The sequence below is a fragment of the Strix uralensis genome, chromosome 7, assembly GCF_047716275.1.
Source record: "Strix uralensis isolate ZFMK-TIS-50842 chromosome 7, bStrUra1, whole genome shotgun sequence".
NCBI lineage: Eukaryota > Metazoa > Chordata > Aves > Strigiformes > Strigidae > Strix > Strix uralensis.
In genome coordinates this window covers 21,774,440-21,917,753 of record NC_133978.1, presented here as the reverse complement: position 1 = coordinate 21,917,753, position 143,314 = coordinate 21,774,440, and the positions used below count along the sequence as shown (strand labels likewise).

The window sequence follows — 143,314 nt, the reverse complement described above, 5'->3', positions numbered from 1 at the left end:
ATCTCATTAGGAAATTGCTAAATCTGAACACTCTCCAGATGCCTTACTCATGTATTTAATACTGACCTGCATCGCCCACAGCTTCACTACCTGCACTTGAAACTTGGTCAGAAGATGGTATTTTTTTGGGGGGGGGGGTTTAATGCTGGGTAGCTATGCTCTTATTTTACCCTCAACATACCTCTCGAGTCATTTAAAAGCAAGTTACTTGGACAGTCAGAAGCACTGTAACCACGTGTTTTAATTTCCTATTGCAGATGTTGTTTCTTTAGCTTCACCAGAAGAAAATCCATTTCAGAAACACATCTTGCTCTTCAACATCTCTATTCCACGATATGAGGAAATCACCAGAGCTGAACTGAGAATTTATATCTCCTGTCACAGGGAAGTTGGGTCTCTCTCTACGCTGGAAGGCAACATGGTCATTTATGATGTTCTAGATGGTGACCACTGGGAAAACCCAGAAAGTACCAAATCTTTCCTTGTCTCCCACAATATCCAGGAGTGTGGTTGGGAGATGTTTGAAGTGTCCAGCGCTGTGAAAAGATGGGTCAGGGCAGACAAACTGAAGGCTAAAAACAAGCTAGAAGTTGTTATAGAGAGTAAGGCTCTGGGTGGTTTCACTTGTGGGAAGCTGGATATCAGTGTTACCCCTGACACTAAAAATCTGCCCCTGTTAATAGTGTTCTCCAATGACCGCAGCAATGGGACAAAAGAGACCAAAGTGGAGCTCCGGGAGATGATTGTTCATGAACAAGAAAGTGTGTTAAAGAAATTAGGAAAGAACAACACTTCATCTGAAGAGGAAGAACAGGGAGAGGAAAAGGCCATCGCTGGGCCCCACCAACATTCCTCCAGGAGCAAGAGAAGCATCGGAGCCAACCACTGCCGGAGAACTTCCCTCCATGTGAACTTTGAAGAGATTGGCTGGGATTCCTGGATCATTGCACCAAAAGATTATGAGGCTTTTGAGTGTAAAGGAGGTTGCTTCTTCCCTCTGACAGATAACGTTACCCCAACAAAACATGCTATTGTCCAAACTCTGGTGCATCTCCAAAACCCAAAGAAAGCTTCCAAGGCCTGTTGTGTTCCAACCAAACTGGATTCAATTTCAATTCTTTATAAGGATGATGCTGGTGTGCCCACTTTGATATATAACTACGAAGGGATGAAAGTGGCAGAATGTGGTTGCAGGTAGTACACAAAGCAGAATCTCTAATAATAAGAATACCCCTTTTTTCTGCTCTTTGTAAATCTGTACATTAGTGATGCAAATGAAAATCCTTGCAAATAAGGTTTGGAGCAGGGTATGGGGCTGGTTGTTGTTGTTGCTGCTTGTTTTAAAGGAAAACTGGCATTTAAAGAATGGCATTCATTGTAAATAGCCTGCATTATGTATCATGGCAAAGTGAATCCTGGATTAAAATATTATGAGATTGAATGAACTATGCATTATTTGGCAACAGTGATAGAATTTGAATACCTTATTTCAACTTTTCTGTTTAGGTCACAAACTAAAGGATTTTCAATGGGGATTTAGGATGCCCTGTAAATGTTTAATAGATGTTGAAATCTAATTCTCTCAGCCAACTGTGACATTTTCAACTTCTGTAAAACTCAGTAAATGGAATTTAGTCTGCATGGTAAAGTCAGGAGTCTAAATCCTGCAAGCCTTTTCTCATATCAGTAATCTCAGAGGCTTTTACAGGCAAATTATTTACTCCTGTAAGTGAAGATTTGCAGTATTCAAAACAGAAGAGACTCTCAGTCTTATTCTATTCCCAAGTTTCCTTCTGTGGGTAGCAGGTGCCTTGGTTTCAACTTTCTTATCCTGAACGTCCCTATTTTTACCCCTTTATGGCACATACTTGAATGATAAGAAGTGCAGCCTTCCGCTTCTAAGACACTGTTTCCTAGGAGGAACAGCAGGCCTTATCTCCACACAAAGATAAGGAGCCACTTTGACCTACTGCGTATTCTTAGTATTTCTTTGCAAGAACATGCAGTCAAACGACGTTCAGCCTTAGAAGCTGTATCCTAAGAGCAGTGGGGGTTGGCAGAGCTCAGCACTTGTGAAAAGCCCAGGCTACGTATTTAGAAGCCTAAACATGTTCTTTGGAGTCTGACATTAGGCTCCAATTTTTTAAAAATTTATTCTTAGGAGAAACTCTATTTTACACACAAAACTCTTTCACCCCTTGGAAGTCAGGGAGAAACTGAAAACTTCTATCTGTGTTCTATAAGACTTACACTGCTGTATGGGAAATATACTATCATACAATAGTTCTCCTGACTTCAGTTGTATTTTCATTAAACAAGTACCCCATCTTTCTTGCAATTAAAGTAAATCTCCTTTGATTCTAATGAAAGTTTTGCCTGTACAACAGCAAGGTGTCTTCTGTTGGTTTCAGGTGATAGGTGTAAGTGCTGTACGATGCCACCACAGTCCACCTCACTTTTACTCCTCCACCACCTTACACACACACACAAAAAAAAAAAAAAAAAAAAAAATCTGTCGGAGAACACTTTTGATCCAAACCCACAGCAAACTACACATCTGTTCAAAATGGTGAAGAATATTGATGAGGCAAAAATCTAAACAGTAGCTTAATGTATGGAAGCAACAGGATTTAAAACGATACATATGTTCATATGTTTTAAATTAGGGCAGCCTGTGGGCAAGACGAATTCATTTGCCACGAACAGGTCAGCTTGAAATCTAATACACAGTTTATTTACTATTATTAACTTAATACAGAGCAAATAGCAGGTGAGTGTGAGCAGGGCGGTTGTAATTCCATCAAGAACTTCTGGTTACATCACAAACCATAAGTACAAAGCATGATTCACCAGAATATTTGGACTGATATATAGGCTTTTCCTTTAGAACTGGGCTGCAATTGGATCAGATCCGAGATCTGGGTCCATGAAAACTCCATCCATCCATAGCTGCATGTCATTAACCTCTTAAGCTTCCCGCAGCAGTCCTCTCATTTTACACACCCCACTGGCTTCTGTCATGTTACAGTCATCATTATGTCTTCCTCCTTTCAGAACCCCATGTATTGTCTACCTGTTTTGTTCATTTCTCCTGAGCTCATGACATTTTGTACAACTCTTAATCAAGTAAAAGAAACCACTAAACAAGCACTTGGTGTGATCACATTAGAAAAGTTATTCACCCATGTGTCAAGGTAATTGTAGCTGTGTGCCCTCAAGTCATCCAAACACAAGGTCCTACTTCTATTCTGACTTCACAGAATATAGGACTTTGTCCAAAATTAAATAAAAAAGTGGAGAAGGGGAAAGACCAGTTCCCACATGCACACAGAGATAAATTCTCAAGAATCAATTTTTTTTCTTTTTCACATTCTGAAGTCAAACATTGATCTTTGTTTCCAAAGCTTACTTGGACGAAAAAAAAAAAAAAAAGTCCCAAAGCCATTTTTGGCTCAGAAACTCAGATCCCATCTCAAAACTGGACTACAAGTCACTTTTGTATTTCGACCAAAAAAAAATCAGCTACTCTTCCAGCCAGATTTAATGGTCACGTTCCCACAGTCTTAACATTTTGGTTGGTACGGTAGTAAAACAAAGCATGAATCTCTCCATAGGGTGATGATCAGGGTCAAGAAGAAATGAGAACCCAGTAGTGACTACAGATGCTACCTACAGTGTCAAATTAATGTTTGGTTTTACACTGTAAATTTAGCAGCTTGATTTATGTAGTTCTGAACATTGGATTTTAAACAATTGCTCAAGTTCCCTTGTGTTTCAACTGCTTTGGGATGCAATGAATCAGCCAGGTGGCCAAGATGTGCTAGAGAGTATACAAGTTGCAAAGAGCAGGCAAAGCACTTTGCCCCCTGATTCAAGTTGGGCCCCAACGGACACTGAGAAAACCCCCTCTCATCACTGGATTCTGAAAGTCAACCAAGCAGCTTGCTGCTACTGGGGAGCAAGCTGTGTTTGTGCACTGTCCAGCAGATGCACAGTTAAAATTAAAACTTAATTTAACACAAACAAGAAGCTAGAGCATGCCCTCCTTCTCAGGCCCATTAACTATCTGTGTAACATCAGAATCACCAGCTGACTCCACAGTCAATTTTAAGGCTACCCTTTAGCACTTCAGTCTTAATAAATAAACACGGTAAGCTGGTGGAAGTTGGTCAGGAGATACATAGTTTCCCACCTTGTCTGTGTACACAGCAGACTCAATGTCCTCTGATCTCATCCACTCCTCTGTGACATGTCCCAACACAAAAGAACAGCTGATGCAATTTAACACTTAACAAGGCAGCACCAGCAATCACTAAAAGTCAAAAAGATTTCAATTTTCACTCTTTTCCACAGGTGAAGAGGCAATGGCCTCATGGGAATCTGGAGGTGTTTGGCTAGTATCTGCTCAGGCACCTTTATACTGGAAAGATCCTGACAATACAGAAATGTTAAGCTAGAATTGCCAGTTCCTGATATTCAGAATAATATGTTTTGGACTGCCTCTCAAGGAGGCTTATCATTTCAGACACAATTGTGCTCTAACACAATTAGCATTGCTCCCAGACCACAGCTGATTCTTCTCTCCAGCCTCCTCAGAGCCTGGCCATTACCTCACAGGTAATGCACATGGCCATGCACCATGTAGGTCCACATACACTGTGAGCTCCAGGAGGTATCAGTACCTTGCCATAGCTCCTCATAGGCAGCACTGAATGGAAGTTTGTTACTGCAAAGAAGAGCTGAAGGGTATAGATGGGAACACAGAACAAGCTGACAAAGCCAACAAGTAGTAAATGAACAATGAACAAGTGAAGGCAAGACCGTATCCTCAAACAGCATAACAACAGCTCCACATCCACTCAGGCCGCTCTGAACAGCCAAAAGGACATTGCATCTGACTAGTAACCACTGACTCCCTTCTCCCCGTGTTAACTCCCCAACGTACCATTTGTCGTGTGTTTAGCACAAACAGCAGGGCGGGACCCTCCCTCCCCAGTCTCCACAGAGCGAGGGGCTCCAAGAGCTCTGCCCGTCCATCTGCAAGACTGGAGGATCTAACCGCAGGTGCCTGAGGTGCAGACGTCCTCCATGCGATCCCGGATCTGACTGAGGCCTACAAACCGCCTCAGAGCAATCTTTGGCTTCTCTTCAGCCTTCAGTGCTTTCTCTAAGCCCTGCCTCCATGCTCCCTCAGTACCATCTCAGGGCTGTGAGGGACCTCCGTGCTGCCTCGGCGCCATCTTCAGGCTGCATGGTGCTTCTGCGCCAGCTCTGTTCGTTACGCCCCCGCTGTCTTCACATATTTTCTTACTCTCCCTCACATGACACCTTAAAATCTCTCAGTTCAAAGGTGCCTCCTGCCGTCTTCCTCTGGGCTGCCCACAACATTTTTTGCACTCTCCGAGCTGCCCCACTGCCACGTCTGCACTGGCTGCTGCATCCAGGTTCCCGCAGGAACATGTCATCCCTCCTAACTGCTGCAGAGCTGTTCCTGTTTCCTTTTTTCTCCTTTCCCTTAGAGCTTCTGCTGGACTGTCAGTCATAATTCAGCTGAATGTGTCACAGGAGAATGGCTTCACTGTAGCCCTGGAAAGTGGGACACCCAGAGTCTGTCCTCTCACCGAGGCAGATAGTTTAGCTGGACCCCAGCAGACCCGCCATTAGCCCTCACAGAAGCCTTCACGCTGGCCCAGCACACCAGAAGAGCTGAGCGAGCAATGTCCTGACAGCCTGGACCTTGGTACTGGGCCAGCAACCAAAACTTCTGATCCAGAAACAGGGGAGAAACCTAGTTCTTTACAACAAACTAGATAGCTTAAGATGCCAACAGCTGGTCTGCCAGGATATGCTGGGCACTTCTATCCTATGTCATCATGGCAGACAACAGCACCAGGATGTGTTTGACCAGTCAACAGAGGTGTCAGGCCCTCTGCAGCACAGTTCGTAGGAATCAGATGGGTTTGGTGGCAGCTGTTCACAGTGCATGGCCACTAAACAAAGGCTACCGTAGCTGACTAGAGTTCTCACTGTTTCAAATAATAACCTTAGGTTAGGAGGGCTCTTGATGCAGTATTTAATATTCACTATTTATTATCAGCTAGCTCTGTTTGGTGCACCATGCTGAACAAACATGTAAATCTATCAGAAATGTAGGATGTAGAGGATACAGACAATATAATGCAAACCGTAGTATACCAATTCTCCAAGGAATGCACATTAATTTCCCCTTTTTGTTGAAAAATTACTTGCCAAAATTCAAAACTATGTTCCTGAATTAGTTCAGGTTAGATAGCTGCAATGCATTTTCCTGGGGCCCTCCTGAATCTTCTGCTTACCTAGACTATGGCGGAAGGGAAGGGAAGGGAAGGGAAGGGAAGGGAAGGGAAGGGAAGGGAAGGGAAGGGAAGGGAAGGGAAGGGAAGGGGAGGGGAGGGGAGGGGAGGGGAGGGGAGGGGAGGGGAGGGGAGGGGAGGGGAGGGGAGGGGAGGGGAGGGGAGTATTAACAGAAGTAAATAAAAATCCAACACATTCTGGATTTAAGTTTTTCTTGTTACAAATGAAATCATTAAAGAACTCACTTGAAATGCTATTTCCATTCTCATAAAATGGAAAGCTTTAAATACTAAAAAAAATGTGAAAGAGAACTTCCAACAGCTTTAATTTTAATCAATACAGGTTTGTACAACATAAGAACTGAAAAACTTAGGGACAGAAACCTAACATTACTTCTTTTGGCATGGGAATTATAAAGGAATCTAAGGGTGATAGTATTCATTATTTGTATTACTAAGGGGCCTAGGAAGCTTACTCGGGAACAAGGTTTCCTTTGTACCAAACAGTACAAGAACAGAACAGAAAAGACAGTCTTAGACCATACCTATGCAATCCAGTCATGCCCGTTGCAGACAGCCATGAAGTAGCACTGACCCAGACTTGTACATCTATAAAAGGCAGTGAAGGTTTGTCTAGAAATACTTACCAAAGTCCTGGAAACATTAAATATTTCATTAGCATAGTCCTGTGCTTGAGCTAATAAACCCTACCTCTTGGTATTTAGAAGCCCAATATCACCTTTACATTACTTCTAATTCATGCATATAATTTAAAATATGGCTATATTAGAAGGCTCTACTAAAACCAAAAGTAGCTTATTTCCAATTTCACCTTTATCCTGTTGGCATTTCTGCCAGTGAAAAAACTGCCCTTGCTGCCACCTTCAGATGAGCCTCCTGCTACTGCAGTTTATTAGTGACCAAATGGTCTGTATGGGCCTGATGAGGGAATGGTGAGATCAACTGCAGATGAGAAACAGGGAATATTGGAGCAAAATATATAAAGCGAAATATATATAGCAAAACATTTAATCTCGCTCTTGTGGAAGATTTTTAGCATGTGATCTGAGTGATGCAGACTGTGCATGCAGACTAGTCTGGGACAGATAAAAGAAAATACCTCTTCTCAGAGTATGTGGGAAGTTCATACACACAGGAAGTCAGAAAATTAAATACTTGTGGACAGATTTTAAAGGATCATAAAGTTTTATGAGTTATAAAAGCTAAAGCTAGGCCTGAGCTATAGAGTTCAGCTCAAACCTAAATCAAAGTAGGAAATTTGGCTTGGCTTATATGAGAAATTAGAATTGATGGTACAGTTAGAATTTGGATCTAGATACTCAGAGTTCAGTGAACAGACTTGCATTAAACAACATGTTTGATAAAAATTTAAGCTATATGTATCAAGAAATGAGTCAGTAAATAGTCATTCTTCAAAGCTTGAAGAATCCACACCACACAAAGGAAGAATTCTTACCTTCTAACACCATCAATAAAGAATTACCAAGGTATCAGTGAGTGATACATGTCATATTGAATCCAGGGCAAGAGAAATAGATCACTGAGCAGATACAGTGTGGAAAAATACTTTTTTCCACTGTCCTAGCTTTTTAAGTTGTGCATGTGGAGAAAAGCAATTATTTGATGTTTACATTGTGGAGCTAGTTTTATTTCTGTGTGTTAGTGATAAAGTGCATGAGGAAGAATATGTGTCTGAACTTGAGGAATAAATTGAGCTGTGGAGTGTTGCCATATCTTGACCTCTACTGGGTAAAACTAATCACAATCCTGTATATGTTTCTCAAAACCCTAACGTCATAAAAACCTCAGCTACAGTTTCCGGCCCTTCTGATACGAAAATCTTTAGAACATGATATAATGCACAATAAATGTTAGAAAAACAGAGAAAATGTCTTCTTCTAATCTTATGATTTTACAACAATCACAGGCAGGAAAGGACCATTTCATGATTTTTAACCTCTAGATAAGCCCTCACTGGGGAAGAATATCATGAATCTGTGGAAATACATCCTTAAATGCTAGGAAAAAAAAAAATCATATCATAAGTTTAGCAGTGGATATGTAGAATTCATTTAGATATGGAAGGTAATTATCTGGCTCATACCCTGATTAAAAATGTTCCGTTACTGTCTGTTACTGTCTCCTTTCTGAGTATGATCTTCATGGCAATTCATCTATGTCTGTTACATTCAGAGTAAGATGAGGTGACTGTTAACACCTCGTATATAATATTTGTAACACCCTATAACACCCTTTGCATAACAAGTTGAAACTGAGGTAATTTGAGTAATGCTTTGTCATTTCAAGTTATATTAATTTCTATTCTAAAAGCAGAAAGTGCCAGAGAAGAATACACTGAAAAGAAGGCCCTTCTAAAAAAATAATTTTTTTTAAGATTTGCTGTGAAATTGAATTTTGAATTTCAAGAAATCCAGAAAATATTAATTTCTCTAATGCATATGGTAAATAATTTAACCCTATTTCCACAATTATGCCATACTTAGTAAATAGTTTAATATAAATATGTGTCCATTATATACTATGTACTGGATTAAACCAGAAAGTACTATGTATACTCCATAAACATGCAATGTCATTCTTTTTTCTGGGATAGAAAGCTGCATGCTTAAAGCTACTGTACAGACAGACAGAAATAAAGATGCATCTTGACATATTCTTAGGGACATGGATTATTGTACTTTTTTTCCCAATTCCTGTCACAATGGATCCATTTTGTAACCCTGCTCACTGGCTCCTGGGCATGCCCTCCTTCAGCACCCAGCATGAGTAAAAGAAAGAAAGAAATAAGAAACAAATAAAGGGACCCATCGAACAACCCAACCCCCTAGCCCAGCAGGCGAATTATCTAACATTTTTACTTCATTGTTTTAGATCATACATATGTTTTCTTTATTGCTATGCTTTGTTTTCAACATAACAAAATCAATTAGTCTATATCTTCCCTTTCAAGTTATTTGAAAGTTGTTGGAAGACACAGAAATTGCAAGCAGCGTTAAAATGTTAAGCACTCCAAAGTGGGAAATGTCAGAATTAAGATTATCTATGCATCATCCCCCTCTTGGTCATATGCATTAATTACACAATCACAGCTCATAATGTTTTTATTTCAGACATCCCCTGCCTGAGTCAGTGCACAGAGCACATGGTGTTTAAGAATTAAGTTGGGGATTTAGGAAGTACTATTTCTCGACTATTGAATTGATTGTCTTAATGTACAGTACAGTGTGTGTAATTATTCCTCTGGTAACAGCATTTAGAGACACTATCAGAGGTTGGAAGCAAAGGTAGGGTATGTGGTAGACATTAATGTAGCAAAAGAGATCCTTTGACCCCAAAACTTTCCAAGCTAGACAGACAGAAAAACCATGGTTTAGAAAAGCCATAGAGATCTATTTGCCCAGGGTCCTGTCCCCTGTATTGGCCACATAAGTAATTAATGCAGCTCTGACAATAAACCCCGTATCTCAAAAGTCTGTTTCTGGACAAAGTGTGGTTATGCTGGAGAGTTTTTTCCAGCTACATTTGCCCTAAAGTGCTGGATTATTCTTTGGAGGAAGAAAGCAAGAAGAGCAATTCAAACTGGTGATAATGCCCTGGAGTTAGGTCTGTGATAGATGCCACACATTGTCACAATATAGAACCGCCCCCCAAAATTAAAAAGATACAACAGATCTGAATCTCACTGCTTCTCTACCAGTGAGGCACACAGAGTGATGCTGTTACACACTTGGAGCATAATTACTTATTCATACATTATCAGTAACAGTTTCAACTATATTCTAGGCCTCTCCTTTGACAAGGCAAGTGGCAATGTTTTTTAAACTAGGTTTTTTTACAGATGATAGCACAGCCTGGTTGCCAAAGACACCTGTCATTATAACATCAAGTTTTACAGCTTTTGCCGTAGAGCAGTCCTTTCCTGAGTGGGCTCTTAGAACAATTTAATTGTTCCCTCTGATGGATTTACATTTTGACATTTACATACACATGCAAATCGACGATGGGGTGAAATAGTACCTGCATATATAGAGGAGGCTGTTCCTATACGGACATGTTAAAGGAAGGAACTTCACAAAACTCCTTCAACTGAATGAGCCAGAAAGAGGACTGCACTAAACTTTGCTCATGTGAGTGGCAGGCTTCACTCATGGCACCCACACATGACACCAACAGAGTGCACCCAGACTACCCAGGGTAGACCATCTTTAGACTCTTCCCTACACACGTATTCATACATAGCAACAAGTGATGTTTTGAAAGCAATACAAAAACATGCTCTTCCCAGAGTCCCTAGTCTATTCTTGCAGCTAACTCCAGCAAGCAGAATGGCTGGGGTAACAACTCGTTTCAGACTTAAAGCCAAGAATCTGTTCTTGCATGTCTTTGGCATTTCATACTGGAGCTCTGAATGTTGACAACTCACATGGGTACAGCCTGCAGCTGCATCCCACATATTCTGATCCTCTTTCAAACTCTTAATACAATAGGGTCTCGAATACATTGTGAGCAGAAGAAAACAACCCCCCAAGTTCTATTTTGGTATGGTGAGCCTAAAGTCTATTGGCTGGGAGCTGTCATCAGACATGACCATATGTTACTCAATGGTATTACAAGTAAATCCTAATTGAGTGCAAATTATGAAGATTAAAGTCACCTCAGATTTAGCTGTATTATGTTGAGGCAAATGTATTTCAAAGTCCTGTTTAAAATGCTGGCAATTCTCAGTGCAGAAATTAACAGGCTGTCATTACCTTGGATTTTATGAGCTGTTCTAAATGTCTGGAGTTCCTTGTTTGGAGCCCTTAGTCATAGAATGTAAGAACAGTCCTTTGCAGCTCAGACTGAAAAACACCAAAGACAATGTATTGTCAACAACTTGTGAAAAAATATTAAATGTTGATACAACTAAGTCACTGAAGAATCTTCGGGTATAAGCTTTTCATAAATAATGGTGAAAGACTGGATTACTGCTGTTGCAATGGTGGTTAAAATCAAAGTTTTGCATGTAAGCAATCCACTGTCAGGATAAGCCAGGACCAGTTTATAACAGGCAATGCATTACCTTTTGGAAACAACTGCCAGAAAGATCTTCCTTGGTGATTGAAGTTTATTACTGTTTCATAAGAGGTCTGTGAAAAAGTAAGGAGCTGAATTTCATCTATTGGTGCACTTCGGATGATGCACTCCATTTTAATGAGATTAAAGGTTTAATGCAGATAAAATATTTTTATCTGTTCAGTGCACCTGGATTCAACACAGGGATTTCAGTGTGATTCACAGAGAGTCATTGGAGAGCTACGTTCATCTTGATCGATAAGAGCTTCTGACTTCTTTCCTTCTTTTCTATTCCATACAAATTAAAAATGATCAGGACACATTTCTTCCTGTTTTCAGCACTGATCATGTGCAGCATACCTGCTGAGGAAATCTTTCAGCCAACCCTAGTGCTGGACATGGCTAAAGTCCTTCTGGATAACTACTGCTATCCTGAAAACCTAGTGGGAATGCAAGAAGCCATTGAACAAGCAATCAAGAGCGGGGAGATCCTGGACATCTCTGATCCAAAAATGCTGGCCAGTGTTTTGACAGCTGGAGTGCAGGGTGCTCTGAATGACCCAAGACTGGTGATTTCCTATGAACCATCACTGCATGCAGCTCCCAAACAAGAAGCTGAGCCTTCCCCCACTCATGAACAACTTCTGAGTCTTATTGAGCATGTGGTCACATATGACAAGCTGGAGGGCAATGTTGGCTACCTGAGGATTGATTATATCATAGGACAGGAATTTGTGCAGAAAGTTGGAGCTTTTCTGGTGGACAAGGTGTGGAAGACGCTAATAGAGACATCTGCCCTGGTGATAGATCTTCGTCACAGCACTGGGGGACAGATTTCTGGCCTCCCCTTCATCATCTCATACTTGCATGAAGATGACAAGATGCTGCACGTTGAGACTGTATACAATCGGTCGTCCAACACCACCACAGAGATATGGACACTGCCAAAGGTGCTGGGAGAAAGGTACAGCAAAGACAAGGATGTAATTGTTTTGATCAGCCGCCACACCACAGGAGTGGCTGAAGATGTGGCTTACATCCTCAAGCACATGAACAGGGCTATCACTGTTGGGGAGAAGACAGCTGGGGGCTCACTGGACATCCAGAAGCTGCGTATTGGCCCCTCCAATTTCTATATGACGGTTCCCGTGTCACGATCTGTCAGCCCCTTGAGTGGAGGTGGACAGAGCTGGGAGGTGAGTGGGGTGATGCCATGTGTGGCTACTGAGGCAGAGCAAGCCTTGCAGAAATCCTTGGACATCTTGGCAGTGCGCAGAGCAGTGCCTGGCACCCTAAGCCAACTCGCAAACATATTAAAGGACTATTACAGCTTAGTGGAGAGGGTGCCAGCACTGCTGCGGCACCTCGTCACCTCTGACTTCTCTTCTGTGCAGTCAGCAGAGGACCTGGCCACTAAGCTCAACACTGAGATGCAGACCTTATCTGAAGACCCCCGCCTGTTGGTCCGAGTCATGATGCCAGATGAAGCTGCTGCCCCCTCTGCTGAGAAGCCAATTGCTGTGGCAGCTGACTTACCTGACAATGAGCAACTGCTGCACGCCTTGGTGGATACTGTCTTCAAGGTGTCAGTGTTGCCAGGCAATGTTGGCTACATACGCTTTGATGAGTTTGCAGATGCCTCTGTGCTTGCTAAGCTGGGACCTTACATTGTCCACAAAGTGTGGGAGCCCCTCCAAAATACAGAGAACTTGATCATGGACCTACGTTACAACCCTGGGGGCCCTTCCTCCTCTGCTGTGCCTGTACTACTCTCCTATTTCCAAGATCCTGCTGCTGGTCCTGTCCATCTCTTCACAACTTATGACAGACGCACCAACCACACACAGGAGCACAACAGCCAGGCAGAACTGCTGGGCCAGCCGTATGGGGCTCAGCGTGGAATCTACCTGCTCACTAGCCACCACACTGCTACAGCTGCTGAGGAGTTTGCTTACCTCATGCAGTCCCTGGGCCGTGCCACACTGATTGGTGAGATCACAGCAGGAAGCCTCTCACACACCCGTACATTCCCTCTGCTGCAGCCTGAGCAGGGAATAACCTGTGGCCTAACTGTCACAGTTCCTGTTATCACCTTCATTGACAACCATGGGGAAAGCTGGATGGGTGGAGGAGTTGTGCCTGATGCCATAGTGTTGGCTGAGGATGCACTGGAGAAGGCTGAAGAGGTGCTAGCTTTCCACAAGAACATGGGAGTACTTTTGGAGGGTACTGGGCAACTCCTAGAGGCTCACTATGCCATCCCAGAAGTGGCTGGTAAGGCCAATGCTATGCTCAGCACCAAACGGGCCCAAGGAGGTTACCGATCAGCTGTAGACTTTGAGACATTGGCTTCCCAGCTTACCAGTGACTTGCAGGAGGCCTCAGGGGACCATCGGCTTCATGTCTTCCACAGCCATGTGGAACCAACACCAGAAGAACAGCTTCCAAACATGATTCCCAGCCCTGAGGAGCTGAGCTACATCATTGAGGCACTCTTCAAAACTGAGGTATTGCCAGGCAACCTGGGCTACCTTCGCTTTGATATGATGGCTGAGGCAGAAACAGTGAAGGCCATTGGGCCCCAGCTGGTGCAGATGGTATGGAACAAGTTGGTGGACACAGATGCCATGATTATTGACATGAGGTACAACACAGGTGGCTACTCCACTGCCATCCCAATACTTTGTTCCTACTTCTTTGAGCCTGAGCCTCGTCAACACCTCTATACTGTCTTCGATCGTAGTACCTCCCGCAGCACAGAGGTGTGGACTTTCCCCCAAGTCACCGGCAAGAGATATGGCTCCCTCAAGGACATCTACATCCTAACAAGCCATATGAGTGGCTCAGCAGCTGAAGCTTTCACTCGCTCTATGAAGGATCTACACCGGGCCACAGTTATTGGTGAGCCCACCGTCGGTGGTTCCCTCTCAGTGGGCATTTATCGTGTTGGTAACAGTTCCCTATATGCCTCCATCCCCAGCCAAGTGGTGCTCAGCCCAGTCACTGGCAAAGTATGGAGTGTGTCTGGGGTGGAGCCACACATCACCATCCAGGCCAGTGAAGCCATGGCTGTAGCTCAGCACATTGCCAACCTGCGTGCCCAGGTGCCACAGACACTGCAAACTGTAGGCAAGCTTGTGGCAGATAATTATGCCTTTGTGGACATTGGGGCTGTTATAACATCCAACCTCACCAAGAACATCAACAAAGACAGTTATAAAAGGATTAATACAGAAGAGGAGCTGGCCAGGAAGGTGACTGCTGACTTGAAAGCTCTTTCTGATGATGAGCACCTGAAATTACTCTACATTCCTGAACATGCCAAGGACAGCATTCCAGGGATCATGCCAAAACAGGTACTGCTCTCTTGTACCCAGCTATACTGATGCCAGCTAGAATGGAAGCACTAGTCAGATATCTTACCTTGTTTCTATCCCATATCATAAGACCACCAGGATTTTCCTGTACCCAGAGGAGAAGCCAGTGCCTGAGTGGGGTTTTGGAGGCTGAGCTCTCTCTGACACTAAGGCAAGTCAGGGTAGTAACTTGTGGTAGTAGATGGTAGTTCTGGATGCATGCGTTTTGGCAACAACCTTCAGGCTGTGAATCTGTGCCGGTTGCCATCTGCCTCAAGCAAATATGCAGGGCTTCATGGTTAGAAGGAAGATATCTCATTGTCTCTGTGATCCCCTTTCTTTCAGTGCTATGGCTTTTCAAGGTGTAATAAATTAATGCAGAAACCCACTGGTTACAAAATGAGTTTGTAATTTAAGAAAAATTTTGTTGGACCAGAGTAAATGCATATACCCACAAAACATGCAGTCACATACCCTTTAATGGATTTTTCTATATAAAATTGCTGTACCTGACTTCTATTACACCAGAATAACAAGTAACTCTTTTGGTAGTGACAGCAGAAAGTTGTTCTGATTGTATCTCATGCTCAGCATCAAACAGTTTCCCAGTGACCTAGAAATACGTTGCAAGAAGTATCTGGGTGGAAGTTAGGTGACCCCAGGGAGAAATTGATTTTTAATAATCTACTTTTGCCCTTGCTGTGTGGTTTGCATAACAGTCTATGCTTTGTTCAGAGCCTGGGTATTTATACACTGGTCTGCTTTGGCAATCTTTCTTGTTCATTGTTGTGCTGGAGGGAGCTCCCAGGAGCACTTGTTAAAATTCCATCTTCAAATTAAAGGAAGGGTTAGGATAACCTGATCCCTTTCTTGGATGGAGTTAGCTCCTTTCTGGCTACTGCTCTAGCATGGCTATCAGAGACGTCTTTTCTCCAGGGACTCATGAAATTACTTTTTGAAGAGAATGCATTTGCCTTTGCAATGAGCCAGAGTATACCAAGTGTCAGATAACTATTAAATGTTTCCTGGGGGAGGAAATCTATGGGCTTCCACCCTCTGAAGTTTTTGGCATGCATGATTTAAAGTGAGCATGACCTTTGTGGTATTATCTCCAACACTAAGGTCAAGGACAGAGTCTAAGCATTGCCAGAGGAGTGCATTTTTATCAAGTTTGTTAACCAAGAGATTCTGGCCCCATTCTTGCCTATAAGCTTAAATGGAAATAATTAATTAAAGGATTTTTCTATTCCATCACTTTCTTTCCCTCCTACATTTGTTGGGTGTGGAAAACTTCACTCTAAAGATGTTTTTGACAGAGCTCCCTGCTATGTTATTAGCAACTTACCAGTAGTGATACATCAAAATTTCTTCCCATTCTGTAAAGCGGACGCATCTTGCAAATTAATCACTGTTCTCACTGAAGGCTGTTAATAGATATTGTTGGCTATTTTTACTTGTTCAAACCTTACTTTATTCAGACCTTGAATGTTGAGAACAGGATGTAAAGGACAAATATCTTATTTGTCTCATGACATGAAATCCTGATCCTGATAGAGCTAGTGAGGAAATGCCATTATAGTAATTAATGCTTCTGTTTATCTCAGTTCTTTGTCAAGCAAAGTGATGGGAAGAGGTCAGACATACATACATAGGAATGAAATTACATCAGTGTGGATGAAAATCAGGACAGTGTGGATGAAAATGTGAGATTTCTTCAAGGGGAAATAATGTATAAATAACAGTGGAGAAGCATAGGTTTCTTATGAAGCTAAAATAGTTTCCAAAGGTGTATGCATTCCCTCATAGTACTTAAGGAAATTGGGAGGCAGAGAGACAAGAGAGCAGTCGTAAGACGTTTTAAGGTGAAAGAGGATGAGTGAACGAAGACACTGAAGTCATTGAAGTAAAGGCTTTTCCTTGTGATAGAGGTAAAAGAAAATTCACCTATTCCACAGAGCACTGGGCAGAGGAGTACCTTCATTCCTGCCTTGCTTTTGCAGGGCCAAGAGGGTTGCTTTCGGTAGAACATTTCAGGAATACCCCATACCAACGCCCCAGAGAGCAAATGCCTTAAGATCACAGTGAAGCTTACATGATGGCACTAATTGCATTTATAAATTATTAATTTTTTTGGACAGTCCTATACATGGAAATAGTGGCTCTTTTAATCTGTATCGCATTTATTCCTCAAAAACCTAGAAGTTATTTTTTTCTGTCATGCTACCTACCTTCCAAGCCACCCTTTCCCTTGACAGTGGGATTTTCTTGATAATGACCTTGACAGTGAAGCAGATCCAACACAATTAAATGAAAGTGATGATGAATAACTGCAGGAAGGATGGGATGGGACATAGGAGACAGACAAGTGAAATGCGTGTAGACCTTTGCATCTGCTACACTAGAATAGCTGCTGAAGCATAATACAGGGTAGTGAATATGCCTCCTCTATGACAGCAGCAAGGTCAATGCTAGCTGGAGTTGTCAGCTGCATAAATGCCACTTTCCAAAGTCAGACTTCCCAGTGGCAAATGTTGTATATATTGTTTGAGATTCAGAAAACAGCATTTTGCTTATAAGGCAGAGCTCTGTAAACTTGCTGATGTGCAGTTCAATAATCCCTACTTCTTATTCTTCTGTTTGCCTCTCTCCCTGCAGTCATACCTTCCGTTCACACTGAAACATTTGTGTTCATGAATATCTGAGTATTGTAGACTACCTATGGAAGAACTACTGCCTGATTTTGGCAAATGTGTTATGTCAATCTTAAGTGACAAGAGTCTCCCTGAGTGACTCTTTTGGCCCCTTGATAATGCCCAAATACTTTTAATGCAGTCTTCATGCCTAAGAGAATTTTTGTATTAATGTCTTAGATAAGCAGCTGAAAATGATGATCAAAGACAAAAAGGAATCCTTTATAAACAGAAATTATTTCTGCATTTAAAGTCCTCCTTTTCCCAGATAAATAATATGTATCCATAGCAGAGTATTATACTTGCTGAAGGAGGCAATAGTTACAGATGTTTCACCAGAAAGGAGTACAGTTTGCTTATGTCCCTTCATTAATGAGTGAAATTAAAATGTTCAGCCTCAAAGTGTCAAGATAGATAATCAAATTCCTACATCTATTCCTAGCAGGTGGAAAAAAATTGTTCTGGGCCCATACAATGCTGATTTATATCAACATAATCACAGTAAACTCAGTGGAACTATACAAGATCATGTAAACCAAAAAAATGTCTCGTGTTTAACTCTCATTGACTCATCACCTTTTGCAATTCATGCTTGCTTCTTGTATTTGGTGCAGAAAAGAATATGACACTTTATTAATCATTTCGGTTCTGTTTCTAATACCTTTCATCTTCTGATCCTGATACTCAAGCTCAACGCAGTTATATTTGCAATTACAATCCCACCAAAGAGATCCATTTGTGCTAATTTTTTTCCATTGATATTAATGTTACAGTAGATTTGGCCATTAGTTTTAAGGACTTTAAATGGGTTTTGGATGAAAATCAAAACTTAGCCATGAATCGTGTTTTCAGATTTTGCTTTCAAATGTAATCTTCCAGGGCATTGACTAGAAAATAACTGCTCACTGGCTTGCAATGAGTATTACAAGCTGTGTATTGTCAGAGCAGGCTTACACACCACTGTGCAGTGTTGTCCTTTGCGGGGTGAAAGTACAGCTTCTCACTCTGCCCTGCACTCCCTCAATGGGGACTGAGAGCCTTAAATAACCTCTTTTAATCCTTTCCAGAGCACTGTCCCAGAGGGTTTCAGCTTTTGCTTGTGGTAAACCCCCCATCCTGGCTATCTTGGTGCAATGGAGGGCAGGATTAGAATTCAAAGCTACAGTTCTGGAAAAACTGGAGAAATGATCTGTGAAAAGCAGGATGAGGTTAAATGAGAACACATGCAGGGTTCTTACACAGTTTCTAGGGTGATAGTAATTGACTGCACAACTCTGGGAGGAAAACAGCTTGTTTAGGGGGAGCACTGTAAAAAATTATGTGGGTTTTTCAGAGTTCATAATCTGAACACAAGTCAGTGGAGTCAAGTTGTTGCAGTAAATAATAATAATGATCAAACTGGAATGGATAATGAGGAATATAATCAGTAAGACATGTGAACTCTTCTGCCACATTCAGCTCTAAAGAAAATTCAGCTAGTGTATACTATGTGCAGTATTGGGCAATGCTTTTCTGGAAAGATGTGGCTCAAATGGGGAGACAGCAGAAAAGAGGAACAGTAGTAAAGAGTAGACTGAATAAGAGTCATCTCTAAAAAGTTTAAAAGATTCGAGTTGTTTATTCCAGAGAGAAGAAAACTGAGAGGAGACATGAAAACAGTCTTCAGATACATAAGAGGCTGTTTCAAATATGAAGAGAATAATCTGTTCCCTTGTCCATGGTAAATAGGCCAAGAAGTAATGCACTTAAACTGTAGAAAGTAGTGAACTTAGACTGTTTACACTAGATGTTAAAAACATCTTTGTAATAGTAAGGCTAGTGACGTACTAGACTGGATTGCCTGGAAATCACCCAGTGATATGGGTATTTTTAAGTGCAAGTGAGAATCAGCTGTCAGGGATATAGCTGATCCTGCTCAGTCCTTGAGCTGGGGGACCTACTAGGATGAATGGTTCCATTCCAGTCTGTGAGGGTACACAAGGAACCCAAATGTTATTCTAAGAAAGAAAGGTGCAACACCCCCACCCAGCACTCAAAATCTCACAGTTCTTAAACCAATCTCAAGATTTGCAATGGCACAGGGGTGTTGGCTGGTAGTATTTTAACAGCTGGCAGTTGACAGCACAAGCAACCTTAATGGAAATCAGAGTCACATTGCAATGGTCAGCACAGTACTAGCTATGAAAATATAGTTTCCATCTAAATAGACAAAGCAACTTAGGGGAGAGCTGAAAAAGAAGAGAAGAGGGAAGAGCGACACAGTAGAAAAAGTAGTTTGCCCATGGTTGAGGTATGTGTCAGTAGCAGAATTAGGGATGAAGCTCCATGCCTGAGTTGCAGGGCAGCATTCTAGGTCCTATTTTGTGTCACATCACTTGTTCCAGTTAGGCTACTCGCAGAAGGAGACTGCAGAATAGGGCTGGAGACCCTATATAGTTAACAAAAAACAATTCTTCCTTGGCCTAAGTGGTGTTAGCTTAGAGGTCCATTAGTTGAGCCACATTGCTTATAGTGTTCTTACTAAGGCACCTGAGGGTTTATATTTAACATCAAGTCATTTGTATGTAAACATTGCCTGACTGAGCAGCAGGATCTTACTTAAAGCTGCATCCTGTTCCCAGCTTGTCCTTGGCCTGCAAACAGAGCCCTGCCTTCCAAAGGAAAGTGCGCTGTTGCTCTCTGAAGGTACCAGCTGGTACCCCCTTAGGTACCAGCAACACATGGCCCAAGTGCCAGTGTCATGAACCTGTAGTTTTTACTCTCTACTGTCAGTCTCAGCCTCCTCCCCTCTTGCTTAAAAATTAGGAGGCTTTCCCCAGCACAGCAAAATTACATTCTGAGTGCTTTTCATTTGACTTCTGGTATTAGAGCCTTTAGAATAGATATATTTTCATACCTTTTCCTGCAGCCATGAAGATGAAGAAGAGTTTCTTTGAGATCCTTGAATATTCATTTTATCCTATGAGACCTAAGGCTTTAAAAGAAATCTGCTCACCTTGAAATCCAAGAGTCAGCAACACTGCTAGCAAGTACTGAAGTCCTCAGTGCACAAAGACGTGATGCAGCACAGTAAAAGAACAAGTAGAAAAAAAATATTTACCAGACATAGACAGAGGGGTTGTTCTTAATCAACATGCTTATGGGTATGCATCTAGCAATTATTGTTGGAGACAAAGCTAAGAAATCTGTGCGTTCAGTTAAAATATCATTAGCAAGTGGCTGAGAGTAGCACATTAATTTTATTTGGAGATGTTACCAATAAGTGATGACTTTTTTTTTCCTAGGGGGACCAGTACCTCTGAACTATATAAGCTCTGTCAGAACAATGAAATGCATGCTGGATATATTCTTCAAAACTGTGATTTGTTAATCAAAGTACAGTGGGCAGATCAAGTAGCATTGCTGTCACTGGGAAGTGGATTGGAAGTGACAAACTCAGTAGTGCTGGACTGATATGCATACAGTCCAGATACAATGGTTATTTTCACAAGGTACAATGAGAAAGAAAGTACAGAAAAGGACTCAGTAGAGTTTGCTCTTACCATCAGATCAACAACTACTGGCCAGCTGGGCTTTTAAGTTAACGTTTGAAATTTTTGCCTTTTTGGCATACAGAAGGCACTGAATGATGAAGAAGCCCAGGGCAGCCAGAAGTGTGATATGGTGGGTAATTTTCCCCCAGGTAAAGGCAAAGTGCTTGAGCTGTGTCAAATACAGCTGCATTTACGCACCTTGGAAAACCTCTTTCTGCTGTGACAGACCTGCTTTTGGCAGGAGTGCAACCCCAGGCCAGAGCGCTACCTGTAGGGCAGGAGATTGCCTGACTCCTCTACAGTTGCAGAAAGCCCAAATGCATTCCAGATTCTGCAGTATATTGCAGGTTGGGAGAGCACCTTTTAGCACATGGCTTACTACTGACTCCTCTTTTGGGTGTAAATTATGGATTGTCTGGGGCTGAACTATGACAGAGGGCAACTGATTAAAAAGCAAGTATAAAATCATTTTCACAGCAACCCTGAGGAGAAAAGGCCAGATTGTTGAAGGTCACATAAGTCATATATATCCCAAAGCCTTATGTTCTTAAAGTGAAGGCAAGTCTTTCATTTTCAGACACATGTATGCAAAACAGAAGTTTGGCAATAGGAGCAGGCTATGTCTCAATGCATGTAGGGGTTGCTAGGATAACTTTATTAGATGCCTACACATTGCTATTAAAAAAAAGTCTGCTGTTTAATAACATAAGCTAAACAAAATGAAATTAATCACAGCCTAACACGTGAGACTGCAGGCACACGGCCACCGTATAAGAGATTTAACATGTCTACCTCATGAGTATCCTAGCACATGCCCAACACATCAGATTCCTCACTGTCACAGGGACTGGCTCATTAAGAGGGGCTGGGGCCAACCCCACCTGTAGCTAGCAGCTGTTTGTCAGCTGAGGCCAATCAAGAGATTGTAAAAGTCTCAAGTGCCTTCTTTAGAAAGAACTGCAAAAGGAAACAAGTGGGTTTGGGTGGTAGGCCTGAGATAGTGGCCTGTGCTGCAGGCTGGGGGATGGTTCTTGTAGCCTTTGCAGACACTTTGGTCCAAGGAAATTCCTTTTTTTTTTGAAAAATAAACGGAGCCCTGACAAATAGGTGCCTGATCCAGATTCTGGGCACCCTATACTGGGAAAACAGTGCAGCAGCCAATGCTAACCTGTGTTTAATATGCAAAAATCTTAATATCATTCATTATGTTCTTCAAACTTGGTCACATTCCTCATATATGTCCCACCTGGACTAAACTTGATCCACATAATTCTTTTTAAATCTTGTGCCAAGCTATCAGTGCCAGCAAATGATATGTTTTGTTTTTCCAAACTCTTTCAGATCCCTTCCCCAGAAGTATTTGAAGATCTGATTAAATTTTCATTCCACACAAATGTATTTGAAAACAACGTCGGCTATCTGAGATTCGATATGTTTGGAGACTCTGAACTTCTAACCCAGGTGTCCGACCTACTGGTAGAGCATGTTTGGAGGAAAATTGCTCACACAGATGCATTAATCATAGACATGAGGTAAACCTTTGAATGGCAAATAACCAAAGCTCTTTCAAAACAGCATTTTATTTCTAACAGTGAATTAGCTTTACATGGCTTACTGTCCTGTTTACAGGCTAACATTGCTGGAATTAAATGAGAAAAGGAAAACAGCCAAGGAAAACAATAACAGTCTGGGAGTATATCTCAAGATAAATTGTACCATCACTTGAGATGTTTACAACTAAATAGGCATATTTAGGGAATATATTGCAGAATGCAATCCTGGATGTCACATCTGTTTTCTCTGATTTCTTTCTAATCTAACTCTGTATGTGCCTTGTATTCATGATATATATATGTATACATGGCTTAATTAAATCTTTTGCTGCAGGCAGTGGTCAAGTGATTGAACAGTCAAAAAAACAGACCATGCATAAGGCTGTATTACCACATCTGGTTTGCCATATCTGCAGTGTTAAATTATCCTGTACAGAATGAGCCTTAAGCACAAAGGTGGCTTAAAGGTACTGTAGTACTCCTAGACGCTGCTGCAGCAAGCTACAGCATCATATGCCTGCTCTCAACTTAGAATTGTGTTGGACACTCCAGTGTGTCAGCAATGCTCCAAATCTTATGAGCCAGAAGATGGCATCCTTTTGTTGCCAGCTATCAAAGCAGATGAATATCAGAAATATGCAGTTCCATACAATATTTAGGTAAGTCCTTCCCTTAGTTTGGTCCAGAGCTAATGTTTGTGAGACCAAAGCATTACAAATATCAACTAAAGAAAAGAAGGCTTTTGTAAGAACTCATTTTTTATGCTAGAACCACTTATGTCCACTGCCATCATGGGGCTCTCAGTATTTGGTAATCTTCTTAACATTCTTCTGGAATTTGCAGCATGTGCAGGAAAAGATGAGCACGGCATTGAGAGCAGAGAGAGAGATCTCACTGTGTGAGCACAGAGGAGGCAGGACAGCAACTAGCAAAATACACCCATGACTGAATTAAAATTCAGCAAAGGCACCACCATCTTCCAATAGACTTGAGATGGGACTGGGACTTTCCTCTTTCTTGCCCCGGTTTTCTCTCAAGCTAAAACTTATATCAGGGCTGGGGGCAATAAAACAGCAAAGGTGAAATCACGTCTCAGGTACCAAATGGTCTCATTATAGTTCTTTTCTTGGGTTGCTTTGATTTTTTATATTTAATGTATTTCCAGCCCTTTGAGTGCACACAAAAGACCCAGTGTCTGAAGCCATATAAAAGCAAACCCCAAACATTTTACCTTTTGAAATTCTCCCTAAACCAATCTTATGATTTTAAGGCAAGACTGATAATTTCAATTTTGCTTGTGATTAACCATAATGAATAATGTTTCTCACCTTACAAGTTTCCCTCCCTGGAACTGCTGGGCTATTCATGAACTTCGTATTTTGATAATTTCAGTTTTGTATGGGATTAACCATAATGCATAATGTCTCTCACCTTAATAGTTTCCCTTCATGGAACAGCTGTGCCACTCATGAACTTCATGTTTTTAACCTTCACAGCATTGAGAAGAGATAAACAGCTTCCCTAATGTCACACAAGAAGTCTGTAATGAAGTACTTGCCTCCAAAAGTTAACCTAAAACTCTAGCAACTGCTCAGTCATTATTACTGACTAAAGTTGCTGCAGTTTCACTGCCTGCAAGAGTCCCAGGAAGAGCTCTCCAGCACTGCTCTAGTTGCCTGCTTACCACACACTTCATCCATGATGGCAGCTGTGGGAAACTGGGCTCTACTGGATCTAGCTGCCTCCTGGGCTGTGCAGCAGCAACAGGACCTCCTGGCAGCACAGCACTACCCAAGACACAATTGAAAAGGCTTATTTCAGTTCTAGCCAGTCACAGTGTGAATCCAGCATACAGCTCCCAAATGCTGCAGTATAAAGAGGTAGCTTCAGTCTTTGGAACAGAGGCCTCCTGGATTGTCTAATCCTTTTCTGGAGGTGAAAAAAACTTAGTTATGGACTGCACTGAACAAAACTCATTTTCTAGCAGGTTTTTGCTAGAATGTCTGTGCCAGGCACTCCTAGTATCACCTACAGGAAAGCATTGTATCTGTCTACTACTAGTGAGGAAAGTATGAACATTTCCAATGCTGTACATGCTCTAATATTAGTGAAAAGTGAGAGACAAAAAATAATTTGGTATTCCATTGTGTGTATTCATAGCAGGGGTTTTCTGATGATACTTAGGTGCTTCAGTGAATTTAATCTTCAGAGAATGGTATGAAATTAAACTACAACCCAAGTTTTCAAACATGACTGTCCTAAATGAAGCAGCTAATGCAATCTTTAGGCACAAAAAGAAATGTCCTGATCTTATAAGGTGCCAAACTCCAAGTGTTCTCATTGTGTGCAGCAGGAAATAAGAACATGACAGTCCTACAAACATATGTTGCTTAAATTGGGATCTACATTTATATATTAGGGTTTAGATATTTACTCATGCTGCCTATGTCAGTAATAGCATGGGTTATTCAGAATAGAAGAATGACAAGAATCTGATGTTTCTCTGCATTTTAAGAGTCTTTGCTTACTTTCTGAATTTTTTCCAGGTTGAATCAAGAAAAGTGTAGACCATTCAGTTTTATGTTTGCTTTTGAAGTCATTTGTGGGCAATAACAGTCCAAGACACTTACACGGGATTTTGTTTCTCTGATAAATATGTAAATGCTGATAGGGAAGAATTAATGTAAATTATCAAAATGTAGCCATAAGCCCTTTCAGTACTGATGTTAAGGAACAATACTTGGAAGGGAGATTTACTATCTGCCACAAATTTTCAATCGTTTCCTTAATATTTTTAATTTTTGAAAAGGTACAATATTGGAGGCTCCACCACTTCCATAGCAATCCTGTGCTCATACTTCTTTGATGAAGGACAGCAAATTCTCTTGGACAAAGTTTATGACAGACCCAGTGATTCAGTAAAGGAAATATGGACCCAGCCACAGCTCAAAGGTAAAATGACAATTTCTTTTTAGAGTAGCTTTTCATTTCAGATGTCCCTCCTTGTGTATTTTAAAGTGACCCATTAGACACCATAACTAATTTGGTGAAAGCACCTGCCACAATTAGCTCAAGCTGTGCAGAGAATGTAAAAACAAAAATGTGCATTTCAGCCATGTCTTTCAATGCCATCTATAAATAAGTTTATCGCTCCTAGGAATGGGATATGTTAGGCACAAATGCTTGTACACTGGTCCCCAGAGGTTTGGTTGAATACTTGGTACAGCAGTTGTGACATGTTGCTTTTAAAAGTTGCCAAAATTAAAAACAAATCCTGTGCTGCATAGACCTCTAGTAATATCTCTTCCAATACTCACACATAGTTTTATATGTAGCTACTCACTTCCTACCTGTGTAATCCACTATTTCAGTAGATGAAAACACCCACAATAGCCCAGTTTGTCCAGAGAATGTAAGAGAGAAAGAAAAGCAGAAAATTTTGCACATCTGAGTGAGTTTGGAGCATTTGGCAATGTATCACACACACCACACACACACACACCCCTCTGCCCTGCTGTCTGTGGAAGTTGAAAGGATGCTGCAACATGCAGAAACAGAACTCTTCAGTGCTCATAAAGTGCAGTTAGAGTCCTAAGAAGCCTTAAGCATCGGTTTTAATTCTTTTTCCCTTTAAAGCTAAGACAGTACCAAAAAAGGTGTCAAAATTGTGTCTGCAATTATTGGCTTGGAGCATGCTGAAATGGTTCAACTTTGTCACAGGCTTCAACGTCCATCTATTTTCCCAGGCAGTCAGAGGTGGTCTGTGCTAAGGGATATGATTACTATGGACACATTCCAGTTCCCATCAAAGAGAACAGGCAGACTCATATTAACTTCAAAGGAGCTGGATCTAGTCCTGTATTATATATATCTACTGTGAAAAAGGGTTTTCTAATGGATATTACGTCTATAGTGAAATGAGAAGAGCAAAGATGGTGTGAAAATTAATTACCATGCTATTGGCTCCTCTCTTACAGTTTAGTATGAGAATTATATGTCATACTGTAACTTACTTAAAGAATGACACTTTTAGAGCAGTTTAGAGTAGTTTTCGAGTTATCAGGTCACAGTTATGATGCACTGGCCACTTCTTCAAAGGAACTAACCTCTCAAAAAGTATGTAGCGTGTTCAGATATATTGAAAAGAAGGTGCAAAAAACCTCCTACTCCTGTCAGCTGATTTATGTAAGAAAATGAGATAACTTGGCTCAGATCCTAATAATAAAGGGGTATTTGCTGAAGGGTTTGGGACAAAGGCCATGTAACAGCTTCCATTTATAGACTATAAAAACCCTGTGGGTAACCACTATAAATATAATTTCATAAAATGCCGCCTGCATAAATTGCAGGCCAAGCTCTATGACAGCCATGTTGCTAGAGCAGGGATGAGAGTGAAACTGAAGATGATGCTGGCTGAGCTTTGAGTATTTCTGCAGGAGCAGTGGAAAATGTCACTTTCTTCACCTGCCTATCCCACTCCTCTGATGGGATCTAAAGCTCCTGTAAAAGTCAAAGCAACAGAAGAACCAACAGTGGTAACCTTGAGCTGGCCTCCCAGCTGCTGGAGCTCATAACCAGAAACCAATGGCACAAGAGCACCACGTAGAGTGACAGTCTTTTTTAGCTGCTGGGCTAGTATAAAAAAGTGCTTTAATACCATCATAGGTAAAAAGTAAATTTCCAAACTTCTTTGGTTGTTAATAGCAGGTAGGAAATGAAGTGTGTTGTATCTTGGCTTCTCTTGCTTCATTATGCAAATAAATCTCTGAAAATGGATGCATTTCTGATGCTTTTTATCCTGTCCGGCAGGGGAGAGGTATGGCTCTCAGAAGGGGCTAATAATCCTCACCAGTGCTATGACAGCTGGGGCTGCTGAAGAGTTTGTATACATAATGAAGAGACTGGGCAGAGCTCTCATCATTGGGGAACAAACCAGTGGTGGCTGCCATTCCCCACAGACGTATCGAGTAGATGATACCAACTTCTACATCACCATCCCCACCTCCAGATCAGTCACCTCTGCAGATAGCACTTCTTGGGAAGGGAAAGGAGTGCCTCCTCACACAGAAACACCAGCTGAAACAGCACTCATCAAAGCAAAGGAGATGCTCAGTGCTCACCTGCACAGCTCTAGATAGCCCAGTTGGGGAACATGCCCCTAGTTCTTAGGCAAAGAAATCTACTTCCCCAAATGTAAACCCTAGAAAGGATTGGGAACTTCATTTCAATCTCTATGGTCAGTGATTTGTCCCCCGTACATAGCTCAAAGTGTCTTCCTCTTCAACATGCTGACTTTTTTACCCCCATTCTGTGGAACCGAGCTCTTTCTGGGCATGGTTGAGATATTTGGATAATTCACTAGGGTTTCTGGATTCCTCTCCTGTGGTCAAATGTGAATGTTAGTTGTTGTAGTGTCTCTTTTTTAAGATTTAGCTCCAAATCCCAGCTGTCAGTATTGAAGGCATGTGAATCACCTCAAAGCATTTATGCAAAGATAGATAAGGCACCTCTGTGCCTTTGGAAATTGTGTACATTTCTAGTTATACATCTTAAAGAAGAATTAACAGTTGTTGAGAGAGTGTTTCCCAAACTACAAGAGCTAATTTAAGTCTCCTCTATTTCATCATTTAGATGTATCAAAAATAACCATTCCCAGCCTGTCAGGGTTGCCCAGACTCCTGGTATTTCTTAGGTACATGCCTGCTTTCCCCCTAGTATCTGGCAGAGGAGTGGGGAATGAGCAGGAGAAAGGCAGTACATTGACTCTTTCACCCAGTGCTCAGATCAACAGACCCAGGGAAAAGAATAATATGTTTTTACTTAAGGCTAAAAACAGATTGCTGTGTGTCCTGCCCCAAAGACAAGAAGAAAGCAGAGAAATATCCTTTGCACCCTGCTAACAAGGTATTTATTAAGTAATGGTGTATTCCAGGGCAACTAATGGTTATTAACATGAGCATAATCAATGCACAGCCCTCCTTGTCTTTCTTACAGTTCTTTTCTAGCCACCTGTCTTTGTAATTATTTAGAAATACATTTAACTCTATTCTAGATCTCAAAATTTCTCGTCTCTACAAAATGCCAGCTGTAAGGTAATTAAGTTAGGAAATTTAGTCAGTTAGAGTCTGGAGTATTTACGCATTGCTGTTCACTTGCTCATTTGTAAGTTACTGCCATTTTTTTTATTAATTGTGTTTAAATATCTGACTGCAGAGAATCTCTTTCAGTATTTACAGGAAAATAATTTTAACAACCAAATAGACTTTCCATCTTTTTTACTACTTGTTTGTTTTACCAACTACACTCAGTACGATCGCTTAACCTGGACTCTTTTGAGTCATTTTTGTGTTCTGATTTTTATTCACTAGCTAGTTGTTGAACTTCTCAGTGTTGTGGAAAATATTTAAATTAATTAAAACTCATACAGAATTTTGTGTAAAGTGATATATGTATGAAGAATATTAAAGATTCTTAATATGGAAAACACTGGAGTAGTCAATGAATGAGTAAACAACAATAATGCATTTCTTCTAATGTCTTTTAAGCCTCTTTAATATCTAAATGATCCAGATATACTGCTTTGTTTTCCTAAACACAATCAGTTGTGCTATCATGTACAAACAATAGTAGTTGTTAAACCCAACATTTAAAAACTTTAGCCATCCATTCAAGGACAAAAAGCTATACCATAGGGGCACAAAGAGCAAATAATTTCTTCCCGTAGTAATATGGTAAGTACTTATGAATAATAAATAAGTCTAGAAATTGGAATCCAATTGGGAAAACAAACAATGAAGATGCATTTGCTGGTGAGTCCATTTGAAATCAATAGTGCTGTTAGTTCACTGAAGTGATCAATTTCACTGGAAAATTAATGTGAAACCTTGACAAGTTTTATTAGTTGATAAAATATTATTTACTATTTCATAGGTCATCTACTGGCTAATTGGCATTGAAACTATCAGGCTTAACAAAGGCCAATGTGTTAAAAAACTATTTTTTCCTGTCTTCACAAACTGCTACATCATATTTATACCCATCTCAATGAGCTTAGAACCTGGACACGGTGTAGTGTAAATTGTGTTAGATTGTACTTTTTGCTTAAGGTAAGATCACAGGAAACATCTTGTTTGAAGACACTGAAAAGACTGTCTTTCTTAGAGTGGAGAGGTAACAAGCTGGATAGATGAACTATATCCTATCTCACTTTAATTCGGTGAAGTTGAAAGGAGGTAAATTCAGAACTGACAAAAGGGAAATACACGTAAAGGCAGAGTCTGCAGGACTCACTGAGGCAAGTGGCACTGAACCTAGTGAGATTGTAGTGTTTAGAGGTACCAAACATTTCTAAAACATCTGGAATTATGATAGGTAACAGAATTTTCCCTGAAACCTAAATCCACACTTTCAGAACTAAAGCAGATCTCTATCATGTATGCGGTCAAGAACTTTCTTTTTTTCCCACAGATGCTTTCTGCATGGATCTGCCACCTTCTTCTACAGTGTCAAGAAAGACATGGATCCTGAGTTGTATGTCCCACTTTGTATGTATGTCCCCAAGGTTTGGCTCCACCTGGCATTTTTGATGTTTCTAGTGACCACTAAAACTGTGAGCTCAAACCAAACCATGACCACAGCACAGTGTGATCAACAGAGCCCACAAAACTACAGACAGTAATTGTATACAAAATTACACAGCATTGAAAGATTTGAACATCACAAAACTATGAATGAAAATTAGTTATGGAAAACCCATGGTTTGTGATTAAAATGAAAAAGTTAGACGTTTTCTTAGGGACAAGCAATTTTGGAAGTGCCCTTCCGTGGAACACCAGGGAATACACTGAAACTGCCACCCTTCCCTCTTCTGGTTCCACAGCTGACATGGACATTCAACAGTTCATAACATCATTTCCTTACCATCCACCTAGAATAGCTTCCTAAAGTTTAATCCTAATCATGTTCCTTTTAAAGGCAGGAAGAAAGGAGTTGGTGTATCAGGCTTCCTAGCAGTATGATCTTTCTTCTTTTAGCATTCGTAGAACTCTGACCAAGAAATGGCAGCCAGCTTATTCATTTTTTCCATTAAAATCATGCATTCGTGCTCTCTGGAGAGTCTTAGTTGATCATACCACAGAAGCTGCCTTAGTCCAGTGATTTTCAAACTGTGCCCTGTAGACCAATGGGAGCCCACAGACTGCTTTGATTAGTGAAAAATGACCCCCCAAAAAAGCAAGTAAATATATATTCTTCAAAAGCATATCTGAGTGCCATTTTGATGGAGAAACACATCTTCATTGGAAAAAATTCAGGGATCAATGAGTGAACAAATATCCTAATCTGCTATTCCCTACCGGTAAACTCACAACCCACTGCAGAAACACAGCCTGAACACCTAAGCTTGACAGCATTGTGTTATGTTCCTTTTCACTGATCCAGAAACAGATGTGAGAAACAGTGGTTTGATCAAAATGACACAGACAGTTGCTAACAAACACAGGAAAAGAAGCAGTCAGCTGACTTCAAATTGTCTCCTCCTGTTTTAAAAAACAAAATCCTTTTTTTTTTCTCCCAAGTGTTTCTACTTGTAGAAAAGACACAGATCCCTTCTGTAAAATCACAGTATTGCACTGGGACAGAATGCAGTCCTTCATGAATTCCTTAAGTCCATTTCTTCATGAACCCCCTGCTCTAGTGGAGTGCCTTTCCTCCAGCAGGATTTCCTTTCATCTGCACCAGTTTAAATGTTCAGACTTCTAGACATAAGGGGAAAAAAGCTACCAGCATGACTCAATTATAGGAAGTTTGTTTTTCTTTGTCTCGTTAGGCTTCCTTCTGCCTGTGCAATATTTGGTTCACTCAGCTTTAATATGAATATTTTCGTTTCAAGAAATAAAATCTGCAGAAATTTTGGATAAGCCCCCTGGTTTATGTAACCCAGCTTAGATGAGACACTCAGTTAAACTTGAGACACATAAAAGACATTCCCTCTGCCTGCACAAGGGGCTTTACACAAGAGTTCATTTTACACATAAGGAATCAAGTTCTGGTTCTGTTGGCATCTATGTTGCTTTGCTCTGATGTCAGCACAGGTGTAGCAGGCAACAAGATGTCATATTGGTCAGTTGTGTGTGTAAACAAGTCTTAGTTCACAAAACACTTCAGTTGAGTATAAGAAACAAATCATTCACTCAATTTTTATGCCAGTGGCCACCTACAAAGGAACAAGGGCGGTATTGCACACGTTTGCCTGCAGTGTGATTTCCATGTTGCAAGAGAAAAATCCCCAATCTTTACATGCTAGGACCAAACTGCACGGCCCCCTGCAGCAGGGGGAGGTGAGGACAGTACCAGAAATAAAGCTGATTAAAAAGCTCTCCTCTTCATTTTTACATTGAGTCAGCTCTGCCACTTTTCATAACTGGTTCTCTTGCTTTTCTGTGCACAGAAGGCATTTATACATTGCTTGTCGTCACAGTTTGTAAGTTGCTGTGACTGAGATATGTCCACAAAGAAACTGGGTAAGAGTTCTTACCTTTAATTTTCCCCCAAAAGAAAACAACTTCATTACATAAAGGAAAACTGTGTCTCCCTCTAGCCTTGCTGCTTGCTTAAGTATCATACCATAAGCAGAGTGAAGAAGCTTGATTATTGGTGAGACCTCTAGGTATGTAGACCTAACACACCATTGGAAAAGGTTTTGAGATTCAGCAGCTGTTTATCAGTGGCTGATTTTCTACACTTTCTCAAGATCACTTACACCAACACAAAATTAGTGAAACATGTAACCGGTTAGATTTGGTATTGCTTCATTCTGATCTAAATGATACGCCAGGTGTAGGACACTGGAAAAATAGGCCCTTGGAGCAGAGTAATATTGAAGCGCTGCGCCAACGTAATACTAGGGAGCATTACACAGCTGGTCTTGTCTTTTTCCAGAAGAAATCTGAAGCTAGGTTTCTAACCATAAAACTGTTAAGAAAACATGGCATCTCTCAGTAAGTACAGAAGAGAACATTTTGCAGCAATGGTACCAAAAAATCTTTAGTCTTGTTTATACTGGGCCAGACTGATCTTGAAGTAATTGATGTAAATCAGGAGTAGCAACATGGAATTATTCTGGATTTGCACTGGAATAAATGAGATCACAATCTGGCCTAAACTACTAATGGGAACTATAACCCTAACCACATATGAATGCAGTTACACCTTCATTACACTTTATGGACACTGACTTCACAGTAAACTGGCTGGCACCCAGATAAAACCAGATGGAGTGAAATTTGGCCCATTAAACTTTGCCATAAATATATTCCTTACACAGTAAATGTTATTGGACACAAAATAGAGATGGAAAGATTAGAAGGAAACCACATCATCCCCTACTCAATGCAAGGTTGTTCCCTGTGTTCCATGTTTCAAAGCTTTTGTTCATTTTGGGTTTTAATGACTCCAGTGAAAGACCTTCCATCACTGACCTTGGAAAGCTGTGTTACAATCCAACCAGACCTCCAGTCTCAATTTATGTCTTCTGAGCTCAAAGGCATAATGTAACAGTTTAATCACTTTATGTTGGGAAAATAAAGCTGGGGTGCACAGTCGGTGGTTGGCCTGCAATAAGCCAAATGTTTATGTTAATAGGAAACTGCCATGTATTAATGTTCAACAGCAATATACTGGGAAGAATACAGTCTCCTTATAGAAATCTCCCAAGAGATGACAATGAGTGTCGTAAGTTGATCCCAACTGACAGCCTAAAACTCTCAGTCTGTCTTTTATCACTCAGATGTGTTTACTTGCTGATACTTGCATTATCAGCCTAGGCATCATCATGAGAACTCAAAGAAAAATTCTGTCCAGTGTGCAGCAGACAAACACTGGACTATATCATCAGTATGGTGGAAAATAATAAGGAACATACTGCAATGTCATTTACTCTTGTCTGGGAAATGAGTGGTTTCTGATCATTCTCTATCTAAAAGGGAATAATAGCAGATGAGGCTCAGAGACAGGCCACAAAAACATCAGACAATCTGAAAAAATACTATGCAAGAGAGATAAATGCTTGCTTGAAGAACACATTGTCATAAATTATCAAGAGCATTTAATCCCCTAAATGGATTAAAAAAGTAATGAAAGGCAAATTAGATGAGCTTGCAGTAACAATAGACAGGATTGTTGCTTCCCCCCTATACACCTAGAACAGTATAAACTCATTTGCTTCTGCAACTAAGCAGATCTCAAACTGAAGTAGGCAAGAGAAAAATATCTCAGACGGACAGGCTGTAGAAATAATTTGGCACTTTCATTTAAAAAAAGCTGGAATTGGCTCATGTAGAAACCAGAGGATAGACAAGCTGGTCTAGTGGAATGCAATTCACGTATGCCTGTATCATTTTGTGGATGTCCATTCCTCTTCTAGTTGTTAGCAGAGCAGAGCCTGTCATCCACAATTAGTGTGCAGATTCTATCTATCAGTAGCTAATAGTAACTCAAATACCCTAGTTGCTTCCTTCAGTATATCCAAAACCTAAATACTACAGACAAAATTCTACCCCCATCAGATCTGTACACCTACTAAAGTCACACAGATCTTGCAAGCACACATCAGGGCAGAATTTGTGCTCCCTGCCTCCGCAATGTTGACAATGGGTCATGTTTTGATACAGATCTAAGTTGATTGTAAAAGATTTTTCAAAAGTGGCAGAGCCTAGAACAGAACTCAGGTATAGTGATTTACAAGTCACATCCTCTTTGACAGTCTACTGGTCACTTGTTGACAATCACAAATTTCAGACAGAGTCTTAACTTCAAGTCCTTTTCAAAGCCAAGGAGACACTGAGATACAAGTTTTTTACTCAGACTCACAAATCTGATAAGAGAGCTGATTCAGCTAACATAAAGAATTGAGTCCACCAAAGCTGCTAGAAACTGTTGCTTCCTTTCTTTTAGCATATAAGCTCTATTTTTTTTAGTGCTTAAAGATTCCTCATTCAATGAGGTGGTTGTTGCTTTTGTATTTACATTGTACTGCACAGACACCAGCAAATCAAATACAAGCAAAGAAAACTCCATTTGCAAAACAATAATTTTGGTCCCAACTCTTTGCAAATTAATACTGCATGTGCATTCATTTCACTATTTTATTTCCTCAAAAATAGATTGACAAGGGCTAGGTTGAGTTTTCAAAACTTAGAACCCACTCAGACTCTTGTAAACATTTTATATTTTTTTGCAAAGCATCTATTATAAATTACTGTAAACAGTGATTTCCTGTAAGAAATTAATGTAAACTCAAAAAGAAATGGATACAAGTGAACTATGTTCCCCTTCTTTACCCAACTTGCCCAGTCCCTCAGTGAGATCTGTCTGCACAGCTCTAATTATGAGAAGTCATGTGCCGGGATAAATGATGGCGTTCTCGGAAGTACTCATGACAAATGGGACATGTAAGCTTCTCCTCTCGTCTCCTCTTGCACTGGGATTCAGTTGAGGAGTATTCTTTTTTGTGATGTGACCGCATGTGGAAGACTAAATCAGATGTCATGCGAAAGGACAGGTTGCATTTGGCACACCAGTTCTGGGCAGCCACTCCAAAGGACGTGAAGGTGGGAGGAAGAAGAGTCAAGGAAGAGGAGGAAGAAGAAGTGGTGGTTGTGTTTTGTAACTGTCCTCCTGCTTGTTTGGGCCACGGTTCTGAGGTATATGGGAAAACATTGCTCCGAGTAATGCTTGTCTGCAGCATCTGAGCATTACACAGATCACTGACAAAGAACTTGGAATTGAGAAGAGTGCTGCAGCACATGATGTCTGTGGTAGCAATGAAGCTAGACAGCTCCTCGAGGCTCTTTGGTGACTCACTCATGGGTTGAGAAGAATTTATTGCAGCTCTTTCTGTTAGACACTTACTGGGTTTGCTAAAAGCACTCTTCTGTTCTCCTCGGGCTCTGGTGGGCCACACAAAGGAGAATGCACTACCGGAGGAGTTCAGCAGCACTTCCTTTGATATCTGCTCTTTACCAAGTGGGACAGTGGTATCCTCCTGTCCTGGCTCCTTCAGTCTCTCATTTCTCAGCTTCTCCTTCATCCTCCTGACCTCAGTGAAAGCACTCTGCTTCTGCTCTAAAGCATCCTTCCTAGCTGACTGTCTCTCTGACCTCAGTTTCCAGAAAGAACCAGCCAATGCATGCTCTCCCCCAACCTCTTCCTTGCCCCCACAGTTATGTTCCTCACTCAGATTATTGGTTTTCTCCAACAACACTGTTTGCCTGCTCCTGTTGTTCTCAGGCTCTTCAGATTTTGTTCTTCTTTCTCCTGTGAGACCGCGGGCATTATCTGTACAAGCTGCCATTTTGATCTCTAAATCCCTTGCCAGGCTGTGAAAATTCGTGGTCTGCTCAGCTAAGTTGCTCTTTTCAGTCTTAGGTTTCTGGAATTTTCTCCATAGCAGGGCGCTCTTCTCTGGGACACATAGGAAGCGCACATGGGAGAGATAGGAATGCTCACATTTAAAGACTCGGTCGCATTCTTGGCATCTCAACTCTGCAGAAACAGACAACAGATGGTGAGTTTTGCAAAGGTAGAATCACGGATGGATACAGATTCTGACCCTGTCATTGACACAAACAAAAACCCAGAAACATCTCCTGTATCACACAAGATTAAACATGGTAGAGCTAATGGCAGTGCAGACACATATGGCACATCTTAACCTTTGTAAACAGTATCTGTGCTATGTTATTTCACAACACACAGCAGTTTTTAAATGCAAATGATGCCAGACAGAACCTGAGGCCTGGGATACATAGGAAAGTTCGTACATTGGTTGGGTAGAACTACAAACCACTAATTTGTAGGCTCAGAACAGCTTAGATCACTTCCCAAACTACAGAAATGGAACTTTTTATAAGAAAATAAGGCTGCTGGTTTGGGTGGAACATTATACCTGCTAGTTTAAAGCTTTCAGGCTAGAAGATATGGTGTGTCTGGTGTAGATAATACTTTGCCCTGGTAAATTCAAAAGGCTGACAGTGTGTGTCTACACAGAAGCTAACAGAATACACTGAAATCAGTTAAAATTATTTAGTGGGTTCCTGCTATGAATGTGTCTGTATTAATTTAATATTAATTTACAGGCAAGTACATTACCATATAAATTTACCAACTCACACCTTTACCAACCTACACCTTTACTAACCAACCTATATAAACTGTTTTAAATCAGCTAAAGGGAATGTAGAAAGGGTTTTATTCCAGTCTAACTAGATCAAAGTTTGGAGCAAATGACAGCTGGAGTCAAACTTGGCATGGACCTGACAGTGATTTGCTTGGTCTCTCCATAGTCTAGATTCTTTTTTCAACAATTGCCAAGCCAATTTCTTTTAGAGCAATAAATTTCTAGCAACATCTCAGAATTAAAATCATGCCCTTTTCCTTGCTCCCACTGTGTCCCACACTAAACAGGCAGACTGTGCTCTATGTGGTACTGTTTGCATTGTTATGTATTTTTATAGCCCTGATCATAAGATTAAAGCTGAACACTAGTCTATACCTGATTCCTCAGTGAGCTAAAAATGGCATATTTCCAACTGATATTTTAGGCTTTTAGGATTCCAAGGTAGTCAGGTGCATAGACTTCCATTACACAGCTCAAAAATTTCAGCATTAATCCCTAGTGCACCATTCTCTGCTGGAAAGTAGCAATGAAAATGGCATTGAGAACTCTAAATTTGTTCTTGCTTCATGCCTTCAGCTCAATCCCCAAAGTGGAAGGTCTTTTCCCCTAGCTGACTGGCTGAGAACTCAGGCAGGTTATATTTCCTGTATAACAATATCACCACATACTAAAGAAGTTGCAGACTCACTTCAGTCCTTAGTGACCCCTGCAGTCAGCAATTTGGTACTTACCATTCTGGGGACTCTGAGCTTTTATCTCATTGAAACCCAAGAGGCTGGAAAGCTCCTCATCATACCAGACAAGCAGCTCCTCATTTTTGTTGATTTTCCTGGTAGAGCGATAATATAACTGACTGTTTTCTAAGTAAGCTTCCAAGTTTTGCTCCTTGCTATTGGCAGCTGCTTGTACAAGTCTCATCCAAGGCAGTCCTGTGGGACTGTGCACAGACGTAACGTCTACCTGTGAGACAGGACACAGAAATGAAGTTTCAGGTCTTGGGACCCAAAATAGATTTCCATCAAATTCAAGAACAAAGATTGTTTTCTTCCTCACACAGGGCCAGTATGCCAATGCTGTGAGCCCAATTCATATGCCAGTATCACCAAATCCAAAATCACCATAGGGAGAAGGCTTTCCCAGCGTGAGTGCTAAGAGCTCTGGGAATACAGCTGCATGGGAGGGAGAAGGAGACACCGATGTTCACAGGTAACTTCTCATGGCAATGGCAGGGCTGGTACGTTGGTCAGTCTCTAGCCCACTCATGGCAAGGATGATGTCCTCTGTCCAAGCAGGTTGTCCCATGGGACCATGTCAGGTGTGGATCACAGAGATACAGAAGGTGTGCTCCTCTGTAAGTAGGGGTCTCAATCCCATGTGAAAATGGGATATGCATTAGGAGAGGTGCGAGTGCTGTGGTCTGGGGGGTGTGAGATGTACAGACCTCTGGATCAGTGCAGTGTGAGCCCAGAAATGAACACACACTCTGGGCAGTTGCATGTGGAGTTTTTCACTGACATAGGAGGATATGGATCAGGAGGTGTAAGAACAATCTTGATTATTTGATTCAGCACCCTAAGGAGACACATCTTCATGTATAACTGTTTGGCAAGATTACATAAAAAATAGATTGTAATAAATACAAATAAGAAGCACTTATATGATCTCATCCCTTTTTCAGAAATAAAATTATATATTCCTATTTCTGCTTTTGATAAATTGATTACATTAATTTCAAGGTATCTAACCAGATAAAAACTCATCAGATGAATATTTTTCATCCAATTATTTCTGAGAGCTGTGAGGGGTTGATTTACTTTCAGTATGTGTGCATTCAGAAATACCAAACAGATTAAGTTAAAAACTGTTTCTTAGGTTGCAAGGTCAGGCACTCAGAAGTTAAAAAATAATATTAAGTCTACTGCTCACAGGATTCCTGAGTCATGTAGTCACAGGTTGACCATGCTCTGGAAATAATATAACTCTAAAACATTTGGCTTTGTCTTTCTCAGTCAACGTGTGGCTCCCATCTCAGTTACTTTATGGCATTTGTTCTAAATAGGGAATGATTTATTTCTTTATACGTTTTTCTTTGGTGTTTACCACAGCAGATCTATGTCCTCTGCAGTATTTGAAAGATGGGGAAGATTTTCAAAGCTTGGAGGCTGAAACACAGGGCGATCAAGGGCAACATTTACATGAATAAAAAGCCTCAACTGATTTTTGAAGCACTAAGTCATTGTTTAGAAAGGAAGAAGTTTGGAAATGAAAAATGTCTAATGACAAGTATGATCTAAATTTCACCCCAAGCAATGTATAGGTCTTTGTTTTCCACTAATTGCAGGACAGCCATTCACTGGTGTTTGGTATCAGAAACAGTATTTTGGCTATTTCTTTCTCTGTTTTTAACTCTCTCTGACTATTACCTACCATGAAAAGTATGACCACATTAGTAGCTTGAATACAAGCATGAAACATTAAGGGACGATTAGGATGATAATTAATTAGTATAAGGGAGAAAATAAATCTGCATGCCCTGTAGCTGGTTCTCTCTAAATGCCATGGTAATTAACAATGATTGAGAAATACAAAAGTCTGACAGCAACACAAGCACACCCACCCACACGCAGTGGTTGTAACTAATAGCTATGACAGAGGCTGTCATTTATTAGTTTCTGTGTTTCAGAAATACTGAGTATCCACCCGGCGCTCTAAGCAAAGTCAAAGGGAACACAGCTCCTCCAGGAACCAGGACTCCAGGGACAGAGCTAAGAGCTTAAAGAAGGTGGGGAGAAGTAAAAGACAGAACATAAGATCTGGGTGCTGTCAACTAAAAGCAGCTTTAGTTTTTCCATGTGTTTGGGGACACTACAAACCCTGCAAGCCCACCCTCTTCTGGAGATGGCAATCCCTGAGATGAATCCTTTGCACTCATCTGTGAGGTAAAGGCTTCACAGCCCAACAGGCTCAATCACAGCTGGGCTATGGAGGCGATCTGGCTTCCTTGATAGAGGCTGGAGAAGGGAGAGAATAAGACTCTTCCTTGGAACCCACAAGAAGCTCTAAGGGGCAGAGGAACTCAGTGGGACAGAAAGCTTTGTCAGGGGCCAGTTTGCTTTGCTGGGATGAATGGTTTGCTGGAAAGAACCACCTGTGCCTATGGTTGCCAAGGCATTTTCTTTGCCCAAGCATACAAATTGGCCCAAGGAGCTTAAATTAGGGTCTCCAAGCGGATGAGAGAAAAAACTTAAATCTCCCTTTTGGACTAACCATAAAAGCGCAAGACGAGGAAACACTTGTTAGAAATAATATTCCCCAAAGTCTTGCAGGAGTGCTGCTGAACTATGATGAACATGAACCTCAGCTACAAAGAATCCATCTTACCAAATTATTCCTGCATGTATTCTGTTTGTACCATAGCCAGCATATCAAAACCCATTTCTTGTTTTGCACCTCAGTGCCATGATAACAACACAGTGTCATGATTGAATTGTTAATTAATTGTCTATTCATACAGTTAGGAGCTTAACAATAGTTCCTGATTTCTGAAAGGTTTACCTTTAGTTACGAGTAGCTATCAGGATATGGGACCACCAATTGCATCTGAGACAGCTACTTGCACAGAATTTGATGTATTTACTGCCAAAAGACAGAGATTTGAGCCAACTCAGGCATCCAATTTCATGGCTGCATAACAATTACTTAGCTCAAATGTAGCAAAACATGAAAGCCATCCCTCTGGAGGGCTCTTCCAATGTAGAAATCCTTTGAGGCTCTTTCTTGAGTCTACAGTAATTCCAAAACTCCCAGGAGAAATACAGACATATTCCATAAATAAACCCTTGTTTCAGGATAGATCTTTCTCCAAAGAGCTTGTATTTCTCCTGGAGTACTAATAACACTGTCCAAGCAAGCAAACTTGTTCCAGAGACTCAAACAGTCAGAAAACCCCTGAAGCCTCTTTTTCTCTTTCTTAATTTGTTTAAAGCAAAAGTGTCAAGCAGGTGTCTCCCAAGGGCTGCATCTTCCATATTATACATACTCCCTCAGATTTCTCTCCACCAGAGCACAGAAATCTTAAGAGAACTTGGATCTCTCCCAGATACATCCATGACATAGCATGTGGGAAATTTGCTTGCCCCACATTATAAAACACTACCTCCCTGTCTTCGCCTGGACCAATGATGACTGAAATGCACTCCAAGACACAGAAAGCCAAGGAAAGGGGCCAGCATGAGAAATACGCATCGTCCAAATGAAAATGTTATGATAAACAGCGGCTAGAGAACAAAAATAATGTGAACTAGGGCTGGAGAGTTAACACTCTATCATAGTCCTGGGATTTCTGATTTTCCCTATATGACAGTTCCTTTTGTTTCACAGACATCTGTGTGGCTTCTCTAGTGATTGAGAAGTGCAGCTGTAACACAGACGGGCATATCTAAAGTAACTTTAGGAGGCCCATGTACTAATAGCAATAAATTGTGGCTGCCTGAAGATTGTGTGGACTGATTGCCTGACTGATATCTTCTACACAGCCTGCGATGAGATCACTGCCATTGTGATTTTACTTTCATGGATAACTGAGCGAATTGGGTTAACGCTTGCTCAGATCTGTCAACAAATGCCATGAATGTACCACCTGCATGAATTAGTGCAATGCCACAGTCTTCCCTCTCTGCTCTCACAGGGCTGTCACACCTCCTGATAAGATAACTTTGTCCTTTGTAAGGATAAAACCTGAGCATGAAATCTGTAAACTATTTGTCCCTCTTTCCTCCTATTCCCAGTCAGTGCTGAAGAAGGTCATCAATCATCAGCATAGAAATGGGACTCTGTATTCTGCCTGCAAAGGAAACAGTTTTCACTGAGGTCCCTCCAGTCTACGGCTCATAAATCAAAAATTCACTGGCTACTTCTCCCCTTTGAAGGAGCTGTTAGTTGTGCTGAACAAAACAAAAATCTACCCCTTGGCCAAGTTACCTTCTCAGGGATGGTGTAACCCTTTTTGATACAACTAACATTAAATGCTACTTTCTCCTACCTTAAATACATAGTGGATATTCCGTCTATCAGAACACTTGAGAGCAATAAAAGCTACAGTGTCCAGCAGGGTGTTCTGGAGCATGCATGGTCCAAAAACAACTTCTTTGGGAATGTCTTGTGTGGTATGAACAGTAGCCAATATGTCCGGAAAATGGTGATGCAGAAGTTTGTTGTCATTTGTCCAAAGGAATTTAGGCAAAGATGTAAGTTCCATCATAAACCTGTAAAATAAGCAAGAGAACACATTTGGAATAGAGATAGAAATGGAAGGGGACATCACTACGTACAATATAAAGGCTTCCAGGAGTTGTAGGTGAATTGTAAGAGCATGCCAGGACATCGTTGGTTACAGAGTTTAGAGCTTTGTTAACATCCAGTTCAGAAAGAGAAAAATTACTTTGCACTAAACAAAAATCTTAGGTTTGTAAACAAGTGAGTTAGTTACTCTTTTCTGGAATAGGCAGACACTCCAAGAGTTCAACTCCTGCTACACTTCTACACTCTACAGCCAGGAATAAGTAAGCAAAATTTTCAGTGAGTGGAGCTCAGCATATTCTCATTCAGCGTACTCTCAGATATCCTTCTTATTTATTAGTAGTGGTTTGTAAAGTGTGAAGAAAGATAGAGAAGGAGAACAACAACAACAACAAAAAAAAAAAGCAAACACTTTTTGAAACGCATTTTGAAAAAGCTGTGCTTTTTGATTTGGGAGTATATCAGCCTAGTTTCTGGTTAAGCCAGTACAAAACCAGGAATAACCTGAGTCCTGAGTCTATCGAACCTGAATGCACAAAATCTGTGGGGATTGACAAAAAGATTATTTTCATCCCATCTCAAAATATATATGAGATCTTACTTATCTGCAGGTTTTGGGAAAATCAAGTCATATTATGACTCTCTGCATGGTGATACTCTAAGTATAATGGTACTAGAGACTGCTATCTTCAGAGGATGAATTTTCCTGTCCTGAATACTACATTTTTCTAATAATACTACATTTTTCAGATCAGGGGCGATTTCTGCAATATGAGCCACAATCTGAGAACTCTGTATGCAGTGAGGAGGCAGGTTTGAGTTATTTGTCATTCTAAGCTTCTCTAGGTTTTTAATAAAGATATTGCCATCTCCAGCTCCCAGCTGGAGGTCATGGAAAACCTTCATTTACTCCATCAAGAGCTGGATCAGGTCCATTAGGCAGAGAAAATTAAAGAGAACAGCAACAAGCCCTGAAGAGGTCTTAGCCTAATAAATGCTGAGACAGAAGAGCTGAAAATCCAGTCTAATCTTTCTTACTCTCTGCCAACAGAATTGATTTGTTACTCATTGACTCATGACTTAAACTGAAGTGATATAAAGTGCTCAGGAGAGTTGCAGTGATTTAACTAAATCAATTTCTAAATCAGTATAGTTAATTCGGTATAACTTCTTCCTGGTAGGCAAGGTCTAAGGCCTTACCCTTAAAATATTAAAATACATGGTTACATATGCAGTAAGTAGTAAACATCTGAGGGGTGAAGACCTAAACCAGACAACCAAGGCAAAGAGTGGAATGTGAAAGGTAAAAAAGAAGGTTGGATGGATTGCCAGAGATTAGTCACTAGAAGGATAGACTGTATTTCTGCTTTCTGTTAATGATGAGTTTCATTGCCTGGTTTCCCAATAATCTCCTAAAGTAAGTATTGGTGTGAGGACAGAATGATGGGATCTATGTGTACATTTGTACAATATATAGAATCTACCTAAAAAATGAAACATATTAATATGTATGTGTGTATTTCCATTTAAACTATACCAATTTTTAGAAATGAAAACCATCAAGACATATTTGTTTTAAATAATACTAAAAATAAAAGTTCCAAACCAATCAGAAAATAAATCTGAGATCTAAGATGCTTATAAGTCTCTCTCAGTAAGAAGTAGTTTAGAAATAAATTATAACCTGGGACAGTTCCTTTTCTAAAGAATTCACATTCAGGAAATTCATAATCTCTTCTGACATTATTTTACTTCTCCATTTATGACCCTAGAAGGCAACTTATCTTACTAAGATTTCCCTTTCTATGAAATTCATCTAAATTTCTCCATGTAAACTAAGAGAATGCTGTGTCTTGGCACACTGCTATCACTCCAGAGGAAACAGAAATCCAGGGCCCTCAAAGCTGAGTTTTCAATGGGGGAGGATGCTGGATTTGAGCACACAGACTTCTCCCAGGAAGAGGGTGGGTGCTACCTGTGTGCAGTCAGTCTCTTCCTCCAGAAATCTCAGCCCAAGCATAGATACAAGGGTCTGAAGAAGCTACACTCCCTTCCAGCTAGCTATTGCTGCCTGCTACTTTTCTCTAATTCAGCAGCTTTTCAAAGAGGTATGGTAAAACCAACCCTAACAAGAACCATTTCTCCAAAGACTGAAAATGTGTGGATATCAAGAAAAACTGTAAGATTTATGTGTAACAGCACCACCTAGTGATTTCTGCCATAACGTATGTCCCAAAGAAAGTCACAAAGGGGCAGGACGCGCTCTAGGACTGTTACCTTAAGATTGGTCTGTAACCATCAGTTCACAGAGCACATCCACAGCCCACGCCTCCAACCCGGAGGGCTCTTCTGAGCTCCTTGGTGAAGCTGTCAACAGTTCCCAGCAATATGTGTGCTGCTTGCTCTGCTGCCTACTCCCCTGCCCCAAATCCTGAATACAGAAGGGCTTCCACACACCCAATGGGAAGGGCAGGAACTAATGGCCTGGACATAGGAGTCCTGTCTGTATGCACTGTCCCACAGGCCTGCCTGCAGGTTAATCCTCCCTTCTGGGGAGGGGAAGGGAAGCCATCACTCCTCATTAGAAGCACTGCCCTACGGCAAAGTATCTGGCCATGGGGCAAATAAATCAATATGTGCATATCTTCAGTTCCATTTAATTCACCTAGATTGATGGGATAGGGGAAATGCAGGTTAATAAGGAATATTTTCTAACAGATCTTTCCTCTATCCAAACTCAAGCATCCCTCAGTATGACACTACAGTTTGCTTGTTTCTAAGTGACTTGTGAATTAGTCAAAGATCTGTGATGGACAAAAATATCCCCCAAACCTACAGACATTAATGCCAAAGTCTCAAGTGCTGCCTTGGCAGCTGTGGTTGCATTCAACTTTTGTACAGAAGCATCAATTTTGTGAAAAGTTATGAAAATTATTTACCATGTATATACAGCAAATGGGCTTGTTATGGTCAGCCTTGCTCCAAGAGCTTTCAGCATGGGAAGATCAATCTCTTCAAATAATTTGTCGAATGCACCATCTAGTGTAACATCTCAGTATAACACAGTGTCCCAAGACAAAGCAACAGCAGGACATCCCCGACACCCTGGTGTTGTTAGCATGTTGTATCACTGCAGCTTCTGAGCACCCTGTGAGGCATGAATTGCTTGTCTCATGAGTGGGTCACTCGCTCTGCCACCCTCTGCTCAAACAGGAGGTTAGGTCCCGCCACAGGTACTGGGTTTTATAGGGTCTGGTCAGGGTTATGTCAGGTAGGAAGGGTAATTTAAATTTATAGCATTCTCTTTAGTAGGCTGCTGGTACTTGGAGTGGAAAGTGGTGATACTCTACAACATCTTTAGAAGAGAAAGGGTGAATCTTTTTTCTACAGTCACCAAATAGCATGAGAAAGCTCTTCCCTCCGCATGGACAAGATTTCAGCTTGTGTTACAGAGGCAAGTTCATCAGCTGAGGGCTAACAGCGAGCAAGCGTGACTGTACTGCTTTAAAAATAAGCTGCTACCTCTGCAAAGGGATGTGCTGCATCCTGTGGGATTTCCAACCTGGGCCAGCACTCGCTCAGAGGTCTGCACTGCAAAGTGCAGATTCATCTACAGGACAATATGGGAACAAGTCCTGCTCCCTGCACAGGTGAGGGGTGGTAGGGGGTTCTCTAGTAGCCACAGCACTTATCTTGGAGAACTGAAATACTGACCTCCTCAAAAGTAAAGACTGAATCTTGAAACATGATTTGAAAAGAGACAGAGAAAATGAATTTATTTACTTTCTGGACACTCTGGTGGAGAAAGAAAACACAACAGATGAGATGAAGGGAGATAAAAGGGCCACGGACAACAGGAGTGAGAGGTGAAGGGGAGCTAAGTATCTATAAAAGCTTTACAGGCATCACTGAAATATTATGGCTGGATTGTGCAGCTCTTCCCATAGTAAGTCCATTAAAATACTCATTGACACTTCTCAGAAGTAAATAATCTCAACTGGGTATGGGCATGAGATTGCCCAGGGCCTTAATCAGCTCTGCTCTTTTCAGTCCTCCCACCACTCACTGCAAACCCAGAGAGAGCTGAGGAATGACTGTGTGCAAGGTCAGGTCTGACTGCTGCCAGAAGAGCATCTGCTGGATTCTCCAAGGGCATCAGCAGGTATGTGGCTACACTCTGGCAGCATGCAGCACAGACGGTTTGCTGCATAACAGTCAATGCAACCTCATAGCTTGAGAGCAACAGCAGGTAGATTAGCATTGCTGAAATATAGCAGCACCACCTGTGATGCTTAAAACAGGTGACAGAAATGAGCTAGAATAAAGTAAGATCACATGTAAGGAGACCAGAATATAAATCTGAAATACCTCTCAATTTGGACAGAGGTTTGATTTGGATCCAGATTAACCTCTACATGTTTTTCATTTGGTTATAATCTAAAGCCAAAACTTTAGCCACAACCAAGAACGCTTGTTTTTTTGCAAAACTTTCCTTAGTTTTCAGGAACTTCAGACTTGAACCTGAATGAGAATTCTACACCAACCCATGAACCCAGTACTTGAGTTCTTGTTTAATTATAAATCCGGTCCTAATGCAAATCTCACATCTTTGCCAACCGTCTTCATAGTCCAAGGAAAGTCATACTTATTAAGAATCTACAAATGGAGTCATAATAAGACATGGAGAAGGTATTCTAAAATGCCTGGCATTTTTCTTCTATGGGCTGAAATAGGTGAATTACTCACATTCCTCATAGTGAGCAGAGGACAGAGAAAATTATCATAACAAAGAATTCTCCAGGACTTTATCTAACCAATTACTCTTGTCTTATGCTATTGATTTCCACATTTTGGCTACCTCCTTTAAGGAGCAATAATTCTGCTGTGCTCTCATTTCTTACAGATTCGCTAAGCTGTCATAGATCTGACTAAGTAATTCTTCTACCATATAGCAAAGTTTACAGAACTCTGTCATAACCCTTGTTGTGAAGGTCATATCAGCAGCTCTGTATCATGCAGGCAATGATATGCTTGCCTCAAACTGCCAGTGCTGGGAGTGCCAATGCCTCCCAGAGACATGATCCCGCACATGCAACATAATCCTGCTGTTCTCGTTCATGTTCTGCATAAGCAGTTCCTATCCCTCTGGGCTCACCCACATAGATGTCTCTGAAAGGGTGAAATAAAATGAATATTTATAGTGCTTTAGTAGCACATTAGAGTCAGATCACCTGTTAGACAATGGGTACTCTCCATATTCTATCTGTCACAGATGTGAATTCTTCATATGGATGAGTTTAAAGACTTGCTGTTTAAGGGATTCTTCATCCCTCAGAGAGTATCTGATACACATATACCATGTCCCTGAGTGATGGATTTTGCATCTTGATTTCTGAGAAGTGTGACAGATCTGTCAAACAACAAGTACCTATGGGCAGGCAACTCCCTATGGATTATGCAATTGTGGACGTTCCATCAAAACCCGCATGAAATAGATGGTGCTCACAGCAACTGCTCACAGCCTGCTTGCTTTCAGACACAAATTGCTAGTCATCTTTTCGTTTCCTGAATGTTCTTCCAAGCTGGAACCCTGCAAATAGCCTTCTCCTCCTCTTTCCCCATTTCCTAGCACTTGCAAAGCAACCCATTAACTAGCTAGGGTTGCAACTTCTGCCTTCCTGAAAAATTTTTACATACCTCCCTCACCTCATAAGAAAAATGTGTTTCTAGAGAGGGGAAGTGAGAGAAGGGCATAGGAACGGTTCTTAGCTAATTTTCAGATCCCTGATTTTCTACTATATGGCCTTCAGATGTCAGTGCAGGCTCTTCTAAGAAATGTCTGGAAATGCCCAAATGTAGAAAGACCAGTTTTCATAGGACTTGGCCTGATTCTCCTTGACACAGTGACAGTGTTGAATATGGCATTACTTGGAGTTTCTTGGTGGTCATAAAAGCACTGGTAGCCTTGCCTAATATTATGAACAACTTTGCAAGTGTGAAGGAAACAAATTAATCCCCCTTGCAAGAGGGGAACTTTTTCAGCCAGAATTTAATTAGCTAGTTCAGCTCTTCACAAGCATAAATGTAAGGAGATAATAAAAATTGCTTCCCTTAAATTAATTTGTTTTTTAAAAATTTAAGTAACTTCTATTTCACCTTTACATTCCATTTTAACAGTGCATTAATTTGCATATAGTTATATCACTTTCAAAGCAATTACCTTAGTTGGAAAAAAAAAAAACACAGCACAGAAGTTACTTGTAAAAACTAATGAAAGTGTTTGATCCTGGAAAGCATCATCCCACTGTCTCTCCAACCTTTTTTACATCCTCCAGACTTTCTCCAGAGGAGGGATTAATGTAAAAAAAGCTCTGCATTTGCCATGACAACAAAACTGAAAGAGGAAAAAAAAAAAAGAAAGAAATATTAAATACTGGGACTATAATTTCCTTCACCTTTTCACTTACTTCTCTGTGCTCAAAAGTGTAACAGCGTTTTCCCTGAAGAGTATAACCTGTGAGTTTGTGCCAATGCACAAATCCTGTGGCCGCTGCCAAAACTGCCTTTGATTTCAATAGGAGGTCTGTCAATCTGAGGAATCTGTGATCAGATATGCAGTGTCACATACAATAAACTACAGACATTAAAGGAATTGAGCTGATGTAGACAGAGTGCTTCTGTCTGCAGCATTTATTATACTCTGTTGTTATAAGGAACTGAGGATTCTTAACACATGAAGGGAATTCCAAAGGAATCAGAGATGGAAAAGTGAGAAAATCCACTTCTTGAGTTTTACACATTTGCTTTCCTTCCATGCAAGGTTTTATTCTCTTTTTATTCAAGTTGTGAACTGCAAAGGAGAAGAATCAAAACTAAAATTGAAGGAAACTGGCAGGAAATCAAAGAAAGGAATGGAGAATTCTTGTTTTAAAAGATAAAATAGCTAATTCCAGAACCCACAAAAATAAATCCTGAAAGGAACTGCAACCTGTTTCCTAAATCTATTAAGTTACAAGCTGAGAAAGTCCTTTTAAAGCATGAAAAGTCTAAACAAGTCTTTTCTTTTAGCTCACTGCCGCTGCAAGATGGAGCTTCTGTGCTTCAGCTTGGGTGCAGGTCTGGGGGCTGTTTCCTTTTGGGCATGAAGTGGTACCTTCATACCTTTACAGCTGAAAATCCCACATATGTGAAGAAAATCTTACAAGTGTACATGGAAAGGACAGACAGATATAGCTATGTGCTGCTGTTTCCAGCCTGTTTTGAGTGAACAAAGCCAGCTGTGGGTTTGCTACCCTTCAGACAGCCATTATATCCCAAGCAGAGTATACGAAAGTCTTGGATTACCTTAGAAAGGAAAGAATTGCTGTAGATTTTAAGAAAATTAGTCCATGTTCCACTTATTTCTGAGTCTCAGCTTTAGCAACCGGTCCATCTTTGAGAAACAGCCCATAGACAATATTCCTTGAATTTCTGAGCTCTGAGAATGCTCTTTCATCCTCCCATTTTCACTGGTGGCAAATTTGGATCCCAGCAATGATTCTGCATAGAAGCAAGGGTCCAGCTGATCCAAAGAGGGCCCTTTCCTGCCAGTGAACCACTTCCCATCTATGCATTAGGAACAGCCGAATTAGCACTGATAAAGTAACTGAGATAATGATAATAAAACCTGTGGAGACTAGATTTTTTTTGCTGTCCAGGGCTATGACTGGGGCATACTGTGAGTACCTTTCTTCTCAGTTCCTCATAGCCCTTGATGTACTGCTGCTCTGAACATATCCACTGTACTCCTGGGGTGACTCAGTCCCTGCAGCTTGCCTGAGGTAGGCATCTGGGAAGAAGCAGAAGGAAATACAACTATGCAATAAGGAGGAATTTGCTGACTGCGGAGATGAACTGAATCTGAAAAGAATGGAATTAAATTGGGACTGAACTAGCCTGATGTATGAAAATAGTTTTCCCTTGGCATTCCAGGCATCCCCAGATTTCTTTCAGCAGCAGCTGCACAACTCTGACCTGACAAGCCCCTAAAAATAGTGGGTAGAAACAGGGAAACTCATTGTCTAGCATCCCCTGAAAAGATCATGAGGCAGCTCAGAGTGAAGAGCCTGGTGTCTACTTTCAGATTCCAGAAAATGGCCCTTTCTGGAGAGTGTGAAGTCAATCTGTAGGTTTTATTGTGAATCAGAGACCTCCACACTTATGGGGTGCTCACAATTTTGTTGTTGTATCGTCATGATATCTTCAGGGAGTAGTTCTCCAGTTCTTACTATTTTAAGGTTAAGGTTCTGTGGTCTTCAGACTGTCTTCAATCACCTGAAATCCCCAGTACATGCAATGTAAGCTGACAGCTCCTGATGAACCATCATTATATCTTGGCTGGATACCCAGCCTAGTGAATCATGAAGCTACCAAATCTTTTTATTATGAACAATCTCTCAAACTTCAGTGAGAATAATGAAGAAGACAGAGCTAAAATCCCTTCTTGGAAATGAGTAAATACCTCAAGCTCCACATTTGCCTTAAGCAAATCTTGTGAAATAGAGGTGCCATTTGGAAGTACAGATTGAAAGAAAAGCTTCCATGTTTCTTCTTATTTTCTGTGAGGATAGGGAAAGTTGAAGCTGAAGTGGGCTCTCTCCTGATGCATTGTAGCTGCCCCACAGACATGCAGAGCTGCCTCTCCAAAGTAGATGCATATTGAATCACTTCTCCAAGGCCACCACAAGGATGCAATTTCCACTCTCTACCTGAAGCCCAGGAACAAAATCCCTGAGATTGAGTGTCAGATCTAGCCTGATGAGAAAATAACTGAGATTTGAACAAGTCCCGGAGAGGTCATGTACCCTAGCCCCACTCACTTCCAAATTGCAGCTCAGCACCAAACTTCCCTGTGTTCTTAGGAAATTTCCACATTGAACCCCTATTTCTACTGCCGCCATCTTCCATGGCAGGAAAGAGGGTAGGCAGGAGAGGAATGCACTATCCCACATAGCAGGAAAGCCTGGTTAATAGTGACTGGCTGGGATGTATGATACAACTGTATCTGCATAGCTCCCTGTGAAGCCTTTTTTGATTTAGCAGACCTTGTAGTAAACTAAAGGTTTTCAATCTGGTAGAACATGAGCAACAGAGTAACTGAGGTCTCTGTTTCACACCTCCAAGTGCTTGAATACAAAAAATGCAGCGTAGGCACTGGGAGGGCTCTTGGTGTTTCAAGCTGTGCAATGAGGAACAGTAATACCCTGATGTCCTAATTAGAAAGGATGAAATACATTTCTTTGCTGCTATCCCAGTGGTTCAGACAGACCAGTCTAGGAATTTGACTCCATGATGCATAAAATATCAACACTGCTTTCCAGTTGGGTTGGCCCCAGAGGCAGGATTAGTGCTTCTGTCTGGCACTGCATCTGATCTAATGGACCTTGGTGGATGGTACTGACTTGTACAAGTCATAAGTCAGACAATCGACCTGTGGGTAAAGAGGAGTTGACTACAGCTCTGTAGTCTGCTGGCTTTCAAAGACTTGTGTTTGCAGGGCACTGTACTGAAGGGCTGACTCTTCACTGGACTACAGCTGTTCTGTCTAATGGAAGCATTACCTTTATCCACCACTTTGCTCTTGTGGTTTCAAGGCCTAAGACCTAAAAAAAAGGGTTCCTGTAGGATAAAGGGAGCATGTTTTAACTTCTCAGACAGAACTGAGGATCGTCAGTACACTCTATGGATATATTTCAGTTCAGAGCACACAGTATTTCACATTCCAGACCTGAACTGTGCTAGTGGTCACCTCAGAGACTTGGTCTGCTTTCTTTTCCTGCTGCTCTGGTGTTCATCATGCACCAATAGACATAATGCCCCAAAATGTCACAGGAGTTTTGAATTTTACAGGGGACCATCAGGAAGAGAGAGAAAGCAGATGTAAAAATGCATCTACTTTTCTCACATGCAAAAAAAGCATACAACGAATGTGCATGTTAAAGCAACAAAGTTATTCCATGGGAGTGGGAACAGAGAAGGCAACTACTCATCTGTCCACATAGTGTAAGAAAGTTACTTCTCACACAGATATGTGTACCCACTTTCAGCAAAATCCTTGTTTGATTAGCGTAAATAGGGGCCACAGTCATGGCAATTTGCACTAACACGTTTGTTCTCACAGAGATTTGTGCATCATCCTTCACCCGGGCATACATGCAAACAAAACCACCATTCCCTACATGTAGCCACAGAAAACAGAGAAACAACCAACCAGACAACCAACACAATCCAAGCACAGACTGAACCAAAATGTGTAACTTGTGAAAACAGTCACAAATAATTTTTGCTCTCTCTTCATACAGTTCACATTCATGTCTCCTTTTCACAAATTAAAAGAAAATACATTATCTGATTAACGTTTAAGATATACAAGGTAAGTTCTTGTTAACAGTCCTGCTATTTATGTTTGATAGCTCTCAATTATTTTTTTTTTTTAAAAAAAAAAAAAAAAGTGCTACATCTGTTTAAATGTTTCTTTCTGACGGGAAACTAACATTGGTGTGTAAGCATATACATATATGTACATACATGCATTCACAACTATACATACAACTATATAGTCTTTTGTCATTTTGCATGTTCATCATCTGTATTTGAAGAGAAATATTATAAAACTAAGAGCAGTCACTTTCATGTCATTAATAATGGAGATTTCTTCAACTGTACTAAGTAACATTAACTTACATTAATCTTATTTACATTAATGCTAAACTTACTACATAATGTCAACTCCAATAACAGCAGGTAACTGAGCTGAAGAACACTATGTAATGTGAAATTGTGGGGAACAACAAAACCAATTTATTTTACACTACAATGAAGCAAAAAAACCTTTTAATGGGAAGTGAATTTTGTAAATTAAAATAGGTCTGACCTAAAATAATTTGTTTCCCAACAAATACTTTTTTCTTTGACCTGGTGTTTATTAATAGCATTTGCAAGTAACATATGACTGTGCTGTAGGAAAATTATATTAACGGATTCACAGCATTACAGACATGGAAATATCCATATATAACATACTGGAATTTAGCCAAGTATTTTCTTCTACAAAGTCTTCCATACAATCTATAATTCTTTGAACCGAATTTATTTTTGTACTTTCTCATCTGGTTATGTTATGTTCAGATAATAGAAGCTAAAATAATATTTTGATTTTACATTAATATTTCTATGGCTATAAAGCTATTTTTTTCTATAAGATGATATATCTGTGGAGTTCTATAAGGCAGCTCTACTTTGCTTTGAAATAATGGAAGATGCTTAAATACTGAATGAATTTACTTTCTCAAAGAGCAGCCTATGCTTTGGTGTAGTTTTACACATTAAAAGAAATAAATCTTCAATTTAGTTTCCCAGTCTTCCTATTGCCTAAATAAATCCCTCTCTAGTAGCAATTATATTTAAAAACGGTAACAAGAGTTGTCAAGCACTAAATTTTGCATTTCTAAAAGCCAAAAATCAGAGATAGCTCCTGAGCAATAATTTATTACTAAATTCCGAATTTCATGCATGAGCGCAACTGCTTTTTATTTAAGAGGAACTATATTAAAAATATTAAACTATTTAAAATTCATGTCTTCCATCAAGTTTTTATCGATTTTTTTTCCCAAATAGTATCTGTCAGATCATAGAATAAAGTCATTAAAATGCTTCAGACATTTCCAGTGGACTGAATTCCTACAGAAACTCTTTCATGGAAGAATTTGCAAATGTAAAGAACAATGTGACATTTTAAAGTGGCGACAATAGCAGCTTCTAACTTACTTAACCAGTAGGAAATTGCTGCTAAGGAACGTGCATATCCTTATATTAAATACAAATAGAGAATAACAACGTGAGGTATTCCAAAGAAAGTTCATCAGTTTCTTAAAAGCAATTAGACCCCAAGTAAGTACCTAAAACCGCCACGATGCTCTGATCACCTGTAGAAGTTGGAAGGATGAGGAGAGCTGTAATCAAGAAAACGGGCAACTGGTGCTCGAGAGGTCTCGGCGAGAGAAGAGGAGCCGGGAGGGAGGAATAGGGCTACCACCTTCGGAGTTACCGGGGGGAGTGCCGCCTTCACCCCCGGCCTGAGTCACCTCCCTGTCGCCCCCCGGCAGCACAGGGACGGTACCCGCCGCCCAGAGGACTCTCCTCGGGACTCTCCTCGGGGCCCCTCGCTGCCGCATTGAAGCGGGCGGTGGCGAGGTCGGGGTTAAGCACTAGTCAATAAGAGGCACACCCGTGCCCTCGCCTGTTCGCCGGCGACACCTCCCCCCCCCGCCCTCCCCGGAGCACGGCACGTCCCGGCGCTGCGGCAGCGCCCGGGCTGGTCGGGGACCCCCTCGGGCCGCCTCATCGCCCCCTCGGTGCGCGCCGGCCGCCGGCTCGGCCCGGAACGCCGCGGCCCCTCGCCACCGCCCTTACCCGCTGCGGAAGGGCAGCGCAGCGCTCCGCGGCCGCGCAGCCCGGAGGGGAGGGACGGCGCGGCGCTGCCCGCTTCGCCGCGCGCTGCCCGCGCTCTGCCGGCGGCGGGGCGGCCGCCCCGGCCCGCCCCCCCCGGCTCCCCCCGCCGGGCCCGCCCCCCGGGCCACCGCCGCCCCCTCTGCCCGGCCCCCCTCACCCGGGGGTCCCGCCGCAGGCTCTTCGCGCACAGGGGCTCTCCGGCTCCGGGGGCCCCGCCGTGCCCCCCTGCCCGCCCGGCGCGCAGCCCGCGGACCCCGCTACGGCCGCGTCCCCGCGGAGCCCTCATCCCATGGCCGGGGCCGCCCGACCCCCCAAGAGCTGCGCTGGCAGCCCCCCCCCGCCGCATCGCCCTGGCACAGCAGCATCCCCCCGCCCCGCGCCGGCTCCCCGCCCAGAGCAGACCCCGGGAAACGCCCACCGAGGCGCCTGCCCCCCGGCCTCCCCGCCGGCCCTGAACCGCCCCCCTCCGCCGGGGTTCGCTGCCACCCCCGCCGCGGGGACGCGGAGCCCTTCCCCTGGCAGGAGCCATCCCGGGAGCGGCTGCGGACCGCAGCGAGGGGAGCTCGGAAGGTGGACGGGATTCCCCCTCCTAACGGTACTTTAACAAGAGGAGTTTCTTTTAAAGTTGGGGGGAAACCCTAAGCAAACAGGAACACCTCCAAAGCCTTCTTGCCAGTTGTCCTTTAGAGCATCTGACAAACACTTTTGGATAGAAGGTTATTCTGGGAGCTGCGGGTATTGACAAGAGTGGCTTAAATGAAAATCACTGCTTCATAGAAAGTACTCGCAGGAAACAAAATTAGGAATGTTTGAGGTATGAAACGATTTGTGGTGCAGCTGGGATGTAAAATAAAACCGTCAAACTTCTTGTCATGGTCAAATATTCCCTAAATTTGGACTAGCGACATTGCTTTTGAAAGATGTCGTTCCATATAAATGCCTTTAACGCCTGGTAGAAAATTCTTATGAACATGTTGACAAATGAAATAACGCGGGTTATTTGATTAGTGTCCATGTAATCTGAATATTGGCTTACACTGGGAAAAGAAACGTCAACCCTTTAATGCTTCTGAAAGGATGGGGTTTTGCTGCAATTAAAGAGCAATCTTACACCAATAAAGAGAGTGAATCACGCTCTACGTGTCCTGAGCTACAGGGATTAAAGAGGGTGAAGTCAAGAGTTTGTGTTTTCTTTTAAAATTCAGCTCGGGCAGAACGAACAACGTTATGGAGAGTAACGGGGGTTGGTAGCTGACCCGCCGCTGGGGGGGTGGGGGGGGGGAATCCACGTCCTAACCACCCTCCCAGGGACGGGTTTACGTGCCGGTGGCACCTCTTAATAGTTCCTTGGAAACACTTCCTGATTTGGGGTGCAGATGTCAGGAAACCGAGATGAACAATTCCCACCGCACTTCGTATCGCAAGAGTTTCTATCTTCGCAGCCTTTACGCAAATAGCTACAGAAGGCGCGGGGAGGGATAACTAGACGTTGCCACCTGCCTTGCGGAGCTTGAATCGCTGTGAGAGAGTGCGCTGAGGGAACCCCTGTCCCAGGGTAAGATCCGCACCTTACGGTCAGCTCAGCTGGTGGTTGGTGTGATTTTCCTTCGAGCAATACCCGAGGAAATGAGCCCGGGTGCCCGGGCCACCGGCAGTCCCCGGGCTGCGCCCCCGGCCCGGCCCGCCCTGCCTCCCCGCTCCCCCGCCCCGGGACACAAGCGCTGACCCCACCTCGCTCCGGTGTCGGACCTGCCGGGCTTGCCCGGTGTATGTGACAGACACGGGAGGCTCTCACGCAGATCGGACAACCCGCGTTGCTGAGAACAGGAGGCTGTGGCGCCGGGAGGCGGCTCTGCAGAGGCAGCCCCGCCGTGCCCGGCCCTCCTCGCAGGGGCTGGGCGAGCGGGCAAGGGGCGCTGGCAAACCGCTAGTCCCACATTCACCCGGATTTTTGTCCGCCGGGCACTGACCGCGGCAGTCGCTAGCCAGCGCTAATCGCTGTGGTATCGTGGCTTTGGCGTAAACCCAACGAGCCTCAAAACGTGCCCCCTTTGCCGGGACTGCGTATCCTTTGGAGAAGGCAGGTCGGGCAGCCTGCTCTCCTTCCGAGTAAGATGATTTATTAGTGATCAGAGAAGGGCGATGCACATTATCAGAAAATCGTTACAGCCAAATTTTTCTTCCTAGTGCCTTGTTCTGCTTTGGAGACTCCCTTGAAGTCTGCCGCGTTATTTTACGAAACAATCAGACATTCACGAAGCACCGAGGGAACCTGAAGCTATTAGCATTTTGATTTACTTTTGAAAGGCCGCGGTGGCTGCGGGGGAGAACGGCCGCTTCGGGCAGGGGGTAGCGAGGGCGGCCGGGACGCGGTGCCGGGCCTGCGGCTCCCGGGGACCGGGGCTCCCGGGGACCGTGCCGGCTGCGGACGCTAGTGGGCACCGTCGAGGCCGAAGCCCGGCAGAGCGGGAGGAAGGGGGATTCCTGCTGCCCGGCAGCCTCTTGCTCATTTTTTGTGAATGTCACCAGGGAGGATGTGGGTTTCTTGTATTTCTCCATGATCTAAGTAATCGCTGGGTCTCAACTGGCCAGTGCACAAAACCCTTTAAAGTGGTTAGCTCAAGCAGCGTGTTCAGCTTCTAGCTGTGCATAGTTAAAACTGGGCGAGCAGCTGAAAACCGGTGGACCCTCTAATCTTTTCTTGATAAGTTCCCGACCGCCGCCGCGGTTGGATGTGTCTGAACTCGGTCCAGCACAGAAACGGGGAACTGAAACGGAGATGCTTTCCCCGCAGCGCAAACTTTATTTCAGACTTGCAGGCGGCAACCTACACCGCACAAAACACGCGAAGGGCTGCTGGAGGGGGCACCGGGTCCGACGGGGGCTGGCGCGCCGCGAGCACGCGTGTCCTTGTGGGGCGCAGAGGGACAGGGCCCGCCGGCTGCGTGGGGGCACCCCGCCGCCTCCCCGTGCAGCCGCACGCCTGCGGCGGAGCCGGCAGCGCCCAGGACAGAGCTGCCGTGTGCTGCGGCGAAACACCCCACCCGCAGCCTTCCAGCGCCTCCCCGCAGGGCAGCGGGCCGAGCGCCGCCCGGGTGGGCCCTGCGCCCCCTCGGGTACCGGCCTCGGTGCGGAGAGGAGGGGTCACTCCTTCCTCTTGGCACGTAGAAGCGGCTCCGGGCCGGAGCGTTATCTTTCGGCTTCCCGGGTGAAGAGACACCCAGCGAAGCGATGGGTGTTGGGGGGGGCTGCTGCCCAGTGGGGCAGCGTACCAGCACCCCACACGGGATGGAGTCCCTCGGCCTCGACTCTCGTTCAAAAGCCTGCCCCCAGGAAAGAGAGATAAACGTCTATTCCCGACTCCGTCATGCAAAATGACTCTGCTCGCACCCCTCCCTGCGGCTCTTTTCGTTAATTAGGGGCTGCACAGCGTGGGGGAGGGGGAAGCGGCTGGAAGCCGCTAATTATTCAAACTTTGGAGACAGCATCCAGATGAGCTGGGTCAGCTCTTCAGGGCTGTGCTTTGTAACCTGTGTGCATCAGGCGGGGAGTGACCATGCTACTGTGCAAAGCCTCCATTGAGAGATTTCGTTTAATCGTTACTCATTGCCTGCAGGATGTGTGCAGGCTCCAGTGTGAGTAAACTAAGTTTTTTTACCACGGAAGAGAAACTATTTGCTGTGGCATGAGAGGGTCCTGAAAACCTGCCCTTGCCCCCGCCCCCAGTCAATAACCTTTTTCAATTGCACTCATCTCCTGCAGCTAAATTTTTCACAAGTGCCCCCTCGCGTCGTGTCCCGTCCCGTCCCGTCCCCCCCGGTTTGTCACAGGGTTTTGCAATGACGCCCATCTCCTACAGCCCCAGCCATCCCAGGACACCCCGCCGCTCCCCGAGTCTGCGGGCGGGAGGCGCAGCGATGTCCCGCCGTGCAGCCGGCCGGGCCCCGCTGCCCCTTGCCCCGCTGCCGAGCCCCGAGAGCAGCCGGCGCGGAGCCGCCTCCGCGGAGCAGCGCGCACGGGCGGCAGGGGCGGCTGCTCTCCCCTCCCCTCGCCTCCCCGCGGCGGCTGCCGGGCAGGCCGAGAGAAGGAGAGAGGGACGGAAGGACGCCCGCCCGCCCTGTGCCCGCGGGGAGAGGCGGCGGGGCTGGGGCGCAGCGGTTCCTAACCTCAGCCCCCGGCTCGCAGCAGCCGTTCCCACCTCGGTATCCCGGAACAGGAAAGTCCCGGTTCAGCTTTCCCCCATCAGATCCTGTCTCCCTCCCCCCGCTCCCCTCCCTCTGCCCCTTCCTGCCTCCGGCCCTGGCGAGAGGCGCCGCTTCCCTCGGTGCGGGACGGGGCTGAGCCGCTCGGGGCAGGCGGCGGGGCATGGGGACGGGGCTCCGGGGTCCATCCGGCCGGACTCAGCCCCCGGCCCAGAGCCAGCAGTCCAGTGCCCGGCGGGCAGGGCTGCCTTGAGCCTGCAGGGTTGAGCTGAGATCCTGAAGTTAGTGGTTTGAGGTTTTTTGTTCTTTTTTTTTTTTTTTTTTTTTTCCTCTGCCCTCGGTGCTTCCGAAGAGCCTGTAAGGTCTGCAGCGAGAGAGACACTGGGGGAGGAGGAAGAATTAAGGAAAGGAAAAGATGGCGAGTGGCAGGAGCAGCGTGGAGAAAGCAGCATTTTTGTGCTGCTTCTTGCTGGCCATGGGGAGCCTAACCTCCTGCGCCCGCCTGGAGGAGGAGGAAGAGCAAGAAGAGCAGCGCTCCTGTCACGGTGCCTTTGATCTCTACTTCGTCCTGGATAAGTAAGTGACAGTCGCATTTGAAAACGTTTATTCACCCTTCAGTGCCTCCTTACAGCAGCAGGGACGTTGTTTCCCCCGTCTCCCTGGGTGCCTTTTCCTGTCTCCCCTGGTGCCAAACATGATGTGTGGGGCAGGGTCCTTATTTTTGCTCCCCAAAACTTGCACATTTCCCAAGCAGAGCATTTAGGGGAACACCGTGCTTTATCCTGGGTTAGTTGCACGTGCAAACCCAGGAGATGTGGTCGCCCTCAGGTTGTAGCGTGTGTTGCATGTGGGCTGCGAGCGTTGGATTTGAGGGGATGTTGGTCAGTGCCCCCAGTACTCCTGGAGCTTGGTGTCCAGATTTGGGCTAAGCCCTGAGATGTCATCTGTGGGATTCAGCAGTGCCAGGGCTGTGCAGACTACCTAAAGTTAAGACTAGACTGTTTGTAGTGGTTGCTTTTTACAGACTCACTGTAAGGTTTCATAAAATTTGTTTCTGCCCAGCTTCTTTGGAATCGTCTAAACCTGTGTTTGAGTTACATCTAGTAAAATAGGTTGGTAAATACTTTTGTTTAATACTGTGTTAGCCAAATTTAGGTATGGCCAGAGGGTATGGTTAAGCTCACATTTATAGGCATGTTACAGCAAGTGCTAGCAAAGTGAGTGGTAAACTGGTGCGTCCGCAGGTGTTTTTCACAAGGCACAAATTTCTGTTTCTCCTGGTGCACTGCTAGGGCTTGACAGCCAAGGGTTAAACTCACGAAGTAAATTGTTAGTCTCCCACATATACTCAGTGTGATGGTTGTGTTATCTAATACATCCTTCCTTACGTATGTGACATAGTATTATGAAAGGCTGAAGCCTTTTCTTCGTGATTCTTACCCACAAGCCAGGTATGAAGTCTGCGTTGTGCTGTTTCCCAGTTGGGAGAACTGTTCAGTCCATCAGACCGTCTGCACAGCCTGCGTGGTGCAAAAAGCCACCATCACTCAGGAGCCAGTATATTCCCATATTCAAAAAGAAGAAAAAAGCTATCATTAAGTAGTGATTCTGGTTTTAGAGCAAAAGGGTCTGAAGACCAAAGGCATTCTGCCTTTCTAAAAAGATGCACTAACACACCACATAGTCATTGTTTTGTTTTCTTTCACTAAGAACTTGTTCCTGAAGTAACCTTCATGTCTAGAAAGAGCTCTGTGGGGGTCTAGTGTTAGTTCTCAAATTCATTCTCACCAGGCTTTCAAGAAGTGACTGGTACTGTTGTTATGCTCACTTCCTGTATTGAATTCCCTGGAACAATAAATGTTGGTGATTGCAGTATGGGTTCTCTCTGTGACACAGTATCTGTCTTCTACAGTGCAATTTTGTTGTTTACAAGGGCATTGTGTACCCCTAGAATTCACCACATTGTGCTCCTATGCTACTTTTCATCTGTAGATCCGAAAACTGGGGTCATCAGTGTTATCACTCATGTTGTATTTGGGAAATCAAGGCAGAGAAGAGAGTGATTTGCTCAGTTACAGATGTGTCAAGCAATAGGAAGTTGATTGTGTAAGAAAGTTCCTCTTCAGTATTGTAGACATAAAATCATACGCTTTCTTTTACAGAATCATAGTTTTATAGAGAAAATGTAGCAAAAGTAGTTGGGAGAAAATTTTACCATAGTGGGTATACAGAAGATTGGTTTTTTATATTTTTTTGAATATTTAGTTATTTTAAAATTACTGGCATTTGGATAGTTGAGAAAAAAATACAGCCTAATAGCCAGTAATTTTGGAGTACAAAATTATTGGTATAGCACATAATTAAAATATACCCAGTTACACTGCACCATACAGAATTTTTAAAAAAATATCATGTGCATGATTACTTATATATAGGACTACAGATGGCTTAAAATTCACATAATTCATTAAGCATTAATTCACTTCAAGTTTGATAAGTCAAATATTTACTGTGAAAATATATATCATGTTTGATATGTTATGAAATAGAACTTCTGATTCAACACCATCTGCAATTACTTGTAAAGACTGATTTGTGATTCTCTGAGCAATTACTGTTTCTACAAGGATATATTATGAAAAGGTCCTCAATCTCAGGGTACTACACTTAAGTAAAACCTATAAATAGGCACCAAACACGTAGCTATTTGCTTACACATTAACAAAATATTATTATTCCAACAACTAAGTCGAACAACTATCCAATACTATAATTAAATTGCATTTTGACATGCCAAATATCATTAGCAGGCCACAGGGTCTTGTATCTTGGCTCAGGTGTTATTCACTCAGTACAGTGGTCCACTGGAGACTAGACCTGATTATGGTTGAAGTAAAAGTCATGCACTTTGGTTCCAGTGGGAAAGTTCTCTTTGACTTCAGTGACAAACTGAGTCTTTATAACCTTTGAGAGATATACCAAAGAGTTCCTCTTTGGAAAAAACGCTGTAGTAAAAGTTACTTGAGCCCCTGAGTGGTTTTAGAATCCATCCTTGCTCCCACCAAGTCTGTGGCAATGTTGCTTTTGGCCTCAGTGAGATTGCATTATGGTCCATATGGGTAATATTAGAGTGCCAGTTTTTAGGAGCCATGGGTCCCATGCTGGCTGAGGGTGTATTTAGTCCCAGCTGTATTCTGTGACATCTGGCACAGCACGAGGAGCTTTATGGAGGCAGGGCGGATTGACTGGATAGACTCTGGATCTTGGGACAGTTCATCAGAAAGGAACTAGATTATCCATTAGTGCTGAGAACGACCAGGGTATTTGTGGTATGGCGAAGGCAGGAAGACAGTCAGAAGCAGCTGGTCAAATCTGAAAATGCAGTGGAGTAATTTTTTTTTAGAATTGGATTCATGCTGATACATATCTGGGAAGAATCCTGGCTCTAATTTCTAATGGGAGAATCCCCAGAAGAAAACAGCCCTATATGCCACAGAGTATCTCCACATGGCCTGGGGATTCCTCCTTTCATTGGTGCCTTGCCAGTCTGGAGTTAGATGCATTCAGTCTTAATTAACTGTCTAGTAATGGCATTGAAGCATTGGCTCTGTGAAAACTTCGGGCTTTAAGCTTTAATCCTATGACCCTGTAGCTGAGTGACAGGCACTGTTTCTAAAGTCGGCCTGGATGAACCAAAATGACTTTAAATCTGCTTTACTTTGCTTCCCCATAGAAAGATGTAATCTCACATCAGTAGGAGGCAAATTGGAAGAAGACAACAGACCTTTCTCCTTATGCGTGTAAGCGCTGTATGTTAGTGCAATGATTTATTGGGGCATGATTTTCCCTTTTCATTCTGCCAGGCAAAGTCTGTGGGGATTTAATCCTGCAGGCAACAACCATCATATGGAAAAGATCATCTGCTGGTGAAGTTATTGGTATAATATATATGCTACCAATTAGAAAAAGAAACTCACTGATTTCTTACAGTTTTTTTCTCTGCCTGATTGCAGCCCTTTATGTTAACTCCATGGGATAGGCAAGATCAGAGCAGTGGAACTAAGCCTTGGATGCCCAAGAAGCTGGCATGGTGAAAGGGAAAAGCAGCATGTGTGGGAGGGAGATCTGCTGCCATCCTCCTTAGGATTGTCTGACCATGCCAGAGCCACGTTAGGACTGCCTTGTCTCAGGGGATGCTTAAATGACCAAACCTCTTGAAGCTAGGAGAACTGGGCATTTGTTGGCTGCAGAGGCAGCTGCCTAGAGTCTGGTATCTTGTGCTGTCAGTATGTCATACTTTACGAGTTATGCAGGCTTGAGCTTATTTGGAGGTGTAGTGGAAGACTTTAAACTATCATACTTGAAGCAGCAGAAGTTTTTCTGTTCACAGCTAACTCGCTCCCTCTGCATGAGGTAAATTGTGCAGTTAGCATACCCATCTCTTCTATGGCATGTGGTAAGATCAAGTCACATGTGATATTGAAGATCTCCTGTTTACCTTTTAACAAGCATAGCCCTTAAGCCCAACATAATGGATAGCTGAGTAGTTCTCACTTGCTATGGTTGCCTCATTTGCTTTGGCTGTCCAGGGGCATGAAGAACTTGTTTCAGTCCCAACCCAAACTGCTGGGGACAGGTCCTCTTAGGGATTCGATTGCTTGACTCTCAGATCTTGTAGTGACATCCTTGTGCTTGAGTATGTAAATAACTCCCTTTCATCCCTGCCTTGTTGTTAACATCCAGTTGTTGTTTGTAGTCATATTGAAATGCACTTGCACAGCAGAAAGGATGACTGACCTCTAGTGTTTTCTAATTATAACAGTGCCTGGTAGCATCATTATGATTGTTTATTAGTGCAACAGATAGAAACCATTTTAAAGTAAGGACTTATAAGTGACATAAATATCTACTGCTGGCAATGCTTGACATGACAGATCTGAGCTGCAGAGCTGTCTGTATTTTACATTTACCAAATATGAAGAAATTTCTTTGTTTTTTGACTGTAGGACAGGATGGGAAATGGCGGGAGGGAAGAATGTGACTTAGTCAAAAGTATTTTCTCATTTTTCCTGCTGGGATGTTTGCTAAGAAATTGTTTGGATTTTGAGGAAAAATGAGCTGCACAGTCTTGGGAAAATGTTTTCTTTTTCCACAGCACAGACCATGGCAGCGCAAATGTCTTCAGTAAGGCCTTGGCTGATGTTCTTTTAGAGCAGTGATTATAACTCTTTTTTTGGGGGGGAGGCTGGCCCAAGTACCTTTTATCAACACCTCATTGTCTCCCTGAGCTTCTGGGTAGTCTCTCTTCATGGTACTCCTGTCTCTTGGGCCCACAACAATATTGCCTTTCGCATCAGTTTTGCTTCATCTCCGGTGCTCCCAAGAGCGTCCATGTCAAGAGCAATTTTGGTAAAGACATCACTACAGTGTGGCCAGCCTCTCACTTGTAATCTGTTTTCCAGCTGCCTCTCTTTAAACTTGGTAAGCCTTGCTCCAGAGGTGAATGTCCCTGGTGGGGAGCTGGCGGGGGGGAAGAGCCCAACCTCTGATTAGATGGGAAATTAGCTACCCTATCCCATCATCTTCCTGGTTTTAGTTTTCGGGTCTGTGTCCCCCTCCCCAACTTCCCCTTGAAAAGCCAGTTTTTGTGGGGGAGGGAGGTGTCAGAAGGGACAGAGGTTGATACTTCCTAAGTCATTTCAGGCAAGCCAGAAAGCCATCAGAACAAAAGGCATTTTGGGAGCTGCTATTCTGGGCCAGCTTTTTATCATTTTAAGGCAACTACGGTGAATTGCTGATCTCCACATACCTTGTTTTTTCACAGTATGCCATATATAAAGCAAATGAAGAGAGTCTGGTAAACACGATTTGTGCCTGCTCTGCTCCCCCCCCCCCCCCCCCCCCCCGATTTTTTTGTTTACTTGCCAATGATTTGAATATATTTTGCGCTCATGAATTACAAGTACTAGTGAGAGCAAGTATTTTTGGCCTCAGGCTTTCCCTGTATCCTTCTGCTTCTCTTCCCCCGCCCACATAGTCCCAGCCCAAGAGTGTTAGGATGGAGCTGGACCTGTGAGAACTTCTGCAGCTTCTCTCTCTACACTGTCTCAGTCCAATGATGTTTTGTGCTGGTTTTACACAGTTCGTGAAGAGGGGAAGAGTGTGGCTAACAGCATTGTTGTGGTTGGAAATCAGACTGCTGGCAAAGATAGGTGTCTGAACACGTGTTCTCTCACCGAAGTTAACTGCATTTGAAAATCTTGTATTGACTGACTTAAACCACTGCTGGACTCCCTCTTCTGTAAGCAAGAATACCTACTGCGGCCAGACTTCAGTTCATTGTAAGATGTGGGACCTGACGCAGGTCAGCTGCCGATTGAGAGGAGTTGGTGTCTGAACAAAAGTATCAGCTTTGTTCCTTAGATAGCTTTGATTACTATGCATGTATATTTAAAAATGGTTGTGTCTATCTGTCTTCCTCCCTTGCTGTCTGGCGGGTTTTTTTTTTGCCTCCCTTTATAATGTAACCACATCATCTACAGGACACCTCTCATACTCTCCAACTGTCTGTAAGCAATATTCTTTATTGTTTCAAAACATAATCTGTTGGTATTTTGCCTTTGCATTTATCTTTGTTGTGGTTATATCGCAGCCAGTGCTGTGATTTTCTTACAACCAGGTATAATTGCTTGGAATGTTCCAAAGCAAATTTTAATTCAGCTTCAGACATACCTATGTTATTGGAACCAGGTTTTATTTGTTTGTATTTTGTCTGATATTATTCTGCCAGATTTGCCTTTTGGCAGGAAAAAAATATTCAGGAAAACCAATTCTCCTCCTTCTGCCCCAAGAAAAAAATTCTTTATAAAACACAAGGCAAAGCTAATGGGTAGTGGTTGTTTGACATGAAATGTGTACAGTTAATGGGAAGAAAAAGCCATGGCAGCTTGTCATTTGCAGTCTATTTATGCATGTAACTAAATCTGATTTATTTGGGGCTTGAGCCAAGGAAGTAAACCGTAAGATTCCCACTGACATAGGATTTTTGTTTGTGTGCGCTCAGTGATTGAGAATTTCATTACTTTTGTCTGAGCTTGCAGGCCAAACACTGGTGTGAATTGTGAGTTTTTATGAGGCATAGTAGGACTGAACCTTTTCATCTGAAATGGAGAGAAGATGAATTGACTCCTGTGAGTTATTCACAGCTCAAGAGTTGTATCTCCCTGCACCTTGTTAAGAGTATTCCACTGTGACTGGGATTGAGTGCCCTGCTTTGCTCTCCATGTCATGCTGAAGAGGACTGGGATGCTGAGAGCAGGTCTTCCAGCCCTGATGCTGCTCAGAGCAGCTGTGGAGCTTTACAGGAAGATCTGAAATGGTTGAATGTAGTCTGAGCATGGCTTCTGAATTTCACTTTGTGCTCTTTTGTTGGCTGGAGATGTAGCAAGAGCTCTTGCACCAGATGGACAAGATTTGTGGATCAGATGGATTACTGCAGAAGCAAAGGGCAACCTTTGAGGCATGACTTACAGAAGCCTGTAATGTTGCTGCAGACTTTGTCAGTAGTTTTACAGGAGAAAAGCTATCTATAAAATCAATGATTTTGGTCATGAAACCTTTTGGATTCAGGTACTTCGGGTCCTGTGCTCAGGGTGCTGGCCTAGGACAAAGATCTGTTTTCCAGTCACTTCTCTTCATCTTCCCTTCCCCATTCCAGCACTTGTCCATTAATGTTATAAGTACTCTGAAGGAAGGACTGTCTCCAAATGGTTGTCTCTGCCAGTGTTTCTAATTGCCTCTGGAGCAGATAATATAAACTAGTCCTTCCTTGCCTGGATGAATCACCCAGTCAAGGTCCCTTCCATGCTCGCAAGAAGTATTGTTTGGGAGAGGAGGATTGTCACTTTGAATGCTCGGCTAGCTCAAAATGGAGCAGAGGGGTGGATGAACACACAAGTGCGTCTGAAACCAAAACAAGCTAGATGCCCCAGGGTTTGCTTTTATTGCTGAGCCATTGTTAGCCATGTGCAAGAATTCTGTTGTCTACAGTGTGGTTGTGGCCACAAAGAGCTCTCCAAATAACAACAACCAAGTGCCATGTTTCTGAGCGATGGGCTGTATACAGGACCACCATTAGCTCAAGGGGATGTAGACTTACAGGAACCTGAAAACTCAATGGGTGCTGTACTTCCCTGACACCATACTCAAACTGAACCCAGCATCAGTAATAATGGGTCTCTTTCTTCCTCCAGGATCTCTGGAATTGCTGTCTTCAGCTAACCTGTAACAGAGGCAAATGCATATAGCAGGGCAATAGGACAAGGGGCAGCTCTGTACCTTCAAGTGGTTTCACTTTCCCACCTTCAGCAGGGAGGAAAGGCTTTGGGTCCTGCTGCCTTCTCACTGTGTACATGTGGTAATAAAAATATTTACTGTTTGGGTAGTGCTGGAGTTTTAACTTTCACTGCTAAGCTGCAGGTCTGATGTATATTGCACGAGGTTGATTTGCGTAGGCTCCTGGCAGTGGGTTTAGCTGTAACTGTGAATCACATATGCCCTAGGACAGACACCTGACAAGTTACCTTCCTGGTTTTGCCTGCTGAAGTAACTGTGCTGAGAGTGGCACCCCATATTCCAGGGTCGTGCTGCTTGATTTATCTGGGTTCCAGCTTCCACCGCCTCTGGGACCCTGTTAGGAAAGAAGAGGAGGTTTCCAGTCCATCTCGTGCTTTGTTGTCTTCACAAAAAGTAGTGAAATACCTCAGACTGAGGTAGGCATGACTCTAACATGCTCACTGTTTTTGTAGTGACATAGAACTCAGTCAAGCTAGAAGGAGTCACTCCAAAATAAGCAGGAGCAGAATCAAGCCTTGCAATCACATCACTTCCACCCCCAGAAATACTCACTGACCTCCTGTTTTCCCCTCCCATCAAGCGGTAGCAATGTGAAATTCAGGAAAACAGCAGCAGCAGGAGCTGCAGCAGCAGCTGCTCCTCCAAGCCGAGTCCCGATGAGGCCGGGTGCGCATTCTTTCCTATGTTGTGGTTTGCTGACTCTTCTCTTTGTCTCATGTGTAATGGGAACAGAGCTTATGGAGCAGGGAGCATGCTCGCAACAAATGGCTCCTGTGGGGTTTTTTGCTTCACTTGGGCCTAATTCTGATCCCAGTTGCATAGGTATGAACCTGGGGAAATTCTGCTATTTCTCTGGGCCTGCTCCAGGTTCACCCCAGTGGTATCAGCATCAGAAACAGGCCCTGAAATACATTCTGTAGTGCTCTGGCTGCCCACAGCAGCTTTGCATTTTCCTCCGCCATGAGAATTATGTAACCTCCGTGGGCTGAAACCTCACCATCCTGCTTGACTCTGAAAGGCACACAAACTGCTTGTAAGCTGTGGGTTGCTATCCAAAGAGGTCTTTGGTTTGTGGGGCTTGGTGCTGTGCCGAGACCATCAGGCTCACTGGGCTTCTTCAGTGGGGAGGGCGCAGGAAGGAAGCCCCAGGGCTCAGCTGGGTGACGCAGCCATTCTGATTGATGTGAGAAGTTGAACCAAGTAGCTGATGACTGAAAGCAGGAAATCTCTAAGATGTGAGCCAAAAAGATAGGTCTGGCTTTAACATAGTCTTTCTTTGCAGACAGCCACAGTGCTGGCTTGATGAATCCACTGGTACTAACTTCCACAGCAGGATGCATAGAATTCCCTGGCTGTATCACTTCCTCATGGCTTCTCCTAGTTACTGGTGAGGGTCAATGAGCGTGTGTCGCATGACCAGTGCTTTTTCTGCACAGCACTGATCTTTTCTGTGCTTTGTTTATTCTTTCCTCATTATTCAGAAGTCTTCACAGTTCCTCTGAAATCTTACAGTAATGTATCATATGGTGGCCAAAAAGGCCAGACAAGGAATCTGTTTGTGGTTATTTACTGATGGCACTTTGGGACAACATGCCAACTCTGTCAAGGCTCCTATTAGCACAGGTATTCTGATTAACGGTTTGTTCTTAGTTACTGGAAGGTTCTAAGTGAAGCAACAAAAGCACTGAAACTGCTGTAAAAATCATGCTGTGTGGATGTCAAAGAGTAACCTGTAGTGTAAAGCACCACTGAAAGACCCTGTGCTTTCTCTGGGCTTGGTAACTGTTGAGTTGAAAATGAGTATGGCTTTCAAGCATTGGCCGTGGTCAGAAAGGAGCTTAGAGTATGCTTGGAGCCTCCTACTTGCCATGGGGGAAACCAAGGCAAAATACTCCTAATCTGATCCAGCCATTAACAGCAGCAGGTTAGTTTATGTTGGCAGCAAAAGTGATTCTGCAGTGTGAAAGATAAGATCCAAAAAGCAGTGAAATTCCTCAGTATTTTCAGTAGTGTTGGGCAACTTCTATTTGTAAGTGTTGGGAGTAACATTTGACAGCATTTGGCAACTTAGTATATAGTTTAGCAAACACTTTGTTGTAATTTTTTGTTTAATCTGTCATTAAAATTGCTGGTGCTGGTGGTGCGGGATCAGACCTCTAAGGTAACAGACGAAACTATCAGGACAAACCCCAAAAGCCTTCAAAATATATATATATATATATATGAAACAGCAAATAAAAATACTTTGCAAACAGGGATATTTAGAGGCGAGCTTGTGCGCAAGGGAGGGGAAATCAGATTCTTCTATAAGCCAGGTCACCCCCACTGGTGTTCATGAGGGGTTTGACATGACCAGCATTGGTGACATTTGGGCATCATTTGCAGTGGGAGATGACACACCTGGGCTTGGAGGAGTGTGGTGAGGAAAGTGATTAAGTGCTGACCACTTCCCTGGTACTCTTTATATGGGATTTTGAAACAGTAACATTTTCTTGCTAGTATTTCTGTCTGGCTTTGACACTTCCCAGTTGATAGAATGGGTCACTTTGACACTTCCCAGCTGATAAACAACATGTGGGTGCAGAATTCCTCCTAGGGGAGAAGGAGACACCCTGTCCTGCTGAAGTACTGCTGCTGAACAGGGTTCTAGCTCAGTGGTGTAGAGCCAGGCACTCTGAGAGCACAGTAGGCTTCCTGTGAGGACTAGCCCATGACAGAGACCTCCCTAGCTTTTCAGAGGTGGACATCTATAGACTTATTACAGCTAATTCCTAGTCTCATTGGCTGTACCCTTTCCAAGAAGGTGTGTTTCGTTGTGGTCAGAGCACATGGAAGTGCACAGTATTAAGGTTATCTGTGCATTTTCACTTTAAAAGTCTTCATGTTTTTCCACATTTGTGGCTTATGATTTTCTTGAATTTTCAGTGTCTAGGCTGTTTTACCAAGCTCTTCTTTGCCTGAGGGGTAGATTAAAAAAAAAGAAAAAAAGAAAAATAAAAGTAATTCCAAAGTCCTAAGAAGGTACTGGAAGTGATGATTTGTTGCTGTTATAAAGAAAATTCGTTGCTACTTTCTTTTTTGGATTGCATCAGTGCCTCTGCAGCTGGCAGTAGAAATTTGATACCTTATCCAAAATAGGTCAGTCTTTTCCAAGTAAGAAACTGTGGCAATTCTATGTAGGGAAGTGACTCCACTGGAAATTGCAGGAATTTTATTTAAGTGGGATGGCAAACTCAGAATGAAACGGAAAGTGTCAAATCCGGGGGGGGGGGGGGGGGGGGGGGATGGGGGTGCAGCTGTAAACGTATTTTGCATAGATTCAAGGAAAATAAAGGAAAATGAGCTCAGTTAATGATAAGGGCTCATTTGCTAATAGTGCCAGCACCTTTCATTGGTGCTGTTCACGAATATATAAACCTGTAGTAGCATAGCACATATAAATCAGAGATTGCAAAGGATCCAGATCCTTGGTTTGAGCAGTCACTGGTGCTTTATTGCCCTTGCTCAGTGCCTGGAAATTTCTTCACTCTGATAACCAGCTTGTTCTGCAAATGAATCACCGGTTCTCCAGAAGAGTGGCATGAAAGCACAGGGTTACATGAGCAAACTTATTCTAGCTTATGTACTTCAGGGTTCTCCTTTCAATCCTTGTCCCTTTACCTTTGCTTTTCTCCTCTACTCCACCAGCACTGTTGCAGAGCAGGCAGTGCCATATTATATTGCACACATGGGCTTCTGTATGCTGATCTGTACCTGACATACAGGAAAAGGAATGACTGGCTTAGGGTCGCTTGGAAAGCCCATAGTAGAACTGAGAATTGTAATATGGGATCATTTTCTTACTTTTTTTATACATTTACTCAGAAAAATGTATAACAGCAGTTAGAGGAAAGCTACTGCTTTACAGTAGTTAAATTTCAGAAATTTTCTAGTTCAGCGTCTAAGTTCCTGCAGTCCTTCTGTATGTGCCGTTGTTATATTTATCTTTCTGCCTAAGACACCTGATAGAGAAGTTTGCCTGGCAAGGAGAACAAATGAACTGACACCACTGTCCTAGGGAGGGTTTTTAAAACCATTGACTTCGCATGTTTTGTAGCCTTTTGATGGCTTGAAAGTGTATGGCATAGATCCACATGGTAGAAATCACTTATCATTTACTGTAGAGTTGCTGTGTGCAAGGCTCTGTTTGATGTCTGAGTCTCACCAAACTGTGGAGGTCCCTGAGAATGTAAGGCTAAGCAGAAAAAAGCCAGGGAGTGCCAGTAATGCAGTTTTATATATTGGGAATGCCAGCACAAATGTGTAAATTAGTACATGTAACTAAGTTGCCCAAGTTTTCACAAGAAATTTGTAATGGAGCCAGGGATTGACTGTCCAGAATGCTAGTCCAGCAAATTAGCTACGAGTACTGCCTTTCCCTTCTGAATTACTTCAAAAGCTTTCTCTTTTGAAACAAACAGTAATTCATGCAAACATTCTCCCACGCGTTCTGGGAGAATAGAGGATCAGTCAAGACTTTCTGTGTGGCTGCAAGGGCAGAGCTGTGCTCTAGGAAAGTAAATAATCTGCTAATAGATGATTTAGTGAAGTCAAATAAAATTAAGATAGAAGAAAATATATTTTATGTTATAATAGGAAAAAAGCAGATGGAAGAGTTACTGAACTTGTTTCAAAATGGTATGGTAAACCACTTCAAACCTATTTCTACTTCTCTTTGAGTCAGTGGGTTTTGTCATGATGGTTCCTGTTACAGCTTCCAACACAGCTGCTGTTCAACAGAGTTAGCCGCCTTGTCTCCATAGACCTCTATGTAATTTGTGTCCCTAACTACCTTTGGACTAGACCAGGCTTAAAATCCAGAGTGGAACAAGGAATTTCGCTGTGAAATAAGTTTAATGTAATCAATTATGTTTTGTTCGCAGGTCTGGAAGTGTCAGAAATCATTGGACTGAGATTTACTCTTTTGTGGAAAGCCTAGCTGAGAAGTTCATAAGGTAGAGTTTTCTTAAGATGATAATTTTAATTTGCTATATATAAAATCTATTTTTTCATTCACTGCTTCTTAGCAAATTAAAATCTGCTGAAGTAATGTGTGTGTGTGATGTGCATCTGGCTTGTTCTTCTGTTTCAGTCCGATGTTGCGGATGTCTTTCATCGTTTTTTCTTCACGAGGCACTACGGTCATGAAACTAACAGAAAACAGGCAAGTACTCCCCACAGCTTTCGTCCAGAAATACCCTCCATCCCTCCTCTCAAGCAGCGAGTGGCCCCAGAACCAGAATTTGGAGGTCTGTCTCAGTTCTTGGTGTGGCACCAGCTGAAATCCTGTCCCCCATTCCCAACTGAAAGAGGGATTAGAAGGCCTTTGGGTCTCCCATTACCATTTTGTTTTCAGACTTATATGAGAAAGGCAGCACTGGTCTGTCTGTTATTTACCGCAGTATTTCAGGGAGAAACTGCATATTCAGTCGAGGATTCATGCACATCCTCACTAACCCCAACTACCCAAATAAGGGCAGTTTTTCTGTAAGAGATCTTGGACCCTGAGCTGATGAGCAAAAGACTATATGGAAGTACCACAGTGTCCTTCAAAGTGACCCAAAGCCCTGAACATTACACCAGCAGCCAGTGGTAGCCAGTGTTGGAGCACCACCTCGCCAGGCTGTCGCACCCCTCTCCTGGGCTGCCTTCAGACAGCACCCGTGGTTTGCCACAGAGGCGATTTGCAAACCCAAGTGACAGGCTTCTTAAGAGAAAGAGAATCTGAGGCTGAAGCAAAATTATTGTTGCCACCTTCACAACCAAATCCTCTCTTTAAAAAAAAAAAAAAACAAAAAAACCCCACAACAAAACCTCAAACCAACAACAACAAAAAAAAACCCCAAAAACCAAAAAACCCACAAAACCAGAAAATCCCCACCCCAACAAACAAACCAAAAAAGCCAAATAACTTTGGATTTCATTTGCCTTATGCACAGAAATCCCTATCATGGAGGTGTTTCTAAGTATTTTCTTTCATTTCAGCTTAAAGCCCTTGCTTTTGCCTCTGCTTCTGTCTGTGTGAGGTCCTCAGTTGTACAGTGCACCCTATAAATAAAGGGGGCTCTGGAGCAGTCTTGAAAGAACAACACCATCCTCTCCATTTTGTAGTCCAGGGCCTCATCCAAAGCCAGAAACCCCACAGGGTCTTGTATTTCTGCTGGCTCCACTGAGTTTTGACTCAGGTCTCCATCTTGTACCTTGCTGACAGAGCTCAAACTTGCCGACTTCTTCCAGGTGGATTTGCTCTTTGCAAGGTCGAAAGTAGACAGGAACCCAGTGGCAGCCTGTTGAACATGGTATTAGAATATTCACTCTCCTAAACTCCTGTTCTCTGTATTGATCACCATGTGTGCCTTTTCAGATATTTTATACTTTGAAAGGGTTAAAATGTAGTTTTTGCCCTAAGGACATCCCCAATCCCAACTCCTGATTTTACCTTTGTCCCAGACTCACTCCTGTTTCCTCTGTAATTTGGGTTGCGCTACCTAAAATGCCCAGTTGCAAAACGGAGTTTAGAGAGGCTCTCACTATCTTTTTAAAAAAAGTATGCCCCATAGCATCTGGGGGTGATGTTTGGACTGCCTACATCTTCCCTGTTGAATATTTGTGCCTTATTTGCCTTATATGTGTTCAATTAATATAATGAAAACTTTGTCAAGGATCAGGGTCTTTTAGTGATCAGTGATCAATTAAATTATTAATTTCCCTGAGCAATCCTCTTGGCTAACAGATATTTGTGGATTAAGAAGCTGTGCAACAGGGGTCATGGTATCAAAGTCCCTCTCTTACCAGGGAGCAATCTGTGCCCCGGGAAGGCTGATCAGTCCCCAGTCTAGGATAGGAAATTCTCATCATTCCCATCCTGTTCTCTCATCTTTTGGCCTCTGTCTTTATAATGGAAAAGTCCTAATCCCAACTGTCCTGATGATTGATTGAATACGGAGTTTTATTTGTCCCGTTTTCATGACAGGGTCATAAGCTTTAAATTCTCATTCCGTCTGAAGTTTGTCAGTTTCCTATCTGGCATTTACTTTAGTTCAATCTTATCCTGACTGACAGTATACCAGAATGAGGGAACAGGGACAGAATTGCGCCCTAGAAATGTGTTAACCCTAACGTTGTATCATATGTCCAGTTTTGTGTACCCATGGGTGTTTGGCTGAAAAATTGTGGGGTTTGAAAAATCTTGGTTTTACCAGTGTTTTAGCTGATGTGTATGCACTCCGTGCAATGTATCGACAGGGTGCATAATCTAGCTGTGGTACAGGAATATCTCGACAAAAGAAAAAAGAACTTTCAATAACATTTTCTCCTGCGTTTGTTTTTCGTTTTTGTTTTTTTATCCAAAGGGAAGCCATAAGACGAGGGCTCGACATTCTTCAGTATGAAGTGCCTGGAGGAGACACCTTCATGCATGAAGGATTTAAAAGGGTAAACATCACAGTACCTCCTTTCTTTGATTTATACATATAAACTTTGCTTTGCTTGCTGCCAATGTACTTAAGAGCTAACAATGTTCTACACTTCGTTGCAGGCAAATGAGCAGATTTATCACGAAACCTATGGAGGTATGTATTGTATATCACTCATGTTATATATCTGCATTGAAAAGACAGGGATGATAGTTCTTTGTGACCTGCAGTAAACCCGCCGAAAGAAGTGTTGGAGAAGGAATTGGTGTTACACAATCACTACATTCCATTTTGACTACAGCCCTACTTTTAAATGCATGATTCATGGTTTATTAAGACCAGAGGAGACCAGTATTATCACAGATCTGACCCAGTGCAGAATACAGACCAAAGCGTTACAACCAGAACTGTCTATCCTGCACCCAGGGGACAGGAATACCCAGATTTTCCTGCGCCTTTCTGTACTGATGCACTCAGCTCTGTCAGCTCTGTGTGCCCAAGCCCTTGTTCTCGTTAGTGTAGGTGTGAATGCAATCAGCTGAGATTTTTGCATCAGTGTGAGTGATTTGGGCTCAGATTCTGACTTCCTAAAATGTAAATTTTCACTAAATTTAAAGAGGGAAATGTATTTGTGTTTTCTGTCTGTGCCAAAAGACGGCCTAATTAGTTAAGCTGAACACTTCTTGTCTGGTTTGTACCCTGGTGTGCAGTTGTTCTAATTTGTGGGCTGATGGTCTCTTTGGAAGATGGAGAAATGGGTCAGTGCCTTGTTTAATGAAATAGGCTGTGAGTGTAGAATCTTCAGCAGCAACTCTGCATGGCTTGCCAGGCACTTCTGCCAGTGAAATCAAGAGTCCCGAGAAGTCCAACTGAAAACTATTTTACCTCTTCATAATATATAACTAAGGTCTAATCAACTATTCTGTAAGTTGATTAGGAAGGAAAAAGGAGTATGTGAGATCTGGATTTATAAACTACGATATCAGGGAAGAAACAAGGGTTCAAAAGAAAACAAAATAAGGTCTCCAATTTTTCAGTCTTTTTCAAACATGCTGGGTAGAAAAAAAATGAGGAATCAAGGAATCCAAGCTATTTTTCCCCCCAAGTTTCAGGTCTTTTTTTTTTTTTTTTTTAAGATTTATGTCTGTCTGACATGACATAGGAAGGACTGCATGGCATAAGAAACTTGTCAGAACTAATCAGTCTTTAATTTCAGTCAGTATGGGGAAGGACACTTGAAATTGTAACAGATTATTTTGAAAAAATAACAGATACTTCCCTAAAAGTAACATGTATGTGTATTAGTTACTTTGCTTAAGAACTATTGAAGCGGAATGGTTAATTGAACCATAGTTTGCTTATTAATTTGGTTTAATTTTGTTAACATGTTCCATTTTTCTAGGTATATTGTATTCTATACTGCATTACACATATAGCTGTTCAAAGTCCATGCAACCTTTTCACTTAAGCTTAGGTGGGATATGAAATGTCTTATCGCAAGACATGAATTTTCTCCAATGGACCCGATCTTAAGGTTTTCACATGCTCAGAGTTCCTATGAATTTCACTGACGGCTCTTGTTGCTCAAGAAGTGTAGGACTGAACCCCCCATATAGAAGCACATTTCATGCCATGTTAATTTGGCTTGCTCCTTGAAAGTCTGCTGGAGGGGAAGGTAGGATGGCTCCTTTTGCAGAGGTGTCTCCTACCACAGTCTCTGGGCAAGCTTTGTGTAGAAGAGAGAAAACCTTTCCTTCTCTGCAGATCCATTTTGCCACTTCTCCACGTGAAGGGTCTAGATGTAATCTTGGTGGGTGATGTATTTTACTCAGAACAAAGAAGTTTGTTCATGGACTGTGTTAGGGCAGTACTCCCCCTTCCTTCAGTTATGCTTGTGATATGAAGGTGCATAGGTTTTGACTTCTTGCATGCTATTATGCATCTGACCTTCAGCTGATATATCTCCAATAAAGTCCATACAAATCAGGCTGAGAGTCTGGCCTTGCGGTTTTGCATTTATTTGTCAGCAAAAAGGAATGCCTCACTTTAAGCTTTCTTTTCATTGCTAAATCTTGTCATACATATGCAATCTGTTAACTCTCCTCCATGTAGGAGTTCGGACTGCTAGTGTGATTATTGCTCTGACGGATGGAGAATTGCAAGATGTTCAGTTTTATTACGCAGAACAAGAAGTAAGTCACCTTCGCATTTACCTAAACTAGCTTATGTCAAACCTATAGGCATCTACTGCTGGCTTCACTGATTATATGGCTTTGTAATTAATGGCAATTTTTTTTTAGGCTAACAGAGCCAGAAGCTTTGGAGCTATTGTTTATTGTGTTGGAGTGAAAGATTTCAATGAAACTCAGGTAACTTTGCTTGCTTTCTTTTTGTTTTGTTTTTGTTATACTAGTGCACAAGTAACAGCATCAGATGAAGGCATTTAATTACTTGAGGCATAAATCATTTCATGTCAGTGTGATGTCTTTTAGCAAGTATGAAAGGGCCCGGTTTTGTTCACTGTAATTTTGTTTTCCTCGTGATTTATGATTGTCTTTCTCTGCAGCTGTCAACAATTGCTGACAGCATCGATCATGTTTTTCCAGTTACGGGAGGCTTTTATGCCCTAAGAGGAACCATTGATTCAGTAAGTTGGGGATTCTGAAACCCAGAAAAGGGCACCCTTTTCTGTATAGCCTTACCTATAAAGCATAGGTAAAAATGATTGCCAAAAATGCCATTATCTAAATCTTTTAGATTCTCAAGAAATCTTGCATTGAGATCCTAGCGGCTGAACCATCGAGTGTTTGTGCAGGAGGTAAGTTTCCACAAGAACAATGTGATAAGGCAAATGAATGACAATGGTGAAATGTCAGTAACTACCTAACGTGGTATTGGAGCTGAAGCCCATGGATGTGTTAGAGCATCCCTTCAGGCTGTGGCTAAAGCTGTGTGTGTTCCTTCTCACTTGAGGAAAAAAATTGTGCCAACAGACATGTAGCTGTTGCATCCAAATGCCAGTTCAGAGTTGACTGAGGTAGCACTCAGGGAATTGGGGATACTGCTTTTTAAAATATCCAGGAGAAGGAAGAGACAAAAGTGATATAAAGCCAGACTGCCAGAGATGCTTTAGGATCTAGAGGTGATGTCTTACAAATTTCTGGAAAGACTGCATTCCTGGGATCTGCTAGGACTTGTGAGCAGTTAGAACAAGATTTTGCAAAACATTCACAGAAATTTCAGGTTTATTGAGCTGGATATAATTAACTGCATAGGCCAAGGTACCTGGTGTGTTTTCCAAAGTACTAACATTTTACTTATTCGCAATGAAAGAACCCTTCCTGTGTATGGTAAATGTGAAGAATTCCCAGAGGAGCTGTTGATAATTTCATGCCTTTCATGTTTAGTATATTTAACTTGGATTTGTTCTACTTTACGTTAGCAATTCACTTGCTGTGTTTTTGTGTACTCAAGAGGCTAATGCAGCAGAGAAAGAGTGACACCATAAGTTTGCTGGAAGATACAGTTTACAGCATAGTTATTTGATGTTTACTGTCTTGTGTTCCATTTCCTTATACACTGTAAAAATGAGCACATAAAAATAAAATAGCAATGATGCATGAAAGCTAACCTTGAAAACATAAAAATAGGAAACTCAGGAAAAATCTAATAAATATCACAGAGAAGAGAAATTGTTCACTCTTCATTTCCACATGTTGATCACCATATGATCTTGCCTGGAATATTTCAATTTAAAATGAAATATCCTTGTGTCTTTTGAAATATTCCTAAATCTATAGTTGTGGACTAGACATTGTGATAAAATCTTGTCTGTGGGAAAATTAAAAAAGGAAGTATTTTGCTTTTAAAAATCTACTTGTGGAGTTCATAAAAACAATTTTAAAGCTTTGACATTTCAAAGCTTTTTTTATTTCATAGTGATAAATTCTTTTTTTGCTTGCTTATTTGTATACCAGGCAATTTATTTTTTTTTGTGCAATAGTGTATTGCAAGCTTTCCTGTTCACCAAAAATTGCATTTAGCTACATGAAAATGTGAATGTTCCAATTTCATAGTATTCTTGTAATTGTTTGGAACCCTGTTAAGAGTATAGGAAAGTTGAATTTGAAACCATTTTTTTCAAATGGAAATTTGAAAATATTTTTCTAAAGCATTTGAGAAAATAAATTTTAAAGAAAAAATTTGCTTTTCAAAAATGGATCTATTTCAGCAAAAAGTAAAATTTCTCTATTTCAAAAGGAATCAGTTTGATTCCTGATTCATGAGTTCAAACCACTTCATTTTTTGCCAAGCTTGCTGGGTAACTAGTTTATCACAAATGTGATTAAAAATACACAAGTACACTTAAAAATAGTTTGCCCTCCTTAAAAAAAAAAAAAAAAAAAAAAGTTGCATTACTTGCATCTGTAAAAGTTTTTCAGTGTCTTTGTGGCTTTCAAATCAGATCATTATAAATCAGGCAGAACCAGTTTCTGTGTATTGCTGCTGATTCATCAAAATACTGGCACTTGTTTCACTTAAATTCTGAGATTTGTTCTGTCCCTGTTGAGAAAGCTGTCCAGCAAAGGCTGGCAGACAGCGAAGTGTGGTGCTGAATCACCAGGGTATGAAGACTTGGATCTTGCATGCTTGAAGCTTTGCTTATTATTAGCAGCAGGGAGCTTGAAAATAAGAGGAAGCCAGAACTGCAGCTCCAAATGGTGCATGTTGTCGTTGTGGGTTAAATGGTCTTTAGAACCAAGAATCAGCCCTGTAATAGCTTTTATTATGAGTCTAGTCCTACAAGCCTTATCTCTGAAATGAACTCCTGCAAGAGGCTTTAAAGTGTGAGGTTGCAAATATTTACACCTGTGCTTGGCTTTATTATCCTTTATTATCCCACTTCAACATAGCCAGAGGTTCATCTTTATAGCTGTGTGTACCACTGTGTCCTGGAGGGAATCTCCTGGGATTGAACAACTTTTTTCATGGTAGCATGAATCCAGATTCTTAATCAAGTTCACTGGACAGTCAGATATAGTTCTACTCAATATGTAATATGATTGGGGTGTTTTTAATGTACCTTATATGGACTTTAATGCAAAAAATACCGAAGCCTGTGAAGTCATCTCAGAATTTTAATGCATTTTAAATTTAGGTAATTACTAATATAGTTTACTGATAAAGTATAGGTAAGATATATAGCCATTGAATCCTATATAAATATGTATGTATACACCTGTATTTAGAACTGGCTGAAAATTAGAACATAAGATTTTCTAGAAAAGCAACATTCCTCCCCCTTTTTTCTAAGTTAGAAATTTTGTTTTTTTAAAAAATACATAATTGAAATTTGGATTTCAGAATTTTGATTGAAAAATAGTAGTCCTTTTGAAAGAGAGCAATATATTATCACATTTTCCAGCAAAGAAGCTTGCTTGTTTACAGTCTTGAAATGTGGCTCCGTCCATGCTTTTTGTATGAAACCTATCTGAGTGAGGAGGTGATAATCAGTTTGGCTTTTATTCAGTGTTACTACTAATTTTTAGAACCTGATACGAGATCATGAGGTATTTATGTTGTTCACTGGAAGCCAGGCGTGATCAGGGCTTAGAGCAGGCTGACCTACTCCTTGTAACCGTTCTTGCAACTCGTAATTACCACTGTGCTGGTGATTACTGGTGATCTCAGCTTCATTTTTGACTTGCCAGAGGTTTAGTAAAATCCTGATGAAACAATTTTCATGTGGTGACAATTCCAGCTGGGACTCTGGCTTTCTGTGACGGGGCTATTTGGCAAGTCCATTTACAAATTGATCTCGTCACGTTGTGACAGCTATCTGATGTTTAATGCTTTTTGACCCTGCAAATTCATTGTCCCCAATGTGGAGCAATGTAGTTGGGTCCTTCTTGTTCCCTCTGATTTAAAGTGACCGAGACATGCAGCCTGTAAACAGGCTATCAATGAAGCATCAGAGGTGCCTCATATCCTGTTTGACAGCATCATTGCTTTGATTATGCTTATGGTACGCAGATGTGACTGAAAGGTTTTGTTGGATGTGGCATCCTACTGGCCACATCAACTACCAGGTGTGGATGCAAGCCGTCAGCTTCTCATCAGAGTCACAGAAGCAAAGCCGACAGCACAGACAGTGCACACCAGCTTCAACCTACCATCTCGCTGCTAGCGCCGCCCGGTTATTTCAGTGCTGACCTTTTTCCCTTTGCTGTCTTGTCAAAAGCTACAATCTACAATCTGACAGTAACTAGGGAAGAAAAGGACGCAGCCAGAACCAGGGCGCAAAATTAAATGGAATTAGCCATTTCAGCAGACCATCATCCAGAACATGTTAATGCTCCGGAGCATCCAAAGGGGCAGGCTTCTTAACAGTAAGGATCAAATCCAGTATCACCTGTTTACATTTCCATGCAAGTCTGGTATTGAAACTATATTGTCAGCTTGTGTTGATGAACTGGTTACTACTGTCAACTGTTCATGACTGACTCTGCAGAGTGGCAGTGATGGTGAAAAGAAGGGCAGGAGAGGTAAACTGTCTTGACAAGACTAAACTTCTAGACGTAGCTTTTAGCTTTGATGTTCTGTGTTGAAAGTCTCTTACTTGCTGCTTCTTTTTAAAGCCACTGGAATAGCTATCAATTAAGCCTTTGTGGTAGCTGCCTTTTAAGACCATTAGTTCGGGAGAGGAAAAATAAATCTAAGTGCAGTTTTATTTTTATAATATAAAATTGAGAGAAAAAAAAATATTATCATCTTAGCTGGGTGTTCAAGTCACTGTGGAGTGGGCTGGCTACAAGCAAGTCTGGGGTGATGCATGGTCCCAGGCAGGTAGTTCTGGTGGGTGGGCAGAGACTCAGTTGCCCTTGGGGCTGACCATGACTGTCAGGTCCGATGGCAAAAAAAAAGGGATGCTCATAAAGAATAACTCTTAGCATATCAACTGGATTGGACGAAGGCATGAATCAGACTTAGAGTAACTCCAGATTCTTACTGGATTAAGAAGCAGCTGAATCTGCCCTATGGTCCATTTCTATTTGTTTAAAGAAGTACCCTCCACCTGCAGTGGGAACAAGGAGGTATAACCCCTCCATTAAAAACGAGGCCAAATGCTGATGCTGGAATTGTGCATTTGACTCTTGATGTGCTCAGTGAGGTCTCAGATTTGATCATCTTTCTTCAGCAAAGTGCCAAAGTGCACTTTAATTTCACTTTAATATGCACTCCAGTACCTATTTTCTTTTTCCCCTCCCAAAACATCTTCTCTGATTCCCATGTTCCTTGCAGCCTGTGTCAGTTCAGAGCACTGTTCTGAGGGAAACTTACCATGAGGAAAACCATAGTGTGGGTTTCCAGTGCTTGATCATAACTTGTGCATATCCTTGTCCACTTCACCCAGAGTTGCACTAGACCTCAATGTAGTGAGAATGTATTTTTTGGCAAGAACAAGCTGTTTGTAGGGAAAAGTTAAAGCCCTCCACATCCTCATGCTAGCTTGCCTTGCAGTAACTTGATAGTGAAGAGCAGGCAGACTAAGCTGAATATGTATTTCAGCCACATTTGGGCCTCATATAGTGTCATCCAATAACAAGTCCTTCCTTCAAAGCATACAAATAACATGGCAGTGCATCATATAAAATGTTATCAAAAGCCAGATCTCATACCACTAAAAATTAGGTACTGCTCCCCTCAATCCTATCAACATTGGCTTCCTCCCATTTTTAGTATGTTGGTCAGACTATAATTGATAATGCATGTGGACTTGTTCATTCATGGTTTTACTTGCTACTAGTGGAGAACTTCTGTGCAATTTATTCTTATTTTTCTATGTGTATCTTGAAGATTAATTGGTCCTGTGCTGTGCTGGTATTGGGCTGGTCTCAAACGCTGCTCAGTGGCTGGGATAAGTGAGCTCTGTGGAGGATTCAGCTAAAGCAGGAGATTTATGTATGAAAGTGCAACTTCTGTGCTTTTCCTTGCTGTATGCCATGGATCTCAGCTGTCAGCTGGCTTCTTGCATGTAGCATCAAAGGGAGTTTCAAAAATACATTTGGCACAGAACAAATTTGTAATGTCTCTTCACCTGTCTGCGTTAAAGATGTTATCTCTGTGGTCAGTGTAGCAGCTACAATGCAGTTTGACTTTACTTGACTTTACTTGCAGTTTGAGGGAAGTTTACCTTGCCACTCCCCCTCCTGGTGCATCTTGTGCCTAGTTTGACAATTTGGGCTGGCAATTTGTGTCATTCTCCACCTGTGTAAAGTAAAAGGGAAGGAAGAGCAGCAAACAGTTGTGCTGTTTTCAGAGCTCTGAGGAGTGTTACCCATATAGCTTACTAAGAAATAATTTTAAAAGCTTGCTGTGGAGAAGCTAAGAAGACCAAACCAGGCTTCTTAATACCTTCTTTCTCAAATTACCTCTCCTGTTCCTAACTGTCCTGGGTACACTGACTCTAGGAGGTTTCACAGTAGACATAAACTCACCTGATGCTACCACAACTTGTCACTATCCCTTCCCTTCTGCACATTTCTAGTCCCAGCAGATGCTCAGCCAGGCAGATCCCCTTACTGATCTCTCTGGCAACAAACAGAGGGTTATTTTTCAGCTGTGTGAGCAAGCTCAGTGCACTGCAACTTGATCAGTGGTGCCAACAGTAGAAGGCATGTGCAGTTGGGATCTCACTTCTGACAGCAGCTTTCCTAGATGTGAAACTGCTCTATAGGTAAAAAGACCATTGAAAGTTGGCTTAAAAAACTGACAGTGCTTTTTCTGCTTGAATGAACAAATCAAAGTTGCTTATCACAGTATTGACAAAAATCACAGGTGTCCTGTCCCTGTGTCATCCCCACCCCCACCCCCCCATCAGGACTGAAACAACATAAGTTGAGAACATCTGAAGGGCAGGTTTAGGAGTGCTTGCTCTGGCCAGCAGGCAGTGTGCCTGATGTGGCGGGTCTCTTGTGCCACTGGTGGTTTCTGCAGGGGTGTGGGGAAAGAGCACAAAGAAAATCGCAGCATCTAGGTTTTTAGTTATTCCCATGTGCAACAGATACCAATGGGGCTGTGCACAGGCTCAGTTCTTATATGGACTGAAAGACTGTATTTTTCCAGGACTTGTATCACATGCAAAGACTCCTCTCTGATTCACAGGGGGGTTATGAGGGGAGTCCTGTTTGTCTGCATCTGTCTGAATAAAGCTGCTGCTGAAAGCTAAGTGCCATCTGCTGTGGAGATAGGAGGAAGGACTGGTGCTTATGGTTAGCAAAAGTGTCTGGCCCAAAAGCCATGGAGGAACCATGAGATGATGTCAGCCATGTCAGGCTCACAGTATTACTGGGGCACCTTTAATTAAGGTATTGGAGGTCAGTGGGATGCCTGTGGGAGCAACCTTGAGACAAGTGTTGCTTTTTGAAGCACCAGTGCCACTATAGCACTCTTTTCCTGCTGAATATTGGGTGTCAGTGTGAATGTTTAGGGCAGAGAACAACCATTGTTGTTGTACATTGTAATGTTGTAATTCAGATCACTCTGGAAGGAAATGCTGTATTCAAGCTATTTTTCATCACTCTTCTGTATTTTTACTTACAGAATCATTTCAGGTTGTGGTAAGAGGCAACGGCTTTTATCATGCAAGAAATATCGACCAGGTACTCTGCAGCTTCAAGCTCAACGACAGTCTTACTATCAGTAAGTTTGCAGGCTGATGGATTCCAGTGCCCCCTGTGGCTGTGACACCTCGTGAGTGACAGAGGTGGCACAGCGTACCTCTCATCCATGTTGGGGGAGTCCTTGTAGTGGAGCTCAGGGGAGCTGAGAAGGGATCTACAGCTAACAAAAACTTGAAATGCATCTTTATTCAACTGTGTGACCTGTGGGCATTGTGTCATGAGGGCTTACATGGGATGTGCTGCTGCACAATGAATTTCAGCATCATTGTAACGGTGCACATGAGTGATTCATACAGCCAGTGAGGACTGGATGTTAGGTTTTAAGAAGGAGAAATAAAATTGCTCCCTATTCCTTTGTTCATCAACACTAAAAAGAAATAATGCTATCTTGATCCCCTGGTGGTGTCTTCAGACTCTTTATTCACCAGTTCAGGAGACCCTCACCATAAAGTAGGCCCATCCCAGGCCTGCTCCATTCCTCTGACACCAGTTCCTGGTCTCATCGCAGTAAGCCTGTAACATGGAAACTCCTTGTCGTCGTTGTGCTAAACAGGGTCTTTTGTTAGCTCCATCAGTAGCCAGGCAAAGAACTGAATGGCCAGAAAAGATTGAGTGTCCAGTTTCTCAGCAGTCTCTTATTCCTGAGAAGCCATGTATGTCTGGCAGGGTGAAGCACAGCATGGTGAGAGTTTTGCTCCTTTTCTGTATATACTACCCTTGTTGGCTGAGCACAGTAGAGGCTTTCATATCCTGTCGTGGTCAGACTGGTGCGTTCCCTAGCAGTGAATTCACTTACAGGAGGGAGTGTACAATTATGTATGAATTGCTCCTTCATTACCCATCCTAGTTGCCTACGTGGAAGCTGCATTAAATAAACTCTGGTGGTCTCGCTGTCATTCCACCTACAGATGCCTTTTGCCAGGAATTTGTTTCTTGTGGTTTACCAGGTAGACAGACTTTTTTTTTTTCTTCTTCCTTGTCCCTAATGCACTGGCACCTTGACTGGACTTCACACAGTGAGTGCTGACTTGGGCCTGGAAGTACACAGGAGGAAAACTATCCTAATTCTACATCTCCTCTGTGCTGTGTTCTTCTTGGGTTAGGTCTGCAACAGATGTTGTGATGCAACACTGATCTATGCTGGCTGGCTTTTTCCCCCTCAGGCTTGCCCAAAAACATATCACTATAATTTCCGTGGTCTCATCTCTGCCAAAACAGGGAAATGAGCTTTGTCTTCAGGTGTGCTTGGGGTGAGTGAAGCATGAAAGAACAACTCTTCTATCTGTTGTTGCTCAAGTTATTTTTTTTTTCCTAGGGAGAAAGAGTAATCAAGCCTCTAAGGTTTAAATAAACTGACAGCTTTTACCAGCCCCTAATTCACTTGGGTTAGACTTCTGTGAACCAGTTTTCTCTGGAATAGCATCTTAGCTGCTTTGGGCCATTTGGAGCTAAGGTGTGGTCAACAGCAGTGGCTCATGTGCTCTTGTGCCTCAGTTTATGTGCTTTTAGTGGAATGGCATTGCAGGATTCCTGCATGGGACTTGACTTTCTGGATGTTACTTTTGAAAGCAACAGGATTAGCACTGCTGACTCTTGGAGCAGCAGAGTGCAGGGAGGCAGAAAAATACCCATGGCCTTACATTTGACTCTGCCTGCACCAGACCCCTATAAACATGGGTTGTTTCTGGATGATACTGCCACTGAGGGAAGGCTGGGGACAGGAGAATGAGCAGCCACTGCAAAACAAGTCCTTACAGTAACATCAGTCATGGAACCTCTCTGTCTGTGTCCTATATATGACCAACCATGTTTTTCTTTTTTCCTCTGGTGTCTATCCACTTCATCTCACTTCTGTCCACTTCATCTCTGTTCGTCCTTTTCCCTGGGCTCAGACAGTGCAGCCTTGGCTTCTCCTGTGTGTGCGTGTGTGTTTGGAAGTGGGTAGGCAAAAATTGCACCCTATACTTTCGACCCCTTGAGTAACTTGTGGGATCAGAGTATTCAGTATGAGTAGAGTTTGTGTGCACTGGTCAGATAGACAAGATGAATATTGCTCAAAGCTGTCTTCAAAGTGGCTTATCACTGCTGTCAGGAGCAGAGATATACTTCCATTTCTTAGCTGTGGTATCTCTAGCCTGATAATGTTATATTGACATCAACAAGAATCATCATACTAGTACTTGGCTTTGTAATCAGTACCATTGGGGAATATTGGTACTTGCCTATACACTGAATTCATTTGTGGCTCTCATTGGTGTTAATGCTTCTCCAGGGGGTGGCCTGCTTGGGACAATTTTTTTTTTCATCCTTGACAGTTATATTCATTTCTTTCCAGGTGAAAAGCCGACCCTTGTTCACGATACTTACTTACTTTGTCCTGCCCCAGTGATAGAAGATGCTGGACAGTAAGTATTGCTTTCTGGCACATGTCAAGAGAGGGGACTACTGGATGAGGATTAATGAGCCAAGGGCTCAGAATTTTGCTGCAGTGCCAAGCTAATAAATTTGTGTGTGTGTGTATGTGACAGGATTACCTCCATCCCCTTTGTGCCAAATCCTTTCTAGTATGAGCCAGCATAGCTCTATTCAATGTTGGATCTTTAGCGCAGCTTAACCAAAGGCCTTGTTGGACCATGGTCCCATATCACAGAATCATAAAATGGTGATTTCTTCTCTGGTCCTATATCCTGTTTTTTCAAACCAAAAGGTAATTGTATTCCAGGCAAACTTTTAATTTTGATTGAAAAGAGATAGTTGATTTGAACTCCTTTGCTGCTGTTGTAGATGTTGCTTCCTGTGTTTTGCCCTGCTCTGGCTAGTGTTGCTATTTTTCAGCAGTTGTGAACCTGCAGACTCCTGAGAGACATGCCACAAGGCCCTACCTTCCCATGGGTGATCCTGTGGTGCTTAAATACTGTACTGGGGGTGAGGGAGAGTGCCTCCCTCCTCTTTCCTATTTGTGGGTGAGGAAAAGTTGTTTGGTATGGGTTTTGTAGGGGTTTTTTGTTTGGTTGTTTTTTTTTTTTTCCTTCAGACCCTTTCTCTGATATTGGAGAATGGCTAGGGCCAGATTCTTCTTCAGTTTCACTGTCATTTCAGTGTTTTAACCCTTCAACCTCAATGCAGGTATTCTGGATTTACTTGGATATAAAAGACAACACATTGTGGCTTTTTAAGCTGCAGAAGGGTTTTTTAAAAAAAAAAAAAAAAAAAAAGCCTTAAAGTTTCTTGTGCTATCTAGGGTAGTATTGCAAATGTCTGAGACTTTATGTTATGACTCACTGTCCTAGTGCCCTTTGCCCCAGGTGGAGTGGAGGTTTTTAAATAAAGAGCATATGCCCCAACTCAATTAAGCCAACATAAAAAGGGTAGCTCCTGGGCAATCAGAGACACAAATGCAGGTAAGCACCTGAAGTCGTGAACATGTCTTGACTCAGCAGGACATTTTATCCATGTGTGTTCATGAGCCAATGGCTAAAACACAGCCAGAATAAAGGGAACAGTGGGTATAAAGATGACACTAAAAATAAGTGTATCTGTTTTATGCTTTAGGGTGGTTTTCCTACAAGTCAGCATGAACAACGGGCTAACCTTCATCTCCAGTTCTGTCAGTATCACCAGCACACAGTGTGTAAGTAATTGCAATGGGGCTTGACAGAGAAACCGTGACATCTTGGAAAGAGGCGGTGGCTCTTCAGGCAAAGCCTCCTTGAGCGAGCATGAATTCTCTAGAGCTTCCACATCACAGTTATTGACTGGATCCCAGCAGTTCTTTGAAAAATAACCAGGGCTAGTTAAGTTTAAATCATTATTGATTTAAATCATGATAGATTTACTGAATAAAAATTTACAACAAAAGGAACCCTGCCCATTCCTATCCCAGGAAAGAGAGAACCTCAAAGCTAGGATCTGACTAGAAGGGAATCTGGGAAAACGAGAGAAGGAGCATCAGGAAGCAACACCCCATTAAGCTTTGGGATCCCTGATGGGATCTGCAGTGAAAGGTGCAGCTGCTAGGACTTGGATCTGGAAGGGCCGCAGTGTGGAAGGTCCTCTAAATTTACATGGTTATTTTTTCATTGGAGCTTACAGTATTTGTTCTTAGACCACCACAATTTGCCTTTACTAGTTCAGGATTCGCTAAGGTGTTTTTACAGTTTTAGTGATAGGAGCTGGTCGCTTTTCTCTTGGCATCATGGGGGATGACCAGAAAGAGATAGCAGCCTCAGATCCTGGGATAAGCTTCTTGATAAGAGGCTGCTGCTCAGCCCAGCCGAGGGAGAATGTGCTGCTGTGGGACAGTGATGGCTGTGATATAAGCATCTCTTGGTCAGAAAGACCACCTATCCCCAGGTGTAGTGTCAGGAACCAACAGCTAGAAGTAATCCCTTATCAAAATCTGATTTTAGAATCAAACAATCAAAATGAAGAAGGTGACTACTAGATAAGTGGTCATCTTCCTTGCCTTGGAGTAAAAATAGGCAATGCCCATAGCTGGTGCAAGCAAGTATGGTAGCTACAGATTTGGTCTTCTGCTTGTGGACTAAACAAAGGTTGCTGAAGTACCTGATAGCAAACACTTTGATACAAAGTTGAGCTTTATTGATACTAGTGTCAAAAGGATTTTTATAGCCTATGCCAAATGCTGTCATATTGGTTTGTAATCATTATTGGCCTTTTTGACAGCTGCAGAACAGAAGGACAAGAATTAAGATAAAGGTAGTAACTGGAATTTGCAAATCTGATTTTCTGATCTTTTCAGCAATGAAGCTGGGAAATCTCACACCAGATTGCTGGAACAGTCTGGGGTTCAGGGACTCAGAATTTAGCAGAGATGTGTTTGCTGCTTCACCTGATTATTTTTATTTTTCCAAAACTTTTCACCAAATTTTCTACACTGAAGACTGGTATTTTCACACTTATTCCTCTCTTCTACCTCAGGTACAATAAAACCTTTTGAATCTGCAGTGAAACACTGGCATTAACTGGCGCATTTAGTTACCCATATGTAGTTTATTTCTGATGAAGACTGAAGTCTTAGCTCTAGCTGGGCTTCCTACAGATCAGAACATGGACAGTAGGGAAGCTTTCCTCTCAGTAGCCTTATGATAAAGAGAGGAATCCAATCTCCAGTCCTGTCAGTCTGACAATTTTTGACTGGTCTCTTGCAGATTGAATGTGAAGGAGTCAGGGAGCCTTATTCTCAGCAGGTACAAAAAAAGACTGTCTTACTCCAGTTACATCCCATAAGCAGGGAGACTGACAGTTCAGTTTCCAACTTTGTCTTAATTTCATGCATTTCACTCTTCTCGTTTTAGAGGCTCCCTCCATTTCCTTTCCTCTCCCGTTTCCTTTTCTGTGGGTGGCAGTCAGCTGGCCTGCTCAGCTCTCCTCCCCAGCTGGCCCTTCTGTCCTTTCTTTACAGTAAGTATCTTCTCTTCACTCTACTCCTAAAGCCTCTGTGTGATCCCCATGCTTATTTCTGTTCAGCTGCATGAAGTCTGCTAATTCCTTTTCAAAGTCCAGCTTCACTGTGATGCTTTGTATATTTTATAATTAAAAAACGGGTCTTTAGCTTCTTGCTGCCAGCAGCTCCTGAGCTGCTGCTGGCAAATGTCTCTGATTTATATGAGCATTAGCATGGGAGAAGCAATGCCTGGGAACAAAAGCTGCAAAACAAGGAGGTAATGTGTGTTTGGAGTAACAGTAGCAGTGGTATGTGCATCTGTGGCTCATGCGCTGCATTGGTGCTGTGCTTGGATTTGTTTTTTAGGGAGTGCAGCAATACCTCTTAAAGTTACACTTGACTTGTATTCATCCTTTCCTCAGCAAGGTGACTTCAATGGGAATTCATGCCTCTCAAGTGCCTGCTTTCCAAATGCATGAATGCTACATGGGGCTATAGAGGAAGGCTGCAGCACTGAACTGCAGCTGGGTACTGTGTCTTCTAACAGGACTCCTCTGAGCAGGTGATCTGGCACATGTCACAGCACTCCACCTTGGCTTTCAGCTGCTCCCTGACCAAATGAATGAGTTGAGCTAAATAGCGTATCCCAAAATAGATTGGTTTGTTGCATCTATAACAAGAAGCCACAGAGCAGTGGAGAGATGGTGAGGCTGTGACACAGAGATGTGGGACACCTGCCTAAAAGCATGGAGTAGGAGCTGTGGTTGTGTTAGTGCTGTCTTGAACATGTCAGTCCTGAGAGCTCTAGGATTTGGCCTGAGAAGGAGCTAGGTACCACCCAAGTCAGCTATTTGGGATCTCATCCAGACTTTGCAAAGCTCTTATCAGCTGGTACTTGCTTTCCCACCCTCAGCCTTTTCATTGTCTGAGGGGAAAACAAACCCACTTGGAACAGTGAAGGGAACTCTTGTTGTAAGAAGGGGCTAAGCATCAGTTTCTGGTGTTATGGGAATTCAGGAAGTAGTTTCAGATTTAATAAGGTGAATCTCATGGACTTTATACTCCATAAATCTTCTTTGGAATTTGCTTTCTTTCCATTTATCTTCCCACCTATCCTTCTTTGAAAATCTCTTACAGGTTCCTCTCTAGCCAGCTTCTATTCCCTCAGCCTGACTCACAAACCTTTCTTCAAGCTCTTTTCACATCTTCCTAGTCCCAGGCTCTCCTCTAGTTTGCTGCCAGGTTTTGCCTGTTCTCTGGTACCCCTGTTGCTGGTGAATTGAACCTCTTGAACTCAGAAAATCTACCATTGAAGAGGTTTCTTTTCCCAGTATAAAAGAAATAGCTGAAGTATCAGAGCTAATCTTAACTTCATCCCAGATCCCAGTGCAGTCCAAGGAAATGGCATGTCCCAGCATGCCACTGCCCATCTGCAGCAAATGTTTAATTTCCAAAAAGCCATGTGCTCTGTATGTTCTGCAGGGCCCAAGCAGCATACGAACACCTGCTTTCCTGTAGTCATCAGAACAATACAGACTTAATACCTCTTCTGAACACACTGACTGAAATGCTCCGAGTGCAAAGAATCCATCAAGATTTACTCAGGAGAATCAAAGCTATGATTCTCTTTGGTTGCCTGGCTGTTCTGAAAAGTAATTTCAAGTGTTAACACTTAAAATTTTTTGTATTCTAGTCATTTTAAAGAAAATTTAACTTTGATTTTGAATGTAAACCCTTAATTATCCAGCCCCAGAGTCCCACCATTGTCTGCGGACAAATATGGAATATAAGATTCAGAAATGCTTAAGATCATGATTACAGCATCTCATTAAAATTAGTCAAACCAGCCCTAGGAAGCATACCAAGGACCAGCAGCATTAAGGACTAGTTTGCATAATCACTCAGGTTGTGATTGTGTGTGCAGTTTTGAGTCAAGAGGCAATACAGGCAGGCTTGGGAGTTCATGAGGCTGAGCAAGTAAGTTGCGCTCTGTTCTGTGATGCTGACATGCAGTTACCCATAAGCTCTTAGCGCCAATATTCCCATTCTTGGAATATCATCATTTGCGTATTCTGCATCTCTAGTGATGGAAGGTTACTCTGCACACCTGAGAGTCTGTGGTCATGTAGTTTGCAGTGCCCCTCTGACAGTGTTAAGGGACCTGTCAGCACAGATTTGGAAATGGTTTGTATACAAAAGTTTAACAGCCTTGAATCTAATGGATATAAACATACCATGAATTTATACATAAATCATACATATACACACCACAAACAGGAGGTGCTTCCCTGAATTATGTCTTCAAATACAGGTTTGTCACACCAAATCAATACTGATGTGACCCTAATAATAACAGTGATTGGCTGCACAATCTACCTGAGACCTCATAGTGAGGGAAACCTGGCTCATTTTGCCTAGTATAAATAGTATGTATAATAATATGTAACATCAGGGCTCCTGCCTTGTTTGTGACGTGTGCAGATAACTCAGGAGTAATCATCTTGCTTGCAGCTGACTGGGACCATCCTTTTTATTGCTCTCCTGATTCTCTTTCTGCTGCTGGCTCTGGCTCTTCTGTGGTGGTTCTGGCCTCTTTGCTGCACAGTGGTAAGTACAAGTTTTTATTCTTTTGACTTAGTTTCATCTCTTCTCTGCAAAAGCACAGAGTTAAAGTGTTGGAGTGGGTGGTTAACTTTGTTAACAAAAATGCTGCCAGGTTTGTAAGGCCTTGATTCAACAAATTGCTTAAAGTGCTTGTTGAAGTCACTCTGGTCTGGGTTTTTGAATGTTTCAAGGCCTATGTGATTTTGACACTGAATAAGAAGTTTAAGTGAGCTTGTGGACATGGCCCAAGTTTCTGTAGGGATTGAGACCTCCTTAGAACAAGATTTGAAACCTGCTGCAGAAGAGTGTAATGGAACTGATTTACTAATACGTGCATAGGCTGTTACAGTCCTTTTTAAAGACAAGAGTTAGGCTTTCTTTTTTATTCAGAGGTGCTGCAGGTTCTGAGTGAATATTTTGCACTAGCCTGGTAATTATATGATATTTTTAAGGCAGAACTACCAGAATATGGAGCTGTATTATGAATTAATAGAGCACTTCTTGACTAATCAGATAGTTCAATGTGATGGATTTAGCTTCTGATCTGCATTTATTTTGTGCCTGCTGAAAAGCACTGGAGCTAATGAGAGGATTGAATGTGGAGGAATGGAGCACAGCAACTCATCTGTGATATGAGCAAGAAAGCAGAAAGATGGATGAACCCTACCATTATCTCAGATTTCTCCCATTGTTTATATATTGCAGGTGATCAAGGAGCCGCCACCACCACCACCTCCAGAGCCTGTAAGTATGCTATTTTTGAGCTGTTGCACTGTCTGCAGCCACTGTAGTGTATTCTGCTGCCCAGGAACATCGGCCCTGTAGGTGTCTTAATGACACCTTGAAGGTTGGGAGAGGAAGTCTTTTGGGTCAGGACAATTATTTCTGCCTTCTGGCCTTTTTATATACATACAGCAAGATTATTTCCATCCACACAGAAAATAGTTGCATAACTCAGAAGTCCACAGACCAATAGTTCCTTTGGTATTTTATTCCTTCTGCTGTGCATCAAATGGGTGTGTAGACAAATCTTTGCTTCTCAAACTGTGCTGAAAGCTGTTCCTCCTTCAGTAAAGCTGCTGTTCTCAGCAGGAGTTTATCCCAGATAGTCAGTAAGGAACAAAGTCTGGCAGATGGAAGAAAGGACAATGAAGACCACAGTCTTGTGGCTTTGGTACAGGAGAGGGAGACAAGAGCCTGCCCGGGCTGTGGCTCTGCTGCAGAGTGACCTTTGGAAGGACATTTAGCCTTTTTCCATTTAGGTTGAGAGCTGTTTAAGGCAGGGTTGTATTTAGCTCTTTTGGGGACAGTAACATACTGATTCTGACCTCAGCTTAGTTTCACTGTACTAATTTCATGAAAATAATAGTGATAAATAGAAGTGCCTCCAGAGAAGACTCATGCCCGCCTTTATTTCTTTCCTACGCATAGACAGTTAAGATGGAAAAATACTTGCCTAACCCACAAGAGAAGCTTACAGTTTGCTGCTAACTTGCTGTAACTTGGCATGAATATCAGGAGGCAACAACAGCTGCTGTTTTGAGGTGCCAGAGGCCACCATTAATGTGTATGTGATCCTGTTGCTTGTCCTGGGCAGCAGCACTGTGACAATTTAACTTTAGAATACGCACCAAAAATCGTGCTGGTTTTAGGGTGATTAGTGTTGTCATGAAGCATGCAATTGCAGCCATGCTGTGTTTGAAGGAGGTTTCAGAGAGCATCGCACTCCTGCAGCAGAGTTCCCAGATGCTTTGCAATTATTCTGATCAGCAGAGATTTTAAATGCAATCAAAGAGACTGTGAGCTGATATAAGCCTTCAGGGATAACATAGAATACAGATGCTATCCATCCCTTTACTTGGCCTTGTCTTTATCCAGTATGGATTGTTGTTTTGTTATACTTCTAGCCTCCCTAGGTATGGTGACCTGCCCTTTAACTGATGTAGTGTGGTATTACTGCTATTAAACTGAATATAGTTATCTAAAATTTGTTCTAAACCACAAGCACTAGATTTCCATACTTTTCAAAATGTATGTGGTAGCTGTTGATGTTGCTTTGCTATGTGTTCAGTGTAGGGGATAATTGGTATAAATCCTTTATCAGCTGGAAAAGTATTGGTTATCATTGTGTCCTGCTACTGTCAGGCTTGCCAGGAATAAGGGTTGTTAGACATGAAGACTTGAAATCTGTGTTACATCCCACAGAAGAGGCAGGATATTTTGTATAGTACTCAAGTTCACAATGAAATTAAATATAAATGAATTAAAACTGCTGATGTGGTTCACTGGGTATTGTTTTAGATGTGGTACAAAATGGGATAAAATTTTTATATATATTTCTTATACTCTTAAATAAAAACCAAAAACAAACTGAAAACAACAAAACCCAGCATCAAACCACAGTGCCTTTCTTGTATATTTATTTCCTTGACTTAGGATAAAAACAAAACAATAGAGAAAAAAAACAATCAACAACAAAAAAATCAAACCAAACCAAAAAAAATCAAACCCCCTTACTAGTTAACGGAAATGTCAGCTCTAGTCTTGCCTGCCCATACTAAAGAATTTGTTGGAGGAGCTGACCCATGAACCATAGCTGAGAGATCAGGTGTCACTGAATAACTGATGGCAATACCCTTCTTCAAGGCATAACCTAAGAGTGAAATATGAACAAACAAAAATGAAGGCATGTTTTTTAAAAACTATTATTGGCTTTTGGACTCTCAATTCCTTTTAAATTCCAATAGAAACATGTAGGGCAATTTTGAGAAAGTATCACCTAGTAATCTGACAATAATTTGTGTCCTTCTCTAGTATTTGGATTTCACTTTATTTTTATTTTTTTTAGTAAAAACTAAGTCCAGGCAGTGTTTCTAGAAACATACTTGTACTGTTGAAAATAAGCAGAGAGCACTGTGCATGGCCAGTCCAAGAGCAGCAGGCACATCTGCATATCAGCATGAGGTGTAGTTATTTGTCTTTATTAAAGAGTGTGAGGAATGAAGATGGTATTGTAGGAGGCTTGTTGGGCCCTTTCCTCAATTATTTGTGTACTTGGAGAGTGTCATGGTGTGACTTTCAGCTGCCTCGACTCAGCATATTGATAGGCAGTCTCAGAAATCCCTGTGACTTCTATCAGCTCAAGATGATAGAGCTGGAGATGTGTTCCCAGGGTTGTCGAACCAGAAACATTTGCCAGCTTTTAGTTAAGTAAGAACAGAACAATGAACCTGAAGTAAAACCCTGATTTGGGCTCTCCCACGTTCCAAAAAAATAATCTGCAGTCTTGATAACTGCAGGTCAAAAACTCTGGATCTGAGTTTCCTGACAATTTGGAGATGCTCCAGTCTGAGTCCTGGTTCTAAACTGTACAGCCTGAGCCAGACTCTACAAAAGAATCAAGCAGCGTAGAATAACTAGTTACAGCTGCCATGAGAAAAGGGTCTGATGCACATGTTAGAAAACTCACAGTGGTAGCTTTTTTCCCCTGTTAGGTGACATTAAGTTCTAAAAGCACAATTAATAAATGATTTCTTTGGGCTAACTGATTGCTGCATTTTCTGCATAGCATAGTGGCAAACCAGTATAATGTACGATTCATCTCCACTTTGCCTTCCCTTACAAGTCAGTTGTGATTTTGAAGCTGAATGCATATTTGACTAAATAAAAGCTGCCTGGAGAGAGGAATGGGCAATTCTCTTTGGCTTCCCTAGTTAAAATTGCAGCTGCAAAGACAAGAGACTTTTGTTTTTTGTCAGAAAATAACAGATAAAGCCAGATATCCAAGGACTGAACTATAGGATGTTCAGTTGTTTTCCACAGTTTATGCTGTTTATGTGAGAACAGCAGTAATATCTCCCTGTCTTTTCCATAGGAATCAGATGATGAAGATGGATTGCCAAAGAAAAAGTGGCCAACTGTGGATGCATCTTATTATGGAGGTCGAGGTGTTGGTGGGATTAAGAGGATGGAGGTATTTGGCTTGTTCTTTAGTGTTGTAACAACCAGCACATTTAATTATAAATCATAGCAATATGTTTTTGTGATTTTTTTAAAAAGTGACCTTGATGGACTAGAGACTGGGATTTAATTACGGCTTGTCCACCTGATTGCACCTGCTGCCCAAGTAACAGACATCAAGCTGTCATCATTCACATGAATAATTAAATGAATCTAGCATTATGAGCAAGAGAAAATTTGCAGGTTAAGAAATGGGATAAGCACAAAAAGAAGTTTTAATTTACTGAATCAAATCCTTCAGGGCAGTTGGGTCCAGTTCTTTTGTCTCAGGCAGAGTTACACTGGCTTTGAGCATTTGAGGGTGCTATCTACACTGTGCCTGGCTGGCAGCAAGCAGTTGCTTTGGGGAATTTAAACCACTGATTTTTCTTTTTGTTTGTTTGTTTCTTTTTTCTGTTTGAGTGGTTTTTTGAGAGTTTTTTTTCAGTTAAGCATTAACTCTTCATGCACAAAAGCACATCTGTGTTGAAATTGGCCAAAGAATCAAATCCTGCCCTGGGATTTATGCACAAACCAGTCTTGACATGTAAAGTGAGGTGTTACTGTGAAAGAAATTTGCCTTGTGATGTCCTGTGGCATGTATGTTCTAGGGAGTCAGTGGATAATGCTGTGATCAGCTACTAATTCCTGTAAATAACCATGTTAGTGAAATAGTTCAATATTCCTACCCACAGATAATATAAGGCAGGGCACTGTCACTCACCTGTATCAGCTGAGGGCCTAACGATGACTTTTAGGGATGTCACACCAGAAACTCCCACTAGATTTAATTGGTAGCTGGAGGAGGTGGGCTAATGTAAGCCAGCTGAGGGTCTGGACCCAACTAGGGTTAACAGAATGAAGGCAATGGGTTCTCGGTAAGTCCCTGCAAGTCTGCAGTTGAAATATTGCATTTTAATATCCCTAACCATTTTCCTTGGGAGAACTTTATCCTTGATGCTGAGTAACCCCGTGGATCATATATTGCCCTTAAATGCAGAGTCTCATTTCTGTTTGAGGTAAGTCAGACAACAAAATCAGAATTTCAGCTTGAAATCAGTAGTGTATAGTATGTGAAGATAAAGTTACTGACTTCTCTTGTGACTGTGCAAGGTCATCTTTAGAAGAGCTGGTTTTGGTAGCAGCTGCACAAGTTTGAGGGCTGATGCTCTTAAACCATTCATGTACTTTTCCACTGACCCTTTTTTCATTTTGAACTGAACAAGGACCTGCTTAGGGCTAGCTGTAAAGACTGCCTACCTTCAGCTGGTGCTGCTGCCTGCTTTTTGCATGAGGCAATGGGAAGTGTATTACACCTGTCCTAGCACAGCTGGGCAGAGTGCTTCAGGTTGCACTTGGAAATGGGTTAATCTGCCCTGGATGCTGTGAATTCCCACATCACCTTAGGTTACTGGAAGGTGCAAAGGCTAGTAGTTCAAGCAGCTTTTGAGTGAGATTATTTGACTGTTAAATGTGTATTTCTGATTACAGTGGGAGTTTGGTGCCTTCATTAATTTGGCTTCATGTCTGGTGGCATTGGGTCACCTGATGGGAACTAGGTTAATGTCAGTGAAAACCACCTGCTGGTGGGGACTGCTGAAGTGTCTCTACTTACAGCACGCTCTCCTGACTTCAGGTGCGATGGGGAGACAAGGGGTCAACAGAGGAAGGAGCAAAATTGGAGAAGCCCAAAAATGCTATTATTAAGTTGCCAGAACAGGAGTATGAACCATGGGAACCCAAGCCGAAAAAGCCCCATGTGAGAAAACCACCTTCCCAGCGGAAATGGTACACTCCAATCAAGGTAATGTGTCTGCCCCTCAGTTTTACCAAGTCTCTTATGTCATGCATGTTACTACATCCTGCTTCCTTAGCACAAGTTTTCTTATGGTGGAGCTGGGAGACCCTATTTAGAAAAATGACCAGTAACCCTCAACTTTGCCCATTTCTCGGAACATGCATTTCACCTGGCACTGTGTAGCCATAGTTTTTTGAGGAAGAGCGGAGGGTGTTGGAGGGTGTGAGCAGAGATCTTCCTTCTCTCAGTTCACACTTTCCTTTCAGGTACTTTTGCACAGCTTGGATTGCAACAGCAGATATTTCAATTCTTAGGGAGGGCGGATGCTGTTTTGTGCCATCTCAAGGCAGCATACAAAGAGGATCAGATAAAGTGCACCATCCTTGCTTTGACTGTGCTGTGGCTAAGGCCTTGGGTTGGGATTCAGCTCTGTTCCCCTCTAGTTCAGCCACAAGATGTAGTGTTTGATTTTGGGCAAGTCACTCAGTCTCTCCACACTTTCATCCCCATTTCTCCTGTGTCATTATAGTATCTGGTGTCTCCCTGTCTTTTAATGTATGTATCCTCACACAACCCTTGAGGCAGGGCAGAGCTGTTATCTTCGCTTACAGAGAAGGAAGCTGGAGGCCAGCACAGGCCAAGGGAGCAGCATACCATGCTCATCCCAGAAACCTGAGACCATGTCCCAAACCCATGCTTTGTGGGATGAGGTCGCCCCCTCCCCACCATGCTCACAGATCAGTTGAACAGTGCCTGAATTTATTGTTTGAAAAATACCTGTGAATTTTAAAGCCTGCCTGGGTAGGTAGTCTTGTGGCTGTTAATCTATGCTCCAGCTCACTTCTCATCAGTACAGTACTTTGGTCGTTCTGCCTTTTGTTAACGTAACACCTGTCTAATTGTGCCTTTTAGGGGAGTTGTTCACATCAAACTACAGGTATCCTCAGTGAGTTTTGAGCAGGCTGAATTTAGCCCATTGCATATCAGGTGCATGTTAGCCTGTTGAGGTATCTTTTCTGCTGTCTAGATAAGCAGTATACAGAGGGCAAGGGCACGGGAGCAATGTTTGTACCGACAGCTTAATACAGAAAGGCAGGATCAACTCACCTGTAGTTTAATCTCATGCTGTTTTCCCAAAATGTCTTGGTCATGTCATTTTTATTCTTTTTTTTTTTTTATTCCAGGGCAAACTTGATGCACTGTGGGCTTTGGTTCGACGAGGCTATGATCAAGTCTCTCTTATGAGACCGCAGCCAGGGGATAAGGTAAGGTGTCACAAACACACTGGCATGTTACTTCTCTGTTAGCAGTAATGCTCTTCCCTCCCAACCACCTCATCTTTTTTTTAGTTTTTTTTTTTTTTGGTGACCTCACCTCTTTTCACATTACCCTGAGGCTAAAAATTTGTCACAAGAACCAGAGATTTCTAAATGAGCTACAATGTTTGCTGTGGCATCTATTTAAAAGTATTTCCCTAAAAGGTCAACAGCAATATCTCCACTGTGATGATTTGAGCAGACCAAGGAAGAAGCTGGCTGGCTGCAGTAGTGTATGAGACCTTTTTCAGCCATATAAGTTCTTAGCCTTTTTTTTTCTGGGCATATGTGTTGAAGTCAAAGAATGGGTTCTTTGTTTGCGGGTTCTGGGGGACTGCTTGTTTTGAATTTAATATGCAGTAGTCATTCTACAACAGTAATTATCCTTCCTACCCAACTTCATGAAAATGCTTCTCAGATTTAATAATAAAGCGATTAATGAGAGAGATCGTGAACTGTGCAGATGATGAACAAATTATAGCAAAGTTGATGGAGAATAAAGTTGTTGTAGAATTCTGTGCAAAGACGTATTCCTTGGTCAGATCCTGTATGTAGGCAGAGAGTATCTCCTGCCTTGATAAAGTCTATAGGCCAAACGTAAGTCAGGAGATTCCTCCTGGGAGGAAGCAAGGAGTTTACGCCTTTCACAGCCACAGAGATGTCTGTCTGCATGCAGTCACTTGCGATAGCTTAGTTCAGAGCGCTCACAATTTCCCTGTGAGCCTGGCACCTTTACGGTTGTCTCTATCTTGTTATTCTGGGGGGATAACTCCATAAGAATTGAGTGCTGCTGAAAACCTTCAGATTTGGCTTTCTGTGGTGGTGCTTTGAAACATGACGATTGAGCAGAGACAACAGCATTTTTCTTCCCTCTGTGGCCGTTCTCTGGCCAGAGTTCATACATTTCATCACCTTTGCTCTCAGGAAGGGGGCTATCAAGTTACAGCAGTAGGGACCATAAAGTGCTTTTCTGGGGTAGGAGTGGTGCAGAGGCCCTTGTTCTGGGCCTCTTGGCTTGAAAGTCTTGGGTGACTTTCACATCTAATAACAGACTTTAAAGTAGCCCTAATTTGCATCATCTGGGGCAAATAAGTTGCATCCCTCTGGCTTTTGGTAAGATACTGTTACGGAATTTGTCTAGTTATTAACCAAACATGCAGCTTCAGTGTTTAAAATTTAGTCTCTTCCATTTTTCTTTTGGTGCATAAGGAAACTAAGAGAACAAACTCAGCTTCCTATGCTGTTTTGTAAAATGGTCTTAACTGTTTCACTAAGCTACATTTTCACAGCAGCTGTGCTCGAGACACCTTATTTACTTTTCAAGCACGATCTAGAGCTTCTGAATAGGCTCTTTAGGCCCAGCTGTATTTTGATAGCACTAACATTGTATAATATGAATCTATCCTCTGCCTTTAACTCCCTCAGTTGGTACATTTCTATCAGTGCAGAGCACAACAGAGCCTCTGTTAGCCTGCATGATCAAGAAACATGCAGAGGGCTGGCTATGAACAGGGATCCTCAGTTCCTTGCCTTCCAGCTCTGCTGCGGGGAGGACAAGGGGCTCAAAAGAGGCAATGTAAAACAGAGCAAGCTGAAGGATTATTGTATCAGGGAGAACATTAGAAAAATCAAACGTACATCTGGGAAATAGGGTGGAAAGAATCCTATTGAGCCAGATTCACTGGAAGAATAGGATCATCTCTGTTCCCTGGCCTGTGAAATTAACTAAAGCTGATGAATATTGAAAGCAAAACAAGAAAATGACTAGTCATCCTTCTGCTGTTTTTTAAAAAAAAAAAAAAAAAAAATGGACATCACAGGCCTGTATTTCAGGGAGAAAGCTTGCACAGAAAAGAACAAGGTTATTATTTATTGTTTGGTTGACTTTTCTAGTAGCAACCCCTCAGTGGTGAATTGGTTCTGTGTGAGTTAGGCCTTTGGTGTGGGTGAGGTGTATAAATATACATGTATGTACACATGAGTATATATGAGTATGCACACACTTACTTTGTGGCTGAAGAACAGGGAGATCAAGTCAGCGCTATGAGTGACTGGCAGTGTGGAGAGCCTAGAGATCTGGCTGAGCAGAGCTGGAGGAGCCAGGCAGCCCCAGGAGCAAGGCCACAGCTCTGCTCCACCCAGCCCAGGCAGGGACAAGGTCACTCCTGTACAGGTGTGCTAACAGCAGTCAATGGATTTTGGTTTTCTGTTGGGTAGACATGAAAGTAAAGCCTGACATGCCTTGGTGCAGACTGTGTGATCCAGGCACCAGTGACTGTGTGGTGATCTTGGAGAGAGGGATTGCTTTGCTTTGTGGGGTTTTGAGGGATCTGGGAGGGCAGGGGGAAAAGTGCTTCGGGTTTGTTAGTTTGCCTTTTTTTGTTTGATTTTAAATAATTTAATAGTTGTCTTGGTTGTTCAGGAAAACTTAGAGCTCAGAAAACAAAAGGAACACCATTCAACTCTGTTTTGGGAGTGGTATTTGGATTCATAAATCAGAAAATTCCTATTTCTGAATTTTCCAGAATCAGTCAAATTATTATCTTTACATTTTTAGGTATTATCAGATATATAGGCTGTTTCGCACTGGAACAAGATAACTCACTGAGGTTACATTTTCCAAATTTCTGTTTCACAATTTACCTCCATTGAAAAAAAGTTTTAATTTTTCATTTCTAATGCTTCTGTTTGGCATATTGTTCGCTTTTTGCAGCAATTGGGAGAAATTATAGCAAAATACTTTTTTCTGCCTAATGAAAATACTAATTATAGAGAAAAGAACATCCACAGTACAGGGAGAAAAATATTTTTCACAAGTGTTTTGGGACAGGGGGAAGATGGCAAAGGAGAATTTTTTGACATTAAAAGATTCTTTAAAAACTGTTTTGAAAAGTGTAATTTCTTTCATCATTTGAAAATGAGTACTGTGGTTTGGGAGCTTTTCTCCCCAGTAAATCTGAAAAGTACTTGTAGAAAAACTTTCTGTGATAGTTTTCCTGGAAGACAAAATATGTTAATGTTTTTGATACATTCACCAATGTACCTGGTTTTGTCACAGAGAAGCAAAAGACTGTTATACATTTTTCAGAGCTGTTCAGCATCTTTCCCCCACAACACAGCCCTCTTCTCTTTGGGTCTGCAAACCATACAGTGGAGGCAGTATTGCTACCCCAGGTTTTCAAATCATGACTTCTCCCCCACTCCCATCATGAAGTGAAGTTAAAAATGGCACTGTTTGTGTTTGAATCTTCATGTGGTGAAGCCCATTCCAGAGTGTGTGTGAGAGCCTTGCAGTGAAAATTTAGGCTGAAGCATGTGTGCAGGAATACACAGCTGACTGCTGCAAGGGCCTTTCTGTTGTCCTTTCCTCTGGGTACCCAGGGCTGCTGTCCATCCATCCTCATGTCTTCCTTCATCATGATCCTGTTGCCTTTCCCACACTACCTGCTCTCTTCCTTACCTGTGCTTCCCTTGGACTCCTGCCCTAGACATTCCCTTCCATTTTCTTCTGTGGCTTCTTCCTCTTCTTGCTGTCTCTCTCCATTCTTGTTTTCCTACACTTCCCCTTGATGAGACAGACTGGTGCCCTGCAGTCCTGCCTTCTGCGAGCAGTGGGCTAGTGGCCAGCCTCCTTCCCCTGTTCCTCTCACATTGCAGGAACTGAGCTGCTGGTAGCAGCATGCCCTGGGTTATGGCCTCACAGCAGAGTTGGCTGAGGCTCCTGAGAGCTCCCCTGCCCTGGCTCATGCCTTCCATGGGCTGATCAAGAAAATGATCTCAGGATGGATGACCCATCAGTATTAGGCAGGATTGTATTAATAGGACTGGCTGTCAAAATCACAGGTGCTTTTTGGAACTGCCTATTTAAAGAAAACCAGCCAAGCAGAAGCTCTGATGCCCCTTCTCCTGGGAGCTATGCTCCCAGTGTTTAGCTTGGCTCCTCTCAGTCTCCATTCAAGATCATATTACAGTACCACTGCTGAAATTGGTTATTAGTTTGGCAAGTACCTCAGTTAAGGGTCACAGGACCCTGCTCACTCAACTTCTGCAGGTCACCCCTAGCAGGAGCTTCTGTTGCACCAGGATGGGACAGCAAGGGGTAAACACACTTAGCTCTACCCCATCATTAGCAGATAGGCTGCTATTTGTGGGATGGCTTTTTGCTGAGCTCTCAGACAGAATCAGCAGGAGAGCGAAGAGATGAAAAGATCTAGTGGCTCTGCTGCAGATTGCTGGGTTTTCTTCCTTGCAGTAATGTACAAAGGTGAAGCCTTCACAGGCATTTGTGCTACTGCTGCAGTGATGGATCCCTTGGAGCTAGGCTGCTTTTCTTCCCTTCCACCCCCAGAAATTTGGGACTTAAAGGACTAGCAGTCACTTTTTTGGCCCAAGAAAGGGATTGACAGCTCTGAGGTGGGGACACTGCTCATCCAGCAACAGGGAGCATGTCAGAGTGGCCACATGGCCTGGTAAGCAGTTATGTGTTGCTCAAGATACTCAGGCTGCCTTGAGGACTTCCCCGTCACTGTGTTGGTGTCCTCCTGAGCTTGGTTCTGAGCTTGCAGGGGGCTGCTATGAAGATTGGAGTTTGGGAAATATTAATGTCTGGCTATCATGAAATATCTCATAGAAACCACAGTAGCTGGTGAGGCAGGTTGTTGGTAGTCTCTGCAAAAGGGATCTTTCGAGCTCCTTCCCCTTGGCCTCATGGATCAAAAGTGGGGCTGTTACCAACACCAGCAAGTAGACATTAAAAGCCCCAATATGTGCAGAGAAGAAGGTGAGATGCTTCTTTCAAATGGTCTGCTTAGTTGCTGCTTTCAGCAATTCCATTCCATTTTGCATTTCAGCACATACTGTCACAGGAAATTCTCAGAGGCTTGGTTTACCAAAAACCTCAACTGAGAAAAAGAAGACATTTTTCTCCTCAGGCAGAATTCCTCTTGTGTATTTTAAAGCTTTAGAAAGTGATCTCATTTTTGTCACTGAAAATTACCTGCAACAGAGAGGGAGACTGTAGTCTGGATTTTGCTGTCACCATCACCCTTGTATACTCATGGGACTTTACTTCAGAATAAAGCAGTGCTTTAACATTACTACCCTGTGGTTTGCACATGCGAAGCCCTTTCCTGGGGAAGGGGACTAGAAGCAGTCTGTTGTACAAAAATCTGAAAGCCTTTTTTCCTTCTTCATTCCATAAAACTGAAGCCAAAAACTTCATAAACTATGAGCTGCTGGTCATTTTGGAAGCCAGGACTTCTGGGTCCTTTCAAGTTCTCACCACTGAGTTACTCTGTGACTTTGAACAAGGCACAGCAGCTGGAATTTTAAACACCAGCCTCTGAAATGAGAACAGGAGTATTTGGATTCCTTATTCTGTGTGTCCCTTTCAAAGTGATCACTCTTAAGCTGATAGGTTTGTTAAAGCTCAGAAGGTCTGATTATCCTCAAATTTTGAGTGATTCCTCGTAATGCTGACCAAGACATCTATGTGCTTTAGTTTTCCCAGCTGCAAAATAATCATGAGAACACAGCATTTACCTTCCTTACAGCTGTGAGGTTTAGTTAAGTCATGCCAGGCACTTGAGACTCCTCAGATGAATGGTGAGAGACCAAATTTATGGATTATTAGTGACTAGTAATTACTTTCTGGCTGCTACATACAGATGGTCAGCAGTTTGAGTGCAGTCCATAGGGATGGTAGCACCTGCCTGTCACTCCACGCTGGCTGCCCACATACCAGTGCTATTTGGAGCTCATTCTAATTGCTTATTTTCAAGACCAAGTAATGGCCTTTAATAGACGCCCTTGCCACTTGCTTGGAGATGTGTTGTAATGGTCCAGGTAGTAACTGGCAGAGCTACAGGGAGTACTGGAAAAGCAGCACTGAGATCCTTCAAACTGTATTCATCAGCGACTGCTGCCTGGTTCTGGGGCTTTCCTCCCTTTGCTTAACCTTTCAGCAGCCAAGAGATGGGGACATCACCTGCCACAATAGGTGATCTCACTTTGTCACTTTCAATGAAAATGGGACACATATAGCTCCCATTTTACTTCTTTTTTTTCCTTTTTGCTAAGGACACCAGTATCTGTAAGGTTCATTCCTTCTGTAGTAGGCATGGCATGGAGTTAAAAAGCTCCCTGGTGTGGGACCAGTGTCCTAAAACACAGTTCCCAGGATGTGCTGAGCACTGCAGCTGGAAACAGGTAATCAGTGACTATTGAATTTCTTGTCCTACAAGAAACCCACATACTGGTATTGCCTCTCACTGGTTCCAAGATCCTCTTATTTCTGATGTGGAAGAAGAATTCACAAGTAGGCTTTGGAGATAGATGCTGCCTGTCTGCCCCTGGGTGGAACTAGCAGTCTGTCCATGTCTTTGGGAGCCAGAAGCATGCTCAGTAACAACAACCACAGAAGGCTCTTCTGAAGGATGGGTATAAATCCCAGGGCTGGTGCCACTTAGCACACAACAAGATGAAGAAGGATTGGCCTTGTAATTAAGACAGTGAGATGTGACTTTGGAGACCCTGGCTGTAGCTGATGTAAGTTACTTCACTTTTGTTGTACTGCAGTTCCACAGTGATAAATGAGATGAACAGTAAGTTCTCAGAGGGCGAGACCATGTTCTGAACAGCACTTTGAGCACTTCATAGATGGACTCTGTTAGGTAGGTGGACTCTGCTATTCCTAAAGCATGTGTACCACTTTGATGTTTCTTTGATATTTATGGTAAAGGAACAGGTTCGTCAGGTCTAATTCTCAGTTTTTTATAGGGAATGTGACTTTGGGATAAGAACTGGTGACTTAGTCCCTTGTTAACTGCAACTCTGACATGTCTGGCTTGGGGGATTTAGACTCTTGCGTATTGTTATCACAGTTTTCTAGGCAGCACTTCACTGATGCTCCACAATCATACTTAGAGTACAGTGCATCTAAGCTATGCAGGCCTGACTTAGGAGGACGCCCACAAATGAAGGTACATCTTTTTTGAGAAGACAGGTGCACAAATGCACGTGCAGTTGCTTACTAGGACTGCATGTACAGATCCACAATTTGCACATGCAAATGAATAGATATGCTGTGGCCAATATGTTTGTTTCTTGGCAGCACCCCTGGATGAATGCTGTACCCCATGTTACCTTGTTTCAGTTGGATTGCTGGGAGCTGTGCATCCCTCATTGTCTTCTGAGTTGGGTAACACTCCATAAATTAATCTACCCAGCCTTCCTTAGCTCTCTGCTTACATACTTACAGTAACTATCATAGAATTACAGAATGGTTTGGGTTGGAAGAGACCTTAAAGATCATCTACTTCCTACTCCCCTTCCACTACATCAGGTTGCTCAAAGCCCCATTCAACCTGGCCTTGAACACTGCCAGGGAGGGGGCATCCACAATTTCTCTAGGCAACATGTTCCAATGTCTCACAACCCTCACAGTAAAGAATTTCTTCCTTACAGCTAATCTAAATCTGCCCTCTTTCAGTATAAAACTGTTACCCCTCATCCTAACACTACACTCCCTGATAAAAAGTCCCTCCCCATCTTTCCTGCAGGCCCTCTTTAAGTACTGGAAGGCTGCTATAAGGTCTCCCTGAAGTCTTCTCTTCTCCAGGCTGAACAAACCCCCATTGTTTCAGCCTGTCCTCATAAGGGAGGTGCTCCAGCCCCCTGATCATCTTCATGGCTCTGCTTTGGACTTGTTCTAATGAGTCTATGTCCTTCTTATGTTGGGGGCCTCGGAGCTGGACACGGTACTTCAGGTGGAGTACTGTGGAATCCTGACCCATAATCTCTCAGTCAGCTCCTCATCTATCCCCAGGCAGAGCTCCATGTGCTCCAGCTGGTCATTGACATAGAGGGTGACACCTACTCCTCACGTCCCTTCCCTATACTTCCATTCCAACATTCCAGTCATAGAGGACATTCCACCATGTCTCCATGATGCCAATAAGATTGTAGCCCTGTAGGCATGCGCAGGTCTCTAGCTCCTCCTTTTTATTGCCCATGCTATGTGCGTTTGTATAGCAACATTTAAGTTGGGCCCCCAATGAAGCTGATTTACTGGGTGGAATTCCTTTTTGCTGCTCTTCAGGTGCTCTCCTGCTGACCTGTGATCTCTCTCCAGGCTCTGGGCATCTATTGTTGTCACTGGCAGCAAGCTGGTAGGAGTGGGATGGATTGAGGTTCCCCTCCCCTGTCAACTTTAGTTGAAAGCCCTCTTCACCAGCTTGGCAAGCCTGTGACTGAAGATGCTCTTCCACTTCTGTGACAGATGGACCCCATCAGCCCTCAGTAGAGCAGGTTTCTCAAAGCGAGTCCCATGGTCTAAGTAACTGAACGTCTGGCTGTGGCACCAGTCCTGTAACCATTTGTTGATTTGCCAGATTCGACTTTCAAACCCCTTCCCTTTGACTGGGAGGACAGATGAAAAAACTACCTGCACTCCGAAGTCCCTTATTGCCACTTACAGGGCTCTGTATTCCTTCTTGATGCTCCTCGGACTTCTCCTGGCTGGATCATTGGTGCCTACGTGAAACAACAGCAGTGGATAATGGACTGTGTGAGGCTTGGTAGTCTCTTAGTGACATCCCTGATATGATCCCCGGTAAGCAGCACACCTCTCTAGAGAGTGCATCAGGTTGGAAGATGGGTGCCTCTGTACCCCTCAGAAGAGAGTCACTACTATCACCTGTTGCCTTTTCTTAGTTATGCTGGTTGTTATGTGAGGAGCAGACCAGGCTGCCTGATGTCCAGGATCTTTCCTCCTTTTCCTCTTCAGTCTGCAGAGCACAGAAGTGATTCTGCAAGGGCACCTCAGGCTTCAGAGGAAGTCTCTTCCTCCTGCAGATCCTTGAGATTGCAAGCTTCCATTCTTCTGCATGATTGGCCTCCCTCCCTTCCATATGTGCTAGTGGGGGAGTTTTTGGCTGTTTGGCCATGGGTCCACTTCAGACTGAGCTTGGAACCAGCTATCTTAACTCCTTCTTAGCCTCCCTGCTGCTATGCAGCCTTCTCACCACCTCCTGCAGCTCAGGCACCTGTTGAAGGAGATCCTCCACCTGGGAACACCTTTTGCAGGCAGGTCTGCTGCCTGTCCATGTCCTAGGAGAAAGGTCTGGGCACTTCCTGTAGTCTGAGGTCCACACTGCAGCATCTCCCTTCAGCAGCTCCATCTGGGTGGAGGCATCAGCCACTGCTGGGGTAGATGGTGCAGACCCTCCAGCTGGAGCTGCAGCCTTTGCTCTCAGATGAGCGCCCGCCATTCTGCCTTGAGGGTCAGGTAGGATGAGTGCCCTTGGCCTGTGCAGATGGTCACAGAATGGTGCCCTGTTGCTGGGTTATGCGAACTATGGTAGGAATCCATTTCTCCATATGCAGAACGGGTAATGTTGTAACCTTCATCTGAAGGTGTTCAAGCTCTAGAAATAAAAAACGCTGTGTAAGATAATGTATTAATACTATTATTCATACTAAAGTTATTGTACAGAGTGATAACTAAAAATCAAAAAGTATTGCATCGTTACTTTCTACAGAGGACCTGTAGTACTGGATGCCTCTGTTCTTGTATAAACTACTGTGGTTCATGTAGCAGTACCAGAAGAAAACCCAAATCACTGTCTGCCCTTGTACAAGTAATACAAAGATACTACACAACCAGAAGAGTTTATAAGATATATCTGTTAAATCTTAATCTTAACTTAATCTTGGTTTGAACATAAACATCAGATTAATAATAAAATCCTCCAGTTTTATATGCCAGTTTTAGTCTCAGATAGAAACTGTTCCTAGAACAAGGCTGCAAACACTTCATGCTCTTCGCAGCAACACTGGTCATTTCTGCAGTGTTTGAAGACCTTTCTGTCTTTTTTTTTTTTTTTTTTTGGCACGTGAACATACCACTTTTTTTCCACTCCTTTTTTGGTTTCTTCTAGGGAACATAGTTACCTAAGTAGACACCTTAGTCTTCGCTGGCTAATAACTTTAAGGAGTGGGATATACAGAAACTTTGAAGCGAAGCCTACCAAGAGCAGTGTCCCTTCTTGCAATGCTAAAGGCCAGGCACTCTGAGTGGAGCAGGGCTTTGAAAAATGAGAGGAAGTGTACCTGGCTTTTTTCTACTGCTGTGGGACAGGTCACAATCTCTGTTGAGACCAGGGTGTATAACAGAGTTTGTATGAGAGGTGGCATGAAGGGGTGCTCATGAAAAAGAGTAACTTCAAAATGCAGAGCTGGTACTTGATAGACTGGTCAAGCTGCATCGGGAAAACATGACAGGAATATATTTGCATAGAGTGTTAGATCTCTATAGCATACCTGAAATGGGAAGGAGAGTTCCGTGTCAGGACTTTGGTACTTGAGTTTCTTCCCTGGTGTGTTGATTCCTAGAAATAAGAAGGTGGTTGTGTCCCAAGGAGCTCTTCCATCCAACTTAACATAGGAGTGTTTGGGGGAGGAGAGGTTTTCTGTGCTTTGTAAATATGCCAGCACTGATAATGAGCTGTATGAGTCTCATCCTAGGAGAAGAAAATCCTTGTGAGATAAGCACAGAGGAACCTGGGAACTGTGGGTTTACCATCCACTTGCTCTGGGTAGCAGCAGAGCCATTTAAAGACCAGTTACCCAGAGATGGGTTGGAGATAACTTGAATCTGTTTCCAGACTCTAAACAAAGAGGCAGCTTGTCTATGTGGTGGGCCAGGATCTTACATTTTTGGATGAGGCAAGGAAAAATAATAACCATTTTCACCAGAAATCTCTCTGAGTCTCCAACATTGTCCTATACCCTAGGCGGGTAAAAAGTATTGTGCTCTTCCTCTGTGCATGCCATAATCCCAGCTTGCTCCTGAAGAGACAATCAAATAATTCACCCTGGAAAGCACGATGACACTTAATTGCAGTTTGAGCAAGACCAGTTATGGTCCTTTGTGGCCTAATTTGCTCCTCCCAGCAAGCCGCCAATACCTCAAGGCTGAGCCTGTTGCACCCAGCAAATGTTTGTTGCTCTTGTTGCTATCCTCCAAAGCCCTCCCTGTTCTAGGTGATGGACAAATGTAATCTCCTTTTCCCTGAAAATGCCAAAGGAAAAAGAAAAATCTTTTGCAAACCAACCACTGTTGTTTTTTTCTTGAACCACATTCTAGTCTGGTCAGCATTCAAGTGTGGAAATGTGTGGTGCTGTGGTTAAAACAAGGGATGTGAGTCACGAGTCCTGAACTTGTAAATACCATTTTTTTTCCCCGAAGCTGCTGCATAACCTTGGGTAGATGACGTGACCTGACAGTGGCTCTCCTCACTTCCTCCACTCTGTGACCCTCATCCATAAAACCTGTCAGAAGAGAGGAGGACAGTAAATAATGTGTTGTAAGTGCAGGTTTAGGTTAAGGTATTTCTCTCAGGTTTGGGTGGGATTTGGTATGATTGTAATTTGAGATCTACTGAATATAAAGTATACCTGATATACCTTAACTTTGATTATGCCCGGTGTTATCCTTTTCTGTTCCTTTGCCTCTTCAGCTTTTTTAGGGCTCAGAATCAACAGGCTTTGTTATGGACCTGCACTGTGTGTTACTTCAGCCACAAGCTCAGCAAGGTCCAAGACATGTGATGTTTTGTGCATTCCTGCAAGATATCTTGTGACTCTGGCCGTTCTTTCAGGAGGTGTCTGTAGTCCATTGCTGTGTTTTCCTGCTAAGGCAGGGCTGGAAACAACATGCAGCTCCCTGCTGAATGGAGTGTGATACAAATTATTTGAAGAGCCCTTCAAGTATCTTCAATACTGGGATGGGTTCTCCATGTTGCTTGCTTCATGTCTCCATGTCACTTTCCTTGTGTGCCTAAGCTGGAAAAGTATCAGGCATGTATGAGCTGGATCGTGGGAATGCGTTCAGCAAAAAGTTTATTTTGCTGAAGGGTCCCGGTCCTAGCTTAAAAGGACAGTTTCCCTGACTGAGCTATTCCTCCCTCTGATTCCTCATTACTGGCTGGTTTCTCTAGTGGGAGGTAGCCCACTTCCCTTCAGTGTATTCCTTGACTGGTCTTCAAACTAACGGAATACACTGCTCCCGGAGGACCCATCCCCAGTTTCCAGCAGTGCCATGCAGTTGGGATTGTGAACTGGGGAGGAGCGCCTGCAGACGTGTGTGTCTTGGGAACCTATCAGTACTTGATTGTATTCAACTCTCGGTATTCTGATTAAAGAAGCTACAGTAGCCTGGGATACTGCAGCTATTAATATTACTGCAAAACAGTTCCTATCTTAAATCCTTAGTAGATCTGGACACCATTTTCCATATGACTTACTTCGTTTTGGCTAAAAACTGCTTCTTTAGATGGTCTGTAAATACTTCTGCATGTTAGTGAAATTAGCTGAAGTGGAAAAAATACCCTTGAAAAAGTCTCAATATTTTCAGTTTTTCTTTTGAAACACCTTCTCTGTCCAAAATTCAAAGAAAAGATGTTTTGAGTTGAACAACACATGTTTCAAGCCCAAGTGAAACTTATTTTGACATACTACTTTTACCTGAAAAATGAAGACTTTTGTTTGTTGTTGACTTTTCCCTTGGCCAGCAACTGAACCGAAAGATGACTTTTATTGCTGCTGTTATGTGTGGTGCATGGCATGGGCCTGTTTGTGAGTTTGCCCTAGCAACCTACTTCCCTCAGCCCCTGGGAGATCCCCTGGATGGGGTTATCACATATTTGGTGTCAAAAGAAGAGCTCCTGTGCTCTCTCCTCCCTGCCCTCCCCATAAATCCTTTCTCAGCTATTTGGCTCCCATAGCCAGGGTGTCTGAGGGTATGCTGGGCTCCTGAAGGATTTTTTCTCCCAGACTCTTAACAAAGCAAGGCTGGTCCCCCTTTGCCTCTGTGAGAGGGGCTGAGGCATCTCAGCTCTTGCCTGGGCTTTCTGGGCAGCAAGTGGGCCATGCCTTGGCTAAGCCACCAACTTTTACTCTGAATGTGTCAGAAGCCCAAAGCATTGCTTGGCTGTGTCTCATTGTCACCGTGTGCTCTGCTCCCACACCGTATGCTCTGCTCCCACACCGTATGCAGCTATCTTCTCATTTGTGACTCGGGTGTCAGTTTCTGAAGCAGGGATTAACTTTCTGTGCTGTGTCTCCCTGGTGGTGCACCAGTGAGACAGTGACTGGGGCTTGTCAGCGGTTTAGTTTAGTTGCTAAAAAATAAGAGAAAATGCACAAAATTTGCTTATGAGTGTGTCTTTGTGGACTGTGTGAAGGATCCACATGTGCCTCAGCTGCTTTTAAATATCACTGCCCCTTCCTGGGTCAGGACATGTGTCCTGTTTAGAGTTGTGTTACCTCCCACATCTTAAAGCTCAGTCTAATTCCTTTAGCGGTGTGAAGCGCATTGAGTGAGCCCAGTAGGTTACACCTCTTGGCAGCACCACCTTGCTCACGCAGTGCCATAAACAGAGTTTTCTGCTGCTGCTTGGATCATCCTTGTGCATTTGCATTTATCATTTTATAATTTTCAATTTTAATTTATCTGATGTACCTAAGGCCATTATAGGGTCCTCACTGTTACAATAGGAGTGATTCACAATGCACAATGCAGTGATTTCCTTCCCCTCCAATAACTCCATCATAGAAGGAGGGAACAGAAGTGATATGAGTTTACTTATAAAAAGGCCAGATAATACACTGGATAAAGAATGGGCTGGACTGATTCTCCTTTTTAAAAGCAGCACTAAAGAAAATAATAATTATATTCTTATTGTTGGACACTGCCACTTTCATGGACCTTACTTCTAAAATCTTCCTCTGTTCGGTCAACCCCATCTTCTCTTACCTCTTCATAGTTTTGGATTACCACAATTTTATTCACCACTGCTGAGCTGCTAAATAGATTCCCAGAAAATTGTTATTGACAAGAGAGGACTTATTAAACTGGAAGGTATTTAAAGAGTTAGATTCTCATGCAAACAAATATTTTATGTTGATGATAGTTTATGTTTTGATTTGAGACCTAATAACATAAAATGGCTACATATAAAATTTAATTACAAGTTAATAAATTAATTGTTAAATATTAATGCAATAACCACAGTATAATTAATGTGGATGATCAAAACTTAATTGTTAAATAATATAATTAGAAATTAATTATAATATACATAGTTATTGACCTGAAAGCATGGTCAACCACCAGACTGCTGATACGGGAATATCTGACATTACCAGTACTTTATTTTTCAACACGAAAACAGTCTGAGTCCCAAATGTAAGAGTAGGAGTTAGTAAAAGTTAACTTGAATGTGCCTGAAAACCAGGCAGGCTTAGGTTTTACGTGACAAACTGTTTCAGCAGCTCACTAATTTCTAGCCTGTATGCTGGAGGGTAATCAGTGCAATTCCCAGGAAATCTGTGAAGGTTTTAATGAGCCGTGACATGTTCAGCACACAGTCAGCATGAAGCAGTGCAGTGTGAGGAAGCTTTTGGCAAAGGCTGATGTGCGTAGAACCTGGCTCCTGAGGAGACAGCTGCTAATCCTGACACTTGCCCAGGAAACTCAGATAGTGGGAACTCTGTACCACCTCGGTTCAGCTCTTTCTCTATAAAATTAGTGTATCCGTAATCTACCTCATTTTCTAAACAAGTTTCCCATACTGTTGCTGTTCTAGGACTCGGTATAGGTGTTTCTGCTAGAACACTTTTGTTCTTTATTAGAGGACAGGGATTTTTCCAAGATTCAACTTTTGTAAAAGTCACTGATCTTAAAGGTATATATGCTATTGGTTTATGGGTGTGTGAATCAAAAGCCTCACTTAGCTAAAGTGATTCTGACTGTAGATGCTTACTCCTGTGGTTTTGTAGGTAGCGTAAAAACCTGAATCTATTCTTCTGAGTTTTAGAGCTCCACTTCTACACTGAACTATCGATAAATATTTAGGAAGTGAAGCTACATGCTGATGAACCATGTCCATAGCAAGTTAGCAGAGTCATCCCAGTGACATCCATAAACAAAATTGAGGAGAAAGGTGACTGCTCATTTGAGCCCAAGGAAATTATGTTAATTTCAGATTTCAGCATCATAAATGTAATACTTTTGATGAGAGCTACTTTATTTTTTTAATTTGGTGGTCCAGTGTTTTGGATTGCTATGCTGAAACTTTAAAGGAATTATTTTAATCCATTCTAAAATGTAAAGGCAAGTATCATATTCTTACAAAGTCAAAGACCAACAAATTTCAGTAAATATTTAATTGAAGCCAATTCTTCCTTAGTCAGATACCCTGCTCTGCTAGTCGGAGTTGCTGCGCTGAGACTCCATAAGCAAAACCAAGAGTGAATGAAAACTCAAGCAAATTTTGTAACAGGAAGGATATCTTTTATTAGGTCAACTAATGCAGCTAAAAATGAGAAACAGACGTACTTACACAAACACTCTGGCATGCACAAAGATGAAACTGGATTTGATTTTTGGTAAATAAACACCAACACGTGTATTAAAATGAACAGAAAAGGGATGGCTACTGGCAGATGGGGCAGATTTTTTAAATTCTTTTTGCTGAAGTGCTCTTAGGATCATGGGTGAAGAGACTTGCCCATGACATTCTTTGAATTGCCTGGATTCTTTTAACAGTTGTTTCCTTCCATTGAAAACTTGCTGAGTAGTAGCTAAAGATTTTGGGGGAACAAGCGCTCTCTGGGGAACGATGTACTGAGCACTATGATGAAAGTAGCCCAAAAACAAGATGCGGTGGCTTTCAGGAGGTTCCTCCCTTCCTTTCCCCCCTTAAACCACACACAAAACCACATCCTAGGTGGTCGAGGAGGCATTGCCTAGAAGTACAAAGTGCCTGAATTGCACATGTGATTGTTACACTGGGATAAAAGCTGGAGTCGGGACAGCGGCAGATCCCGCTGCTTCAGTATTTGTACTTTCTGAAAAGCCAATTTGGCAAGCAGCATAACAAGAGCCTAACAAGTAGATGGACATATGGGGAGGCAAAATAATTGTGCATTAGGAAGACTGTGCAGATGTGAGCTGAAGTAAGGGCGTAACTCCATATGGCATACTGCTGACCTTCAGTTGGTGCCTGAATGACAGTATGCGTTGCAGGTCGTACCATCTGAGGGATGCTGTACTGAGAGCGGGGCTGGAACCAGACAGAACTGGATTTATGCAGATCGTCTGCTTCCTAGAAAACAATAAAGCAGCTACTGACAGCTGTTGTTCCTGAGATCATCGTGGTATTACTACACCTTGCAACTTGGACACCTTCCCTAAAACACTTAGTGTATACACTAAGTGGATACACCACTTCAGGGAAAATAATACTGTTACCACTGCTAAAGTGGTGGTGGCTCTTCATGCCTGTTAATTCCCTGTGCAAGGAGAGCATAGGTGAATGTTCAGGATACCTGATTTTTGTCCATGTCCTCTATGGTTTAAAAGCCTTTATATGCCTTTGGAGATGAAATTACTTAATCCTTTCAAACACAGAATATTAAAACTCTTGTGACTCCTGTGGTTAGGATGTTTCTTTGAGAAACATCATGGATTTTTTCATAAACTAACCCCAGAGGGATGTGTATGTTAGGTAGAATAGCTGTGGCACTCTGTTATTAGGAAAGTATTGTGAGTGGAGGTCTTAATTCTTCAACCTAGAAATCCTTTGATGAAATACGCTTGATAAGTCCAAACTGTGACTTATGATTTATTATCATTTGTTCCTCCCTTTCCCTTTCAGCTGTTAATCCTAACACTGGCTAAGAGTTTGGCCTCATTTTATCAATGGCTGCCTGAAGTGCTGAGGAGGATTTGCTCCAGTATTCACCAGAAGTCTTTGAAATATGAGATTGTAGGCTAACACCAATAATCTTTAGCGAGGAAGTGTCACAATACATACATCGATCATCCAAGCCTATATCTGTCAGACTCTCCCAACCCAACCGTATTTTTCATGACACAATGCAGTGCATGGCCTTTAAATTACCCATCTGTCTGACAAATCAGTGAGTGTGGCAGAAACTGGCAGCAGTTTGACGTCGCCTATCACTTTAACTGAAGTGAAAGTAATGCAAACAGATTTGTGGGATCCCCTTTGATTATATACTATGAATATATTTGGAATAGATGTTTGGGAGATAGACACAACAGAGAGGCAGGAAAGGCTTGTAGGCAAAAGCACTACTTGGGTTTGCAGCTTTGCATTTACTATGAGGGAGATTGTTCTATCCTTAATTTTTTCCCTCCCCATATGGTGTATCTCATCTGAGTATCTCTGACTTTTTTTTTTTTTTTTTTTTCTGTCCTGGGTGATTATTTAGCTGTTCTAAATTCATAACTTTATTAAGGCTGAGTTTTCTTAAATGTATTTGCAGTACAGCTGTTAAATATATCTGTAATGTTCATTGCATGGCAGTAAGTATTGCAGAATTTCCAAGTGTGCTCTGAATACAATGGAGCACAGCCTCTTCAGTGCTGGTGAGGACTTGAGTTCTGTGATGGAGTAGAGCAAAGCATCCACTTGGGTTTTTTTGATCTAGTGGTTTATCTTTCTTGCAGAAGTAACCAAGACCTTGGCTTTTGCCCTTTGTCTCCATGCAAAGGCTCTGACCCCAGTATATTGCCTTGAACCTGGTTCATAACCAAAGCCTGCTGTAACAAGCCTAGATTTTTAGAAAGGGGATTTTATCCTACTTACTGATGCTGTTAAGTGTAGTGGTGAATTGTTATGGTGAAAGCTGGGACTGAGAACTACTGAGTATGTCTCATGTACAGGCAACAACATGCCCATTCAAACAACTCTTGACTGGAGCTGAGCTCTTGAAGCCCTGAGCCATCCAATCCAAGTAAGTGGTAGGGTAGTATACCCTTTGGGTGTTAGTACATTTGTTGAATCATTTTCTGAGCTCTCTAGACCTTGCACAAGTAGTTTCGCTTGATAATGCTGCTTGCCTTTTTTCAGAAAAGCCATAGACGTAAGTGATTCCCTTCTTTTTAAAGAAATAGTTTTCATGAACAAAGGAACGGGCGTTGGAAGTCTCTTAAAACAGATAGTGGTGGTTCATCTGTGATGGCTTTTGCCTGAATTCCAGGGGAAATTGTGCTTTGTGGGGTTGCCACAGAAACTCAGCCTGTTCCCTAATCACCTTCAGAGTTTCCTCATGCCAGGCAACACGGAGTTAGCAGTGATCTGTCACTGGTGTGGGTTCTTGTATTCCCCTGTTACCACAGCCATTGGTAGCTATGGGATTCATGATCTACATCTTCTTAGCTCTGAGATAAGCTTTTCTAAATCTGGAGTCCTTCTCCTGAATTTTGCTTGGGGGATGTTGGCATAACCTTGAGCTGAATTTGGTTTGTTGATTCCAGTGTGCAACCTAAACCTCTGGCTGTCATCAGCATTGTGGCTCTGTGGGTCTTTCAAAATAATGGAGGAAAGATAGCTTCTGAGACTGATATTTTCTGAACAAACCAAACAGGTTTTTTGCTTTTCCCCCAGCTAGTGTTTGCCTTGAAAAGAGAGAAACAGGTAACATTTCCCCCCATGCTAAACTATAGAGGCCATTTTCGTTAGGATGATTGCTACATGGAACAAAATAAGCCTGTTGCAGAAAGGAAAAGGTCCTGGCAAATGGAGTTTGTCGCTGATGGGATGGGTACTTTCCAGCCCACAGTTACTTATTTGAAAACACATCCCAACTTCTGTAAATGGGCTGTTGGCAGTGTCGCTCCTGTATTTTAAGTAAGTCTTCATCTCCAGCCTTTGTACATGATGATGAGAGGCCTTTTTGACTTCCAGGTGCAGGCTTCTGCCAAGCTTGTAGCAGCTGGGTTCTTGCATTTCCTCCCACCTCCCTAGGTGAGGAGGTGGAGACAGTGATGCCAAGTGTTGTATCTCCTCACACAAGGTTGTGCCTGCAGGATTTCATGAGGCCTCTGCAGAAATAGTGGAGCAGTTTGTTACAAAACTTAGGGGTTGTGGGGGGGAACAAGGACAGCAGACAGCAGAGATCTTGGTGTCTGACTGAGGCTGCCATCCATATTTTGAAGTGCCCAGGAGCCTCTGGCTGCTCCCCACAGTAAGGGCTAGGTGGTCTTTGGGGTCTGTCTGCCCTTCTTCCTGTCTGGAATTTGGTTAGTGGGAACCTATGCAAGGCTTTGTTTTGACTAAATGAAACCCTGATGCATTTACGTTCCAGTGCTTGCTGTTTTTCCAAACCCAAGCTACTCCTGTTTTAAAATCTCCATCCACGGTTCTCCCATCAGGTCCTGCCTATCTGCATCCTACATACATTCTGAAAACACACTCATTGGAGAGCTCTTTGTGCAAGTCCCACACCTTGTTGGTGTTTGTGAGGGAAGCCACATCTCCATTGGAGAACAGAAGACAGATGTACTATCCCAGTGTAGTGTTCAAAGCATGGAAACCATGTAGGCTAGCATCACTGTGAAAAGGAAAGCTACAGATGGTGTCTTTGCTAAGGTTGTTCCTCTGGTATTAATTGTGTCTCTGCTATGACTTTTTTTCAAGCACAGCTTTGTCATTCAGGGATCTCACCAAGACAGGCATGACTTTGGAGTAGCTGTGGCTTTAAGGCATGTTCTGCATAGCTCTAGTAGCAGAGCAGAGTGCACATGTGAGCAAAGTCACACTGGGCTCCCTTTTGGTTTAAACCAATCCTAGGCTGTTCTCTGTAGACAGGAGCTCTGAAACCCAAGGAAAGCATTAGTTTCTAATGCTGACCATTAGTACAGCATGGTCTGAATGTCATGTGTATGATATTCATCCAGCGAATGATACTGGATGAAGATCTCTTAAGTGCAGCCTGGCCCCTCTGCTTATAGTCCCTGTGGCTAGCTGCTGATGAGTCAAAACACCTGCTTTTTATGAATAATGAATTTCTCTTTACCTCTAGGGAAGATGCATAAACTTCACTCGGGTGAAATCGGATGGAACGTCTGCCCCTTACAGCCCACCGCCAAAGCTGCCACGGCGCAACGATGTTCCTCTCAACAATGCTCCAAGGAATCCTTCTCCTCCTGTGTCTCTGCAACCCCCTTCCAGGCAGCCACCTCCTGGCCCACCCCCATCCCGAGCCCCTCCTGGACCTCCTCCTTCACGCCCACCCCCGCAGCCCATGGCTTAGAGTGCAGCAAAACCCTGCTCGACAAAACATGTCTCTTTGCTGAACACAGCATATTTATTGAGTATTGGTTTACAGTTAAAGATATCAGAATTTGTTGCTGGTCAGCAAAAAAAGAAGAAAGAAAAAAAAAATTGCCAAGTGTCAATTTTAGTGTATGAATATATTTATACCACACGTGCTGAGTAAACATGCAGTGGATAGATTCAGAGCTATGGGGTATAGAAACAAACCAAAATGGTCATCTAGATACAGTAGCAGCTTTTGTATGTATACAGTTCAAGATCTATTTACATATGACATTTGTCTGACTTGGTATGTCAGATCATTCTTTAATAACCTTAGCCGGTACACGTGCATCAGTTGTTTTGATAGCTGCCACCTGCAAGTTGGTTAAACATAGTTCATTGAGGAATTTGCTTTCTTTTCCCCAACAGTACTGCATCCAGATGTTAATATGGAACAATAATTTGAAAGATAACTTTCTGCCTTTGGTTCTGCAGGTGGAATTTCCATGAAAGTTTATAAGGTGGCTATAACAATAATGAGGTAAGATGAGACTATGTGCCAATAATCTAGCAACAATAATCTATCACAGAAGAGGGATATCTTTTTCTCCTGAGAAAATAGTTTTGAGCCTGCCATCTCTGCATATGTTTAGACTTGGCTGCATAGGATAGCCAACTGAAGGCTGGATGTTGGTTCTAGAAATCCAAACCTTAAACAAGACCTGGGTTCAGTTTTGTCCAAAGTTCAGAGGAATTTTGAGAAAAACATTTTGGCTAGGTGTTTAGTTTTCATGTACAGAAAACATGGTCCAAAATGGAGCAAATATACGTGCAATTGGAGCATGAATGGTGTAATACACAAACAGCAGATGTTTTTTCTATCAGCAGCATTGAGAGACTGATTCCATTGCTATTCAATTCGACAAATTTCCTTTTGATCTTACTGCCAGGCAGAACTAGATCCTTTTGTGATTCAACCATGAATTCCTCTATGAGTAGCTCTTTCTTTAGACAGTCCAGATCCCACCTATATGTAACCTTGCAGTCTACCTGTGGTTGAGAGGCGTGGCATGAGCTTTTATCCCTATTTTATATAATGTTTGGCTAGAGGATTTCCAAACATTATGACTGCTCACTCATGACCTCAATTCTGTGTGTCATCAGAAAGTGATGCGAGCACCCACACAGAGGTGGGAAGCTATGACGCGGGACTGTGGGACAGCCCATGAATAGTGTTCACTAAGCAATACCTGAGTGGGTTGTGCCCAGATCATTCCCTAGTGAATCAAAATAAGACCTGAGCTTGCTTTTTCTCCACCACTACCTATCATATTGTATTTGAGAGGGTGGCTGCAAATCCCTATGCTGGTTCGCTTTGTTATTAGGATAGGTGTAGAAATAAGGTTTATGTTGCATTATGACACAGCATATACCTATCTCTCCATCTGTGTGTAGGTGCGGGTGTGTAGCACATCACAGTAGTTATTGGCACAGAAGTCCAAGATAAAACACTAACTGTGTCATGCAGTTACTCCAGATTAAAGGCCTCTTCATGCAGTTGTTACAGGCGTGTAAAGTTGCACTGGTACAAATAGAAAGCAGGCTTACTATTTCTAGTGGAAGTCCCACTTGCAGAACACCATACCAAGCTCTCATTGGTCTATGCTGATCACTGTGACATGCCGTGTGTATGCAGCTGAGGCTGTCAAAGATAAACTCAGAAGAACCACAGAGCCTCCTTCTCCTCTTGCACTGCTCTGCTCTCTTGAGTTATGCTCTTACCTCATGTATATTGGTGCAGGTAGTGAAATCACAGTTGTGGGTGCAAGCTGGCCTTGGAGCTGTTCCTAATTTAGGCTCGAGCCAGCAAAGCACTTCTGCATGCATTAAAATGTCCTGCAAGTCAAGAGGAACGTCCTTATGCCCAAGTACTTTGCTGACCTCTGACTTCATTGTGATCACAAAGGAGAATTGGGATGCACTCAACCCTATCCTCATTCTTTTTAGTCACTTGAATAGGGTCTGCATAATTTGGTCCATAAGAATGGATTTCTGTTTGGAGGAGAGAGAAGTGTGTGTGTATGTGTGTGTGTGTGTCTGTGTTTGTGTGTGGGAACTGTGTAGGTTTTTGTTTGGTTTCTCTTCCTTTACAAAAACTGCTTGGAGAGTAGTACTCCTATGAATGGAAAGGCCTTTTGCAGCCAGCGTGACACACAGCCATCACTTACTTATCTCTGTTGCTTTCAGCTGAAAGGTAAAACTAAAACATGTCCAATTTTCCACTGCAGTTCTGGTGAAGCTCCACTTTTGACACCAGTGAAAGGAACTGGATGACTGTAGTGAGGGGATAGAGACCTGAATGTGGGGGAAGGTGCTTTACAAGCAGAGATCATTGGCTGACATTATTTTGGTCATATGGAAGCCTATGTGAAATAAACTTGCTGGGCCTAAGACCAGTTGTAATGTTGAACCTAACAGCCTCTCACGTTGGCTGTCTAAGAATAGTTAAGCCAACAAATGCTAACCAGGAATTGAAATGGCAGAAGGTAATAAAACCAATTCCCCTGCTGGGACAAAACATGGCGTTTGAGGTTTAGCTGCTTCTGGGAGTGGGGTGGACCCTGTAGATGCCAAGTCTCTTATGAGCAGGTGGTGATGAGATTGAAACAGTAGTGGATCTCACAAGTGATGTGATGTAATAATAAAGGGGAAAACCTGCTTACAGAATTAGTATCTGCTAATAAAGTTGAATTGATGGGTTAGGAGTAAACTTTAGCTAATGGAAAAGCCTGGAAGCCAGATTTTGTATTGTCTTGCACCTGTACAGATCTTAAGAGGCGTCAGTAGAATTGTTGCAGATTTGCATTGATGTTCATGTTGGTAGAATTTGACTGACTTCCAGTAAGAATGGAGGTGTTGGCTTAGGGAGAGCTTCTCACAATCACACACCCAGCATGCCTGTTGTTTGCAGTTGAGGGGCATATTCTCTGCTGGAACAGCCAGTCTTGCAGAGATAATAGATACTAGCAATTTCTGCATAACTTGCAAGTGCAGTGAGGATAGGAATGGTTTGGTCCTCCAGGTGATCAGATCTGTATATGATAAAGCAGGAAGCACCATGAATTTGAAAATTAGATTCAGCATAAATGGAGTCCCCAGCGTTTTCACTATATAAAAATTGAGCATTTGGTGTATCACTCAAGTCTGGGCTGCAGCTTCTGGGATGGGAGCACTGCAGGCTTAGTTTGCCAGTAAAGCGGGGAGAAAGTGGACCTGAACTGAATTGCCTTTGCAAAGGTGAGGGCAGTGAATATGCTGCACTGGCTACAGAAAGGCCTTTTGGTTGTGTAGAAATGTACCTGTTTGCAGTGATCTCAGGCACTATAACAATGTAATAGGAGAAACTGGTTGCTATTTTACCGTCTGTTGAGCTTGATCCTTACCTGGTGTAAATCAACATAGGCGAACTGAAATCAAAGCAGTAATAATGGTGTGTATCAGCTGAGAGCTGGCTCAAAATAAATGAAGGGACAAAATCCCTCTAACTGGCTTGATATTTCAATGTTTGTTTCAGTATGCTTGTATGCCAGTTATGATTACAGTAGTTACACTGCTCAGAAATGTTCTCATATGGGATGATTCCATGGTATTTTCCAGCATATAGCATCATTTGAAACTTGCAAAAAGTGAGTATCTAATGCTTCCCCAAATCCAAGAGAAAAGTGTGGATTCGAGGGACCTTTGGCTCACACTTAGCACAGATGTGAAATGACACAAGGTGCAAAGCAGCAGGGAGGGAAACCCCATGTGTTTAAAGCTGATACAGAACCACAATGATCAAAGCATATTTACAGCCATCTTTCAACCTCAGTGCATGTATTGCCATCTGTGGGCGTAGCCTACAGAGCAGACGGTCCTAAATGTAAAAAGGAAAAAAAGAAAAGAATCAGCTCCTCATCTCAATGAGCGAGCATAACAATGAATGACATTATTTCATGAACTGTACCAGTTCAAATGCATGTGCACCTGGTGCTCCTAATGCTTTCTACTCCTGTTGGTCTTTAGACAACATGATCAATAATATGCTTTCTCTCTTTAATAGTTTGCTGTTTTTATTGTTGTTATTTTGTTTTGTTTTTTAAAAAAACACATTTCACTGAGAAAACAGCCCTACTTCTGTAAATATAGAGTTTAATTTGGAGGAGACAGCACACTTCTGGATGTTACTGCTGGACAGTTATTTATTAAAAGGGGCTTAAGGTGAATAAATACAGGTGGCTCAGGATACATGCATGCAAGTGTGATAATGCAGTATAGCATTTTCAGTTCTCTGTAGTTTGGGGGGAAGGGGAATTTTTGAGTCATCCTAGTTTGTTTAGAAGTTTGTTATTGATCTGATACTTTTGAATAATGCAATAGAGATTCCTAACATATAACAGTGCTTGAACAGATGTGTAGATTATGATAGATTTTTCATTGGGGGGGGGGAGGGGGTAGTGAAGGAGGAGTGTTTTCAAGGGGAAAAATGTACTGTACTAAATATTTTTTAGAAAAAGATGTGTGTTTTCAGAAACAGTGGGGATGTAGGCTGACAGACAGCCAGGACATGGAGATGAGGGACAGAGGAAGCAGTTGGGTTTTTGAGGGACAAAGAAGTTTTACATGGGGTTGTGGGTTTGTTACTGGTACATGTGGTACATATTTCTGTAACTGACATGCTGCTTCCATGTTATAATCATATAACCTTTATGCATTTTATGCGCCTGCTCCATTTTTTTGAGAAAACCTTGCAAATGTAATGCCTGCATGCAAATGTGGGAGATGTAGCCAAAGTCTTATAATCCAACATAATGTAGTCTTAATGGATTCAAAATCACCAATAAAAGTGCTTACTGGTTAAACACTACCAAGAATTTCATTGCAGGGTCATTTTAAGAGGGGATAAGCTTCTCTGTACCTGGTGTCTAATCAGCACAGCCAGGAGGAGAACATGGGGTTGGACTATCAGAATTCCCATCCCCAAGTTGCTACTGATTCATTATTTGAGTAGAGACAAGCATATGTTCTGTGCCTCAGTTTCCTGTTTGTAGCATGAGAATTTCAATCTTTGCCTAATTCAGAAGTAAGCCATCGTTTGTTGGAAACCCTTTTAGATTTCAGGTACCAGGGTAGAAATACTGAGTAAATTCCACTGGAGTCAGTGCTCAAACATTGATTAACACATGGGACAGGATCTGAACTTACCGCTGCTATCTTGAAGAGAAGTTGTCTAACACATAGAAACAAAGTGAAAGCTATGCAAGATAAGATGCTAGAACTCAAGACTTCAGCAAAGAGAAATTCTATGGCAAATCCCACCTATGAAAACATCAGAGTCACCAGGCTTCAAACACAACTACTGATATTTAGGAGTCTTGCCTGAAGGACACAGGACTGGACCATAAGACCCCTTCTCCCTCACTGTCTGTGAGGCTAGTTTTTTTCTTCCCTCCCTGCTTCTAATGCTTCCTCTGTATCTCTTTAAGCCCCATTGAGGATTGGTGGGGAACTGGTGGAAACATAAGACAGGCAAGAAGGTCAACAGTGGTAGGCCACAAAAATCTCCAACCCCATCAGGCTGCAATTATGGGTAATCAAGGCTGCTACAAAGCTGCTGAGCTGTGCTACACGCTCAGTCTGCCCAGCATGGCCACCACAGCCCTGTGTGCAATGGGAAAGGAAGCTGGTCCTTGCACTCATGCAGCCCCCTGAGCCCATGTAAGCCTCATCTGCAAAAATGGTGGGCACTGATTTTTGGGGATCTGTTGGCCACATGAAGTCATCATGGCAAAGCAGGTTGGAGCTGCATGGTGGCTGAGCCGGGCACCTCCCTCCCTCTTGGCAGCTCCAACTGGCTGTGCTGCTAATGGGAGCCAAAATCCTTTGCCTGGAGCTGTGCTCTTCCCTTGTGGAGTCAGGGGCTCTGACAAAGAGCCTGGCTTGCTCTCAGTCTGCTCCCCAAGCTGGCAAGACAATACTCACCCAGAATGGTTTTGTGGCCTTCGCTCCTTTTTTGTTCCTCCATCTGCTTCTTACGCAAAAAGCAGGCTTGGGCTCTCAAAAGAGATCAGATAAACAAAAGCAGTCCTGCAGCCAAGGCTCTGGGCATTTTTGTTCTGCATTAACAAAACCCTGACACTGGCTGCAGCTGTGGCTGGTTAGGTTTATGCATGCCTGAGACAACAAAATTCAGATTTGACCTGAACTTCCCCAGAGACTGGGAATGTGCAGATCCAGGGCTTTGGTTACGGACTTGACTATAAATAGTCTCTAGTGCTGATATAGCATCTTTCATCAAACATACTTCACAGTCTCAGGAGTGGCTTTTACATGTGAACATGCACCAGCGTACCCTATTTGGCTGCATGGAAGTCAGCAGCAAGAATTTTACTGGCTTTGGCAATCTGAGCCAGGAACTGAAAAAATGCCCTTCCCCCTATCCTCCCATTCCTTAAGAAACCACAGGCAGAGCATGTTGCCCGTGCTGGAAGCTGTCTGATCTTTACTCTGTGAATGTACTTTGCCCTTTGGATTAGGACTCATCTCAAGCTTCATTGGTTTCTACAGCAAAGTTCCTTGCTCCCTGCACATTGAGGACCCCTCTTTACACTGCAAGGGAGGGTACACTGGAAGTTTCCTAGCCAGGTATTACTCTGATTTGTGACTGCAGCTCAGGAGAACTGTGAGACAATGAGATGAAAGAGTTCCCTGAAAGAAAGCAACATCCTGCTGAAAGGTTTTGCCTGTGACATAGCTTGAGAAATGTTTCTTTTTAAACTTTCAGGGATGCAGGATTGTTATGCATGGATAACTACTGCATGAAGGTCCTTAGATAACCCCACCTGTGTCTCTGCCACAAAGTTCACTGAAGTGAGCTCTACTCATGCCAGCCTATCACTGCCATGCAGCAGCCCTTCGTCCATGCTGGTGTCCTGCATCCTGCTGAGCCTCTGGGCCATGATTCTTGGGTGCAGACTGTCTGTTCCTTTGTGATAGAAATAGGGGCTCTGCAGAAATCTCCTAGGTCCTGTGACCCAGAACACCTCACATTGGAGGGATACATTTTTCTGTCTGATGGCAGAGGGATATGGATTTAGAGCATGAGTCTTCACAGAGGGCACAGAGGAACATAGTAGTCAAGACATATCCACATGTAATAAAGACACATGCGTTTGAAACAGGTTACTAAATAAAGTGACTCTTTCCTTACTGATTATGGTTCATGCACTGTTAGGGTAAAATACTAAATGCCCTCAAATGTTTTGTAGTCTCCACTTTTTCAGTACATAGGAAGATGTTTTGAGCTGAAAACAGGAGTCCCAAGATTCCCCTTCATCATCAAAGGCATATCTGGCCAACCAAAACCAATGGGAAAATATGGCTAGCATATGTGGCAGCTCATCCTCTTCAAAAACACAACTGTGACTGCTTTGTGTCTCTCTTTCCTTGTGCATCAGGAATAGCTTAGTTAAAAGTGAACATGCCTAGAGGTGGGGGTTAGTCCTGGTTACTTTTATGGTTTTCTTCTTTTCTGGATTTCTGATCCACCTGTGTAAGGTGTTTTGGGAGCTTTGCTGATAAGGGGATGCCAGTGCAGTGAGACTGTTGGGCCTGGTTCCAACTGGGAAATGCTGCAATGTTCTCAGCAGACAAGTGCCTTCAGAAGGTAGTTAATAATTCTTACAAGCCATCGTCATCATGATGGTAGACTTGGGTCTACTGTGGGTCACCAGGAGTGACCTGCTCCAGAAATGCACAAAGCCTGTGTGTGAGACACCACGAGTGACAGCTTGTCTACCAGGACAGTCACAGAGACCCTGGTGGGGTCTGTCTCTTCCCAAGCTAGCAGATATGGCCAGGTACTACTGGTGCCTCACAGCACTTGTCCTTCTCTAGGGGAAAAGTGTGCAGAGAGAAACTGTAGCTCTCTGCAGGCTCTGGAGTTTCCCAGCCCTCTGTCTATTTTTGCCAATTCTAATGGTTTGCATTGCTGAAGTGACTCACAGGTCAAAATAGGAAATAGCTCATTTTCCTCCCGGCCACAAGCAGGAGCAAAGGAGCAGGTCTGCCTCTAACCCAGGCCAGCCAGACCCAGCCCAGGGAAGAGCAGGCAGGATGCTTCCCAGGTGGCCTCAGGCAGCGGCTCTGCCATGTCTCCTGGAAGGTGTATCTGGAGGGTGAGTTTTCTGCATCCCTCATGAATCCTGTTCTTCTCCTTTTCCTGAGCCACACACAGGTAGTGGTTGTCTGCTCCCCAGGAGCCTGAGCTGCAGCCTGATGGTGCCAAGAGGGGCTTCAAGGAGTTAATGGAGTGCCCCTGGGTTCACCAACTCTGCAGAGCCATTTTTGTGGGGTGTCACAGCCAGCATTAAGCCTTTCCTTCCTTTCTGTGATGCTACTGCAGGCAAATCAGGCTATGGCTGCTTCTCTGCCCTCCGTTTTGTGCCTCAGTTTCCCTTGCTGTGAGGGCAGAGCCCAGCTCTGTTTGTTTGAACTGTACAGCTCAGCACTCCTGGCTAGGCAGTTTCTGCAACTGTAGCTATGGTGTCTCCTCTCAGACTCAACAGCTGCCAGCTTTCCTCTCTGGGTACCTTTGCAGCTCCCACTGGGGCAGAGGGAAGAGGTGAGACAGTCTCCTGGTGCTGGACATGAACATGACTCATGTCTGGCATTCCAGTATTTTTGGTAGTTCAGGAACAGCCCCAACTGAACAGCAGAAAATAAGTGTAAAAATAGCCTGTTGGTGTGTGCAGCCAAGCGAAGTTCATGATGTCTCTCTGCCAGGATCTGGCCCCAGCAGCCCCTTTTCTAACCCGCTCTTGGAGAGCTGCATGCAGAGGACGAGCTGTGGAGAAGCACTTGCCTCCACAAGTCTGCTGCTGCTCAGACAGCAGGTTGAGGGCAAACGTCAGCTCTCAGAGCCTGTTGGCTTGTTATTGTAGGGTTTGTCCAGTGAGGGCTAACAGCCTTTCCCAGCATGGATGCTGGGACACCCAAATCAATGCCAACCAGGAGATGCTCCTTGGCAGGGCTGTCACCTGTGGAAGGGAGGCTACTGCACACAGGTGTGGGGACATTATGGCACATGGCACCACTCCCAAGTGGCCATTTGGGCTGCACCCCCCTGACAGCACTCAGTGCTCTGATAAGGGCAGTACAGCACTCTCCAGGGCTGAGGAGGGGGACAGTGGCCATGGTGGTCAGGGAGGCAGGCCTGGCTGGACTGCTGCTGGAGGGCAGGACCCAACAGCCTACTTCCCACAGCGAAGCAACCCATTCAGACTTCTCCAGAGCAGAGTGGGAAATCAGCATTGCTTTTAAACAACAAAAAACCCCCTGTTTAAAGTTGGTTTTGCTGTGGAATCCCTGCTAAACCAGCAGTTCCAGCTCCAGCGGCAGCCTTTTCTACTGCCCACAAAGTGCATGTGCTGTCCAGGTGCCCTCTGTTCATCAGTTCTGCCAAGGAGCAACTCCCTGGCTGTAAAACCTGTAGGCCACATCACTGCCATTCTTTCTCTGGATCTCCTCACCTTCACCACTGACCAGCCTTCACCTGAGCCACATGAGGTCCACATGCTCAGGTGGACTTACTAAGCAGGGAGCAGCTTGCTGCTGGAAATATGTGCTCACCCTGGTAGGTCAGGTTGCTTTTGTCCATAGTGCTGCACGCCTGTAATCTTAGAAGGGAGTTTATGCAGGTAAGTATCTATGTGATTAAACTGATTCAGGAAGACATACATGCATGCACACTCACATCAGGAGAGAGAACTGCCTTTTGATAGAAATAGAAGTTGGAAATGGGAATTGTAGAAGTCCTCTGAGATAAGAGTTTCCATTTGTTTCCCAGTTACCATTGGCTTGGGATGAAATGCAATACTTTTGCTGCTCATATAGGAATTGCCTAAGTCTCTGCTGAGACTCCCAAAAGCTCACAGGACCAGAACCAGACATGCTGACCCAACAAAAGCAATCTTCCAGACATCACACAGCTTCTGCAGCAATGTGATGCTTTCCCTAATGCCCAGCATTGGAGCAGATGACTGTCTCCTAAGCCACAGCATCTATCGTTATGTATCTTGTACCAAACTAGCTCTCTGCAATTAAAAATGGTCTGATGGCTAAAGGCTCCCACTAAGGTTCAGTTCTTGGACCAGGAAGGGTTCAGCATTTCTGGGCCATTCAATAGCAGAATCACAGCTAGAGAACTGTAGCCTGGTAATCCCACTGCTCAGTGCTCTCTGTTTCCACTGCAGGCTGACCCATGAAGGAAGCTTGGACAGACCTTGAGGCTGCCACCTTTCCTCCTTCCAGCACTCATGGACCTCTTCCACAACTGGTCCCTCCTCAGCTCCTTCCACGGTCAGTCTCTCTTTCCAGGCTCTTTCCTTCACCTTCCTTAGAGCCACTCCTTCCTTGGCCATGCCCCTGCCTCTTGCAGCCTCCATGCAGAGCCAAGCTTGTAATGCAGCAGCATGCACGAGCCAGTGCTGTGCTCTCTACACAGCACTTGATACAGGCACACTCACTGGTGAGCTGTGACCAGGTTGCTATATCACTATCGAAGAGACACAGATCAACCCTGAAACATGTGCTGAGTAAAATCCTCCAGGTGAACAAGCCTTGACTACCAGTCCTCTTCTGTTCTTGCACCTAACTGAGCTGATCTATGAGCTGATGACAAAGATTCCATGTCTGAAATGTTCAGCCCTCATTTATCACCTTTGTGACAAAAATTGGTGCTGAAAATAACCCACAGTTTGGGACACGAGGTAGTCTGTTGAGGCATGAATTAATATTTCCTGACATTCTGCAATTGAGACACAGTGGCACTGTGAATCTGGCTCTTGGGATAGCTTGTTTTGATTTCTTGCTCTCTCCATGACCCTGAACACATCCTCTCTGGTTTGACCCAGTGGACTCTAATCACCTCAGTACCATAGAGGGGCTGGTCTTAGATCATCTACCCATATCTGGCAGAGGTCTCCAAGAAAAAACTTGAACACTTGGAAGATTTTCAACTAACACAGCTAGACCACAGCCCTCAGCTTAAGGAGAGCTGGCTGTTTTAGCAGCACTATTGCTATTTTTAGTGCCTTTAATGCAAAAGTCTTCTCTGTTATGAGATTATTTGCCCCGTTTTCTGTTCTTGTTACAAAAACAATTTGTGAAATGTGTTGATTTCTCTCAGAAAGCAACAGCTGTGTGTAAGCATACAATAAAATACAAACCAAACAATTTCCCCTCATGCATTTCCAGTAGCTGTGAATTCTTCAGCGGGTCCTTGAAGCTGACATCAGGTGAGGGGGGAGGATGTATAAGTGTCCACATTGTTGTGAGATCTGGCTCAGTGACCTGCCTATACCGTGAATGACAAATTGGCACAGGCAGACCCATTTATCAAAGCCTTGCTTCTGCCCATGAGCACAAGTGAGTGCTCATGTAAAGTGTCCCAAATGGTCTGCTTAGGTGATGAATATCATAGGTACTTGAGTAGAGACTGAATGCCATGTCCCCAAGAGAGACAAGCAATATTTCATATCTCTTTGCCTCTGTTTTCCTTTGTCAAGATTTTGAGACACAAATGACTGCTATGTCCACCAAGACATCTGACTGTACACAGATAGAGGTCTGGATACCAACTGCAGTGTAACTGGCATGGCCACACTGACTTCAGTAGTATCACTGCAATTCTACAGCAGTGGGAAGTGAATCAAAGTCAACCAAAAGGCCATGGGTCTGGCTGAGTGCTCACTGAAATAACTGGGACACTTTCCACTGATTTTACAGGTGACAGAGGAACACACAGAAACATCTACACCAGATGGAAAAGTTCTTCCTAGTGTATCAACCCTATACCTGTTTCTTTTCATGACAAGGTCATGATAACATTGTGCCCTAATAGTCTGTCAGCTTTTTAAAGCAGTGATTGCTCTTTGGCTCCCTACTTCTTCAAACCCAACAGGGCCATGATCTCGTGTTTTAAGCCCTTGGTACTTTGTGTCTCCACCACTACTACTAAGTGTGTAAAAGCTGAAGAAAAGCGTATCTTACCAAGAAAGGCTGTCCAACACGCCAAACAATATGAGCAGTAAAGGTTGTGTTGCTGCCTTGCCACAAACAGCTGGACTTCAGACACATCCAGGGACTTTTTAAGCTTCTCCCTTACGCTGTTCTGTTTAAGTCTGTCTCCATTGCAGGGTCATTTCAAGCAACAGGACTGTCTTTAATTGTGTACAGACACCTGTACTTGTTCCATCAAGGACTACACAAAAAACCATCCCCGCAGAGGGAGGTGGGGACATGCACAAAGTATTTCGCACAAAAGCATCCGAAGGCTTCCCGAATGCTGCCTACCACCCTCTGCTGGCATGTGAACTCTTGGCATCTGTCATGTCCCCATCAGACCCAAGTGAGCTGCCGTTGCCCGTTTTGATTCAGAGGGTGCTTTCTTTGTTGGCTTTTGGGGTTAAACAAGAGCAGCAGTTGCCTGCTTTGTGTGGGGAACGGTTGTTAGGGCAACTGGGAGGAATTCCTTGGCACCAGCACTAGTGCAAGAAAGGAATGAGCAGAAAAATGCTCAGCCAGAGTCAGAAGCAGAGCAGAGGCAGAGCAAGCCAAGGGGACGTGCTCTGCTGTGTTTGTGTTAGTGCCTCACCCTGGCTCTCCCACGGGTGGCAGAGAGGCCCTGTGCAGAAAAGGTGCTCTGGAAAGGCCAAGTTGACACAGCCTTCATGAACCTCTGCAAACCTCAGTGCAGCACTGGCTGTCCCTGCTGACAGCTACAAGGGTGCTGAGAGGAATCAAGCCCTCAGTTTTTACTTCTTTGCTGCTTCTGTGATTGAACACCCCCCTCAACATATAGACATGAATTTTCTCTTACAATACTTGGCACAAAGCTGCTTGTGGTAGTAAAGGAAACTTGTAAAATTAAGCTACACTAGTGATTTTCAGATGGAAATAATCCTACTTTGGTGTCATTTTCACTGTATAAGATGGTTCAAAGGCACAAGAGGAAAGGGCAAGGTGAACACTGAGCTGGCAGGTAGGTGAGTACAAGTTTTTTAACCTTTAGTGATTTTAGTTTTGCATTACAGATGCTCTCCTTGCTCACAAATGCTGCCTTCCCCATCTGCTCATTTTCCCTCTTTCATAAACAGACAATAACTTTTTGTTTGGATTGGCTTGCTGGCAAATTTACACAGCTCTCCCGTATCATGATCTGATTTCAGGTGATGGTGAGCTGATTAGTAGATGTAAGGGCATTTGGTCTTAAGAATTGTGAGGGCATTCAGCTGCTTGTATCCATTTAAGTAGTAATAAACAGGAAGAAAAGGACAAAAAATAGGGAGTAGCAGTAGAAGTAGTAGCAGCAGAAGAAGGTAGTGCCTGGTCTCTGGACTTGTTTACACAGTGGCTTAAAATCTGCAGGATGAAACTAGTGTAGTTTGCACAGTGAGAAAGTGCAAGCCTTTCTACAAACATAGCAGCTGCTGGGGCAAGAGACTGGTGTGAGTCACTAGAATGTAGGGCAAAGTGTTGTTAATAATGGGTGTAGAGCTAAAAGACTTGTAAGTAAGGGGGTAGTGTCCATACCTGGATTGCATAGTACTGCATGAGTTTGGTGATTTCTTTTACACATTTAAAAAAAAAAAAAAAAAACAACAAAAAATGCAGTTTGCTGAACTGAGTCCTCACCAGAACTACAGTTCTACGTGGTATTGCTTACAGACTGGATTGGAGAAAGTTAGCCATTTTTTAGCCTTGTAGCAGAATACCTCTCTCCTGTCTGGTCTGATGGGTATGCTCTAACTTCCTCAAATTTAAGTAGTTATATTATACAATTATCAAGTTACTGCTTTGCATGAAATTATCTCTAAGTGTTTGGTCTGTTGTTTTCACAATGATTTAACTTGATTTTGAAGTTCCCGGCTGAAAAAACAAATAAATCAAACTTTGGGGTGAAATTCACAATGAGCTGTGCTATTCTTGTAAGGTTTGAAAAAGTTCTATTAGAAGTGAAAGTCATGGAGTAAGTGAAATTGCTGAGCAGTTGAGAACCTGGTTTTCAAAAGCTTTTGTTTTCCAAAGCAGTCAGCTACAGGCCTGAAACTTTCCAGGCATAGGGTCAGACTTTACAAACCTACAAATGGGAAAGGGGGATGCCTCTGCACCCTGCAAGACTGTAGTCATCCTCAATCTAAATTAGAGCATGCTTTAGACTACTCTCAACCTAAAATGGAACAGCCAGAGCTTAATGGGTGGTAGAAGCTTCTTGAAGCAGTGTCAGTAATGGACATTTCTAAGGCTATCAACACCTTCTTGTCATGCCTTAAATATTTTTGGGGTTTGGAAGAAGTTGAGCAAAATCCTGCTTGTGATTTCTTTTATAACTTTCCTTATGTTGGCTCATTATGTGTTAGGGGCAGCTCCAATGTTACTGATTTAAGCTTGGAAAGTCCCAGGGATGGAGTCAAGAAGAGGTAAGTACACTGGTAGCTTCTTCATTTTGTCTAGCTGAAAATTGATTTGGACCAAATGGCTTAAAAATGCACAAACCAAACCTGATTATGGTGCATGTTCTGCTGCTGCTGAAGGTTTCTGCCCATTCTTGCTGGCTGATGGTTGTGCCGGGCATAGCAGCAGGGGAGAGACAGTGCAGCTTGGGAGAACATGTGCATCATCTTCTGCTCCTTTTCTGAAGTTTTGCATGTTCCTGAGGGTAATCGCTGAGCTGTATGTGAAGTTGTGCCTTACATAACTTACTGGTAAAAGATGTGTCTGTGTCTCTGGCACACAGTAGTGAAGTGCATGAACTACACAGATAAGCTCAATCGCATATACAGCATGTGTGTTAAGGGAGGGACAAGAAGTGTAGTGAAGATGAGTCTGTTCATGTTTAAAGCTGCTCAGTTCAACAGCATCTGCACAAGCAAAAGGGATATTGGACTGTAGTGTCTACCTCCTGCTCCACTGGCCTGCAAGTGCTGACTGCTCTGGTCTCTATTAAGACCGTGCAGTGCTGCTCTGAGCCTTGCTGCAGGGTTCAGGTTCTCCAGACCTTTCCTAGTCCATCCATATTGATTTCTTAAAATCTGGCCAGTGTTTCTCTGCATTAAAATCCCCTGTTGTGTCCCTTAGCAGCCTTATTAGTTCATGCTGGCAAGGATGACCACTTGAGCTTTTTCCCATTTTCTGTCTGGTTTGGTCTTTGCTCCCCTCTGTGACCTACAGCTGTTTGCTGTAACTCTGAGATTTTCTGTCTAGAAGGGCCTCTTTGGCATCCCCAAGAAAGCTGACCTCCATGGCAAGCTGACCCAAGCAAATCCCAACACAGGGAAAAGACATATGTAGCTAGCCAGGCACAGCCTTGGGATCCAGCAAAAGCAAATCCACCCTGCTTGTGAATCCACCTTACCCCCAGGAGGAGGAATGAAGAACCACTCATGAGCTCTCCTTGTTGTGTTCTGTTAATGAACCTGCCTCTCAAACATGGCTAGAAGCCAAGACAGTGCAGACTCTAGCGGCATGCTTACTATGCCAAGGCCAATGCCTCCTGCTTCACAACTTGCTCTCGCCATGTGATGGATGTGTTTGAGGCAGGAGCAGCTGGCACAGCTCATTCTCTTGGGAATAGCCAGGGCATCTTCCCAGGCCATCAGGGGCCCTGCTGGGTTAAGTGAAATAGCAGTGTGTGGGAAGGAAATAAGAGGCCCATAGTTTGGTGTTTACCCAGAGTCCCATGTGAGTCTGTGAATGTGAGAGGGAACAAAGCTCCTATATACCAAGAGTTAAGATATAGCTGGTGGGAACATTTCCATCAAGGCAGCTTTCCATTTAAAATAAATAAATAAATGCTGGCATGGGTGGATTCTGACAAAAGTCTAGATGGAAACTATATGATATTTCAGCTGATTTCACAGAAACATTTCTCTGAATTAAGGTATTCAGAGCTGTTCAGCTCTTTTTAAAACAAACACAAAAAGGAAAAAAAAAATTTCAGACTCTACTCCTAAGCCTTAACATGTCACGCAGCTAGTGCAAACCCTGTGACAACTTTGCTGGGGTTGGCATTACTGAAAGTTGTTAGCCTTAAATGCACTGGTCCTATTAGCCCAGAGATGCTTCTTGAGTCATGCCATGCAAGTCTTGGTATGGGAGTGGGGGGGACCTCCCAAGTCTCTGTACAGTCTGCTGCTTTATTGAGCTTTACTGTAGGGTGTAGGACATGTATGGTGTGGGATGTGGCTGTGTTTGTGGTGTGGGTTTGGGTTTTGGTTTGGTTTTTTTTAAATAAGCTTTTTTGAAGGAAGGGAGGTAGAGGAGGGTTTGTTAAGTTTCTGGAGTCCTGTTTTGCTGTGTTCCAGATAGGTAGAGATAGAAAGAGTTGGTAATAATGAGTGAGTGGCTTACTCTGTTGTAACAGAACTCACTGAGTCTCAGTAGAGTTTTATGCTGAGAAATTACCTAGTATAATTTGCATGTTGTGTCTGTGCCAGAGGCCAAAATGTTAGCAGGGAAGGGTGTGTGTGGGGAGAAGCAGTGGAAAAATTATAATGAGCTTTAGTCAAGGGGGTTGAATATAGGGCTCCTCACAAGGGAAGCCTTGTTTATTAAGCAACTTGATCTCTTCCTGTGAGATCATATGTGAAAAACAGGTTGAGCCATGTCCGAGGGTGTTGCCCCATGGAATTTGTAGATAAGGGTGGTTTATACCTGCGTGTTCCCAGCACAGAGAGGCCAGTTACATTCTGAAGCTTCTAGAGGGAATAAGCCTCCTGAGGAGTACAGTTATTCCAGTTTTCTTGTGGTAAGTTTATTGAAAATAACTTTTATTTCTTCCTCTTCTCCTTCCACCCCATTCAAATCTGAGATTCCCTAACCGTGAGGTGTGATACGTGTGGTTATCTTCATCAACAGACCCAGGTATCACTACTGAGACTGCAATGGCATGGTGGAAGGCCTGGGTAAGTAGAGGAAATATTGAACACCCTGATTTTTTTGGCACCGTAATAAGGTAATTCATAAGTTGCATCAGGCACTGTGTGGGAATGAAATGTTTCCCTTTAAAAATCAGCAAGACCTATTTACTGTTTTTCTGACTATAAGTGCATTCAGCACTTCAAAAACCTTGATTAAGGAATGTGTTAATGTGATCACTGGCTTTAAGAAGAGCAGAGTCTTCCCCTTCCTTCAGTTGAGAGCGGTGCAGGGGGGTGTTTGTGTGCCTATGTACAGGGGGAGATGGTACCAGGAAACAGCAAAGTTACAGCTGAGGTCTGCAAGCTGCAGGTTCCTTGTCTGCTCCCTTCTCTTGTGGCAGTGAGTTCAGGGCAGTGGCCTATCCCCATTTTGGTCTCCAGTTGTGCTGGCAGGCTGTGGTCACGGAGGGAGATGTGGTCAAGCCACAGTATCTTTGATGAGTTTTTAATATTGCAGTGACAATGTGTATTTGAACACCTTGTCTGTCTGCTAGGAGCTAGAAATGTTGTGTATGTTCTCTTTTAAACTCTTGTGGCTTTGGGAGGAATGTGGCAGGATGGGGGGATGCTCATGGGGTGCACTGAGGCAGCCTCTAGGGTACGGCTCAGGCCAGGCAGCGGGCAGCTCTGGTGATGTGCACAGCTCTGCTGCCATCCATGGCAGCTCTCCCATTAGCCTCTGTGGAAGGCCAGGTTTACCCCCAGACTTTATCTCCAGATAACTATAAGCCATAGCCCAGAAAAGACCTGCTGGAGACATGCAATGGAGGAGTAGTGGTAGAGAAGTCTTCTTTCCCAGCCCCGTCCCCTGCCCAGCACCACTGCCAATAGTGCACAGGCTTTCTCTGGACTGCTCTTGTCTTGCGTGTGGGAAGAATTGTCCCAGAGTCCCTGCCTGCTGCTTCTTGTGAGGATGGCTTCGTGTTTCAGCAGCCTGTGCAAAGGCTGAGCCTACACTGAGGCTCCAGTGCTGTTGCTCCTCTCCCGGCCGGGGCGTTGGCAGTGCTAGTGCTGGTAGATGAGTAGCGGGCAAGGGGCCTCTGCTGCCACATGTTAGCAAAGGTACCCGAAAGGCATAGGAGAGCTGCCTTGAAGTGTATTATATTACCTCAGGTGCAATACGTCATCACAGAGTGAGAAACCACTTTGCATGGACATGACCGTTTTTCTGGTTCTCAGTTACAATTTTGCAACCAAGCAGGGAACTGCATTAAAAAACAAGCCAAAACACCTCGTGGGGTGGGGAATACCAGGCTAATTCCTACTTTCCTTCAGTAGGCTTCAGATTAGGAAGCTTTCCTGATCTCAAAACATATCATGATCTCTTTATGTCACCAGAAGGATTAGAATTGTAATCTTCCTTTCTGCTCTGATTTCCCTCTACCTCCCTATCTCCTTTTGCAAGTTTAGTGTAGTAAAATGGATTTTTTTGTTTCCAAAGCCTGGAGTATCTCTCACTTTAATTTTTCCCTTTTTGCTGCTTTGTTCCACACTACCTCCCAAGCTGGAAAACATCTGAAACCTTAGAGTGAGAAAAGGATAAAAGCCCTTGAAATCTCCAGCAATCTTCTATCTGTCAGTGTTGTAGGGAGTGGAGGCATGAAAAGAAGATGAGTGGGTAAAGGAAGGATGGTAAAAAATTGTTTTGGTTTTCTAAACCCTTCATAAAAAATACAGTTCAAAAGCGAAAAGAATGAAAAAATGTGAAACTTTTTCAGAAACTCTCCACTGAAAAAAAACCCCAAACCAGTAACCCCACCTGTCCCCAAATCCCAGCTTGTCAATAAACTATGTTGAGGTTTGAAAATATTTTGGTAGGAAAACTTTTAATCCCTCTCCAGTTCATTTATAGGTAAAACTTTTCAGAGCATCACCTGTGAGGTATGCTGATTCCATTGCTTTCATGCCAATTATTCATCTTCACATGAGAGTTACACAGATACCTTGAGTAGTTTCAATTAGGTAACTGTAGGATCAATTCATCTGGGAAACAATACCAAACTGAACAGGGTTTCTCTGGAAACTTGTCGTGATTGTACCTGTGCTGGAACAATTGTGTACACAGAGAATGAGGTGAGTGAGTGTGTTACTTGAGCCAGAATGGGCTGTAAATGTTTATTGGAATTAATACCAAAAAAGACCATTGTTTAATTTGTTTCTGCTGCCTCCAAACGAAAGGTCAGCTTTGCATTCCCTCTTTCACTGAGTCACCAGACACAGGCCCAGAGTGTTTCTTTCACATGGTCCTTGCATGCAGCTATGATTGTCCATCTTTTTCAGAGCAAAATGAGATGGATGAGTGTAACCTGTTTTCCAGGGCAGTTGTGATGGTGCTGGCTGACTTCACAAAGAACCAGAAAAGGAGCACTTGCAATGGTCCTGTCAGCTCAGCCAAACTGTCCCAGGCTGATGACAAACCACTGGGGGTGGCAGTGCTTTAGTCTGTCACTGCTCTTTCTGCAGTGACAGCTTCACCACAGCCTTAAACTTACTGCTCAATAATCATTGGGATTTAAAGCTGCATCTATTAAGAAGTTTCCTGTTGACACCATCCCCTTCACAGATGCTCTTTCTGCTGGGAGCAAGGTGTGGTAACCCGGGAGTCTGTCTCTGTGCTGGCTGTAAAGCAGACTTCTCCAGATCTTGCTGACTGATGACCATACTGCCTCTCTCAATACTTGTCACTGCCTTTCGGTTGGTTGTCACTGCTCCCAGAGCTTGGCTGGCAAAGAAGCTGACATGCAAACATACACCAGCTATATCTACTGGTCAAGCACTTGTCAAGGACACCTGAGCTGGTTTGGCCACAGCCAGCCTGGGCGTCTGTGCAGCACAGTGCTAGGCTAGACCTGGCATTTGTTGACAGACACTCCTGAGCACACAGCCATTAATCTTCCAGTCTCTCATTTAAAAACTGAAAATGCAGGTCCTGAAGGGAATTTCCACAAGCTTTTTTACCCGGCAAGGATCACTTGAAGGCTTTTTCCTCTGGTGAGGCTTTTTTCTCTGGGGAGGACTTGGATGACCTGGCAGGACTCTAGAAGAGGGGTAGAGCCTTCTTCGACAGAAGGGATTTGCATCATACCAGGAGGCTTCTGGGTGGCCCTTGGTGGTCTGTGTTATGCAAGTCAGATGGGACAGCCATAGTGATTCCTTCTGGTCTGTAAGCTCTGATTTCAAGGTGTTTTTTATCTGACTGTAAAGCCACACCCATTGAAAAATCCATCAGGTCATACTGATATCAGTAGTTCAATATTAACCCTCTCTCTGCAAGTAAATTTACAAACATATAGTAGTTTCCTGGGGCAACTTAAATCTCTCTGCTGCTAAGAAAGAGAAAATTGTGTCCATTATTGGAATAAAGTGGTGATGCCCGACCACTCGTGTACTCCCCTGTTGATAGAACCTTATTGTGAGAGATGCGTCAATATATTCAAGCCAGTCTCTTGACTAACAGCTTTTGTTAAATTGAAGCTCTTAAACCTGGGTTCTGTTTGATGGTCCTACTACCTTGTGGTGACTGGAATAAGTCTCAGTGTGTCTTTCTGCTCTGGAAGTCTGGCACTGGCAGCATCTTAGGGGTCTGTCTGGAGTATTCCTGCGTACTTGGCCCTTGGCTCAGGAGAGAACATCAAACCTGCGCTCCTCCAGATGGATCTCTTCCTTCAAAGTAGTCTCTTGGCCCAAGTATTTCCAGTGGAGATGCTTCCTTCTTGAGACCAGCTGTGCAGAAGTGCAGCAGCAGAATAAAGCTGCTACTTAAAATAATGGTCTGTGAGAGCATGACTATTCCATGAAATCGAAAAACTATGTGTAAAAACTACACGGCAACAAATCACTGGGAAATGCAGTATGATACAGTAGCATACGTGCTGTGAAGCATTGTGTTTAAGGGGTAAATAGGAAAGTCTAGCCTACTCAGCTTTCTCTGCCAGACTGCCTGCACCTAATGACTGTTGCAGCAGTGTCAGTCATGCTTTGTGCTTCATGTTTCTGCCAGGAGCCAAAGGCTGGTACAGGCAGGTGGAGGCGGGAAACTTGTGTTCTCTTTGGAGGTCTGCTCTGCTGAGAGACTTTGAACCAATCCCTCCACTTTTCTGTGCCTTCCCCACATGCAGGCAATTAATAATATTAATGTACTTTCAAAACACTTTTTCTTCAGCTGATGAAAAGCAGTGGTGAAAAGTCACATATTTTTCTTCTTTTTTCAGAGTGAAGCAGAGGGCAAGTCCGTGATGGGTGCTTTAAACTTTGACCCTGCACCTGATGCCCAGACTCTGTACAAGGCCATGAAAGGGCTTGGTGAGTTGACTCCAACCACATGTGTAAATTCTATGTTTTGCTTATAATTGCCACATTGAAAGCCATTCCTTAAGAAAATTGCAGCCAGAGATATCACTTAATTTAATGTGGAAAATTAAAAATTAAAGTTTCCTCAGTACATACTTAAACTTCTGTATGATGGCAATGAACTAGGGAAGGTTATCTGAATATTTGAATTGGGATTTTGGACTAGTCTCAATTTTGTTTGTGCACTGTGTTTATGGCTTATTATTGCTCTCCATAGGGACTGATGAACAAGCTATAATTGACGTCCTAACCAAGAGGAGCAATATGCAGCGTCAACAGATTGCCAAATCCTTCAAAGGACAATTTGGAAAGGTTATTCCAAAACAAAGCCATACTCAGTCATTATTTCACTGCATGTAGCATGTAGTAAATGGGTGTACAGTTCATCCTGTAAGCATGATGCAAATAATATGCAGGTCTTCTGTAAATAAGTAGATTAATATTTATTTGTAAGGCCTGAATGTGGGAAATAATTAATTTTTGGTCAGAAATACTGAATTTTCCCCAAGAGATTTTTGTAAAATGCATTTTGACCAGAAATATTTTTAAACTATTTTAACTTAAAGTGTAACTTCTTACTGTTTCTGAAGCTGTAACAGAAATTGATACCTTTCTAAGTGGCATTTTGAGTAAAATATTGGTTTGGGGCCCTTTTAAATGCCAAAGAAAGTTCAATTTAAAGACTTATTTAATTACATTTGTTTGGAAATTCTGAAAATGAAAACAAACTGCGGTTATTGACAACCATGTTTTCCTGTGGCTATCTTTCTGTCTTTGATAAAATCTTACTTTTATTGGGAAAATTTTTCCACTGGCAAACTCTGCCACTGGTCCTACTCTGGAGTCTCCAATGACTCTTGCTGGAAAGGGGACTGCCATGCAAGGGCCTCAGAAATGGAAGCAAATGGAGGGGTGGGCAGGTATGGAACAGTGGATTGCATGCATCCCACTAAAACAGGGTGAGTCATACCCTAAAAAAACCTGCATTATAGTGTAAGGAAAGTTTGAAGTTTATCTTCAAACAGACTGCACACCTGATTCTGAAAAAGTCCTGGGTGCATGTTTATATGCAGGCTTTGGGAATCAGCTCTGCCTGAAGCTACATTCCTTGCTCAATCCAAGGCCATCATCAGCCTGGTTCTGCTCACCAAGTAAAGCAGGGTGGAGGAAGATTTTAATCTTCCCTACTTTGCTGCAGAATTAATTATTACCTTGGAGAAGCTTGAGTATTGGGGCAATAGAGAATGTCGAAGGACTTAAACAAATCCCATTTTGGAGTTAGGTGACTCTTTCAGTCCCAGAACCTTTTCTAAAAAGCTATCAACACAATACTGTCATTCAGCTTCATTGCTGTAGGCCACGGCAATGGAAACAGCACTGGGCAGTAAGAAGATCCTGTAAGGCTTTTTATGGAACTGTGTGATGCATGTTTAACAGGATCTGATTGAGAGCCTGAAGTCTGAACTGAGTGGCAACTTTGAGAGGCTCATTGTAGCTCTCATGTACTCCCCATTCAAGTATGATGCCAAGGAGCTCCATGATGCCATGAAGGTAAGCAAATTGCATGCTGGTATTTAAGTAGTAGCACAGATACAGTGCTAATTTCCTGTAACTCTGCTTATTAATGCAAGTAGTAACTGGACTGTTACATGATTTGTTATCAGCAGTAGCCTTTGAGAAATAGTTAATGGTACTATTAATGCATATTCTGGGGAAAAATTCTGCTTTAATTTTTAGGGCTGTATGAGAGTTTCTGTACATACGTGCCTCATAGAGCCTGGGGAAGGCAACAGCAAAACTAAATTCAGCTTTGGCAAGGAATGAACATCCACAGATCATGGTTTTCAGTTAAACATCTCTTTGTTGCTTTCTACAGTGACTCTCCTGAATGGAGCTCAATGACACAAAGCTACTGCCCTGAAGTCCACCTGAGATGTGAAACCTTTAAGAAATTGAGTGGTGTTGTGAGGGCCAGACTGGGGTTGGCTGGGGTCCTACTTACTGATACAGTATCTTTTGAAGTTTCAGGTGCAGAGAGGTCTATTAAAATGGTACAAAGATGGACTGACTAGACAAGTGTTGGTCTCCCCATATCCCTCCTATACTCTTAGTCATCAAAGATCCAAATCCAGAAATGCATTGCGGAAGTGCAGGGTTACATAAAATCATCCTTTATGAGTTAGGCACCTCAGCAAAAGAAACCATGTTCAAATCAAATGTGCTTTGTGTCTCCAGCTTTCATCGTGACAGTTTCTCGCAGCTCAGCATGCACCCTAACACTTTGCTGCCATCTGATTTCTCACTTGACCATACTTCTCTAGCAATAAATTAGACTCTATGACTAGATGCCTTTCTCCACCTTTACTTCTCCACTATGTTTTCTATTAAAGGGTGTGGGAACAAGTGAAGATGTCATCATAGAGATCCTGGCATCCCGGACAAAAGCACAGATCAAAGAGATAATCAAGGCGT

General features: G+C 42.8%; 5 protein-coding genes across 7 annotated transcripts in view; 4 read left to right on the top strand and 1 right to left on the bottom strand.

The window, feature by feature from the left end:
* Positions 1-1,198, top strand: part of GDF2 (growth differentiation factor 2) — a 2,889-nt gene extending 1,691 nt beyond the window's left edge. The window contains exon 2 of the mRNA XM_074874006.1: positions 258-1,198. Coding sequence (XP_074730107.1) covers positions 258-1,198 — 941 coding nt within the window. The remainder of the gene's footprint in view (positions 1-257) is intronic.
* A 10,449-nt stretch (positions 1,199-11,647) lies between these two features.
* On the top strand, positions 11,648-33,351 carry RBP3 (retinol binding protein 3). 2 transcript variants are annotated; one of them, XR_012629680.1, is made up of 5 exons: positions 11,648-14,785; positions 22,350-22,540; positions 25,371-25,513; positions 27,371-28,465; positions 30,029-33,351. XR_012629680.1 is itself a non-coding variant. In XM_074874838.1 (4 exons), the coding sequence occupies exons 1-4, from the start codon at positions 11,738-11,740 to the stop codon at positions 27,697-27,699; spliced, it is 3,711 nt and encodes a 1,236-aa protein (XP_074730939.1). In that variant the 5' UTR covers positions 11,648-11,737; the 3' UTR covers positions 27,700-29,045. The 2 variants fall into 2 exon arrangements, 1 of the variants encoding a protein (XP_074730939.1); XM_074874838.1 differs by lacking the exon at positions 30,029-33,351 and having other exon boundaries at positions 27,371-29,045.
* A 1,313-nt stretch (positions 33,352-34,664) lies between these two features.
* Positions 34,665-54,558, bottom strand: ZNF488 (zinc finger protein 488). Its single transcript, XM_074874005.1, has 4 exons — positions 54,486-54,558; positions 41,779-42,001; positions 37,469-37,697; positions 34,665-36,103 (listed from the first exon to the last, which is right to left on the bottom strand). The coding sequence occupies exons 2-4, from the start codon at positions 41,995-41,997 to the stop codon at positions 34,941-34,943; spliced, it is 1,611 nt and encodes a 536-aa protein (XP_074730106.1). The 5' UTR covers positions 41,998-42,001; positions 54,486-54,558; the 3' UTR covers positions 34,665-34,940.
* Positions 54,559-58,534: 3,976 nt separating this feature from the next.
* On the top strand, positions 58,535-129,821 carry ANTXRL (ANTXR like). Of its 2 annotated transcripts, XR_012629679.1 has the most exons (19): positions 58,535-59,302; positions 72,004-72,075; positions 72,213-72,284; positions 74,473-74,554; positions 74,658-74,691; positions 76,648-76,727; positions 76,836-76,904; positions 77,102-77,182; positions 77,293-77,353; positions 84,139-84,237; positions 86,554-86,623; positions 87,771-87,849; positions 92,137-92,232; positions 92,935-92,973; positions 96,104-96,202; positions 97,865-98,032; positions 99,211-99,291; positions 119,239-120,015; positions 129,767-129,821. XR_012629679.1 is itself a non-coding variant. In XM_074874836.1 (18 exons), exons 1-18 carry the CDS (start codon positions 59,142-59,144, stop codon positions 119,467-119,469), a joined length of 1,674 nt encoding a protein of 557 aa, XP_074730937.1. In that variant the 5' UTR covers positions 58,535-59,141; the 3' UTR covers positions 119,470-124,380. The 2 variants fall into 2 exon arrangements, 1 of the variants encoding a protein (XP_074730937.1); XM_074874836.1 differs by lacking the exon at positions 129,767-129,821 and having other exon boundaries at positions 119,239-124,380.
* A 6,331-nt stretch (positions 129,822-136,152) lies between these two features.
* Positions 136,153-143,314, top strand: part of LOC141945627 (annexin A8-like protein 1) — a 13,956-nt gene continuing 6,794 nt past the window's right edge. Inside the window, exons 1-6 of the mRNA XM_074874004.1 lie at positions 136,153-136,320; positions 136,431-136,477; positions 140,704-140,794; positions 141,060-141,154; positions 142,280-142,393; positions 143,233-143,314. The exon at positions 143,233-143,314 is cut by the window's right edge and continues 9 nt beyond it. Coding sequence (XP_074730105.1) covers positions 136,457-136,477; positions 140,704-140,794; positions 141,060-141,154; positions 142,280-142,393; positions 143,233-143,314 — 403 coding nt within the window. The 5' untranslated portion in view covers positions 136,153-136,320; positions 136,431-136,456. The remainder of the gene's footprint in view (positions 136,321-136,430; positions 136,478-140,703; positions 140,795-141,059; positions 141,155-142,279; positions 142,394-143,232) is intronic.

Excerpts from the sequence above, each read along its gene's own strand:
- RBP3 (XM_074874838.1), top strand. The coding sequence starts at position 11,738 with ATGATCAGGACACATTTCTTCCTGTTTTCAGCACTGATCATGTGCAGC. Across the intron at positions 14,786-22,349 it reads CAGGGATCATGCCAAAACAG|ATCCCTTCCCCAGAAGTATT; the intron begins GTACTGCTCTCT and ends AAACTCTTTCAG. Across the intron at positions 22,541-25,370 it reads GCATTAATCATAGACATGAG|GTACAATATTGGAGGCTCCA; the intron begins GTAAACCTTTGA and ends ATTTTTGAAAAG.
- ZNF488 (XM_074874005.1), bottom strand. The coding sequence starts at position 41,997 with ATGATGGAACTTACATCTTTGCCTAAATTCCTTTGGACAAATGACAAC. Across the intron at positions 37,698-41,778 it reads ATATCCACTATGTATTTAAG|GTAGACGTTACGTCTGTGCA; the intron begins GTAGGAGAAAGT and ends CCTGTCTCACAG. Across the intron at positions 36,104-37,468 it reads AGCTCAGAGTCCCCAGAATG|AGTTGAGATGCCAAGAATGC; the intron begins GTAAGTACCAAA and ends CTGTTTCTGCAG.
- ANTXRL (XM_074874836.1), top strand. The coding sequence starts at position 59,142 with ATGGCGAGTGGCAGGAGCAGCGTGGAGAAAGCAGCATTTTTGTGCTGC. Across the intron at positions 74,555-74,657 it reads TGCATGAAGGATTTAAAAGG|GCAAATGAGCAGATTTATCA; the intron begins GTAAACATCACA and ends ACTTCGTTGCAG. Across the intron at positions 74,692-76,647 it reads TTATCACGAAACCTATGGAG|GAGTTCGGACTGCTAGTGTG; the intron begins GTATGTATTGTA and ends TCCTCCATGTAG.